Genomic DNA, 132,946 nt, shown 5'->3' on the forward strand with positions numbered 1-132,946 from the left:
AGGGATGCATTGTGTCTCACTCACGTTTCTATTAGTACACACGGATAAATAGCGGATCACAATATCATCAATTTTGGATTGGTGTTTGTAACGTCATGTGAAGAATATGATGGGAAATCGCACGATCTGTGTCGAAAGAATATAATTATATGGATGTTGAGAACAACCTAGAGATCTTTTATGTACCAAAAAAATATGCATGCTATCCATGTTAGTATTTCAAATCAAGGAACAAAAACAAATGAGCAAACTAAGATAGACGACATCAATCACCTCCTGGTAACTCTGAAGGACAACAAATGTTTTGCCTGATCGGAGACCAAATAGAGATCTAATAATTGGACCAGAGAAAAATGCCACTATTTCAAAATCACCATCCAAAAAACTCGGAGCATGCAAACTGCACATACTACATAATTGTATGCATACTCAGCATGAAAGCTCATACATAATGTTCTTGGATCTGGAAAGCCAGCTCCCATGACACAGCCACCCCTGAATGGATGAATCAATAGATAATCAGTAAGTCATAGCAGCTAGGCCCACTCCCAGCCTCTCGAACAGTTAGCTACCATATCAGGTTAAGCCATCTCACCTCTGGGCTCTGTTTTTCAGTATAGTACTGATGCAAAGCTGTTCATGCTTATACTTCACTGATACATCTCCAATGTATCTATAATTTATGAAGTATTCATGCCATGTTTACAATAGTTTTATATGATTTTGGTATGATTTGAATAGAACTAACCCAAACTGACGTTGTTTTCAACAGAACTACCGTGATGTTGCTTTTGTGCAGAAATAAAAGTTCTCGGAATGTGCTGATAATCAACGGATATTTGTTTTGGAAAATATAAAAAATATTGGAACGAAAATCTACCGGAGGGGAGTCCCAATGGCACCACGAGGGTGGAGGGCGCCCCTACCCCCTAGGGCGTGCCCCCTGCCTCGTGGACTCCCCGTGGGCCCCCTTGGCATGAAATCAACGCCAACTCCTCCTATAAATCAAGAAAACCCCAGAACAGAAAAGAGATCGGAAGTTCCGCCGCTGCAAGCCTCTGTAGCCACAAGAAATCAATCTAGGCCCTCTCTGGCACCCTGCCAGAGGGGGCCATCATCACCAGAGGCCATGGCGAAGGATCTAAGAGGGGCCATCATCGCCATGAAGGCCAAGGACCAGAGGGGGAACCTTTCCCCATCCAGGAGGAGACCATGGAGGAGGAAACACAAGGGGGAGAACCTCTCCTCCTCTCTCTCGGTGGCGCTGGAGTGCCATCAGGAGGGGAATCATCGCCGCGGTGATCGTCATCATCAACATCACCATCCTCATCTCTTTTACGGGGTCCACTCTCTCGCACCCCACTGTAATCCCTACTTGAACATGGTGCTTTATGCCACATATTATGATCCTATGATGTGTTGCCATCCTATGACGTTTTGAGTAGATATCCTTGACTTTGGGTTGATTGATGATCTAGATTGGTACGAGTTGTATGTTTTATTGTGTTGTTGTCCTATTGTGCCCTATGTGTCGCGCAAGCATGAGGGATTCCCACTATAGGGTGTTGCAATATGTTCTTGATTCGCTTATAGTGGGTTGCTTGAGTGACAGAAGCATAAACCCAAGTAAGGGAGTTGTTGCGTATGGGATAAAGGGGACTTGATATGTTAATGCTATGGTTGGGTTTTACCTTAATGATCTTTAGTAGTTGCGGATGATTTCTAGAGTTCCAATCATAAGTGCATATGATCCAAGAAGAAAATATATGTTAGCTTATGCATCTCCCTCATATGAAATTGCAATAGTGATTACCAGTCTTGTTAACAATTGCCTAGGACAATTCCGCACACCGGCCCATCATTATTCCACACTCGCTATTTATGATACTTAAGTTATATATTCTAACTCTATGATAACGGCACCTACTTTTATATTTTAGCTCTCTGATATCATGCGAAGTTATCCTCTTCATACCCACAACGTAGTTTTATTTCTTGTTTCTAGTTGGAAGCAAACATTCGGTGTATGTAGAGTCGTGTCAGTGGCAGATAGGACTTGAGAGAGTATTTATCTTGCCTTTATCTTCTTGTGGGTTCGACACTCCATACTTATAACTTCCACCTTCGGGAATTGCTACAATGATTCCCTGCACTTGGGGATTATCTAGCTCTGTTCTGGCGCCGTTGCCGGGGAGCAATAGCGTGGGGTTGATATTTTCATGTATGCTTGTTTGCTTTCTTCACTAAGTAGATTTTCTTTTTCCTTTTTGTTTATATTTAGTTGTGGGTGAAACATGCAATTTTTTTGAAAATACAAAAATATTCACTTCCCCCATATGCCTAAGAAGTTTTTCAATAAGAGAAGTGATTTGAAGGTTATGCATTGGAGAAGCGAGGGTCGACCTTGAACACTTGTGTTCATGTTCATGGTAACAATGTAGAATTTTTCATGGAAGTTTATATGAAGATGATTATCCCCTTGTATATATATCCATTGTATTATAAAAATAATGTGCCAAGCTTTGGTTTTAGGAGATTAGAGTGCTTGTTTACTATGTGCAGTACAAAAACAGAAACTTTGGCTGTAGAGCGTGAATTTACCTTTTTTACTGGAAAGTCAAATTGGTCTGAAACTTTTTGCACATTACTTATGTACAAATTTTTTAATTTTTGATATTTTTTTATAATGTTTGGAGTTACATAAGTATACTAAATTTCCATATTACTACAGACTGTCCTGTTTTTGACACATTCTGTTTTCTATGTGTTGTTCGCTTATTTTAACGAATCTATGGGTAGTATCGGGGGGTATGAACCATGGTTAAGTTGGAATACAATATATATGGTGCTAATATGAAATTGGAATGAGTTTGCAATAGTAGCTAAAGGTAGTGATTTGCTTTATTGTACTAATGGATCCCACAAAGTTTTTGTTAAGTTTTGTGTAGATGAAATGTTCGAAGAAGGAGAAGTTACCGATGTGAGAAGAATAAAGAGAGGCAAGAGTTCAAGATTCAGGATGCCCAAGGCAACCCAAGTAAATATTTCAAGGATACTCAAGCATCTAAGTTTGGGGATGCCCCGGTTGGCATCCCATCTTTCTTCTTTAACAATTATCGGTATACCTCGGTTTTTGTTCACATGATTTGTGTCCTTTGTGTTTTTCTTTTTCTTTAGGAACCATGCTAGTATGAGATAGCCCTTAATTGATTTAGAGAATGATTCATGTACTTCACTTATATCTTTTGTGTATGATCTTATAGAATGCTCTTTGTGCTTCATTTAAATCTTTTGAGTATGGTTTTATAGAATGCTTCGTGTGCTTCACTTATATATTTTGAGCTTGGGTATTGGTTAGTCTATATTAATTGTAGAATGCTCCATGAACTTCACTTTATATCTTCTGGAGTATTAATAATACTATCATCAAAAGTGGGTTTGGAAGAGTGTCAACTTTAGGAATTAGTGATCCCACTATTTTGGAGGGTGTTGAATCTTAGTGCGATATTTATGAAAGTTGATTTGGAGAGGTCTTGACTTTAGTTAGTAATGATTCCACTATTTCGGAAGAGGCTCCAATTGATTATGAGAACAAAGTTGGTACCTATGATTGTTATTGTGATGGCATGGATACTATAAGGGAATATGATAACCATCAAACTTGTCATCCTCTGTCAGGACCCCGACTCGATGTCACATCGATCTAGCCGGTAACACCTCATATCACTTTGCGTCCTCACGCACGGTATCCCCACGGGTGTCGCCTTACCTTTGCCCGGGACCGTTTGCGCATTTTGGCTCACGTATATGATAGTGTCGCTAGCATCCATATGATAAAGAGCCCGGGCTGGCATGACTAGTCGTAAACCCAAAGTGGCACAGACTTACAAGGACAGGCATCCATGACCCAGCTTCGAACGTGTCGGTCATCAGCAAGTGGGTCCGGGCTGTAGCACTGGGCTAGCAGGACTCCGGTAAACCGGGCTGTAGCGGGCTAACAGGACTCCGGTACTCAATGCGTGACATTTCCCCGAAGGGACAGACACAGGAACGAAGAAGGACACATGCCAGCCAGCCTAAGTGTTCCGGAGCAGTAGCAAGCTACCATGGCTCGGGGGAACACTAGGAGACATTTCCCGGTAAGAGAGGCTACTAAAGATAAACAACTAGATGGTCAGATCCCACACATACCAAGCATTTCAATAACATACACACAATATGCTCGATATGTGCAGATACAACATGGCATCACAACATGACTCTACGACTCAAGTATTTTATTCAATAGGCTCCGAGGAGCGAGGCATTACAAACATGGGTCTCATGACCCAACAATCAGAGCATACAAGTCAAAGCACAAGCGGAAGCTATCATGTCTGAGTACAGACATCTATAAATGAAAAAGGCTGAGAAGCCTGACTATCTATCAGATCCTGCCGAGGGCACAAGATCGTAGCTGAGGTATCAAGCTAAACGTCGAAGTCCACGTGGAACTACTAGCGAGACCGAAGTCTCTCTGCAAAAACATAAAATAGGCAAACGTGAGTACAAATGTACCCAGCAAGACTTACATCAGAACTATCTACATATGCATCATTATCAACAAAGGGGATGGTGGGGTTTAACTGCAGCAAGCCAGCTTTGACTCGGTGGCTATCCTGAACTACGACTAAAATAGGCAAACGTGAGTACAAATGTACCCAGCAAGACTTACATCAGAACTATCTACATATGCATCATTATCAACAAAGGGGATGGTGGGGTTTAACTGCAGCAAGCCAGCTTTGACTCGGTGGCTATCCTGAACTATGACTGCAAGTAACTCTTTTGAGGTGGCGCACACGAGTCCACATATTCACCATATCAATACACCACTATGGATCCGCTCCCGTCTCCCTACGAGAACGCCATCCATAGCACTCACGCTTATCTTGCGTATTTTAGAGTATCCACTTTCACTTGTCTATGAACTGATATAAGCAACCCAGAAGTCCTTTACCGCGGACACGGCTATTCGAATAGATGATGTTAACCCTGCAGGGGTGTACTTCTTCACACACGCTCTCACCACTTACCGCCGTTTACACGACATGTACTCGGCAACCTTCAAGCGGAAGCCCAACGTGGGTGTCGGCCACGGCCTACCTAAACACTCAAGTCTCTAGTCCAGGTTTATTGCCTATTCGGGTTCCATCCATGAGGAGATCCGGCCGGAGTTTCGCTCACAGCCCCAAACGATGTGAACAGGGTTCCCGAGACACCAAACGGGCGCCCGGTACACCGTGCCACGTGCCTACCGCATCACAGCCCACCCCTACGGTCAGCGCTGCGCACGACCTCCAGCATACTACAAACACCAGAAACTACTTGCAACTCCTGGACAGAGGACAAGGGTGATCAAGAAGCCGAGAGGGTCCATTGGTTTCGGGCCCAATGCGTGGTAGTAGCTGAATCATGGATCACAAACACAGAACTCAGTTTCTGAGGACGGCTGCAATGAGACAACCCACCATGTACTCCTACATGGCCTCTCACCGCTACCTTTACCAAATCGTGTTCACACACTTAGCTCACACACAGTAGGACATGTTCACACGCCTCTGATTCATCCCCGATGAATCAGACCTGACTCAACTCTAAGCAATAGCAGGCATGACAACAAGCATGAATGAGTAGGCACATCAGGGCTCAAACAACTCCTACTCATGCTAGTGGGTTTCATCTATTTACTGTGGCAATGACAGGTCATGCAAAGGATAAAGGGGTTCAGCTACCGCAGCAAGTAACAAAATGTCGTTGTTGTCCTAATGCAGTAAAAGAGAGCAGGAGCGAGAGAGTGGGATTTTATCAAAATGAACAAGGGGGTTTTGCTTGCCTGGCACTTCTGAAGATAACATTGAGTCTTCATCAGTGTCAACGATCACGTCATCGGTATCGCGTCTATCGAGAGGGGACAATTACCGGCAACACAAAAAGGAACACAATCAATGCAATGCACAATATGATGCATGCTCATGACATGGCAATATGAATGTGTTTTGAGCTAATGCAACTAGCAACAGATTAAATGAAGTTGGTTTGAATACAAGATTCAAATTCAAACTCCATATGTGATTATTCAAATGCCATTTAATTGATTTGTGCTAAACAGCAGCTATAAGTTGTTCTAACATGCATGAAAATGGTACAGATGGATTCCTTGAATTTTTCTGATAATTTTTCATATATAAATTATTTAATTTGGAGTTACAGAATAAAAGTTATGAATTTTTGAAGTTTAAAATATATTCTGGAATTTCCTGATTTAATTTAAATCCAGAAATATATATATTGCGTCAGCATTGAGTAAGCATGACGTCAGCAGTCAACTGCGGCTGGCTGGGGTCAAACCTGACGTGTGGGGTCCACACGTCAGTGACAGGAGGGTTTAACAGGGGTTAGTTTTAATTCTAATTAAGAATTAGTGGCGCTGGGGCCCACTGGTCAGTGTCAGGGGGTTAACTAACAGAGGTTGATTAAGTTAAACTAATCCTAACCCGAATTAGCAGGGATGGGCCCCACTTGTCAGTGAGCCAGGGGAGGTCAAACTGGGCCCACATGGTCAGTAATCAACGGGGTCAAACCCACCGGCGACATAACGCCGGCGAGGCCAGACGCGGTGGTGCGCGTCGGGAACCAACTACAGGGGCTCTTTTGGCACGCAGGGAGCAGCTACGGGGAGAGGGTGGAGTGGCGCATCCAACGGTGGCGGTGGCGGAGGTTGGGGTGGCCGAAGCTGCCGGCGGCGAGCTCTTTTGCGGCTGCCGGAGCTCGGGCAATCTCGGGGTGGCGTTACAGAGCACGGGAGGAGGCGTTGTGGGTGTCTACGGGTTCATGCGATCGTGCTGATGACGATGGTGGGCTCGGGAACGGGCTGCGGTGGCTGTGGCCACGGTCGCGCCATGGCCGGCGGCGAGAAGCTCTCGGCCGTGGTGGGAGATGGGGCTAGGGGGCGAGAACGGAGGGGGCGAGCACAGGAGAAGCAGCGGAGGCTCACAGCGGATCCATTCGAGGCGGGGACGAGGCCGGGGACGGTCCGGAGCCGACGAATCGGGCGACGGCGACCGGCCGTTCCGAGGAGGGGAAAAACGTCGGGGCGGCGCTTCGGGGGCTCCTGGAGGGGCGTGGCTCGGTGAGGTGGGTCGAGTACGGAGTGGCGGAGCTTGTGGGCTAGTCGGGGAAGCGAGGGAGGCCCGGTGGCCATGGTGGCAGTGGACGGCGGCGACGAGCTCCGCTCGGTGGCTGCGTGCAAGAAACAGAGGAGGGGGGAGGAGCGAGGAGGGTGACAGAGAGGGAGCCAGGGGCTGCGTGGCGATGCTAGAAGGGCCGTGGCGTCGCGGTGGAAGCAGGAGGTGGCCGGGGAAGCAGGAGGTGGCCGAGGCAGCGTCGGCGCCCGTCGGCCACGCGCGCTGCCTACTGGCGCGGGGAAGACGACAGGAGGGGACGCCTGGTGGGCTGGGCCGCACCGGTGGGCTGCCAGCACAGGAGCTGGGCCGGTTGGCTGAGAGGTGAGCAGCAGGTAAGTCCAGGTGGGCTCTCTCTCTCTTTTTTTTATATTTCTATTTTCTATTTTTTTTTTAAATTTGTTTTGGCATTGTTTTGAATTTAAACAAATTCAAATAATGCCAAAAACTCCTCTGAATATTTTTATTTGCTAGATGGACTTTTCCAACAGCACATAAAGCATTTCAGAGTTATTTGAAAATATATCCCATATATTATGAATATAATTCCAAATTCAAATACAATAATGAATTAAATTCAGTGCTCAAAATATTCCTCAAAATGTTCATTATTTTTGGTTTGGTGCAAAACCCTTGCCAAAATATAACCAACATTATTTAAGGCCATTTTGGAACATTGAATGCATTTTCCAGGGTTCTTTGCCCCTCTTTGTTTAAGTTTTTGAGGCTTCCAAAATTCCTCAGTTCAAGTTTCAAAAATTTAAACATGATGCAAGCAAGATGCAACACTAGACAGCACCAGAAGCTAGGGATGTGACATCCTCATTTTAATTTTCAATTGGATTATGCCTCACATGATAGTTATGTTGTTGAGTTTGCTCCTAGTATTGCGAATGAGAAGAATTTTGCTTATGTGGAATTTCTATGCTTGTAGATCACGAAAAGAATGCTTTATGTGATGGTTATATTGTTGAACTCATTCATGATGCTATTGAAAATTATTATAAGGGAGGAATATATGCTTGTAGGAGTGGCAATAATATCAAGTTTTCTCTTTATGTGCTTAAAGTTTTGAAGTTATACTTGTTTTGCCTTCCTATGCTAGTTGATCCTTGTTCCTATAAATTGTATGCTCACAAAATTCCTAGGCATATGAAGTGGGTTAGGTTTAAAAGTACTAGTCATATTCTTCATGATGCTCTCTTTATATTTCAATTCTTATCTTTTATGTGAGCATCATTGAAATCATCATGCCTAGCTAAAATGCATTAAACAAAAGCGCTTGTTGGGAGACAACCCAATATTTACCCTTACTGTTTTTGTGTGTTCACTTGATTAAGATACTGTATTAATCATGTTTTATAGCTTTTTTCAATAAAATGCCAAATAAGATCTTTGGGAAGACTTGGGTGAAAGTTAATGTGATCTTGCTCTAAAAACAGAAACTTTGTGCTTAGGAGATTAGCTGTCATTTTTTTTACAGAAGAGTGATTTTGAGTTGATTATTTTTTAAAAAGGTTAATAGACAAATTCCTCATGTCCACCAATTTATTTCATAATTTTTGGAGTAGCATAAGTATGGTTGCTGTTCAGATCATTACAGATTGTTCTGTTTCTGATAGATTCTGTTTTCATTGCATAGTTTGCTTGTTTTCTAGTTTCTATGGCTTATAGTTCTCAATACAAAATTGTAGAAATGATATGGTACAGTAGGCATTGTGTGAGAAAAATTATGAATCTTGTCTTTCACAGTACCAAAGTGAATGGTTTACTCTTTATCATACTAACCCATCTCACGAAGCTCCGTTAAGTTTTGTGTGATTGAAGTTTTCAAGCTTTGAGTGAGATATCGATAAGAGGAGAATAAGGAGTGGAAAGACCCAAAGCTTGGGTAATACCAAGGCACCCCAAGGTAATATTCAAGGAAGACTCGAGAGCCTAAGTTTGGAGATGCCACAGAAGGCATCCCCTCTTTCGTCTTCAAAACTATTGGTATACCTTACTCAGAGCTATATTTTTATTCATCACATGATATGTATTTTGCTTAGAGTGTTTTTTAAATTTTAATTGCTGTTTGGATAAAATCATTGGATCTGAAATCTTGAATGAAAAAGAATCCTCCCATGGCTAGTTAATTATTTGACTACTCAGTGCTCTTCACTTATATCTTTTTGGAGTAGTTGTCATTTACTCACGTGCTTCACGTATATCCTATGGGTAAATGGTTGAATGAATTGAATATCATAAATATGAAATTATATATATGTTTCATATGCTTATAACATGGGGAGTAATGACTTCACACACAATAAGTATAGGTAGTAAAATTATTGAAAGTTAGCAAACACAGAATTGGTCACTTGAACAATTCATGAAAGAATATTGAAGGAAGAGAGATTTCACATATAAATATACTATCTTGGACGTCTTTTGTAATTGTGAGCACTCACTAAAATATGACATGCTAAAAAGTTGATGTTGGACAACGAAGACAACTTAATGGGTTATGTTTTCCTATATCCGAATAGATGTTATATTGTCTTGGATCATCCAACATGTTGAGCTTGCCTTTCCCTCTTATGCTAGCCAAATTATTTGCACCAAGTAGAAATACTACTTGTGCTTACAAACATCCCTTAAACCAGTTTTGCCATGAGATTCCACCATACCTACCTATGGATTGAGTAAGATCCTTCAAGTAAGTTGTCATCAGTGCAAGCAATAAAAATTGCTCTCTAAATATGTATGATCTATTAGTGTGAAGAAAATAAGCTTTATACGAACTTGTGATAGGGAAGAAATAAAAGCAACGGACTGCATAATAAAGGTCTTTATCACAAGCGGTAATATAAAGTGATGTTCTTTTACATTAAGATTTTGTGCATTGCTACGTCCTGAGCTTGCGTTGGTTTTCCTTGAAGAGGAAAGGGTGATGCAGCAATAGTAGCATAAGTATTTCCCTTAGTTTTTGAGAACCAAGGTATCAATCTAGTAGGAGGCTCCTCAACAAGTCCCACGAACCTACACAAACAAACAAAGAACTCGCAACCAACGCAATAAAGGGGTTGTCAATCCCTTCACGGCCACTTGCGAAAGTGAGATCTAATAGAGATAATAAGATAAGATAAATATATTTTTGGTATTTTATAATATAGATGCAGAAAATAAAGATGCAAATAAAAGTAAACTGGAAGCAAATATGATAAGAGATAGACCCGGGGGCCATAGATTTCACTAGTGGCTTCTCTCAAGATAGCATAAGTATTATGGTGGGTGAACAAATTACTGTCAAGCAATTGATAGAAAAGCGAATAATTATAACGTTATCTAGGCATGATCATGTATATAGGCATCACGTCCGCAACAAGTAGACCAACTCCTGCCTGCATCTACTACTATTACTCCACACATCGACCGCTATCCAGCATGCATCTAGAGTATTAAGTTCATAAGAACATAGTAACGCATTAAGCAAGATGACATGATGTAGAGGGATAAACTCAAGCAATATGATATAAACCCCATCTTTTTATCCTCGATGGCAACAATACAATACGTGTGTTGCAACCCTTTCTCTCACTGGGTAAGAACACCGCAAGATTGAACCCAAACCTAAGCACTTCTCCCATGGCAAGAAAGATCAATCTAGTAGGCCAAACCAAATCGATAATTCGAAGAGACTTGCAAAGATAACTCAATCATATAAAAGAATTCAGAGAAGCTTCAATTATTATCCATAGATAAACTTGATCATAAACCCACAATTCATTGGATCTCGACAAACACACCGCAAAAAGAGATTACATCGAATAGATCTCCACAAGAGAGGGGGAGAACATTGTATTGAGATCCAAAAAGAGAAGAAGCCATCTAGCTAATAACTATGGACCCGAAGGTCTGTGGTAAACTACTCACAACTCATCGGAGGGGCTATGTTGTTGATGTAGAAGCCCTCTATGGTGGAATCCCCCTCCGGCAGAACACCGGCGACGGCTCCAAGATGGGATCTCGCGGATACAGAAGGTTACGGTGGCGGAAATATTTGTTTGGTGGCTTCCTGGATGTTTTTGGGGTATGTAGGCTTATATAGGAGGAAGAAGTACGTCGGTGGCCGCCCGAGGGGCCCATGAGACAAGGGGCGTGCCCTATAGGGGGGGCGCCCTACCCTCTCGTGGCCGCCTCGGCTGCTTCTTGACTTGCACTCCAAGTCCTCTGCATCACGTTCGTTCCAAAAATCACGCTCCCAAAGGTTTCATTCCGTTTGGACTCCGTTTGATATTCCTTTTCTTCGAAATACTGAAATAGACAAAAAAACAGCAATGCGGGCTGGGCCTCCGGTTAGTAGGTTAGTCCCAAAAATGATAATAATGTGTAAAATAAAGCCCATAAACATCCCAAACAGGTAATATAATAGCATGGAACAATCAAAAATTATATGTTGGAGACGTATCAAGCATCCCCAAGCTTAATTCATGCTCGTCCTCGAGTAGGTAAATGATAGAAACAGAATTTTTGATGTGGAATGCTACCTAGCATAATTCTCAATATAATTTTCTTTATTGTAGCATGAATGTTCAGATCCAAATGACTCAAGATAAAAGCTTATAAAACATAAAAATTATAATGCTTCAAAGCATACTAACAAATAATCATGTCCTATCAAAATAACATAGCCAAAGAAAGCTTACCCCTACAATATCATATAGTTAGGCCATGCTTCATTTTCATTACACAAAATACTCCCATCATGCACAACCCCGATGACGAGCTGAGCAATTGGTTCATACTTTTTAACCCGCTTCAGCTTTTCAACTCTTACGCAATACATGAGCGCAAGCCATGGACATAGCACTATGGTGGTCTAATATGGTGGTTGTGAGGACAAAAAGTGGGAGAAGATAGTCTCACATCAACTAGGCGTATCAACGGGCTATGGAGATGCCCATCAATAGATATTAATGTTAGTCGGTAGGGATTGCCATGCAGCGGATGCACTAGAGCTATAAGTATATGAAAGCTCAACAAAAGAAACTAAGTGGGTGTGCATCCAACTTGCTTGATCACGAAGACCTAGGGCATTTTGAGGAAGCCCGTCATCGGAATATACAAGCCAAGTTCTATAATGAAAAATTCCCACTAGTATATGAAAGTGACAACATATGAGACTCTCTATCATGAAGATCATGGTGCTATTTTTGAAGCACAAGTGTGGAAAAGAAATAGTAACAATTGTCCCTTCTCTCTTTTTCTCTCATTTTTTTTCTTTTTTTTCTTTCTTTTTTTTCTTTTTTTTATTTTCCATTTTTTTCTTTTTTCTTTGTGGGCTTCTTTGGCCTCTTTTATTTTTATAAAGTCTGAAGTCCCATCCCGACTTGTGGGGGATAGTCTTCATCATCCTTTTCTCACTGGGACAATGCTCTAATAATGAAGATCATCACACATTTATGGATTTACAACTCAAGAATTACAACTCAAATCTAGAACAAAATATGACTCTATATGAATGCCTCCGGCGATGTACCGGGATATGCAATGAATCAAGAGTGACATGTATGAAAATTATGAAGGTGGCCTTGCCACAAATACGATGTCAACTACATGATCATGCAAAGAGCAATATGACAATGATGAAACATGTCATAATAAACGGAACGGTGGAAAGTTGCATGGCAATATATCTCAGAATGGCTATGGAAATGCCATAATAGGTACGTATGGTGGCTGTTTTGAGGAAGGTAAATAATGGGTTTATGCTACTGGCAAAAATTGCATGGTAAAATAGAGGCTAGCTAAGTGGAAGGATGAGTGTGCGTATATCCATGGACTCACATTAGTCATAAAGAACTCATATACTTATTGAAAAAATCTACTCCGCCCTTGAAGCAAAGTACTACAATGCATGCCCCAAGAGGGATAGATTGGTAGGAAAAATCCATCGCTCGTCCCCGACTGCCACTCATAAGGAAGACACTCAAAAGAGCACCTCATGCAACAAATTTGTTACACAACTCTTACCATACGTGCATGCTACGGGACCTGCCAACTTTAACAAAAGTATTTCTCAATTTCATAATTATCCACTAGCATGACCCTAACATTACTACCTTTATATCTCAAAACAATTATCATGCATCAAATTCATACTAGCATCCAATTCATTTTCTATGATAGTTTTTATTATACCCAACTTCGATGCTCATCATTCTAGGACCAAATTCATAACCAAGGCAAATACCATGCTGTTCTAAGAGACTCTCAAAATAATATAAGTGAAGCATGAGAGACTAGCAATTTCTTCAAAATTAATCCACCACCATGCTCTAAAAAAATATAAGTGAAGTACTAGAGCAAAAAACTATCAAGCTCAAAAGATATAAGTGAAACACATAGAGTATTCTAGCAAATTCTAATCAAGTGGGCTTCTCCCAAAAGGTGTGAACAGCAAGGTTGATTGTGGTAAACTAAAAAGCAAAGACTAATATAATACACGACGCTCCAAGAAAAACACATATCATGTGGTGAACAAAAATATAGCTCCAAGTAAAGTTACCAATGAACGAAGATGAAAGAGGGGATGCCTTCCCGGGGCATCCCCAAGCTTAGGCTTTTGTCCATCATTTAATATATTGGGGTGCCTTGGGCATCCCCAAGCTTAGGCTTTTGCCACCCTTTATTCCATGGACCATAAAAGCTTTACCCAAAACTTGAAAACTTCACAACACAACACTCAACAGGAAATCTTATAAGCTCCGTCAGTGAAAGAAAACAAAACCACCACATAAGGTACTGTAATGAACTCATTCTTTATTTATTTTGGTGTTAAACCTACTGTATTCCTAGTTCTCTATGGTTCATACCCTTACATACTAGCCATAGATGCATCAAAATAAGCAAACAACACACGAAAGGCAGAATCTGCCAAAAATAGAACAGTCTGTAGTAATCTGTAACTAACGCAAACTTCTGGAACATTAAAAATCCTACCAAAATAAGAAGTCCTAAAAATTTTGTTTATTGATCAGCATCAAAAAAGAATCAATGCAAAATCTCGTTCCTGTGATTTATTGAATTTTTTCTCGTGAGCACAAAGTTTCTGTTTTTCAGCAGAATCAAATCAACTATCATCATAGGTTATCCTATAGGTTCTACTTGGCACAAACACTAATTAAAGATAAAAACACATCTAAACAGAAAGTAGAAGCAAAATTTATTAAATAACAGCAAGGAAAAATATTGGGTTGTCTCCCAACAAGCGCTTTTCTTTAAAGCCTTTTGGCTAGGCATTGATAATTTTAATGATGCTCACATGAAAGACAAGAATTGAAACGCAAAGAAAGCATCATGAAACATGTGGCAAAACACATCTAAGTCTAACATACTTCCTATGCATAGGCATATTATAAGCAAACAATTTTGCAAGGCAAGCAAAAGCTAGCATATGCAAGGAAGAAGAAAGAGACGATAGCAATCTCAGCATGACGAGAGATGATTTAGTAAGACAAAAATTTCTACAACCATATTTTCCTCTCTCATAATAATTACATGTAGGATCATAGGCAAATTCAACAAAATAGCTATCACATAACATACTCTCAACATGATCCAGATGCATGCAAAGTTGACACTCTTCCAACATAGTGGGATTGACATTAACTAAAGTCATGACCTTTCCGAACCCACTTTTATCAAAAATATCATAAGATTGAACATACTCCAAATATGTGGGATCTAAAGTTGACATTATTCCAAACCCACTTTCAATATTATTGCAAACACTATTATCAATCTCATATTCATCATGGGGCTTAAATAAATTTTCAAGGTTATAAGAAGAATCGCCCCAATAATGATCATTGAAACAAGTAGTAGACATAGCAAAACTAGCATCCCCAAGCTTACACTACTAGGGAAAAGCCTATACACAGAAAGTTACTAGTAGCGAGGGTTAAAAACCCTCGCTACTGCTACTTACCAGTAGCGCAGGTTTTTAAACCTCGCTACTACTAAGTTGATAGCAGTAGCGCGGGTTTTTAACCCTCGCTGCTACTAAGCGGTCTCTACCGTGCCCCCCGGGACATGCCATAGTAGTAGCTCCGGTTTTTAAAACCTCGCTACTACTAAGTTTGATAGCAGTAGCGTTGGTTTTTAGCCCTCGCTACTACTAAGTGGTGCCATAGTAGTAGCGAGGGGGTAAAAAACCGCGCTACTGCTAAAGGTCCCATTTTCAAACTCTACCCCCCCCCCCCTGGATCGCCTTTTCAGTTTATAAAAAATAAAAGAAAATGATGAAAATGTCAAAAAAAAAAGTTTCCCATGTGATATGTGGTCTAGTTGTTGGGAAAATTTGCAAATATGAATTTCGACTTTATTTGCAAAATCTCTCGAGAATTTGTAAAAATGGGCATAACTTTTGCATACTAACTCTGATGAAAAAGTTTTTTATATGAAAAATCATCTACTCGAAAAGTTACATCCAAATTTAATCGGGGGAACCCCGTTAAACATTTTCAAAATCCTCAAAAACCTAACAGAAAAAAAGTTATGGGGCTTTTAAGATCTAGAGTGGAAAAAATCGAAAAAATTTCAAACTGTGTGGTCAAAACAGAATATTAGTGTTACTAAATAATTATTTTAGTTTTTTGAATTTTGGTCAAATCTGGTCAAACTATGGTCAAACTGTGGTCAAACTATGGTCAAACTAATTATTCAAGAAATATTAGTGTTACTAATTTTTTAGAACAATAGTTTCAAACTCAAATAGAGAAATGTGTGACTTCATGCTCAAGCTAAATTCCTGAGGTTAATAGGATTGACATCTTACTATTGTCAGGAAAACAACAAGTGCAGACTTGGAAACGAGGAAGAATAGAACCCGGAAGTTAAGCGTTCTCAGGCTGGAGTAGTGAGAGGATGGGTGATCGTCCGGGAAGTTAAATCATTTGGAATGATGAGGGGTGATTAGAGATTAAATTGAGCAGCGATGAGGGGTGATTAGAGATTTGAGGTTAAAATAATTAAGAAATTTGAAAATTAGGGGGGGAAATCGAAATATTTTTTCGAAAAAATTCAAAAAAAAACAGCACTGGTAGTAGTAGGGCGGGGTTTTACCCACTCTACTACTAAAGGATGTAGTAGTAGCGCGGGTGGCACCCGCGCTACTGCTATACGTTAGCTGTAGCGCCTTATTAGTAGCGTCGGCCCCCGCGCTACTAATAGGCCCAAAACCCGCGCTGCTGCCAGGCTTTTCCCTAGTAGTGTTAGGGTTTTGCATATTAATAGCACAATTGACATCAAGAGAATTTACAGGAAAATCATTGCAATCATGCTTTTTATTCAAGGAGTTATCGTGAATCTCTTCATAAATTTCTTCATCATAATTTTCAGATTCATAAATTTCAAGCAAAGCTTTATAAAGATAATCTAGTGCACAAAACTCACTAGCAATTGGTTCATCATAATTGGATCTCTTAAAAAGATTAGCAAGCGGATGAGGATCCATAGATCTTAGGTTATGTTTAGTAATAAATAAGCATCTATTCCAACCGAACGAGCAAACGAAAGGGCAAGCAAAAGAGAGAAGATATTGGGAAAGAGAGGGAAAATATAACGGCAAAGGTGAAGTGGGGGACAGGAAAACGAGAGGCAAATGGCAAATAATGTAAATTTGTGGGAGATGAGTTTGTGATGGGTACTTGGTATGTCTTGACTTGAGCGAACACCTCCCCGGCAATGGCGCCAGGAATCCTTCTTGCTACGTCCTAAGCTTGCGTTGGTTTTCCTTGAAGAGGAAAGGGTGATGCAACAATAGTAGCGTAAGTATTTCCCTCAGTTTTTGAGAACCAAGGTATCAATCCAGTAGGAGGCTCCTCAACAAGTCCCACGAACCTACACAAACAAACAAAGAACTCGCAACCAACGCATTAAAGGGGTTGTCAATCCCTTCACGGCCACTTGCGAATGTGAGATCTAATAGAGATAATAAGATAAGATAAATATATTTTTGGTATTTTATAATATAGATGCAGAAAATAAAGATGCACATAAAAGTAAATTGGAAGCAAATATGATAAGAGATAGACCCGGGAGCCCATAGGTTTCACTAGTGGCTTCTCTCAAGATAGCATAAGTATTACGGTGGGTGAACAAATTACTGTCGAGCAATTGATAGAAAAGCGAATAATTATAACGTTATCTAGGCATGATCATGTATATAGGCATCACGTCCGCAACAAGTAGACTGACTCCTGCATGCATCTACTACTATTACTCCACACATCGACCGCTATCCAGCATGCATCTAGAGTATTAAGTTCATAAGAACAGAGTAATGCATTAAGCAAGATGACATGATGTAGAGGGATAAACTCAAGCAATATGATATAAACCCCATCTTTTTATCCTCGATGGCAACAATACAATACGTGTCTTGCAACCCTTTCTGTCACTGGGTAAGAACACCGCAAGATTGAACCCAAAGCTAAGAACTTCTCCCATGGCAAGAAAGATCAATCTAGTAGGCCAAACCAAACCGATAATTCGAAGAGACTTGCAAAGATAACAAAATCATATAAAAGAATTCAGAGAAGATTCAATTATTATACATAGATAAACTTGATCATAAACCCACAATTCATCGGATCTCGACAAACACACCGCAAAAAGAGATTACATCGAATAGATCTCCACAAGAGAGGGGGAGAACATTGTATTGAGATCCAAAAAGAGAGAAGAAGCCATCTAGCTAATAACTATGGACCCGAAGGTCTGTGGTAAACTACTCACAATTCATCGGAGGGGCTATGGTGTTGATGTAGAAGCCCTCTATGGTGGAATCCCCCTCCGGCAGAACGCCGGCGACGGCTCCAAGATGGGATCTCGCAGATACAGAAGGTTACGGTGGCGGAAATATTTCTTTTGTGGCTCCCTGGATGTTTTCGGGGTATGTAGGCTTATATAGGAGGAAGAAGTACTTCGGTGGCTACCCGAGGGGCCCACGAGACAGGGGGCGTGCCCTATAGTGGGGGCGCCCTACCCTCTCATGGCCTCCTTGGCTGCTTCTTGACTTGCACTCCAAGTCCTCTGGATCACGTTCATTCCAAAAATCACGCTCCCGAAGGTTTCACTCCGTTTGGACTCCATCTAATATATATACATACGGTCTATTCTGCTAATATTAGCAGAATAACTATTCTACACACCACTTCCGCACTGCATGTTGAACGCAAGTGCACTACATCTTCTTGACGATGAGCACTGCAATATAGACTAGTGAACTTCGCGTCGGAAAAAAATGCACGCAGTGTTTTTCTGGTACTGTTTTCGCTCTAATTTTTTGATTGTTTATCGGAACGAGGCGTATAATATACCGTTGAAAAGCTATAGATTAGACGCAACTTCGACATGTTGAACAGTTTTCGAGATTCCACACGGTTTAAGAGCAGTTTTGAAAATGGTGCGGCCGATGACGAGTGGCAGCGAGCGTTTTTTCGCGTTTTTTCTAAACCACTTGTCGGAATGAAGCAAATGATACGCTGTTGGATAGATATCGTTGAGTTGCACCTTTCTCATATATAAATCTTTATCTAATTCGTTACGGTTTAAGAGCAGTTTAAAATTTACTAAATCGCGGAATTCTGTTTTTCAAGTTTTTTAAAAATTTTGGTACTGTTTTCGTTCCAGTTTTTGAACCGTTTGTTGAAACGAGGCGTGTGACACGTCGTTGGAAAGCTATGAACGAGGCGCAACTTTCATATGTTGCAGTGTTTTTAAGATTCCTTACGGCTTTTAGTTTATTTTGAAAATCGTGCGGCTAACTACGAGAGGCAGCGATCGTTTTTCGCGAAATTTTTACAAACCGCTGCTCGGAATGATTCAAACGATACGCCGTTGGAAAGGTATAGACGAGGCGCAACGTTGTGATGTAGAACACTCTCTCTAGTTCTTTACGGTTTAAGAGCGGTTTTAAATTTACCGAAACGGGGACACTCTGTTTTTCGCGACACCCAAATCGACGTGGGTACTTCATCCGACTGAAAACCGCACTGCATCGAACGAAAAACCGCAGTGCATCATACGGGTAAGAGATCTGCATGGTTTCTTTTATTCAAACATAATTTTTTTAAGGACAAGAAAGTAGAGTGCAGTTCACATCGGGTGTAAATGAACCACAACACTATCAAGAAGTGAACCGCGTTACTTTTTTCCGCTTCCGTAACAATTTTTTTGCACTTACGGGATGAACAACATCATACGGCCGACCGCACTGCTTCAGAATGAAAACCGCACTGCATTGGATGGGCAAGCGAGCTGCATAATTTCTTTTGCCAGACGTTATTTTTCTCATACGAGTTTTTGTTGTCTTTTTTTAACTTTTTTTATGAACAAGAGTGTACCGCAGAGATGGGCAAGTGAACCGCGACATATATCAAAGTGAACCGCATTACCATCTTGTTGTTTCGCTAATTTTTTTGCATTTTCATGTTGGGGGTAAGTGAACAGCATCACTCTTAAAAGGAACCACATCTAAGGACCAAACACACTCAAGCGTTGATATAATACGACTGAATTTTGGGACACACGAAACAAATTGCACTTCACACAGAGGGGTAGTGAGCTGCTACACAAATTGCACACGCCCACGTCTCCTTAGTCTCACAAAGTGCATTAGGAAAAGAACTGAACCTATCGTGGGAATTTCTTTCTCTTTTTTTACAAAGTGTACCACCTAGATGAACTGAACGAACAGGCACAATGATGAAAGGACAAGGCGAGCAAACTATAAAACAACAACAAAAAAGCAATGCGAGAGCTGCACTCAATGTATTTTTTTTGTTCCTCACATTCTGGAGGAAACAAAATAAAATAATAAAATAAATCCCGCAGCGCATCCATGAGATTCTCCCATTTTCACCTAGTAGAAAGAAAACAAAAAGACAACAATGCGAGCGGTCTGCATTCTCCCCTCAAAATAGAACAAAACTTGTAGTGAGCCTCCCGGATGGGAGTAGTGAACTGCAAAGGCAAACTGTTGTTGGTGTGCGGTCGTCTCCACCGAGTCACAAACTGCAATACCGCACTAATGAACCGCATGCCATACCTCGACAAAATTCAATTATGGGCCGACCAAGCGGTTTGGAATGAACTGTAGTAAGTGCTGACAACAATGCAATATCATCAGCTCTCAAAAAAAGAAAATACAATATTATCAAAGAAGAGTGTGCAAGAGAGTGGTTTGGCCACGAACTAGTTGTCCAATGCATTCGCATGCCCAGCCCATGGCTCCACAAGTCCATTTTTTTAGAAACTCCACAAGTCCAAGTGGCTAGCAGCCTGGCAGTGCATGGACGTAACTTCTATATGGGCTTCGGTTCGGCATCTTTGTGAGACTAAGAAAAGTACCAATCGTGTTATCTTCAGTCTAAACTCCCATCCCTTTCTCAGGTGACAACACTACACTGTCCAAAGGAATCCTTGTATTATCACCTCTTGAAGCAAGATGCAATCGGTTCCATTGTTGTCAGTCTAGCTGTAGAGAATATAGGCAACAAAATGATGGACGATGGCGTTAATAGAGTATGCGAGCATCAAAATTGACAAAACTAAAGATGGTAAATTGGGGCAAGGAAATAAATAGGGGAGATGTCCAAGGAGCTGAACGGAGACCAAGCTTTTGTTGTTGCAAATTGCCCGGACATGAGCACCGAGCTGCACCACTTGGATGCAGGCATGACCGTGTAATGCTTGCCCGCACCGCCAAAATCGTGTGCGATGAGATAGTGAACACTCCCATCCCCTTCTCAGGTGAAAACGCTACTCGGTCTGAAGAACTTGCATTATTACCTCTTTCCGGCAACAAGATCCAATCGGTTCCATTATTTCTAGTCTAGCTATAGAAAACATAGGCATAATTTTTTTGGATGATGGCGTTAACATAGTATATTAGCATCAAATCTGACCAAACTGAAGATAGTAATTCAGACAAGGAACAAAACAGGGGAGATGCCCAAGGAGCTTAATTACCGGAGACCAAGCTTTTGATGTCGTCGTTGCCGAATACACTTGATAACTACCGGAGACACAAGCACCGGGTGTGGCCGTGTACTGCGTGCCCGCGCCAAAGCAACCGCATGCAATGAGCTAGCGAGATGCATGTTCAAACCCATCTTTAGAACTTCTTAATCTCCAGATAAGCAAAAGCCATCAATTAGTACTACTTTGTACAGACATATACTAAAAAAGTGTCAATGTCATCAACTAACAGACATATATCTCTTTTTTTCACATCACAAATGCCTAAACCACTTTGTACATAACATTTACTAGTAGCACAACTTTGCACAATTAAATACCCTAATAATTGTTTAACATGGTAGCGATTTTCTTTGCAACTGAAACGAAAACAAAGCTAAACCAAAACTGACCATATTAGTGAATCCTAGTTTGTGCTAATACAAGCAAATGACTGCAAAAGAAAAGGCACTGTGTCCTCGGCCAAGACCACGTCAAAAGACAAACAAAAAAAGGAAATAGTGGACTGCATGCCCTTGCTGCTCCAACCGCTAGTGGATCGCCGGTGAACTTCAAGGCCACACTGATGCATAAATCGTTGCCGCCGAGCAGTAGTGAACGCTGCGGCTGGCTCGCCGTCTGCCTCCTGGTGGCCCTCAACCCTCTCGCCGACTGAACTGCAAGTGGGTGTGCTGCAGAAACGTCTTAGTGTGGTCCTCCTGTTAGGAACCCGGTGAGCAAGTTTGAAAAATGAAATCAAACACCACGCATCACAGTAGCGAACTGCATGACATCGGTACAGAATAAGAGATGGCTGAATCACCAAACTGCGTTAAGGAATACACTGCACTGAATACACCAAAATCGAAAGCAAAAAATGCTACCATTGTTCTAAACTGCAAAGCGCCGCTACTGCTCTTCCATGGGGCATCGGTGCCCCCATTTGACTCCCCTCGCATGCATCCGCGGAATGCGCCGGCAAACTGCACAGCGCCGCCGATGCGTCCCTCGTCGCTGACAAGCTCCCTTTTCTTGCCGTCACGCACTGCACTGCAACACACATGCGCACTGCACGGGAGCTTCGAAAGAGATGCACTGGATGTGCGGGACGAACTTCATGGTTTTCTTTCAGCGCTCTGGGAGGCCGTTGGTGTAGGAACCCCTCGTCGGCGGAGGGATCATAGGTGAGGTGGAGGCCGCTGCGCGATTCGAGGACGAGGATGAGGGGAGCCAAGAAGGGGCCGGTCGGATCCCATGGCCAACACGCTCGAGGAAGAAACCGGCGGCAAGGATGTGGCCAGGACCCCGTCGTTGGGCACGATGTAGGAAGCCTGGGCGACGCGGTGCAGGGATGGAAACAGGGGGCGGAGCGACTGCACTGCAAGAAAGGAACTAGGAAGGAATTCAACAAAGTAGAAAACTCCACGGCTACCTGGTGCTTTGTCAATTCTGCAGCGACGAGGAAGCAGGGTGGAGGAAGGGAGCACCTCGGCTGCGCAGGGGAGGAGGTGTGCCTCGGCTGCAGATGGAAAGCCAGATAGGCAGAGCCCGTCGTTGCTACGGCCGGTCGCCGTCCCCGTGGCAGAAGCGGAGGGGAGGTAGGCCAAGAGAAGTGGTCCGGCGGCGCCGGCTTGATCCAGATGGAGGATGAGCTGCGGATCCAGGGGTGGGGGATGGGTGACACCGGGCAGGGGCGATGCGAGACCAGGCTAAGGGAAAGGTGCGGCCAAGTGCGGCGCCGTCGGGGGAAGAAGCCGAATATGGGTGGGGCGGCGCCGAGGGGGGAAGAAGGTGGATCGGGGGAGGTCGTGGGAACAAGGTGGATTGGGGGAGGGAGGTACAGGCGGGGAAGAAGGTGGATGGGGGGAGGGTGGCGCGGACCGGGGAAGAAGGTGGATCGATGGAGGGCGGCGCTAGTGAGGCAGAAAGGGGATCGGGGGAAGGGGAATCGTGGCAGATGGAGGTGGGGTGCGCCGGAGGAGGAGGAGGCAGGTCGGGGTTGGTGGGAAGAAATCGTGGGGTGCGGGGGCGAGTGGTGGTGTTAGCAGAAAAAGAAATTGATGTGCAGAATAAGGTCTTAAGGGGTGTTATCATAATAGACCCACCCAATATATATATATATACTCCTAGGAGTACTAACCCATTTTCCTATATATATATATATATATATATATATCCAGTTGGATGTAGGTTTTCGTAAATTATTATTGTTGACATTACCCTTGAGGTAAAAGGTTAGGAGGCGAAACTATAAGCCTCTATCTTTTTCTGTGTCCGATTAAAACTTTGAACCCATAAATATCACATAAGTGTTAGCAATTGTGAAAGATAAAATGATAGTTGAGTATGTGGAGTTTGCTGAATTAGAGCTCTTACATAGACCATTCCCGAAAATAAGATGAATTGCATTTGTTTGATGACTAAGAGCATGGTTTGTTAGTTTTCAAGAAAGTTTATGATATATACTTTAACATGTGAATAGCTTGTTACTTGATCATGAGAAGTTTTATGAGTTGAGCTACTGTTATGATATATAATGATGATAGAAAAAGTGATTGAAACTATCATTGATCAAACTTAAGCGCTTGCTAGCATTCACACTTCATAAATTATTTCTTTTACCATTTACCTACTCGAGAACGAGCAGGAATTAAGCTTCGGGATGCTAATACGTCTCCAACGTATCTACAATTTATGAAGTATTCATGCCATGTTTACAATATTTTTATATGATTTTGGTATGATTTGATTAGAACTAACCCGGACTGGCGATGTTTTCAGCAGAACTACAGTGGTGGTGTTTTTCTGCAGAAATAAAAGTTCTCGGAATGCGCTGAAAATCAACGGAGATATTTTTTGGAAAATATATAAAATACTAGAACGAAAATATACCGGAGGGGAGTCCCGAGGGCACCACGAGGGTGGAAGGTGCCCCCTGCCTTGTGGACTCCCCGTGGGCCCCTTAACGTGAAATCAACGCCAACTCCTCCTATAAATCAAGAAAACCCCAGAACAGAAGAGAGATCGGAAGTTTTGCCGCCGCAAGCCTTTGTAGCCATGAGAAATCAATCTAGGCCCTCTCTGGCACCCTGCCGGAGGGGGCCATCATCACCGGAGGCCATGGGGAAGGATCTTGGAGGGGCCATCATCGCCATGAAGGCAAGGACCAGAGAGGGAACCTCTCCCCATCCAGGGGGGAGGCCATGGAGGAGGAAGCACAAGGGGAAGAACCTCTCCTCCTCTCTCTCGGTGGCGCCGGAGTGCCATCGGGAGGGGAATCATTGTCACGGTGATCATATTCATCAACATCACCATCATCATCACCATCCTCATCTATTTTACGCGGTCCACTCTCCCACACCCCGTTGTAATCCCTACTTGAATATGGTGCTTTATGCTACATATTTATGAATCAATGATGTGTTGCCATCCTATGATGTTTTGATTAGATATCCTTTGTCTTTGGGTTGATTGATGTGTTGGGGAACGTCGTATTTCAAAGTTTTCATACAATCACGCAAGAGCTATCTATGTGATGCATAGCAACAAGGGGAGAGTATGTCCACATACCATCATAGACCGAAAGCGGAAGCGTTTAGTAATGCGGTTGATGTAGTCGAACATGTTCGTGATCCAACCGGTCCAAGTACCGAATGTGCGGCACCTCCATGTTCAGCACATGTTCAGCTCGATGACGTCCCTCGTGCTCTTGATCCAGTTGAGGACGAGGGTGAGTTTTGTCAGCAAGACGGCGTAGCAACGGTGATAATGATGGTACCGACGCAGGGCTTCTCCTAAGCACTAAGATGGTATGATCGAGGTGTGTAACTGTGGAGGGGGCACCGCACACGGTTGGGAGAAACTTGTGTGTTCTACGGTGCCCCCTGCCCCCGTATATAAAGGAGGAGGGTGGAGGCTGGCTGGCCCTATGGCGCGCCCCAAGAGGAGGAGTCCTACTAGGACTTCCTAGTCCTAGTAGGATTCCTCTCCAAGGAAGAGAGGGGGAAGGAAGGAGGGGGAGAGGGAGTAGGAAAGGGGGGTGCCGCCCCCATTCCCCTAGTCCAATTCGTACCCAAGGGGGGGCACATGGCCAGCCCTCTTGCGGCCTTCCTCTCTCTCCAGTAAGGCCCATGGTGGCCCATTACTTCCCCCGGGGGGTTCCGGTAACCCCTCCGGCACTCTGTTTTTACCCAAACTTCACCGGAACCTTTTTTATGTCCGAATATAGCCGTCCAATATATCATTCTTTATGTCTCGACCATTTTGGGACTCCTCGTCACGTACATGATCTAATCCGAGACTCCGAACAACCTTCGGTCATCAAAACACATAACTCATAATACATATCGTCATCGAACGTTAAGCGTGCGGACCCTACAGGTTCGAGAACTATGTAAACATGATCGAGACACATCTCCGATCAATAACCAATAGCGGAACCTGGATGCTCATATTGGCTCCCACATATTCTACGAAGATCTTTATCGATCAAAACGCATAACATACGTTGTTCCCTTTGTCATCGGTATGTTACTTGCCGAGATTCGATCGTCGGTATCTTCATACCTAGTTCAATCTCATTACCGACAAGTCTCTTTACTCGTTCCATAATGCTTCATCCTGCAACTAACTCATTAGTCACATTGCTTGCAAGGCTTAGAGTGATGAGCATTACCGAGAGGGCCTAGAGATACCTCTCCGATACACAGAATGGCAAATCCTAATCTCGATCTCTGCCAACTCAACAAACACCTTCGGTGACACCTCTAGAGCATCTTTATAATCACCCATTTTACGTTGTGACGTTTTATAGGACACAAGGTGTTCCTCCGGTATTCGGGAGTTGCATAATCTCATAGTCTGAGGAACATGTATAAGTCATGAAGAAAACAATAGCAATAAACTTCAATGATCATTAAGCTAAGCTAACAGATGGGTCATGTCCATCACATCATTCTCTAATGATGTGATCCTGTTCATAAAATGACAACACATGTCTATGGTTAGGAAACCTAACCATCTTTGGTAACGAGCTAGTTTAGTAGAGGCATACTAGGGGCCATATGTTTTGTCTATGTATTCACACATGTACTAAGTTTCTGGTTAATACAATTCTAGCATGAATAAAAAACATTTATCATTATATAAGAAATATAAATAACAACTTTAGTATTGCCTCTAGGGCATATTTCCTTCAGTCTCCCACTTGCACTAGAGTCAATAATCTAGTTCACATCACCATGTGATTTAACACCAATAGTTCACATCTATATGTGATTAACACCCATAGTTCACATCGCCATGTGACCAACAATCAAAGGGTATACTAGAGTCAATAATGTAGTTCACATCGGTATGTGATTAACACCCAAAGAGTAGTAAGGTGTGATCATGTTTTGCTTGTGAAAGAGGCTTAGTCAACGGGTCTGATACATTCAGAGCCATATGTATTTTGCAAATTTTCTATGTCTACAATGCTCTGCATGGAGCTACTCAAGATAATTACTCCTACTTTTAATATGTGTCCAGATTGAGATTCAGAGTCATCTGGATCAGTGTAAAAGCTTGCATTGATGTAACTCTTTAAGATGAACTCTTTATCACCTCCATAACTGAGAAATATTTTCATAGTCCTCTAAGGATAATTTTGACCGATGTCTAATGATCTACTCCTAGATCACTATTGAACCCCCCTTGCCAAACTCATTGGCAAGGCACACAACAGGTCTGGTACACAGCATGGCATACTTTATAGAACCTATGAGTGAGGCATAGGGAATGACTTTCATTCTCTCTCTATCTTCTGCCGTGGTCGGGCTTTGAGTCTTACTCCATTTTACACCTTGTCATACACGCAAGAACTCCTTCTTTGACTGATCCATTTTGAACTCTTTCAAAATCTTGTCAAGGTATGTACTTATTCAAAAAAATCTTATCAAGCGTCTTGATCTATCTCTATAGATCTTGATGCCCAATATGTAAGCAGCTTTACCGAGGTCTTTCTTTGAAAAACTCCTTTCAAACTCTCCTTTATGCTTTCCAGAAAACTCTACATCATTTCCGATCAACAATATGGCATTCACATATACTTATCAGAAAGGCTATAGTGCTCCCACTCACTTTCTTGTAAATATAGGCTTCTCCAAAAGTCTGTATAAAACCATATGCTTTGATCAATTCATCAAAGCATATATTCCAACTCCGAGATGCTTGCACCAGTCCATAGATGGATCGCTGGAGCTCGCACACTTTGTTAGCACCTTTAGGATTGACAAAACCTTTTGGTTGTATCATATACAACACTTCTTTAATAAATCCATTAAGGAATGCAGTTTTTGACATCCATTTACCAGATTTCATAAAATATGGCAATTGCTAACATGATTCGGACAGACTTAAGCATCGCTACAGTTGAGAAAATCTCATTGTAGTCAACACCTTGAACTTGTCGAAAGACCCTTTTGTGACTAGTCAAGCTTTGTAGATAGTAACACTACTATCTACGTTTGTCTTCCTCTTGAAGATCCATTTATTTTCTATGGCTTGCCGATCATCGGGCAGTCCACCAAAGTCCACACTTTGTACGCATACATGGATCCCATCTCAGATTTCATGGCCTCAAGCCATTTCGCGGAATCTCGGCTCATCATCGCTTCCTCATAATTCATAGGTTCATCATGGTCTAGTAACATGACATCCAGAATAGGATTACCGTACCACTCTGGCGGAGATCGTACTCTGGATGACCTACGAGGTTCGGTGGTAACTCAATCCGAAGTTTCATGATCATCATCATTAGCGTCCTCACTAATTGGTGTAGGTATAATTGGAACTGATTTCTTTGATGAACTACTCTCCAATTCAGTAGAAGCTATAGTTACCTCATCAAGTTCTACTTTCCTCCCACTCACTTCTTTTGAGAGAAACTCCTTCTCTAGAAAGGATCCATTTTTAGCAATGAATATCTTGCTTTTGGATCTGTGATAGAAGGTGTACCCAACAGTTTCCTTTGGGTATTCTGTGAAGATGGACTTCTCTGATTTGGGTTCGAGCTTATCAAGTTGAAGCTTTTTCACATAAGCATCATAGCCCCAAACTTTAAGAAACGACAACTTGGGTTTCTTGCGAAACCATAGTTAATAGGCATCGTCTCAACGGATTTCATTAGTGCCCTATTTAATGTGAATGCAGTTGTCTCTAATGCATAACCCCAAAATGATAGTGGTAAATCGGTTAGAGACATCATAGATTGCTCCATATCCAATAAAGTGTGGTAACGATGTTCGGACACACCATTACGCTGTGGTGTTCTAGGTGGCATGAGCTGTGAAACTATTCCACATTGTTTTAAATGAAGGCCAAACTCGTAACTCAAATATTCTTCTCCATGATCAGATCGTAGAAACTTTATTTTCTTGTTACGATGATTTTCAACTTCACTCTGAAATTCTTTTAACTTTTCAAACGTTTTGGACTTATGTTTCCTTAAGTAGATATACCGATATCTGCTCAAATCATTTGTGAAGTTCAGCAAATAACGATACCCACCACGAGCATCAACACTCATTGGACCGCATACATCGGTATGTATTATTTCCAATAAGTCACTAGCTTGTTCCATTGTTCCGGAGAACGGAGTTTTAGTCATCTTGCCCATAAGGCACGGTTCGCAAGTATCAAATGGTTCATAATCAAGTGATTCCAAAAGCGCATCAGCATGGAGTTTCTTCATGTGTTTTATACCAATATGACCTAAACGGCAGTGCCACAAATAAGTTGCAATATCATTATCAACTTTGCATCTTTTGGCACCAATATTATGAATATGTGTATTACCACGATCGAGATTCAATAAACCATCAACATTGGGTGTATGACCATCGAAGGTTTTATTCATGTAAACATAATAACAATTATTCTCTGTCTTAAATGAATAACCGTATTGCAATAAACATGATCTAATCATATTCATGCTCAACGCAAACACCAAATAACATTTATTTAGGTTCAACACTAATCCCGAAAGTATAGAGAGTGTGTGATGATGATCATATCAATCTTGGAACCACTTCCAAAACACATCGTCACTTCATCCTCAACTAGTCTCTATATATTCTACAACTCCTATTTCGAGTTACTAATCTTAGCAACCAAACAAGTATCAAATACCCAGGGGTTACTACGAGCACTAGTAAGGTACACATCAATAACATATATATCAAATATACCTTTGTTCACTTTGCCATCCTTCTTATCCACCAAATCTTTGGGGTAGCTCCGCTTCGAGTGACCATTTCCTTTGCAGTAGAAGCACTCAGTTTCAGCCTTGGGTCCAGCTTTGGGCTTCTTCCCGGGAGTGACAACTTGCTTGCCATTGTACTTGAAGTTCCCTTTTCTATCCATTTGCCCTTGTCTTGAAACTAGTGGTCTTGTCAATCATCAACGCTTGATGCTCTTTCTTGATTTCTACCTTCGTCGATTTCAGCATCATGAAGAGCTCGGGAATCATTTTCGTCATCCCTTGCATACTATAGTTCATCGCGAAGTTCCAGTAACTTGGTGATGGTGACTAGAGAACTTTGTCAATCACTATCTTATCTAGAATATTAACTCCCACTTGATTCATGCGGTTGTAGTACTCAAGACATTCAGAATACATGCTCACTAGTTGAGATATTCTCCTCCATGTTGTAGGCAAAGTACTTGTCATAGGTCTCATACCTCTCGACTCGGGCATGAGTCTGAAATACTAATTTCAGCTCTTGGAACACCTTATATGTTGTGTGGCGTTCAAAACATTTTTCAAGTCCCGGTTCTAAGCCGTAAAGCATGGCACACCAAACTATCAAGTAGTCATCATACCGAGCTTGCCAGACGTTCATAATGTTTGCATCAGCTCCTGCAATAGGCATGTCACCTAGCGGTGCATCAAGGACATAATAATTCTATGCAGCAATGAGGATAAACCTTAGATCACGGACCTAGTCCGAATCACTGCTACTATCATCTTTCAACTTAGTTTTCTCTAGGAACATATAAAAACATAGGGAAGCTATAATGCGAGCTATTGATCAACAACATAATTTGCAAAATACTATCAGGACTATGCCCATGATAAATTAAAGTTCAATTAATCATATTACTTAAGAACTCCCACTTAGATAGACATCCCTTTAGTCATCTAAATGATCACGTGATCCAAATCAACTAAACCATGTCTGATCATCACATGAGATGGAGTAGTTTTCAATGGTGAACATCTCTATGTTGATCATATCTACTATATGATTCACGCTCAACCTTTCGGTCTCAGTGTTCCGGGGACATATTTGCATATGCTAGGCTCGTCAAGTTTAACAAGAATATTCTGCACATGCAAAACTGGCTTGCACCCATTGTATGTGAACGTAGAGCTTATCACACCCGATCATCATGTGGTGTCTGAGCACGAAGAACTGTCGCAATGGTGCATACTCAGGGACAACACTTATACCTCGAAATTTAGTAAGGGATCATCTTATAATGTTTCCGCCGTACTAAGGAAAATAAGGTGCATAAAGGATAAATATCACATGCAATCAAAATTTGTGACATGATATGGCAATCATCATCTTGTGCTCATGATCTCCATCACGGAAGCATCATGATCTCTATCGTCACCGGCGCGACACCATGATCTCCATCATCTTGATCTCTATCAACATGTCATCACATGATCGTCTCGCCAACTATTGCTTTTGCAACTATTGTTGTCGCATAGAGATAAAGTAAAGCAATTATATGGCGCTTGCATCTTATGCAATAAAGAGACAACCATAAGGCTCATGCCAGTTGCCGATAACTTTAGCAATACATGATCATCTCACACAACAAATTATATCACATCATGTCTTGACCATATCACCTCACAACATGCCCTGCAAAAACAAACTAGATGTCCTCTACTTTGTTGTTGCAAGTTTCACGTGGCTTCTACGGGCTTCTAGCAAGAACCGTTCTTACCTACGCATCAAAACCACAATGATTTTTCGTCAAGTGTGTTGTTTTAACCTTGAACAAGGACCGCCGTAGTCAAACTCGATTCAAATAAAGTTGGAGAAACAGACACCCGCCCGCCACCTATGTGCATAAGAACATCAGTAGAAATAGTATCATGAATGCGGTCATGTAATGTCGGTCCGGGACGCTTCATCCAACAATACCGCCGAATCAAATTAAGACGTTAGTGGTAAGAAGTATATGACTATTATCGCCCACAACTCTTTGGGTTCTACTCATGCATATCACATCTATGCATAGACCTGGCTCGGATGCCACTGTTGGGGAACGTAGTATTTCAAAAAAAATCTATGATCACGCAAGATCTATCTATGTGATGCTTAGCATCAAGAGGGGAAAGTATGTCCACGTACCCTCATAGACCGAAAGCGGAAGCGTTTAGTAATGTGGTTCGTGTAGTCAAGCATCTTCATGATCCAACTGCTCCAAGTACCAAACGTACGGCACCTCCGCATTCAGCACACGTTCAGCTCGTTGATGTCCCTCGTGCTCTTGATCCTGTTGAGGACGAGGATGAGTTCCGTTAGCACGATAGTGTGGCAACAGTGATGATGATGCTACCGACGTAGGGCTTCGCCTAAGAACTACAATGGTAATATTGAGGTGTGTAACTGTGGTGGGGGCGCCCCCTGCCTCCGTATAAAAAGGAGGAGGGGAAGGTTGGCCGGCCATATGGCGCGCCCCAAGAGGAGGAGTCCTACTAGGACTTCCTAGTCCTATTAGGATTCCTCTCCAAGGAAGAGAGGGGGAAAGAAGGAGAGGGAGAGGGAGTAGGAAAGGGTGATGGCTCCCCCCTTCCTCTAGTCCAATTCGGACCCAAGGCGGGGCGGCTAGTGATACATCCATATTGCATCATGCTTCTATATCAATATTTATTGCATTATGGGCTGTTATTACACGTTATGTCACAATACTTATGCCTATTCTCTCTTATGTTACAAGGTTTACATGAACAGGGAGAATGCCGGCAGCTGGAATTCTGGGCTGGAAAAGGAGCAAATATTAGAGACCTATTCTGCACAACTCCAAAAGTCCTGAAACTCCACGGAAGTTATTTTTGGAGTTAATAAAAAATACTGAGCGAAGAAAAATACTAGAGGGGGGCCACCCACCGTCCACGAGGGTGGGGGCGCGCCCTACCCCGTGGGCGCGCCCCCAGCCTCGTGGGCCCCCTAGCAGCCCTCCGATGGCCATCTTCTTCTATATGAAGTCTTTTACCATGGAAAAAATTATAAGCAAGCTTTCGGGACCAGACACCACCGCCACGAGGTGGAACCTTGGCAAAACCAATCTAGGGCTCCGGTGGAGCTGTGCTGCCGGGGAAACATCCCTCTGGAAGGGGGAAATCATCACCATCGGTCCTCTCAGCGGGAGGGGGTTAATCTCCATCAACAACTTCACCAGCACCATCTCCTCTCAAACCCTAGTTCATATCTTGTATCCAATCTTTGTCCCAAAACCTTAGATTGGTACCTGTTGGTTGCTAGTAGTGTTGATTACTCCTTGTAGTTGATGCTAGTTGGTTTATTCGGTGGAAGTTCATATGTGCAGATCCTTAATGAATATTAATACCCCTATGATTATGAACATGAATATGATTTGTGAGTAGTTAATGTTGTTCCTGAGGACATGGGAGAAGTCTTGCTATAGTAGTCATGTGAATTTGGTATTCGTTCGATATTTTGATGAGATGTATGTTGTCTCGCCTCTAGTGGTGTTATGTGAACATCGACTACATGACACTTCACCATTGTTTGGGCCTAGAGGAAGGCATTGGGAAGTAATAAGTAGATGATGGGTTCCTAGAGTGACAGAAGCTTAAACCCTAGTTTATGCGCTGCTTCGTAAGGGGCTGATTTGGATCCATATGTTTCATGTTATGGTTAGGTGTACCTTAATAATTCTTTTGTAGTTGCGGATGCTTGAAATGGGTGTTAATCATAAGTGGGGTGCTTGTCCAAGAAAGGGCAGTACCCAAGCACTGGTCCACCCACATATCAAATTATCAAAGTAACGAACGTGAATCATATGAGTATGATGAAAACTAGCTTGACGATAATTCCCATGTGTCCTTGGGAGCGCTTTTCTCTATATAAGAATTTGTCCAGGCTTGTCCTTTGCTACAAAAAGTATTGGGCCACCTTGCTGCACCTTATTTTCTTTTGTTACTTGTTACCTGTTACGAATTACCTTATCACAAAACTATCTGTTACCGATAATTTCAGTGTTTGCAGAGAATACCTTACTAAAAACCGCTTGTCATTTCCTTCTGCTCCTCATTGGGTTCGACACTCTTACTTATCGAAAGGACTACGATGGATCCCCTACACTTGTGGGTCATCAAGACTCTTTTCTAGCGCCGTTGTCGGTGAGTGAATCGCCTTTGGTAAGTGGAACTTGGTAGGGAAAAAATTATATAGTGTGCTGAAATTTACCGTCACTTATTACTATGGAACATAATCCTTTGGGCCTGTTCGGGGTATCTTCACCCCGACCAGTAGAGCAAAGAGTTGCTCATCAACCTACTGAACCTACTGAAAATGTTTACTTTGAAATTCCTTCGGGTATGATAGAGAAACTGCTAGATAATCCTTTTACAGGAGATGGAACATTGCATCCCGATTTGCACCTAATCTATGTGGATGAAGTTTGTGGATTATTTAAGATTGCATGTATGCCCGAGGATGTTATCAAGAAGAAGGTCTTCCCTTTATCTTTGAAGGGAGAGGTAGTGACATGGTTGAGGCTATGTGATGATATGGGATCATGGAACTACAACCGATTGAAATTGGAATTTCATCAGAAGTTTTATCCTATGTGCCTCCTGACGTGCTTGCTCATTGTTAGCTTCCACATAAGCCGCAACTCGGGGCGAGTCATGGCGGATGTCACTAGGAAGAACCGCCTCTGCTCCATAAACCATGAAGAAAGGGGTATAACCCATAGATTTGTTGGGGGTAGTATTGATGCTCCATAACACTGGTGGTAACTCCTCCACCCAACAACCTGGCGTTCGTTGCAAAGGAACTAAAAGCTGGGATTTGATACCCTTCAAAAATTCCTGATTGGCTCTTTCTGCTTGACCATTGGACTGGGGGTGACCCACTGATGAGACATCAAGCCGGATATTCTCATGTTGACAGAACTCCTCCATGGCCCCCTTGGACAAGTTAGTACCATTATCAGTTATGATGCTATGGGGGAAACCAAAATGAAAAGTCACCATTTTCATTAATTGAACCGCCATCGCCGCGTCACATTTACTGACCGGCTCTGCTTCCACCCACTTTGAGAATTTGTCCACTGCCACCAAAAGGTGAGTCTTTTTATCCTTGGATCTTTTGAAAGGCCCAACCATATCAAGCCCCCACACAGCAAACGACCAAGTAATTGGTATGATCCTCAATTCTTGAGCCGACACATGAGCTCGCCGTGAAATTTTTTGATACCCGTCACATTTACTGACTAGATCTTCTACGTTTGCATGAGTCGTCAGCCAATAAAACTCATGTGGGAAAGCTTTGGCCACAAGGGACTTTGAACCAGCATGATGGCCGCAATCTCCTTCATGAATCTCACGAAAAATCTCTTGGCCTTCTTCAGGAGATACACAATGTTGAAACGCCCCAGTGACACTGCGATGGTGTAACTCGCCGTTGGCAATCGTCATTGACTTAGACCGCCGGGTTATCTGTCTAGCCAAGGTTTCATCCTCAGGCAATTCTCCACGGGTCATGTAAGCCAAGTATGGCACTGTCCAATCTGGGATGACATGAAGAGCCGCCACCAAATGTGCCTCCCGGTTAGGCACAGCCAAGTCTTCCTCTATAGGTAACTTGACAGAAGGATTATGCAAAACATCCAAGAAGGTATTTGGGGGTACCGGTTTACACTGAGATCCAAGTCGGTTTAAAGCATCAGCCGACTCGTTCTTCCTGTGATCTATGTGTTCCACTTGATAACCCTTGAAGTGTCCAGCCACATCATCAACTTCACGGTGATAAGCCGCCATGAGAGGATCTTTGGAATCCCATTTGCCTCAGACCTGTTGAGCTACCAAATATGAGTCGCCAAAGCACCTTACCCGGCTTAAGTTCATCTCTTTAGCCATCCGAAGACCATGGAGAAAGGCCTCATACTCAGCTGCATTATTAGTACAGGGAAACATCAACCTTAGCACATAACAAAATTTGTCACCTCGAGGAGAAGCCAAAACAACTCCAGCCCCTGAGCCTACCAAATGCCTAGATCCATCGAAGTGAATTGTCCAGTATGTGTTATCCGGCTTCTCTTCAGGCGCCTGTAACTCTGTCCAATCGTTGATGAAATCCACCAGTGCTTCAGATTTGATAGCAGTACGAGGCACATATTTCAAACCATGAGGTCCAAGCTCAATGGCCCACTTGGCAACTCATCCTGTAGACTCTCTGTTCTAGATTATATATCCCAAAGGAGCAGAACTGACCACAGTGATGGGATAACCCAGGAAATACTGCTTAAGCTTCCGGCTGGCCATAAACACCCCATAAACAAGCTTCTGCCAATGTGGATACCTCTGTTTGCACTCAATGAGCACCTCACTCATGTAGTAAACCGGATGTTGAACCGGATATTCCTTACCAGACTCTTTGCGTTCCATCACAATGGCTACATTGATAGCACGCGCATTAGCGGCCACATATAGCAGCAGTGGCTCCTTGTCAATAGGAGCAGCAAGAACCGGCGGCTCAGCCAATTGTCTCTTCAAATCCTCAAAGGCAATATTAGCCGCATCACTCCAGAGAAAATCATTTGTCTTCTTCAGCATCTCATACAGCGGTATGGCCTTCTCGCCTAACCTGCTTATGAACCAGCTTAAAGCAGCAATACGACCCGCCAAGTGTTGAACATCATTGATACACTTGGGTTTTGCCAAAGAGGTGATAGCCTTGATCTTCTCCAGGTTAGCCTCAATGCCTCTGTTAGAAACCAGAAATCCCAAGAGCTTACCTGCTAGCACACCAAAGACGCACTTTGACGGGTTAATCATCATGTTGTATACCCGGAGATTATCAAAGGTCTCCTTGAGATCGTCTATCAGTGTTTCCTTCTCTCTGGACTTAACCACAATATCATCCACATAAGTATGCACATTACGGCCAATCTGAGTATGGAGGCAATTCTGCACGCAACGCTGATAAGTCGTCTGGGCACTTTTAAGCCCAAAAGGCATAGAAACATAGCAGAAGGCTCCAAAAGGAGTAATGAACGCCATCTTCTCTTGGTCCTTAACCACCATCTTGATCTGATGATATCCAGAATAAGCATCCAAAACACTCAGACGCTCACATCCTGCTGTAGCGTCAATAATTTGATCAATGCGCGGGAGAGCAAAGGGATCAGCCGGACAAGCCTTGTTTAAGTCCGTGTAATCCACACACATGTGCCAAGTGTCGTTCTTCTTGAGCACCAACACCGGGTTAGCTAGCCACTTCGGATGAAACACCTAAATGATAAACCCGGCCACCAAGAGCCGGGCCACCTCTTCGCCAATGGCCTTGCGTCTCTCTTCGTTAAAACGCCGAAGGAACTGCTTGACCGGCTTAAACTTCGGATCAATGTTGAAAGTGTGCTCAGCGAGTTCTCTCGGTACACCCAGCATGTTAGAAGGTTTCCATGCAAAGATGTCCCAATTCTCACGGATGAACTCGATGAGCGCGCTTTCCTATTTGGGATCCAGATTAGCACTGATGGTGAACTGCTTAGATGAATCGCCAGGAACGAAATCAACCATCTTGGTGTCCTCAGCCGATTTAAACTTCAACTCCGGCTCACGCTCTGTGGTGGGCTTCTTCAAGGATGTCATGTCTGTAGGGTCAACATTGTCTTTATAGTACTTTAACTCTTCCGCAGCACAGATCGACTCAGCATAAGTCGTGTCGCCTTCCAAGCACTCCAGAGCCACCTTTCGACTGCCATGAACCGTAATGGTCCCCTTATGACCCGGCATTTTGAGCTGCAGATAAACATAACACAATCGTGCCATAAACTTGGCGTAAGCCGGTCTCCCAAACAGAGCATGATATGTGCTCCTGATCTTAACTACCTCAAAAGTTAACTTCTCAGATCTGGAATCATACTCATCTCCAAAGGCTACCTCCAGCTCGATCTTGCCTACTGGGTATGCCGTCTTACCAGGAACTACGCCGTGGAAAACAGTATTGGACTGCTTAAGATTTTTATCTGTTAACCCCATACGATGGAAGGTCTCATAATAGAGGATATTGATGTTGCTGCCTCCATCCACGAGCACCTTAGTGAACTTGTACCCCCCAACTTGAGGTGCTACCACCAAAGCCAAGTGACCCAGATTGTCAACCCGGGGCAGGTGATCTTCCCGACTCCACATGATGGCCTACTCAGACCATCGCAAGTAGCGAGGAACTGCCGGCTCAACGGCGTTTACTACCCTCTGATGAAGCTTCTGATCCCGCTTACATAAGCTTGTGGTGAAAGCATGATACTGTCCACTGTTCAATTGCTTTGCATTACTCTGATAACCAGACTGCTGCTGCTGTTGCTGACCTCCCTGGCCAGACTGCTGATTGTAGCTGCCTTGACTGCCCTGATTTAAATTGCCTTGATTGTTCTGGTGGCCCTGAAAGCCGGAACCAGAACCGCCACCTCCATTGTTCGGGTCATGAAAGTCGCCGCCTCCTGAACCGCCGCCCAACCCGTGATTTCCATTGAACATGTTCGAATTTTTTAAGGCACTCATGATAGTGCAATCCTTCCATAGGTGAGTAGCCGGCTTTTCTTCAGTGTCGTGCTTCACGCAAGGTTCATTTAACAAGTACTCAAGGGTAGGACCTGACCCGCCAGACTGAGGAGGTGGCCTCCCCTTATGCCGCTAATTGTTACCCTGCAAATTGGTGTTAGCCATAAACTCTGAGCCACCATCCGCCTTACGTTTATTGTTGACGCCTTGATTCGCCGGGCCAGGCTGAGGACCCTTACCATTGCCACTCTTCTTTCCCTTTCCTGCCTTCTCGTCGTCAGACTCGGGATCCTTGGTACTATCAGAATCAGCATACTTAACGAGAGCCGCCATCAGCTGACCCATGTCAGGACAGTCTCGCTTGAGCCGCCCCAGCTTCATCTTCAAAGGCTCAAAACGACAATTCTTCTCTAACATTAACACTGCAGAGCCGGCATCCATCTTATCAGAGGAATGTATTATTTCCTTGACCCGGTGTACCCAATGGGTCATAGACTCACCCTCCTGTTGCTTGCAACTAGTCAGGTCCACAATCGACATGGGTTGCTTCCATGTATTCTTAAAGTTCTGGATAAACTTCTCCTTTAATTCTGCCCATGAACCAATGGAATTAGGTGGCAACGCCTTCAACCAATTACGGGCCATTCCATCTAACATCATGGTGAAGTACTTGGCCATCGCAGCGTCGCTAACTTCCAGTAACTCCATAGCCATCTCATAACTTTCAATCCACACTCCGGGCTGTACACTACTAGGGAAAACCCTAGTAGTAGCGCAGGTTTTGAGGCTAGCAGCAGCGCGGGTGGCCGCGCTACTAATAAGGCGCTACAGCTAACTTATAGTAGTAGCGCGGTCCCTACCCGCGCTACTACTGTTGACGATATCAGCAGGGCTTTTTATGAACGCGCTACTATTACTTAGCTGTAGCGATTTCGTAGTCCCTCGCTACTGATATATCTTTCATCATTTTCCCGTACCCTTTCCCTTTCAGTTTCCCTTTCAGATACTAGATACTAGGTACTGCTAGTAGATATCAAATTCATAAACCATTACTGGGTTGTACTCCCTTCGTTCCAAATTACTCGTTGTGGCTTTAGTTCAAACCACGACGAGTAATTTGGAACGAAGGGAGTACTAGATAACAATTTCATGCATAGTCAACATGCATCCTCAAGCAGTACAAGGTCATATCAACGGCGATCATCATATGTAGTTCTAGATGATATCGACGACAATCATCATATGTAGTTCTAGATGATATAGCCACACCCACATATGTAGTTCTAGATGATATAGCCACACACACATATGTAGTTCTAGATGATATCGAAGACAATCATCATCCTCAAGCCTGGGCGGTTGGTGTTCCTGATACTAATTAGGATGGCCTATCCAACACGAAGATTCTTGCCATCCAGGAATTTCTTCCACCCAACCGAGTTTAAGTGTGTGCGGCCGTCCGTGTCCACGCGGTAAGTACAGGTTGTGACGGAGCCCCTTGCAGTAAGGCGTAGTCCAGCTGAGCCTTCTTCATCAGGCTCGATACCATAACTCATAGATATGCTCTTTGCCAATTTCTGAATAAGAAAAACATATCAATTAATAAATAGCCTCGCAAATAAGTACATATGGATTATCTACACTATTAATAGTTTCCTTAGATTCTACACTAATAAGCATGTGATCGAACTCTACACTAAAACATATCATCGACTAGATTCCACACAACATACCATATCATTGGACTGTACACTAAGTATTTCATCGGATAATTTGCATTTGCAAGTATAACATATCATATCATGTCGATCAACCATGGTATTTGTCAGGCGGGTCACGAATGGCACCCCGACAAAGTCAGCACGTGGCGGAATTATGTCCCACAGGTTGGACACCTCCTCCTCGCTCAGCCTTGTTCTTTGAGCTACAATGGCTTCATGAAGTGGGTCCTCATCATCTTCATCGAGTGGGTCCTCATTATCTTCATCATCTTCATCATCTTCGTCATCTTCATCATCTTCCACCAGGTTGAGATAAATGACAGCCAGCTTGGGTCTTTCTGCTCTGAAGGAGAAGCTGATCAACTCACCACCAGTAAGACGCATGCCAGCGACGAAATGGGCCCATCCATCTCCTCCATTCTGCGACATATTGCATCCTTTTCGACCTCCCTAGTGTACGGGCCCCCAGGAGCCTCAAATGTCACAGTGTCTCCTGTCAGCTTGTTGAATTTCAACCTCACATTGCATGGGACGATCTGTGTAAAATAAGCAAAATGACACAATGCAGTGCCAACACTAAAAATAAAATAGTTATTATATTTCATCTAATTTCTTACTGCCGCATGATGAAAACTCGGCTGGAAGTAGATGCCGAAAAGCTTGCCAGTTGCAAGGCTGCTGGCGCACCTTGACTTGCACAGTCGACATAGTGGTGGTGGTGGTGGCGCCATTTTTCCTAAAGCAATATGAGCAAAGGATTAACGATCCACTTCATAGGAAAGAAAAACAGTAGCATGTGATATTTTTGGTTCTTCTGCGAGAAGCAATTTGATGACAACGTACCACCTACATTTTGCCAAAAAGTAACTTATTAAAAAACAAAAGCAACTATGTACCTATCCATGTACAGAAAAAATAACAATAAAATGGTGCATACTAAATCAACTAAATGAACTAGCCTACTAAATCAACTAAATCAAAATGTTCTAAATCAACTAAATGAACTAGCCTACTAAATCAACTAAATCATATCAACTAAATCAAAATGTTGCATATGAACTAGCCTACTAAATCAAAATGTAGCAGGCAGGAGGGAGAAGGAGAGGCGACTCGAGGAGGGAGAAGAGAGTAGGACGGAGGAGGGAGGCGGAGCGAGGAGGGGCCGGCCGGCAGCCAGTGGAGGGAGGACGGAGGAGGAAGGCGGAGCGAGGAGGGGCCGGCCAGCGGCGAGTGGAGGGAGGATGGAGGAGGAGGCCGGTACCGAGTCCAGCAAGAAGGAGGAGGTGACGTCGATGCAGAAGGAGGAGGGGTGACGGGAGAGGACCGGCGCGGGGGATTGAGAGGGGATCCAGTGAGTGTGTGACTGTAAGTGGATCGGATAGAGGAGATGGGGGGGTAGGAGATGGAATGGCTTAGCACTAGCGCGCCATAGAGAAAGATGCTACTGCTAAACTACCTAGCAGCAGCGCCTTTCACAAAGAAGCGCTACTGTTATGTGTCAGCATGTAAAAATAGACTTAGTTCAATGTATCAAAAATACATTGATCATCAATGATCTTTTTGTGTACAATCTGATTTGTCAATATGAGTCCTCACCGGTTTAGGAACCAGTGAAGACTCATATTGCAGCCACAAATTCTACACACAGAGTTCAATGAAGACCAAGTGCTTGTCAAAGTTTGAGAAGTAACATATTTAAGGTGTTAGAAACTATCTTCACGGAGCGAGGTGGGACTAAATTTTTGTAGTAAACTTAGCAGTAGCGCTTATTGGCGAAATGCGCTGCTACTATGCTACGTAGCAGTAGCGCTCGTCGTTATAATGCGTTGCTGCTATAACTAGCCTCGCGGAGGCCTCGTGGAAATTATGGCAGCAGCGCGTCCTTGAGCGGGCGCGCTACTACTATATTTATTTCGGCAGTGAGTTATGCTTGAGCTCGCTACTGCTAATTAGCAGCAGCGCCTTATTTTAAAGCGCGCTACTGATAAGATTCTGTGTATAGGATTTTCCCTAGTAGTGGTAAATCAGTCGTGTAATTCGGTACCTTATGAGGCCCCTTAAAATCCTTGGGCAACCGCTCGTTACGCAGAGCCGGCACCAAACAAGGCACACTGCCGGTTTTGGTGACTACTCCTGCCTCAATCAACACTGCTGGATAAACCGGCAGGGGCTGATAAGCCGCTTGCTGAGCCGCTTGCTGAGCCGCCTGCTGAGCTGCTCTTTCCACTGCCTATTGAGCCGCCACTTGTGCTGCCTGCTGAGCCGCCTGCTCAATTTGCTGATGCACTCTGTCTTGATTATGCATGTTATGAGCCCCACCCTAAGTCGGGTCGTACCCGCGCGGCTGATTACGGTGCTGGGTATTACTTGATAGGGCTGGAGAATCCAAGTGCCTGCTATAACTTTTGCTCCGGCTCAGGCATGGGGTAGAATGAATCATGTCTCTACTGTAAGAGTATGCCTCCTTTTGTGCTAAAGCTGCCTGAAGAAGGGCCCTGACCCTCCGTGTTTCAACTGATGCTGGTGAATCGCCATCAGCTGGGAGAGCCGCCAGTCGTGCTGCCGCTGTGATCATGTTTTCCAACGGTTTAGAGTAATGACCCGGTGGTGTCGGCACATAAGGTGGCGAAGCAGTATTCAGACGCGAGGGTCCCATAACCCGTGGTTGAATCGGCGTGTTGCTCTCGGGCGCTGTGACCTGATTTACTCCCAGCGGGTTACTGGGTCCTGCTCCGGGTGTCTGGAAAAGGTTCCTAGGATCATAAACCGGAGGGAGACGAGATTGAGCCTTCTGGTACCTTCTCCTCATAACCTCATTTGATGCGTTTTGCTCCATCGTGAGCTAAAAAGCATGTGACTGAATCTGCTGTGCTCGGACATCCAGAGCCGCCCGCTCAGCAGTCATCCTGACGTCTTCTGCCGCCAAGTTTTATTTAGCTTGTGCTATATCAAGCTTCAACTGTGCCACCTCCGCATCATGTTGAGCCTGATCCGCCGGGTTGACCATGGCGGTTAATAGGGTCATCAACTTATCAGTGAGATCCATCACAACCTGAGCCGGTGAGCGCACAGAGCCTCCTGCCCCAGTTGCTGCTATCCCGGAGGTCATGGCCGCCGCAGTTGATGAAGTTAACGTAGGTTGGGTACCTGCCATGAAGATTCCGACTCTGCTTGGCGGCTCAAAGGGGTCCGAAATACTGCCGCCATCAGAACAGCCCCCAAGCCCGCCATATTGCAGTTGATACAACAAATCCGTCTCACCTATGGATGACTCACCATCAGAGTAGATGGTCGTCTCACCGCTGGAGTCAGACCCTTCAGAAAATTCTCCTCCATGGACGCATCCCACGAAGGCACGCCTCATGGCGGGTTGAGCCCGGGTGGGTCTCACAAGCTGAGCCGTCTCAATGATGTCGGTGCAGATGTCCGGCTCAGGGCCCGGCTCGCCGATTTTGCTGATGAAGACGTGGATTCCGCCGAACGGGACCCAGTATCCGTACTCAATTGAGCCGGTGTCAGGGCCCCAGCCTGCATCGTCGATGTAGAGCTTGTCGCGATGACTCTTGGTCATCTGGCCCACAGTGTATCCCTTGAGCCCTTCAAAGTTGCCCTTCAAGAAGTCAAATCCACCGTCCGCTGGCCCCATGGTGGGCGCCAACTGTCGTGGAATTGTCACGTCAGATGTCCTAGCGTAAGGACTTAGTCATGGAGCCATCGCAACTAGGAAGCTTAAAGGGGTTAAACGGGACAAGGGACACAAGGTTTATACTGGTTCGGCCCCTTGTGGTGAAGGTAAAAGCCTACGATCCAGTTTTGAGTGGGATTGCTTATGAATCGATCAACAGGGAGCAAAATCCGCTTGACCTAGTTCTCGATCTGAGATTACTTGCCTTGAACCGCCGCTGGGTCGTCCCTTTATATACAGAGGTCGACGCCCAGCGGCTCACAGAGTCCCGGCCGGTTCATAAACAGTGGCCGGCTTGGTCTCTCTTTGTTTCTACCTTACAATACAAGTTTACTCATACATGGAGGTTTATCTTTACAGGCCTTAAGTCGCCTCTGGGCATTGGGCCTTCAAGTGAACCGCCATCTTCAAGTGCATTCAACGGGCTTTGTCATAGGTGTGACCCGACCCCTCCTAGGAGGGTCATACCTAATAGTTATATCCCCAACACTATGCATCGTGTTCATCGTGATCATAATTACATATATAAGTTTTGGCCTCGCGAAGGAGAAAGTATCGATCAAGCTTGGGGGAGGCTTAAGTCAATGTTATATTCATGCCCCAATCATGATCTCTCAAGAGAAATGATTATTCAAAAAAATTATGGTTAGCTTTCTCTCAACAATTGCTCCATGCTCAATACTTCTTGTACTGGTTCTTTTATGATGAAGACTATTGAATTCAGATGGGATTTATTGGAAAGAATTAAACGCAACTCTGAAGATTGGGATCTCGACAAAGGTAAGGAGTCAGGTATGACACCTAAGTTTGATTGTGTTAAATATTTTATGGATACCGATGCTTTTCGTGAATTTAGCACTAAATATGGACTTGACTCTGAGATAGTAGCTTCTTTCTGTGAATCATTTGCTACTCATGTTAACCTCCCTAAGGAGAAGTGGTTTAAATATAATCCTCCCATTGAAGTAAAAGTAGTTGCACCTATTAAAGTTGAAGAAAAGACTATCACTTATAATGATCCTATTGTTCCTACTACCTATATTGAGAAACCACCTTTCCCTGTTAGGATAAAGGATCATGCTAAAGCTTCAACTGTGGTTCGTAAGAGTAATACTAGAACACATACACCACCTGAGCAAATTAAAGTTGAACCTAGTATTGCTATGGTTAAAGATCTCTTGGCTGATAATATTGATGGGCATGTTATTTACTTCTGTGATGAAGCTGCTATAATTTCTAGACCCGATACTAAAAATAAACATAGACATGTTGTAGGCATGCCTGGTATTTCTGCTAAAATAGGAGATCATTGTTATCATGGCTTATGTGATATGGGTGCTAGTGATAGTGCAATACCTCATTCCTTATACAAAGAAATTATGCATGATATTGCACCTGCTGAGATAGAAGAAATCAATGTTACAATTAAGCTTGCCAACAGAGATACTATTTCACCAGTTGGGATTGTTAGAGATGTTGAAGTCTTGTGTGGGAAAGTAAAATATCCCGTTGATTTTTCTGTTCTTGGTTCCCCACAAGATAGCTTTTGTCCCATCATATTTGGTAGACCCTTCTTGAATACTGTTAATGCTGGGATAGACTGCGAAAAGGATGTTGTCACTATTGGTCTGGGAGATATGCCTCATGAGTTTAATTTTGCTAAATTTCGTAGACAACCCCATGATAAAGAATTGCCTAGTAAGGATGAAATTATTGGTCTTGCTTCTATTGCCGTGCCTCCTAATGATCCTTTAGAACAATATTTGCTAGACCATGAAAATGATATGTTTATGAATGAAAGAAGGGAGATAGATGAAGTATTCTTTAAACAAGGACCTATTTTGAAACACAACTTGCCTGTTGAAATTCTAGGGGATCCTCCACCACCCAAGGGTGATCCAGTGTTTGAGCTTAAACCACTACCTGATACTCTTAAATATGCTTATCTCGATGAAAAGAAGATACATCCTATTATTATTAGTGCTAACCTTTTAGAGCAGGAAGAGGAGAAATTATTGAAAACTCTGAAGAAGCACCGTGCTGCTATTGGATATACTCTTGATGATCTTAAGGGCATTAGTCCCACTCTATGCCAACACAAAATAAAATTGGAGAAAGACGCAAAACTAGTTGTAGATCACCAACGGCGGTTAAATCCTAAGATGAAAGAAGTGGTAAGAAAAGAAATACTAAAGCTCCTGGAGGCAGGTATAATTTATCCCGTTGCTGATAGTCAGTGGGTAAGTCATGTCCATTGTGTCCCTAAGAAGGGAGATATTATTGTCATTCCTAATGACAAATATGAATTTCTCCTACAAAGAATTGTTACAGGTTATAGGATGGTAATTGATTTTCGCAAATTAAATAAAGCTACTAAAAAAGGTCATTACCCTTTGCCTTTTATTGATCAAATGCTTGAAAGATTATCCAAACATAATCATTTTTGCTTTCTAGATGGTTACTCAAGAAAAGACCACTTTTACTTGCCCTTTCGGTACTTTTGCTTATAGACGTATGCCTTTTGGTTTATGTAATGCACCTGCTACCTTTCAAAGATGCATGATGGCTATATTCTCTGACTTTTATGAAAATATTGTTGAGGTTTTCATGGATGCTTTCTCACTTTATGGATCCTTCTTTGATGATTGCTTGAGCAACCTTGATCGAGTTTTGCAGAGATGTGAAGAAACTAATCTTGTCTTGAATTGGGAAAATGCCACTTTATGGTTAATGAAGGCATTGTCTTGGGGCATAAAATTTTTGAAAGAGGTATTGAAGTTGATAAAGCTAAAGTTGATGCTATTGAAAAGATGTTGTGTCCTAAAGACATTAAAGGTATAAGAAGTTTCCTTGGTCATGCCGGTTTTTATAGGAGGTTTATGAAGGATTTCTCTAATATTTCTAGGCCTCTGACTAATTTCTTACAAAAAGATATTCCTTTTGTCTTCGATGATGATTGTGTAGAAGCATTTGAAATACTTAAGAAAGCTTTGATTTCTGCACCTATTGTTCAGCCACCTGATTGGAATTCACCCTTTGAAATTATGTGTGATGCTAGTGATTACGCCGTAGATGCTGTTCTAGGACAAAGAGTTGATAAGAAACTAAATGTTATTCAATATGCTAGTAAAACTTTAGACAGTGCCCAGAGAAATTATGCTAGTACTGAAAAAGAATTTTTAGCAGTTGTATTTGCTTGTGATAAGTTTAGACCTCATATCGGTGACTCTAAAGTAACTGTTCACACTGATCATGTTGCTATTAAATATCTTATGGAAAAGAAAGATGCTAAACCTAGACTTATTAGATGGGTTCTCCTACTACAAGAATTTGATTTGCATACTATTGATAGAAAGGGAGCTAAGAACCCCATTGCAGACAACTTGTCTAGGTTAGTGAATGTTCTTGATAACCCACTACCTATTGATGATAGCTTTCTTGATGAACAATTACATGTCATAAATGCTTCTTGTACTGCTCCATGGTATGTTGATTATGCTAATTACATTCTTGCCAAATTTATACCACCTAGTTTCACATACCAGCAAAAGAAAAAGGTTTTCTATGATGTAAGACATTATTTCTGGGATGACCCACACCTTTATAAAGGAGTAGACGGTGTTATTAGACATTGTGTACCTGAGCATGGACAGGAACAGATCCTACGCAAGTGTCACTCCGAGGCTTATGGACGACACCACAATGGAGATAGAACTGCGCATAAGGTATTGCAATCCGGTTTTTATTGGCCTATTATCTTCAAGGATGCCCGTAAGTTTGTCTTGTCTTGCGATGAATGTCAAAAAATTGGTAACATTAGTAGACGTCAAGAAATGCCTATGAATTATTCTCTTGTTATTGAACCATTTCATGTTTGGGGCTTTGATTATATGGGACCGTTTCCTTCCTCTAATGGGTATACACATATTTTAGTTGCTGTTGATTACGTCACTAAGTGGGTAGAAGCTATTCCAACTAGTAGTGTTGATCATAACACTTCTATTAAGATGCTTAAAGAAGTTATTTTTCCAAGGTTTGGAGTCCCTAGATACCTAATGACTGATGATGGTTCACATTTTATCCATGGTGCTTTTCGTAAAATGCTTGCTAAGTATGATGTTAATCATAGAATTGCATCTCCATATCACCCACAGTCTAGTGGTCAAGTAGAACTGAGTAACAGAGAGCTTAAATTGATTTTGCAAAAGACTGTCAATAGATCTAGAAAGAATTGGTCCAAGAAACTTGATGATGCATTATGGGCCTATAGAACTGCATATAAAAATCCTATGGGTATGTCTCCATATAAAATGGTTCATGGAAAAGCATGTCACTTACCTCTTGAACTAGAACATAAGGCATATTGGGCCATTAAAGAGCTCAATTATGATTTCAAACTTGCCGGTGAGAAGAGGTTATTTGACATTAGCTCACTTGATGAATGGAGAACTCAAGCCTATGAGAATGCCAAACTGTTTAAATGAAAAGTTAAAAGATGGCATGACAAAAGGATACAAAAATGTGAGTTTAATGTAGGTAATTATGTGTTGCTTTTCAACTCTCATTTAAGGTTTTTTGCAGGAAAACTCCTCTCTAAATGGGAAGGTCCTTACATTATCGAGGAAGTCTATCGTTCCGGTGCCATAAAAATCAACAACTTCGCAGGCACAAGTCCGAAGGTGGTGAACGGCCAAAGAATCAAACATTATATCTTAGGTAATCCAATAAATGTTGAAACTAATGTGATTGAAACCGTAACACCGGAGGAATACATAAGGGACACTTTCCAGAACATTTCATACTCCGAAAAGGAATAGGTATGTGGTACGGTAAGTAAACCGGCTCCAAAACAGTTCTAATGACAATCTCTCTCTGTTTTGGAATATTTAAGAAAATAGGAAAATAAGAAGTAGTACGGGAAGGACACGAGGCATCCACGAGGGTGGAGGGCGCGCCCTCTCCCTCGTGGGCACCTCATGTGCTCTCCAGACTCCGTTTTCTTGCACGATACTTCTTTTGGTCGGTAAAAAATCATTATATAATCTCTCGAAGGTTTTGACCACCGTACCACGACAAAATCCTGTGTTTTTGTTTTGAGCTGTTTCTGTCGCAGATTAGAGCAAGATGTCTTCTCAAGAGACAGTAGGGGAGAGCCGGGTGTCTCATCCGACACTGGGACCAGGAGCAAACAGCGATGCTGAAAACTTTGGGCCATCAACGGTGGAAGAGATGGAGGCCGTTTTGAAAAGGATAGATGCCATGGAGGAGGATCAAGAAGTTACTTCTCGCTTCCGAGCCGGATTCATGATGGGGGAACTACAGAGCTCAGCTATTACAAAGTCGTTCATCCCTTCCAATGTTAGATTTATTTCTTATGAAAATATGAAAAAGAGTGTCACTTGTTCTCCAGCAGCTATGCAACATCCATGGGTGAAAGGAGCTTTAGTCGTCACGTGTAAGCTCCGTAAGGAAATAATGGAACTCAAGCAGCAAGTCAATAAGCTCGAGGACCAGAATCGTATCCTGAGGGGCATCATCGCCAAGAATATCACATCACCACCTCCGAACAAGGAGACATAATCACATGGGTATGGGCACTCCCCTTGGCAACTGCCAAGATTGGGGGAGGTGCCCCGGTATCGTATCACCATCACACTCCTATCTTTACTGTTTTTCTTTGTTTGATCCTTTTGGTAATATCTTGATCTAGTAGAATAAAGTTTTAGAATGATCTAGTTTTGAGTTTTGCTTTATGATTCCTCTATGTAATCAAGTTCGTGAGCTATATATAATAAAGATTAGTCTTGAGTCAAGGGCTTTGCTATATTTCTATGATCTTGAGGGAATAAAAGAAGAAGAAAGAATAAAAGGAAATAAACAGATCATATGGATCTTATGGAGAGTAATGACTTCACATATTAAGAGTATGATGAATAAAAGTTGTTGAGAGTTGGCAAACATAGTTTTGGTCATTGTTGCAATTAATAGGAAGTAATAAAGAAAGAGAGGTTCTCACATATAAATATACTATCTTGGACATCTTTTATGATTGTGAGCACTCATTAAAATATGACATGCTAAAGAGTTGATGTTGGACAAGGAAGACAATGTAATGGGTTATGTTTTCTTATATCTGAAATAAAGTATATTGTCATGGATCATCCAACATATTAAGCTTTCCTTTCTCCCTCATGCTAGCCAAATTCTTTGCACTAAGTAGAGATACTACTTGTGCTTCCAAATATCCTTAAACCCAGTTTTGCCATGAGAATCCACAAAACCTACCTATGGATTAAGTAAGATCCTTCAAGTAACTTGTCATTGTTGTAGGCAATAAAAAATTGATCCCTAAATATGTATGACTTATTAGTGTGGAGAAAATAAGCTTTATACGATCTTGTGATATGGAAGCAATAAAAGCGACGGACTGCATAATAAAGGTCCCTATCACAAGTGGAAATATAAAGTGACGTTCTTTTGCATTAAGATTTCGTGCATCCAACCATAAAAGCACATGACAACCTCTGCTTCCCTCTGCGAAGGGCCTATCTTTTATTCTTGTCTTATACATTATGCAAGAGTCATGGTGATCTTCACCTTTCCTTTTTATATTTTATCCTTTGGCAACCACCTTGTGTTGGAAAGATCTTGATATATATATATATATCCAATTGGATGTAAGTTAGCATGAATTATTATTGTTGACATTACCCTTGAGGTAAAAGGTTGGGAGGCAACACTATAAGCCCCTATCTTTCTCTGTGTCCGATTGAAACTTCATACCCATAAGTATTGCGTGAGTTCTAGCAATTGTGAAAGACTAAATGATAGTTGAGTATGTGGACTTGCAGAAAGCTCTTATATTGACTCTTTCCGATGTTATGATAAATTGCAATTGCTTCAATGACCAAGATTATAGTTTTTTAGTTTTCAATGAAGTTTCTGATTCATACTTGACATTGTGGATAGATTGTTACTTTAGCATAAGAAATCATATGACAAAATATATATGTTGTTGTTATAAGAATGATCATGACACCCTCATGTCCGTATTTTATTTTATCGTCACCGCTATCTCTAAACATGTGGACATATTTTTCAATTTCAGCTTCCGCTTGGACAAGTGAGGTCTAAGCTTGGGGGAGTTGATACGTCCATTCCGCATCATGCTTTTATATCGATATTTATTGCATTATGGCATGTTATTATATGTTATGTCACAATACTTATGCTTATTCTCTCTTATTTTACAAGGTTTAAATGAAGAGGGAGAATGCCGGCAGCTGGAATTCTGGGCTGGAAAAGGAGCAAATATTAGAGACCTATTTGCACAACTCCAAAAGTCCTGAAACTCCACGGAAGTTATTTTTGGAATTAATAAAAAATACTGAGCGAAGAAAATACCAGAGGGGGGCCACCCACCGTCCACGAGGGTGGGGGCGCGCCCTACCCCCCTAGGCGCGCCCCCTGCCTCATGGACCCCCTGGAAGCCCTCCGGTGGCCATCTTCTGCTATATGAAGTCTTTTACCCTAGAAAAAATCATAAGCAAGATTTCGGGACGAACCGCTGCCACAAGGCGGATCCTTGGCGGAACCAATCTAGGGCTCCGACGGAGCTGTTCTGCCGGGGAAACATCCCTCTGGAAGGGGGAAATCATCACCATCGATCCTCTCAGCGGGAGGGGGTCAATCTCCATCAACATCTTCACCAGCACCATCTCCTCTCAAACCCTAGTTCATCTCTTGTATCCAATCTTTGTCCCAAAACCTCAGATTGGTACATGTGGGTTGCTAGTAGTGTTGATTACTCCTTGTAGTTGATGCTAGTTGGTTTATTCGGTGGAAGATCATATGTTAAGATCCTTAATGCATATTAATACCCCTCTGATTATGAACATGAATATGATTTGTGAGTAGTTATGTTTGTTCTTGAGGACATGGGAGAAGTCTTGCTATAAGTAGTCATGTGAATTTGGTATTCGTTCGATATTTTGATGAGATGTATGTTGTCTCTCCTCTAGTGGTGTTATGTGAACGTCGACTACATGACACTTTACCATTGTTTGGGCCTAGAGGAAGGCATTGGGAAGTAATAAGTAGATGATGGGTTGCTAGAGTGACAGAAGCTTAAACCCTAGGTTATGTGTTTCTTCGTAAGGGCGTGATTTGGATCCATATGTTTCATGCTATGGTTAGGTTTACCTTAATACTTCTTTTGTAGTTGTGGATGCTTGCAATAGGGGTTAATCATAAGTGGGATGCTTGTCCAAGAAAGGGTAGTACCCAAGTACCGGTCCACCCACATATCAAATTATCAAAGTAACGAACGCGAACCATATGAGTATGATCAAAACTAGCTTCACGATAATTCCAATGTGTCCTCGGGAGCGCTTTTCTCTATATGAGAATTTGTCCAGGCTTGTCCTTTGGTACAAAAAGGATTGGGCCACCTTGCTGCACCTTATTTACTTTTGTTACTTGTTACCTGTAACGAATTACCTTATCAAAAACTATCTGTTAACGATAATTTCAGTGTTTGCAGATAATACCTTACTGAAAACTGCTTGTCATTTCCTTCTGCTCCTTGTTGGGTTTGACACTCTTACTTATTGAAAGGACTACGATAGATCCCCTACACTTGTGGGTCATCAACCAGCGCTCCTGCGGCCCTCCTCTCTCTCCACTAAGGCCCATGGCGGCCCATTACTTCCCCCGGGGGGTTCCGGTAACCCATTCGGCACTCCGTTTTTACCCGAACTTCACTGGAACCTTTCCGATGTGCGAATATAGCCGTCCAATATATCATTCTTTATGTCTCGACCATTTCGAGACTCGTCGTCACGTCCGTAATCTCATCCAGGACTCCGAACAACCTTCAGTCATCAAAACACATAACTCATAATACATATCATCATCGAGCGTTAAGCGTGCGGACCCTATGGGTTCGAGAACTATGTAGACATGATCGAGACACATCTCCAATCAATAACCAATAGCGGAACCTGGATACTCATATTAGCTCCCACATATTCTATGAAGATCTTTATCGGTCCAACCGCTTAACAACATACGTTGTTCCCTTTGTCATTGGTATGTTACTTGCCCAAGATTCGATCGTCGGTATCTTCATACTTAGTTCAATCTCGTTACCGGCAAGTCTATTTACTCATTCCGTAATGCTTCATCCCGCAACTAACTCATTAGTCACATTGCTTGCAAGGCTTAGAGTGATGAGCATAGAGAGGGCCCAGAGATACCTCTCCGATACACGGAGTGACAAATCCTAATCTCGATGTATGCAAACTCAACAAACACCTTCGGAGACACCCGTAGAGAATCTTTATAATCACCCATTTATGTTGTGACGTTTGATAGCAGACAAGGTGTTCCTCCGGTATTCGGGAGTTGCATAATCTCATAGTCTGAGGAACATGTATAAGTCATGAAGAAATCAATAGCAATAAACTTCAACAATCATTATGCTAAGCTAACGGATGGGTCATCTCTGTCACATCATTCTCTAATGATGTGATCACGTTCATCAAATGACAACACATGCCTATGGTTAGGAAACCTAACCATCTTTGATTAACGAGCTAGTCTAGTAGAGGCATACTAGGGACCATATATTTTGGCTATGTATTCACACATGTACTAAGTTTCCGGTTAATACAATTCTAGCATGAATAATAAACATTTATCATGATATAAGGAAATATAAATAACAACTTTATTATTGCCTCTAGGGCATATTTCCTTCATGATGATCTAGATTGATATGAGTTGTATGTTTTATTTTGGTGTTGTCCTATTGTGCCCTCTGTGTCACGCAAGCGTGAGAGCTTCCCGTTGTAGGGTGTTGCAATACGTTCATGATTCGCTTATAGTGGGTTGCTTGAGTGACAGAAGCATAAACCCGACTAAGGGGGTTGTTGTGTATGGGATAATGGGGAGTTGTCATGTTAATGCTATGGTTGGGTTTTACCTTAATGATCTTTAGTAGTTGTGGATGCTTTCTAGAGTTTCAATCATAAGTGCATATGATCTAAGAAGAGAAAGTATGTTAGCTTATGCTTCTCCCTCATATGAAATTGCAATAGTGATTATCGGTCTTGTTAAAAATTGCCTAGGACAATTCCGCACATCGACCCATCATTATTCCACACTCGCTATTTATAATACTTAAGTAATATATTCTAACTCTATGATACTGGCACCTACTTTTATATTTTAGCTCTCCGATATCATGCAAAGTTATCCTCTTCATACCCACAACGTAATTTTATTTCTCGTTTCTAGTTGGAAGCAAACGTTCGGTGTATGTAGAGTCATATCAGTGGCAGATAGGACTTGAGAGAATATTGATCTTGCCTTTAGCTCCTTGTGGGTTCGACACTCCATACTTATCACTTCCACCTTTGGGAATTGCTATGATGATTCCCTGCACTTGGGGATTATCATTCACATAATAAGAAATGAATCATTCCTACAATGCTCAAACTATAAGAATGTCAAGTAGAAGTCCATGAGTTGCATCAGAATCATTTATAAAATGAAGTCTAGAAATAGCGCCTTTATAAGCAACAGATAATGGATTATTGTCAAAAACATGCACAGAAATTGCTTCTCGGATTTGATGGGTCCACCCAATAAAATAAACTGGGCATGTGAACCCGTCATTGCCCACATCAAGCTGCCTACTCCAGCTAAGCAAGTCAAGGCAACTCTTAAAATCATGTAGCATCCACACCATTTTGAAGTTAGAGAAACAGACCTGAAGTTTCAACATGTTTCATCAACAATCAGAAGAAGAACTGATCTCAATTTTACAATAAAACAATATAGTACAATATTTGAGCTTAAAGTTCAATAGGACAGGTTCCTTTCAAGGCCTCATAATATAAACACAACACCAGACAACCGAGTGTGAGAAGCATTCACTTCCCATCACACGACAATCGCTACAATCTCAATAATTACAACACCCATTCATGTAACTCAAAGATATTTATAGGGGATATAAAAGAAAGGAAATGGAAAGAGAAAGTGTACCTACAAAGCATGCACAAGAGGCCTTCTTGGTCTCTCTGCTTTTGATCATTTTCTTGTGCTCCTCTTATCTCCTCTGCCTTCACACACTCTCTGTGTATATAGACATATCATCCATGCATATGCAGTGTGTGTATTCCTGAGATTTTTGGTTCCCTTTGGCCTCCACAGGGTGGTCCACCACCTCACACCACGTGAAAGAATGCTTGGCAACAGAAAGCATTGGGCAACCTCCATGAAGTGTTCACAGATGTAAGATTAAATCAAAATAGCTTCTGAAAGTATCATACTTAACTAAAAATCAAGAAGAATTTTTGTGTCTCGGCGATAAATAAAGATGCACATGGAAGGGAAATTTTATCCTCAGGGATACAGCCAATGTATTTAACATTATTGACATGCTGATTTGTACCAAGATCAGCCCATGTGCGTGCATGTGCAAAACTTACTGTCGGGCCTGTCCGGACATATTTGGTTGAGGTAGCACGGTCATGCCCTGGCAGTTTTGGAAGTTTCCGGTGGTGTTCATCTTCAATAGCAGCATGCTAAAAAAAGTACGGCTCTATTTCAGTCGGTATTGCATTTGGAATTCTTGCAGGCTTTCTAGTAAACTTGTTCATCACAACCCACTTACTACAAATTTAATGAAAATTAGAATGCATAGATGACAGTGGCATGTTAAAACTGTTATTTTGTGAATTTGTTGGGCAGAAGAAAATCTAATCTACACATCATTACCTAATAAGAGGAGAAGTGATTGATGATATCTTTGGGTGACTAAAATCTGAACCTTGGAGCCTTCAATACAGTATGCCTGGTGTGGGGACATGACATCATTAGGGGAGGGGCATATGAGAATTGAGTATACCTTGGTACACCTCCATGCCTTTCCTTCAACGTGCTGCATTGCGATGTACTTAAATATAGATGAACCAGCATAATTCTCTGCATACATACAAAAATATCTTAGTTATATGCCCCATATTAGTATGCAAAATTATTGTTATAGCAGTCAATCTATACATTGTTCCATTCACATTACCACGATACTCTAGGAATATTAGTATGCAATACTCTAGGAATAAGAAAATTTATGAGCAAGCATCCCACCTATGAATGCATACCCTTTATAGGGCAAAGTAAAATCCATTTGTCTGGTGTAAACATGTAGGTAACATGAAATTCTAGTATCAAAGAAACATGGCATCCTGAATTGGCAAGGGCAAAGGGAGACACATTGATCAATGAAGTTCACATGGCAGATGAATAGGTATATATTATCAAATGATCGTCAGGTTACTCCTAACAAAGCAAGAACTATTTATCCAAATTACATAATCATACCTTTTTCTCTTAGACTGAGCTCCTAATTTGATGCTCGCACAACCACCCTTTATTAAGATTTACATTAAAGAAATGAAAGATGAATCATCAATACAGAAGTTCCTTCACAAAAATATAATCTTCCATGTAACATGCCAACAAATACAAATATCATGTTCAGAAAAAATAAGGCCATCTCGTCGGGAACACAAGGTGATTGTTTATTAATGTGCAATAATCACTATAAGTCTGAGCTTCATTTGTACTCGAGCCCCTAGCTTTGAGATTTGTTCATACTGACAACCTCAGCCCAATTGTCCCCAACCGTTCATGTGCCTCATATGTCCCAATCTCAAAACTAATCTCGCAAGCATCCCATATCTGAAGGCTAAAAGGTGCACACCCACCACCATATTACTACTACACTATGCCCCCAACCCCCTCGCCTTTAGATTGACTCACCAAGAAACCATAAGCTAGCTAGCGGGGTAGACCAGAGCAGTATAATATCACAAAAGGAGGCATGCTCACATTAAAAATAAATGTTTATTATATTTCTCTTTTACGAACAACCAAACATATCAATTCATTGCCAGACATGACCATGGAAGGAGGATCTGAACAAAAAAAGGTTGCCCCCTGTAACATGAACATGAAAAGGGAACAAAAAATCAAGAACCTGGGGATGGAGTCTGTTACTCCGTGGAATATGCGAAAAAACCATGCTGAATTTGTGGTTGATTCATGGCGGTAGGTGACGATGGGGCAGAGCCACCAGATGTACATGTTACCCTTCCACAAAGCAGGATACCACCTGTTGTCTTTCCACCACAATTCTACACCACTGTCGGGGTTGTGCACGGGAAGGAAAACTGTGGGGATCGGGGCAATGGAATTGGTGGCGTATCCCGGTCCGTGGGGGAGGCGTTTGCTTCCAGATCTACATGGGGGTGGTGGCAAGAAGAGACTACATGCAACGTGAAGGCAGGCGGCGGCCGGCGCTGGGCAGAGGGAAGCCGATGGCAAAAACCCAAGGCCCTCCCACGACGGAGCAGCACTAATGTATACGATAGGGCTGAGCCGCTAGACACCTCCCTCCGCCCAAGCTATTCACCTCGAACCGACGAACATACATGTACACAGTCCATTACCATCCGACGCGGTTCATCCCTTGTCAAATGTTGACCCAGACAGCTTTCACACCACTGATTCATCAGCAGCTTCAAAATCATGGGAGCTTAGTAACTTTATTGATGCTACAGTTCACCATAGTGTCTGAACTTATAGAACATACTATGCATATGTTGTTAGAATCACGTTTATCCATCGAATACGAGTAATCATAGAAGCACAAGAAACAACACCTAGATTTATTAACAAGGTTCACCGACATGGCTTATCCCTGGGGCATGATTACAAACGTGTCTCCCCATGCACCAAGGGCGTGTTTGGTTACCGTGCTCTACAGTACCCGCATTGCATACACTTCTCCACCCAACCTAGCTATGCAAATGCAGCCTCAAATGCACCATATGCATGTTGTTTGGTTGCCTGCATGGCCTCTTGCCTGCATGGGCAGAACCACACTGCCTGGTGTTTGGTTGCCTGCATGTTAGTGGACAAACCCAAGGCATGGTGTTTGGTTATATGCAACGCCTGCTGTGTGGTAACCTCTTTGGCTAGCTGGTGAGGTTACCACCACACTTCGGCAACACAGATCATAAGCACAACAGAGTATAAACAGAGCATCAACTAGCATAATTCAGATATAAGCAGTACCATAACAGTTCAACGCATAAACCATAAACATGTTCAAAGCAGACTCGATAATATGCTCGAAAGAGGTGGCCCGGCCCTACTCCTTGGCGGCGAAGGCTTCATCGTGCTTCCCGCACTTGTTGACGACCTCAATGCCATCATTGTCGAAGATGATGACCTTGAGGGTGTCGGGAGTGAGGAGCTTGAACGTCACCATGTAGCCGATCTTGGTCTGATGAACGGCTGCGTAGGTGGCCCAACCCTGATCCAGGGCCACTCTGCCGTTCATCAGCTTGATCGTCACCTTCCAGGAGCAGCGGGTGTTGTTCCTGAGCTTGAACTCCGTCGGCACCGCGACGAAGTGCTTGGTGAAGTCCAGGGCATGGGGATGCACTCAAGCTTCGGTGCAAGGATGACCTTGCAGAAGTGAGTTGGGCCATCCTCCTGATGGTAGTGGCCGTAGTTGCGACGCTTGTTGCTGGGGGGCTCCTCCATGCCCTCGTCGTCGCCACCCTCAGGCGTCTTCGGTTCTTCCTCGGCGGTCGGCGACAGCTCAACCTCGTCGTGCATTGGGTGAAGGGGCTGCTTACCCTTGTTGTCAACGGCCGGGAGAACCTCCATGCCCATCTCATTGCTATCCTCGATCTGCACACAATTCATGGAGTCAGGCACTGCACAGAGTTCATGGCTAATTGAAGAGCTTGTAGTTAAAACGGCGTGACTGTCACTCTTCTCCTCTCCATCCCCCCTATATTTACTCACCCTGCCCACCACTACGTACCCACCCCTCTCTCTTCTCTCACTGTCAACCTTCCTCCTCCCCATTGCCATGAGCTCTAGCTCCAGCTCCAACGCCAACCCCTTCCCTTGGGGTATTGGCTGGAGGGCCTTCTTCCTCGGGTGGTCGGCTCGTGACCGCACCAAGTTCGAGAACACCATGGAGGTGTGCTCGAACTTCGGCTCCATGTAGGACATGCACAACGAATCTAATGGAGTGCTCATGAAGGCCACTAAAGAAGAGTTGAAGACGCTGGTTCCTGACCCAGCGAAGGGCGCGATGGCAGTTGACATCATTCGCTGGGACATGAATCAGGCCGTCTTCGACGACGCTAAACAGAGGAAGAAGTGGTGCAAGTACAAGACCTACTGGGCTCCTAATGACCGTCGTACCGCAGTGTACTAGGAGACGGCTATCGCGCCACCAACGGTCATCGGCGGGGAGCCTACGGAGGAGGAAGAAGAGGCGGTGCACATGCCAGCTAGGGCGCCGGAGCCAGGCCGTCCTACCTGGAAGATCGACCTCGACTCCGCCGAGGATGACGAGGACGACCCGCACGGCGATGAAGAAGAAGATGAAGGCCAGCGGCTCGACCAGTCACTCCGCACGCCGGTGACGGACGCCGTGGTCAGCCGCTGTCCGTTGTGTACCCCCTATCCCCCTATCCCCCTACCCTCTATTCCCCTATCCCCCAATCCCAATCTTGCATGTATGAACTCGTATGAACTGCTAAGAACTAGTATGAATTACCCCTATGCTTATCTACCTCTATTCTCCATTCCCGTCCGTCGTGGATCGAATCTATCGCCGTGGATCGAACCAAGCGTGCATGTCGAAGTGAGAGAAGTGCTTACCGTCATTGATGGAGTCCGATGGTCTTATTCCTCTGCTCCGATCCGCCGCCGCCGGTGATGGAGTCCGGTGGTCTTCTTCCTCTGCTCCGATCCGCCGCCACCGATGAGAGTTGGGAGAGTGGGGAAGAGTGGGGAGAGGGAGCGGTGAGGGGCGGTGAGGCTAATAACTGTCGGTGCTTCGGGAAGCAACGCGGCTTCTTGAGCGTGGCCGCGCGCGCGCAGCCGCGCCCGCCCACCTGCACCGCTCGGGCCTGGCCCTGAAGAAACTACCGATTTGTGGGTTCCCAGTGAGCCAGGCCCAGAGGTGCTTTAAGAAACGTGCGATGCAGGCCCAATAGTGTATGCGGACTACCACACAGACCGAATTCTTCCCGCGCGGGCCTGGTTGGACCTTATGCGGGCAACCAAGCACGCCCTAAAGCAACATAGTATGATCGACTATAAGCCCACTGAGGCCATCAGACGTGTTTTCAACCACCGCGCCATGACCAGTCCGGCCAAGGAGGGGAGCGGGGGGTTCATGATGGTGTCGTTGGCGGTGACGGCGGCGCCGGCCAACTCGAAGAGCAGGTACTGATCTACATCAAGGCTGGTGCGTACATGAAGAACGTGGAGGTGGGGAAGAGCCACAAGAACCTATGTTGATGGGTGACGGCATGGGCAAGACGGTGATCAAGGCCAGCCTCAACGTCGTCGACGGCTCCACACCACCTTCAGCTCCGCCACAGTCGGTAAGTACATTGCACCGAATGCTTGATTACTGCTTGCTAGTAGTACTAGAGTACAGTTCTAGACAAGATTAAATTAAAGCGGGTGGAAGTGTATTGAGCTTTGAGAGTTGCCTTGCTTGTCTAGTCCAAGGTGGCGCATGTGTATCGAAGAGGTAGCCGTAGCTAAATGCTGGGGTGCCGCTGTAGGAATTTACGCACACCAACTGCACCGCGGTCTTTTTCACTCTTCTGACCTTACGAGGAAACTTTAGCATAAAATGAACTCCACACAAAACAATTTCACAATATGACCCTTTTCAGAAACGCCAAAAGCCGTGGCGTTGCTGCACTATATAAAAACGCCGAACTAGCTAGCGTTGCTGGCCTGATCGAGATGCTACGTGACAGGGCTAAAATGCCAAAGTTTGTTGTGTTGTTGGAAACGCCAAGGGGGTGGGCGTTGCTTCCCAAGCATGCAACGTCAAGGATGGTTGACATTTCACCTAGCTTTTCATATTTTTCATTTATTTATGAAGTGAAGCAACCCTAGCTAGTTTAACGTTTCAAAATAAAGAAGAAACGCCACGATTTATGTCGTTATTAAAAGGGTCAGATTGTGAAATAATTTTGTGTGAAGTTTATTTTATACTAAAGTTTTCTAAAAGGGTTAAAATAGTGAAACAAGCCCTGCACCGCACGTGGTCCGGTCCTGTATATATAGTTAGCTGGAAATATAATGGTACAGCGTCGAACGCATACAGTGTTACGTGTGTGTCTATAATGGCGATCCGATCCACCAAATGGGCGCTTTTAACAGTATCTCCAGCCACGCCCCCGACAAGACCTCCCAGGCGATTTTTCGGCCGCCGGCGCTAAAAAATCAGCCCAGTCGCGTTCCGAAGGGCCCAGTTTTTTCCGGCTCAGGTCGAAATTAGCGTCGGTGGACCCAACCCGAACCCGGCGCGCTGGGGGCGCTCGGGGGCGCCGGGCGAATCATTTTTGGCGCGAAAGCGTCGTGGGCTAGCCGCGTCAGCGACTCGACTCTCTTCTCGCCGCTTCGTCGTCCTCATCGCCTCGTTTCCCGCGGCGAATCAGTGAGAAAGCTGCGCGCGCTGCCGCGTCGGTCAGCCTCCATTGATGCCTCACGGGCGGCGCAGTGAAGGCCGGGCGACGCGCGCCCCTCGCCCGCCACGCCTCCCGCCACGCGTAACGCGCCGGCCAAGCCTACCATGCGGTGCCTCCGCCTATATAAGCCGACAACCAGCGCGCCGGAGGCACGCACAGATACTCCACCGCCGACACACCCATTTCTCCCCCTCCTCCTCTTGCCGTCTCCAGTTCAGAAGAATGGCCGAGCGCTTCCCAAGCGACAGCGCAGCGGCGAATGGCTTCGGGCGCCGCCATCTTCACGAGGACGAGGCTCGCCTCCTTTTCGAGGTTGAGTACCCGGCCCCGCCGGACATGCGGGTGCCCGGGTCGTGGAGGATCTCCGCCGGCGGCGTGCCGGTGCCACCACCATCCACCGGGGCGGCGCGGCGTGCGGAGATCGCACGTATCCGCGCGTCCCTGCCGCGGGCGGCGAGGGAAGGCCCGCGGTACACCCCCGACAGCCCGCTCTGGGTGCCCTACTTCCGCCGCCGCCACGCCGAGCAGCTTGAGGCGACGAACGGCGTCGTGCCCTCCGGCAGGCTCAACTCCGAGGGCCGGCGCGGTGGTGGGGCGTGCCCGGCCACACGTTGGAGGCCGTCCTCGAGTACATCGAGGGCAGCAACACGCCGCGCCTCGAGTACCCCGCTCCCCCGTCCTTCTGACGCCACCGTGGGAGCTCCTGGACGCCGAGGTGCATGGAGCGGCCCGGGGCGTCCTCCTCCTTGTCCGGCCGCTCATCGGGCTCTCCTTTCCTCCTCCCCGTCAAGCCGGAGCCCCAGGACACGCCCTGTCACCGCGCGCACCCGCAGCTCCGGCGTCCGCATCGGCAACTCCACCCCCCTCCGGTCGTTTCGTCCTCGTCGAGCCCAAATTGGAGCCCGGCCTCCCCGCGGAGTACGAGGAGATAGCCCGGCGCGGCTTCTCCGACGAGGACGCCATGCAGTGGGCGCGGGACGACTACCTCCGTGACGAGATGGTCCGGCAGCGCCGGGCCCTGGAGGAGCTAGAAGCCCGCAAGCGTGGGCGCTAGGACGAGCACGGCGTCGTGATCCTCAACAGCGACGACGACGAGGACGCCCCCGGACCGTCCAACCCGCCGCGCCAACCGGGGAAGGGATGCAGCAGGGACGGCGGCGGCGGAGGCGGCGACGACAACGACGACGACGGCGGCGGCGGCGGCGGCGGCGACTACACGCGGTTCTACAGCCTTCTCGGCATGTAGAATTGCAAGGGCGGGCGGCGGGCGGCGAGGAGCGGCGATGGAGACGGCGAGGGGCAGCCCCTAGTAGTTTTTTCTTTTTTTTTCTAAAATATGTTTAAATTTGAACAAACTCGCCGATGTTTGCGTTAAATTTGAGCCGTGTTTGCGCCGTATTCAACTTTTTCAAAAAAAAAATAGACACCTCGACCGGTGGGAATCACGCCCCAGCGCGACGGTTAGCGCCGGCGCGTCCAAGGGTGCGATTTTTAGCCCTCTTAGGGGGCCAACGGCTGAAGATGGTCTAAGCTGAGATCCGGTGGGAGAGATGCCTTCACCGTTTGCAGCGCAGGTCGAAAGAGGGACTCTCTTGTGCATGCATGCATGCCATGCTTCCTATAGCTAGTGGCCATGTATGCTCACCTGTGCACACGCGGCCGGCAATGACTGCTGGGTCGGTAGATAAGATGAAAGCTAGCTGCGCCTGCACCGTCGTCCCACTCCCACCCCCACCTCCACCTCTAGCTAAGCTAGTTCCAAGTGGAGTACTACTGTAGTAGGAGTGGCATTGATGTGCATACAGCGCGTCCGTGACCTATTGCCGGTGGAACCTTAACTTGCCTACTTGTATGCGTCGCGTCGGTGCATGCAGTCAGTGCAGGGCACACTACGACCACGACCACGACCACAATTACGCCACAGACAGGCCCACCCAGACGCGCGCGGTGCCAAGACCACCACTACACTCTACACGAGTAGAGTTACCTGCTGGTACTGCCAAGTACAAATGGAGCATGCACGATGCTTGCTTTCGTTTTGGTAGTACAGGCTGTACATAGGCGGTCAAGGCGTCTAGCCAAACTCACATCACAAATGTTGGCAAGACGCCTTGAACATCACAAATGTTCACACTCACACGTCCGGTCGTCTAAAACTTTTCCCTTCCTCCCGAGCCGCTCGCGCGGGCGGCTCCGGAGGCGCTAACCCTAGCCCCGCGAGCGCCCCCCTCCTCGAGCTCCCCTGGCCGTCGCCGCCGCCGTCAGCGGCGGCGGTGGCGGCGCCCGGCCGTCAAAGGCGGCGGGCGAAGTCTGGCGCGCCTCGACGGGCCTCCCACGCGCGGGGGAGTGGCGTCAAGCGGGCGGCGCGGTGGTCGCTCCGGCGATGAGGTGGGTGGCGTGGCAGGCGGCGAGGTGCGCATGGGGAGGCGGAGCACGGCCGCGGGCTTGTGGAGGAGGTGTTGGTGCGCGGCGGCCCTCCTGGTCATGGAGGCGGCGGATCTCGGAGGCGGCGGCGCGCCCGGTCATGGAGGCACCAAATCTCGGCCAGGTGGGCTGCGCCAGCGGCGGTCGGGAGCTGCTGCGGTGGACAGGGTGCATTGTGCCTCCTGGTGAAGCCGGTGTGGGGGCTGCTGCTGGCGAGTGGAAGGAGGAGGAGATGGAGCAGTGCTGGATCTGAGATTGAGCTCGGAACAGCGGCTCTCGGCAGGGAGCTCCATCCTCTGTTCTTGGGTTCCAGGTGTCTAGGTTGCTCTCTGTGCGTGGCTGTCTGGCAGGAGTGGCGCGTTCAACCATTGCTTGAGGCGCCGGCGGCCCCTGGCCGTGTTGGTTTTGGGTCGGGAAGGTGGTCTGGAGTTGCTTTCCCCGGCCGTGCGGGAGGTGGATGATGGCCTGAGTGCCCTCGGCCGTGCTGGGCGTCGGTGTTCTGCGATGTTACATCCATGATGGCGAGGTGCTGCGGCGGCGGCGGTGTGCACCTTTTACAGATGAGTGGCCCAATTCGTTGCGAGGGATGGGAGGTGGGCGACATTACGAATGAAAATCCTGCCCGTCTTTAGTCGGTGCTGGCGACGATGACGCCTGTGGGTATCGTTCACCTCCTTGGAGGCGTTGCTACGGTGTGTCGCCATCTTCCCCCTCTTGTTCGGATTGTCGTCTCCGGGCGAAAGCCTAGGTCTTGGACCGGCGATGGCGGCGTTGTTCCGTCGTTTCTCTGTTGGGAGCATCGGTTGTGGAGACATGGCTTGGTGATTCTGTAATGCGGTCCTCCGGTGCTTGTCGTTGGTCCGACTGGAGGTTCTGGGCGCAATGTACGCCATTGTCGGTGAGCTCAAGACGGTGGCTTTCTTGGGACCAGCCGAGTCCCGCCAACTACTCGTCATCTCCTCTTCGGCATTCAAGGGTGGTTGGTGCGTCGACTAGGGTAGTCCAATTGGAGTTGTTGCTCTTCGAGATGATCGGTGTGGGTCGCGACGCGGCCATATTGCTTTGGTTAGGGCAGGCGCCTTTGCGTTGTGTATGTAATGTGTGCGGAGGCTTTTCTTCGGATTAGCTTGAATGTGGTGTTTGACTACACTTGTTGTTCGCAGCGAGTTGTAGCTTCTTGTCATTGTCTTCTGCCTTCTATAAAAATATGGTACGCCTTTGGCGTACTCTTAAAAAAAACACATCCGATCGTGAGGCTATCCAACATTATCCTTAAATATTAGACTGTGATCTATGACTGACAGTGGGCCAAGGAAAGACGTGGTCTAACTGACAGTGGACCGGCGACTTCCCTCTACGTACCTCGCTCAGATTTGACTCCGGACTAGGAGATTTGAGGTGTCCGCCCGTGTCCACGGACAATTGAGGTACCACCTTTGAATGCCAAAACGAAATGATATGGTTTCGTTCCACTGGTGGTAGAGGATTAGCAGGTGAGACCCATCCTAATGAATGACACGTGACATTCATAAATCACAAAGCATTTAATCTCTCTCCCCTTTATCTCACCCTCACCAGAAATCAAGGGAGAGAGATTAAATGATTTGTGATTTGTGAATGCCACGTGTCATCCATCAAAACGTGTCTCACCTGTTTTATATGAGATCTGGTCTTATATAATTTTTTTCCGTGGTAGAGGCTGTATATCGGCGGTAATTAAGGCGGTAGCGACAGGCGGTAGGGGACCCGGAATTAAAACGTGTTCCGTCTATACAGAGTGACCATAGAGGCACGAGTCGTGCAAACCCACATTCCACGCCCATGGACCCGGGCGAGACGAGTGCACACCGCCACAAATTCACAAATCAATCATGCATGACGGAAATCCATCCATCCATCACATCTATCCATCCATCGGTACTATCTCACTAGCTGTCTGCCCCGTACGTACGTATTATTGTAGCACATGGCTGCTGCCTGCTTGTACAAATGGACTGCAATGCTGTAACTACCTCCAACTAATCAACTATGCATGCCCGCAAAGAAAAAAAATCAACTATGCACAATGGAGTATTATACTACCATATAAACCGGTCCTGTATACGTGTCCCTAGCTATTTTCTTTTTTAGTCATATGCCCCCTTAGGCCTCGTTTGGTAGAGGAGTATTTGAGAAATTTTGGGAGGAGGGGATTTGGGAGGATTTGGTGAATCCCTCACTCACACCCAATCCCCTTAATTCCCCAATCCCCTCCGGTCAAAATCCCCTTTGTATAAAAAAAATCATTTGATTGGCAGGGTTTGCCATATAGAGATGACATAGTACAAAATAGTTAAGAATCCAATCTCTACCGAACATGAGTTACAACCAGCAAGAGAAAGGGAGAAGGAGGACCCAGACTACAATGAAATGATGAGTACATGCATGTATTGATGAGTTAGCTACATCCTTTGCACACCCAGACTACATTCTGTTCAATCAAAACATGCACACGCATCAGGCAGATAAATAGAACTCTAACTACCCATGGATCAAGAACTCAACCATACACGGATCTACACCATCCATGGATCAAGAACTTTTTTTCGAACCGGGCTTTTCCCCTTTTCATTACTTTCATAACGGAAATACAATGTCTCAGGAACTGAAATTAGCAAGGCTAGGGAAAGAAGAAAGGCGAGTTCGGGGCAATAATAGGAAACCCACCATCTGCGCCTGTCATCAGGAACGACAGATCATGGGGCGAAAACCTGTTATCACCCAAAGCCGCCTACAGGAACTAGAGCAGTATCACACATATTACAGATGCACATCACCAGGCCCAAGCCAAAGTATCATCAGATACCAAAAGAAACTAAACATCCCCCACATGCAAAATCCCAGCAGTACACCATAGCAGACGGTGTCGAGCACAAGCTGTCATCCATCTTCAGCTTCAGTCTCGCTCGTCCATGTTCGGAGCCGGAGGTCCACATAGCAACATCATCTGAGTTGTATTCTCTTTCAGCATCTCCGCGCCCTTCTTCACCATCTCTTCCATCTCAGGTTTCTGGAGGCCTGCCCAATATATTAGAAAAGCACAAGCTGTGAACACGATCTCAAAAGGAGAGTTAATCCATTTGCATTCGAAAGTAGCCCTGTTCCGGGCTAGCCATATGGCCCAACATATAGCTGCTAAGCCAACAGTATAAATTTTTTCAAAGCCAGGTAAGAAACTATACATCCAAGTATAGTACTGCCAGATGGGATTAGGACAACAATCAGTCCCAAGGAGAGCTCCTACAGTTCTCCAAATCACTCTAGATATAGGACATAAGAAAAGCAAGTGAGAGGTTGTTTCCAATTGATTACAGAAGGAGCAACAGGGGTTTCCAGGCCAAAATCTTTTTTTTCATATTATCTCTAGTCAAGATGGCATTTTGCCCCACCTGCCATAAGAAGATTTGAATTTTTAAGGGGAGCTTAGACTCCCAAATCCACTTGAAGCTCGACCCAGCAATATCATTTTCCAACCATCTATACATCGATCTGATTGTATATTTTCCCGAGTTATCAAGTTTCCAATAAATCTCATCAGGTAAATCATTTTGTTTAACAGATAATACCTCCTTTTTCATTTCATCCCATTGTTTCATCATTTCAGGGGACATCCTCCTCCTAAAGGAGGTAATATGATTCAACAAGTCGATTCTATCAAAAGTACAGTTTTGCTCTACACAGATTTCAAACAATAATGGAAACTTTTCTCTAAATGGGATCCTTCCTTCCAATTCATCGAACCATAGTTTGGCCACATCTCCTTTATTCAGTTTGACCCTCCTGCCATTCATATATAAGTTTTCCACTTTCAAGAGGGATTTCCAGCATGGTGAATCATTGTTTTTTTCCTTTACCATGGCCATTGAGGTTTTCTTCAAGTATTTAGCTTTAACTATGTCCTGCCAGAGGGACGCGGCTAATCTGCACCCGAGCTCATATGCTCCCGCATGAACAGTAAAATCGAAAAGAAATCAAAAAAAAATTCAAAAAAATTCCAATTTTTTGAGTGAAACATTGACAAAAGTTCTAAGTGCCTGCAAAAATTCGTCATGAAATCACATTCCTAGAAGGCGTGGCAAAAAAAAAGTACTCTGAAAAAGCTACTTTCAAACGCATTTTGAAGCACTGAATTTGTTTTTTTGCCACGCCTTCTAGGAATGTGATTTCATGACGAATTTTTGCACGCACTTAGAACTTTTGTCAATGTTTGTCTCAAAAAAAAATTTGGAATTTTTTGAATTTTTTTTTTCAATTTTACTGTTCATGCGGGAGCATATGAGCTCGGGTGCAGAATGGACTTTTCGCTGCCAGAGGCGTTTATTCTTATCTAGTTTCCACCACCATTTCACCAGCAAGCTGATATTTTGTTTTCTCGGGTCCTTGACCCCGAGGCCCCCTTTCTTTTTAGATCGACAAACGTGGTCCCACTTGACCATATGGTATCCTTTTTTCTTTCCTTTCCTATGCCAAAAAACTTCCTTCTCGGCTTGTCCCACCTCTCTAAAGTGGTCTTGTTCAGTAAAAACATGGACATGTAAAAGGTTGGTATATGTGACAGTACCGCATTCACTTTAATGAGTCTCCCTCCCATAGACAACACCTCACTAATCCAATTTTCACCATGATCGATGAATTTGTCATCCCCAAAGCTCCAGTCTCTACATTTCAGCCCAGCATAGCTGACAGGCATGCCTAGGTATTTTATAGGGAAATCATCTATTTGGTAGTTGAACATCTCAACATATTTATGCATAGTCTCATCGTCCGCACGGACAGAGAAGATCTCGCTCTTCAAGAAATTGATTTTCAATCCTGACATGACCTAAAAAAGATATGGTAGCAACTTAATATTCAGAGCATTTCTAAGATCATCCTCGAAACACAAAATTGTGTCATCCGCGTACTGAAGAATAACTACTCCATTTGGTATTAGGTCAGAGGCCAGACCATTGAATAAACCATTTTGCTGAGCTTTAAGAAACATTTTTGTTAAACAATCAACAGCTAAATTGAAGAGAAAGGGCGAGAAAGGATCCCCTTGGTGCACCCCCTTCGAACTTTGAAAGTAGGGGCCCACCTCACCATTCAGCTTCACACTAACTGTACCCCCCACTAGGATTTTCCTGACCCACTCAATCCATTGCGGATGAAACTCTATCATTCTGTGGCAATCTAACAGGAAGTCCCAATTGACTTTGTCATATGCCTTTTCGAAATCAAGTTTCAACACAATCCCAGTTTTCTTCCTATTGTAAGTGTGATGCAGGATTTCATGTAGAGACATGATCCCATCCTTGATGTCATGCTTTTTAATAAAGGCATTCTGATGTCTACTGAAAAGGGTATCAAAAAAATGTTCCAGCCTAATTGTCGGCACTTTGGTGATCAGTTTATAGATGCATCGAAGCAAGCATATTGGCCTGAATTGTTGAATTTTGTTTGCCCCCACAACCTTAGGTAGCAGAGTTATAATCCCATAATTCAAACGCTGCACATCAAGTTTGTTATCATGAAACAAATCAAATAACAACATCACTTCACTTTTAACTACCCCCCAACAATGTTGGAAAAACTTAATAGGAATATTATCTGGACCTGGAGCTTTATTTGGTTTCATAGAGAATAAAGCATTCTTAATTTCTATTTCAGAGAAGGGTCTAGTAAGGATAAAGTTGTCAGTGTCTGACATTTCTCATGTGATTCCCACATATTCTCCCTCATCTTACATAAGTTTCCAGCTGCCGACCCAAAAAGGTCTTTATAAAAGTTTGTGGCATGTTTCAATAGGTTATTGTCCCCTTCAATTATCTCGTCCCCACAACTAAGTGAAAATATAGTGTTTCTTCGCCTTCTCCCATTCACAATTCTGTGAAAATAGTCAGTGTTTCTGTCCCCTTTCAATAGCCAGTTTTCATGGGATTTTTGCATCCAAGCCACCTCCTCTTCCACTAACAAATTGTACAATTCTGCCAATATGCCAACCTTCTTCTCATATAATTCAGGGGATAGCACATCCGTTTCTTCCATTTTTTCTAGGTGCTCTAAATCCTCTCTTAGTTCACTTCTCCTCTTTCTTGATTTACCGAAAAGATTTGCACCCCATCCTTTAAAGAACTTTTTGAATCTCTTCAATTTAATGTTCAATATAGAAATGAGGTTTTTAGAATTGACAGGTTTCATCCACACCTTAGCAACTAAGGTTATAAACTCCGGGTTTTTAAGCCAGTTAAGATCGAATCTAAAGTCTATCTTATGGACTGAATCAGGAATAAAGTCTTCAGTATTTAGGACCAAAGGGCTGTGATCTGAAATCTCTTTGACTAACTTTCTGACAAAGGTTAAAGGAAACTGCCTCTCCCAAGAACTGGATCAAGAACTCAACCACCAGGATTCAATAAACAGCAAAAACACTAGCAACTAAAAGGAGATGGATCGATCTAGTATAGGGCTCGTCGTGGATCGAATCAAAACGAAGACAGAAGATGGAACAAGCTAGGTCTAGCTTTGGTGTCGTACGGACAGCAAGAAGGCATGGGTTCACCGGCGGCATCTAGCTTCTCCGGACCAGGCACACCGCCTCCGGACGCCGTCTTGAGGAACGAGATGTGAACAAACCGGGGGGAGGGGGGCGACGTGGATGGGTATAGCGGGGAAAAGGGGACGGTAGGGGGCGGTGTGGTAGGGGACGGTGAATTCTTTGGTCGGCGTGGAGGAGCGACGGCGGGAGGGGCGCTGTCTTCCTTTGTGCATGTGGTGCGCGGTCTCGCTTTGTGCCTGTGCCTGTGCTTCCACGAGGTAGGAGGCGAGGCTTCTGAATTGCATGGAAATGAGGGGATCAGAGGGGTGGGGGGAGCTATTCTCCCATGCATGGGAGGTCCGTTGCATGCATGCGTCGTTGGTTCTGCTGGAGATCCATGCATGCAAGTTAGCCTTCCTCGTATGGAAACGAGGGGATCGGAGGGGGGGGGGGCTATTCTCCCATGCACGGGAGGTCCGTTGCATGCATGCGTCATTGGTTCTGCTGGGGATCCGTGCATGCAAGCTAGCCTTCCTCGTATACGCATGGTATCTACCATTCGCTTTTACCACGTCAGTTATCAATCCACTTTAGGGTCCTTCCACTACTAGAGAAAACCTTACTAGTGGCGCTGGTTTTTTACATACCAGTAGCGCGGGCACGCGCTACTGCTAGGGCGCTACACCTATTAATTAATAGTAGCGCGCTTCTAAACCAGCGCTGCAGCTAAGATACTTAGTAGTAGCGTCTGTTTGTCTACCAACGCTACTACTATCATCACGTAGTAGTGCGCCCTATTTTCTCCCCATGCTACAACTAGGCAAATAGAAATAATAATAAAAAGTGTCAGATGCAATATTCATGGAAATCAAGACAAGTCCAGTGCAAATAAACTAAGTTCATAGAACCATCTCACAAACATTAACGGTTAAGTTCACAGAACCATCTCACAAACATTAATGACAATACCACATTTAATATAACCACACAATCTCACAAACCCATATATAGTAGTCAACAATGCATGGATAAATCATAGTTGATAAGTCTACTAGGAAGTCATACTAGCATATATATGGTTCAGCAGCCACACGCAAGCATATGTAGTTCTAGATTATATCGATGACGACCATCATCCTCAAGCCTGGACGGTGGGTGTTCCTGATAGTAATTAGGATTGCCTGTCCAACATGAAGATTCTTGCTGACAAGGAAGCTCTTCCACCCAACCGAGTTGAAGTGTGTGCGACCGTCCGTATCCACGCTATACGCACAAGTGGTGACGGAGCCCCTCACGGTAAGGCGTATTCTAGCAGAGCCTTCTTCATCAGGCTTGATACCACAACTCTCAGATAGGCTCTTTGGCAATCTCTGAATAAGAAAAACATATCAATTAATAACTAACCTCACACATTCTTCACTATCAAAAGTCAGTACTACATTTTTGCTAAGCATGAATTCTACTAATAAGTATATATGGATTCTACACTGTTAACAGTTCTTTGGATTCTACATGAAGCATATATATCATCGGATTCACTAAGCATATAGATCATCGGATTTACTAAGCATATAAGATTCACTAAGCATATATATCATCGAACTCTACACTAAGTATAACAATAAAGCATATATATCATCGGATTCACTAAGCATATAGATCATCGGATTCACTAAGCATATAAGATTCACTAAGCATATAAGATTCACTAAGCATATATATCATCGGACTCTACACTAAGTATAACAATAAAACATATCATCAAATTACTCTAAAAACAAAATATATCATCGGATTCACTAAGCATATAAGATTCACTAAGCATATATATCATCAGAATCTACACTAAGTATAACAATAAAGCATATCATCAAATTACTCTAAAAGCTACAGTAAATCACTAGTAGAAAAAGGACCTAATATGAGACATATTAGTGCCGGTTTGATTTTGAGCAGGCACTAATGTGTCCAATAGTGCCGGTTCCAATGGCTAGCCGGCCGTTCTCATTAGTACCGGTTCGTGGCGAACCTATAGTACCGGTTCGTGCCACGAACCGGTACTAAAGAGGGTGGTGGCAGGGTGTTGTCAGTCTGGGGCCCGTCCAGCACCTTTAGTACCGGTTCGTGGCACGAACCGGTACTAAAGGTCGACGTACATAAACCCTTCGTCCCCCCCGAGCCACTCTGTTCTTCCCCTTTCCCCTCACTTCCTCTGTTCTTCCCCCTCTCCCCTCGAGCTCCTCACAAATTTTGCCCAAAATTTGTCAAGATTTGAAGGCCCCCATCCATTCAAATGATCACAAAGGTTAGCAACTTTGTCCTTTCAACTCTCATTGCTAGATTAGCTCTTGCAATGCTTTGTATAGAGATTAATTTGGGAGGAATAATTATATTTGCTAGTATTTGATTTATATGCAATTTGAGCACAAAAATAACACTTAGTTTGCATATGTAGGTGTGGTTTACTTAGTGCCTTCTAAATCTCCGTCGTAACCACCGTCGATCGCCCACACCGTCACGTCGCTGGCACCACCTTCTGGTGAGGCTCTTGTTCATGAATGTTTTACATTACCAAATTGATGTTTATGTGATTTGGATATATAGTTACTCGTATAATTATCTTACCCGTACATTGTTTGTTATACATAGTGCCATGGTTTTGATATCTGTCCCCGTCGGCCCTCGTCCTTGTTATGATTCGGATGTGGTACATTCTCTTTTAAAACTAGTTGTTGCATTTCGTGTTTATGACAAATTATGCCCATCAAGTTGACATAGATATTTTTATCTAGGAGGTATGTGAACCGGAAATTCCAACCGACCCTATTGTCGAGAGGTTAAATTTAGTTGAAAGAGAAAACGCGTATTTGAAAGAAAAATTAAAAAGAATTGAGGGGGAGAAGATGGAATTGGAGTTGCATGTTGCCGATGTCGTCGATGATCACAAGATCAAGATGGAGAAAATGAGGTTGAAGATTAGAAAGATTAGAAAATATGCCATTGATAGTGTGGCTTGGTATCATTATGTTGTTGGATCAATTGTTACCTTAATTGCGATCTTTATCGCATTTGTTGTTGAATTTAAATTCTTTAGCTAGAGAGCTATTTGTATGTTGCATTTAATTAAGTGTTGTATATGAACTTTATGTATGAACTTTATGTATGAACTTGTATTAATTTGGTCTATTCGGTGTTGTGTAATGAAGATGAGCCGACAATGGATGTATGATGACAGATGCTCTCCCTAGTTCACTAATGGCGTGCATACTTTTCTGCTTGCCGCTGAGGCAAACAAGCGGGCGGATGGTTTTATGCCTTGTCCATGTGCTGGCTGTAAGAATGGTCACAGTTACTCTACGTCAAGAACCATTCACGTCCACCTATTTGAGTCTGGTTTCATGCCCCACTATAATGTTTGGACCAAGCACGGAGAAATAGGGGTTATGATGGAAGACAATGAAGAAGAAGAGGACGACGATGGCTATCCTGGCCATGGGTTCCCTGAATACGATGATACAACAATGGGGGAAGAAGCTGAGCTGGCAATGCAGAAAGAAGCTGAAGAAGATGCATTAGATGAGCCCGCTGATGATCTAGGTCAGGCCATTGCCGATGCAAAGAGAAACTGCGCAAGTGATCTGGAGAGGACGAAGTTGCAGCGCATGTTAGAGGATCACAAGAAATTGTTGTACCCGAATTGCGAAGCTGACAAAAAAAGTTGGGCACCACACTTGAATTGCTGCAATGGAAGGCAGAGAATGGTGTATCTGACAAGGGATTTGGAAAGTTGCTGGTAATGATAAAGAATATGCTTCCAAAGGACAATGAATTGCCCGAGAGTACGTATGAAGCAAAGAAGGCTGTCTGCCCTTTAGGGTTAGAGGTGCAAAAGATACATGCATGCCCTAATGACTGCATCCTCTACCGCAGTGAGTACGAGGATTTGAATGCTTGCCTGGTATGCGGTGCATTGCGTTATAAGATCAGTCGCGATGACCCTGGTGATGTCGAGGGTGAGCGCCCCAGGAAGAAGATTCCTGCCAAGGTGATGTGGTATGCTCCTATAATACCACGGTTGAAACGTTTGTTCCAAAACAAAGAGCATGCGAAGGCGATGCGGTGGCACGCAGAAGACCATAAGAAAGACGGAAAGTTGAGAGTACCCGCTGACGGTTCGCAGTGGAGAAAAATCGAGAGAAAGTACTGGGAGGAGTTTGCAGGTGACCCAAGGAACGTATGGTTTGGTCTTAGCGCAGATGGCATTAATCCTTTTGGGGAGCAGAGCAGCAACCATAGCACGTGGCCCGTGACTCTATGTTTGTATAACCTTCCTCCTTGGTTGTGCATGAAGCGGAAGTTCATTATGATGCCAGTGCTCATCCAAGGCCCTAAGCAACCCGACAACGACATTGATGTGTACCTAAGGCCATTAGTTGAAGAACTCTTACAACTGTGGAATGGAACAGGTGTATGTGCGTGGGATGAGCACATGGGGGAAGAATTTGACCTAAAGGCATTGCTGTTCGTGACCATCAATGATTGGCCTGCTCCCAGTAACCTTTCAGGACAGACAAACAAGGGATACCGCGGATGCACGCACTGTTTGGATGATACCGACAGTATATATTTGAATAGTTGTAAGAAGAATGTGTACCTAGGACATCATCGATTTCTTCCGAGCAGGCATCCCATAAGAAAGAAAGGCAAGCATTTCAAAGGTGAGGCGGATCACCGGACGAAGCCTCGCCACCGTACTGGTGCTGATGTACATGATATGGTCAAGGATTTGAAGGTAATCTTTGGAAAGGGTCCTGGCGGACAACCTGTTCCGAAGGACGCTGATGGACGCGCACCCATGTGGAAGAAGAAATATATATTTCGGGACCTGCCATATTGGAAAGACCTAGAGGTCCGCTCCGCAATCGACGTGATGCACATGACGAAGAATCTTTGCGTGACCCTGCTTGGCTTTTTGGGCGTGTATGGGAAGACAAAAGATACACCAGAGGCACGGGAGGACCAGCAACGTATGCACAGAAAAGACGACATACATCAGGGTCAGGCCAGCTACGCTCTTACCAAAGAAGAGAAGGAAATCTTCTTTGAATGCCTGCTCAGCATGAAGGTACCATCTGGCTTCTCGTCGAATATAAAGGGAATAATAAATATGGCAGAGAAAAAGTTCCAGAACCTAAAGTCTCATGACTGCCACGTGATTATGACGCAACTCCTTCCGGTTGCATTGAGGGGGCTTCTACCGGAAAACGTTCGATTGGCCATTGTGAAGCTATGTGCATTCCTCAATGCAATCTCTCAGAAGGTAATCGATCCAGAAATCATACCAAGGTTACAGAATGATTTGGTGCAATGTCTTGTCAGTTTCGAGTTGGTGTTCCCACCATCCTTCTTCAACATCATGATGCACGTCCTAGTTCACCTTTGCGAAGAGATTAACGTTTTGGGTCCTGTATTTCTACACAATATGTTCCCCTTTGAAAGGTTCATGGGAGTCTTGAAGAAATATGTTCATAACCGTGCTAGGCCAGAAGGAAGCATCTCGAAGGGCCATGAAAATGAGGAGGTCATTGAGTTTTGTATTGACTTTATTCCTGACCTTAAGCCGATTGGTGTTCCTGAATCGCGGCATAAGGGCAGACTGGAAGGAAAAGGCACGCTACAAGGGCATCAAATAATATGTATGGACGGACATTCTCTCACTGAAGCACACTACACAGTTCTACAGAATTCCGCCTTGGTGGCTCCGTATATGGAGGAACACAAGAATTTTCTACAGTCCAAACACCCGGAGAAGTCTGACGACTGGATTACACGCAAACAAACGAGGACTTTCGCCGGTTGGTTGCAGAAACGTGCCCTAAATGATGGCAATATTCAAAATGACATGTACTCGCTGTCCCAGTTACCATCTTCGAATATAATGACTTTCAAAGGGTACCAGATAAATGGGAATACATTTTACACGATCGCCCAAGACAAGAAGAGCACCAACCAAAACAGTGATGTCCGCTTTGATGCAACAACCAACACGGGAAAGGAAACATATTATGGTTACATAGAGGACATATGGGAACTTAACTATGGATCAGGTGATTTGAAGGTCCCTTTGTTTCGGTACAAATGGGTCAATATGACACGAGGCGGGGTAACGGAAGACCCGCAGTATGGAATGACAACAGTGGATCTCAACAATCTTGCGTATGCAGACGAACCATTCGTCCTAGCCAATGATGTGGCGCAGGTTTTTTATGTGAAAGACATGTCTACCAGGCCGAGAAAAAGAAAAGATAAGGAAGCGAATGGATCATACGACGAGCCAAAGCGCCACATAGTTATTTCAGGAAAAAGAAACATCGTGGGAGTGGATGACAAGACAGACATGTCAGAAGATTATGAAAAGTTTGATGAAATTGCTCCATTCACAGTGAATATTGACCCAAGCATCCAGTTAAATGATGAACATTTTCCCTGGCTACGGCGCAAAGGGACACAGGAGAAGAAAAAGTTTCACACCCAAAGATCTGGGATGTGATCGGCTTCACTATCATCACTTTCTTTTGTGTTTCACACCCAGGAGGGAATGCCTGTAATAGTTAGGGTAGTTAATTATGTGTTTTGGCATTTGAAACGCGAAGAAATTTTATGTGCAAACAAATTCTTTTTCATGCATTTACTGATATTTTTTCCAGCTAAATGACCATGAAATTGAAAAGCATTTGAAATGAACTCAGAAAAGGTTGAAAGTTGGCATGGTATCATAATTTCATACAAATAGCATGTGCAAAAAAGTAGAGAGGGTTACGACAAAAACTGGATACACTTCGTGTACAAAATGGACAATCTTTTTCGAAGTATAAGGGTTTCCGACGAAAACTGAAATGTTACAAAGGCATTTCATTTTTTAAATAACCTAAGCATTACCAAATTGAATACAATGATAAAACACACTAATATTAAACATAAGAAAAAAGAATCACTGAAAAATCTTTTTTCAAAGTTAAGTTATTCACAAACTAGTGATTCACACAAATTTCAAATAATTCAAAATTTAAACTATTCAAAGTTTGTAAATTTTTGTACCTAAAGTAAAAATATTCACAAAGAAACTCTAAATACAGCAAAAAACAACTCAAAAATAAAGAAAACAAATAAAAAAGTAAAAAAAAATAAGAAAATAAAAAAAGCCCGCCTACTGGGCCAAAGCGGCCTGCATACGACTAGAAACTCAACCTTTTGTTGGGCCAGGATGCAGGTCCGCAAAGGCCCAGTAGGCCCACATGGCAGTAATGAATTGGTAGGCTCAGTAGGCCTGCTTAGGAGAGGAGCTCGAGAGTGCTACCGCACTGGGGCTTATAAACCAGCGCGGTAGCCCTTCGACTAGCGAGGTGGGACTAAACTTGTGCACCGCCTTGAGCCAGCGCACACCTTTAGTACCGGGTCGTGGCTCCAACCGGTACTAAAGACCCCCCCCCCTTTAGTACCGGTTGGAGCCACCACCCGGTACTAAAGGGGGTGCGCTTCCCGCCGCTTGGCCTGGCCAAAACAGACCTTTACTACCGGTTGGTGGCTCCAACCGGTACTAAAGGTCCATCCTATATATACAACACTTGAAAAAAATTCAGTTTCCCTCTGTTCTTCCCTCTGTTTCCTCCCTCTGTCGCGCCGCCCTGCCCCGATCGTCGCCGCCCCCGCCCCTCGTCGCCGACCCCGGCCGTCCCCGCCCCTCGTCGCCGCCCCGGCCGTCCCCGTCCCCGTCGTCCCCGTCGCTACGCCCCGCCCCGCCCCGTCGTCGCCACCCCATCCCGTCGTTCCAGCCGCCCCGCCCCATCGTCGCCGCCCCGTCCCGTCGCCCCGTCTCGTCGCCCCGTCGTCGCCGCCCCGTCGTCGCCTCGCCGGTGAGCTCGCCCCGGCCGCCAATGTCGACACACACACACAGTACTACACACACACACGCGCGCACTACACACACACACTACACACATTAGTTTGTTTGTTATAAATTTTTCTGTTTTTTAGTTATAGAAATGTTAGAAATTATTCTGTTTTTTAGTTATAGAAATGTTAGAAATTATTCTGTTTTTTAGTTATATAAATATTAGAAATGTTAGTTTTATAGAAATGTTATAAATGTTTTCTGTTTTTTAGTTATAGAAATATTTATAGAAATGTTAGCAATTTTTCTGTTTTTTAGTTATATAAATATTAGAATTGTTATGGAAATGTTAGTTATATAATCAGGAAATTTTAGAATTAGTTTTAGTTAGATGAATTAGATTAAAGTCAAATTGTTAGAATTTGCATATATATATAGAATTTTAGTTATCCACAATCCAATCATTTAAAAAATGTTACTTTTTGCGGGCATATAGTATTTGTTCTCGATGATATGCCCGGCCCGCATCCTCGCCGTCGACCCGTTCGCGACGACGTCATGCTTCAGGGGACCCATGTCCGGGACTGGGCTCCGCCGGGCTGGCACTGGGAGGTGCTACCTGGAGGGGCGCGCCGCTTGGTGAGGAACCCGGCCTCGGGTCCCGTCGTCGACCCTGATCTTCTTTGGTGGCGTTCGCGTGGGCCACATTCGGTGCAGAGGCAGCCGGCCCCGCCGGAGGTGGTGCGTCGCCGTGTCAGGGAGGAAGATGAGCACGTCCATCGCTACATGGCTGCTATGGACGACGTCAGGTTCTCCACTACTTGGCGGGTTCTTTGGGCAGATGACCAGAGATATGATCCTGTGATGGTTCCTTCTCTTTGGGTGTGCACCGCCCGCGCACCAGGAACCGCGAGTGGCGCCCTAGATTCTTCTGTAGTACTCGATCTTTATTAGGTACCTAGCCAGTGATGTATTTGATATATAGTATTCGAGACGATGTATTCGAGATTATATATATTAAGACGATGATGTATTCGAGATTATATATTCGAGAGGATGTATTCGAGATTCAGATTTTCCTTATTGATTAATTGCATCCATGAATTGTAATTTGAATACTAAATTGTTTTATATTTCTTCTGTATTATTAGTAAAGTAAAAGCTATGGCGGACAATACCGGCAGAGAGAGAGAAGAGGAATTGTTCGACATCATATGCAGCCCTCACAGGCTAGATGATCTGAATGAAGCAGATGACGACTCCCAATATCTTAACAATACCGGAGAGGGTGATGAAAAGATATTCGATCTCGACGACCGGGTTGATGAAGTCATGAACTATGATTATGATTATGATTATGACACAGACAATGTTTGTGATGACACAGACAATGCTGATCTTCAAATAACAAACACTACCGGCGAGGTATATTTATATAAGCATGCATCATGGTGATCATCACATGTTTTTATTGAAGATATATTAACGAATCGATCTTTCTTCTTTCAGCCCTCCGGATCGAGCAAATCTGCTTCTACAGACAGCAAGACAAAGCGAGGCCCGGGCAGATTGTTGAAGGATGGTGTAAAGTACCACATCGAATCCATCAAACCTAGTGGCGAACCCCTCACGCCTAAGAAATGCGAACAAGTGGACTCATCAGTGCGGAGTTCTTGTGAAGGACAAACTCCCGATCTCCATTCAAGAATGGAAAGAGCCAAAGACTAAACGTCCAGGTGTTACTTGGGTCGATGGCAGAGCCAAAGAAGACCTGGTGAAATCTCTGATGGAACATTTCACCCTACCAGATCATTTCACTAAAGCAGATGTGGACAAAGTCAAGGCCGCTGCTCTTAAGAAGATGGCAATTGCATTCAACACCCACAAGAAAACTGTATGGGCCAACTACCTCCCTAATGAAAGGAAGACTCCAGATTTCAAGGGAACACTGGAGAAGCAAAGAGAACATTGGGACGATTTCGTGACCTTCAAGGATTCAGAATTATCTAAGGAACGGTCGATGAAAAACAAGGCAAATGCCGCAAGAAAGATGCAGTTCCATAGGCTGGGTCCAGGTGGCTACGCGGTGGCATTGCCTAAGTGGGATAAGTCTGAGCAAGAGATGGAGGATGCAGGGGTCACTCCAGTTACCCGGCACTAGCCCCCCAGGTGCAGAACTTGGTTCTATGCGCATGGGGGAGCGTTGGACCCGAAGACAGGCGGAGTTTCGCGGAAGGCAAGTCTAAAAGGAGCCGAACAAAAGATAATTGACGCAATAGATGAAGCTCGAAGGGGGGTGTTCACGCCCAACAGAGAGAACGACGAGCTGACGCGCGCCCTGGGAAATCCTGAACACTCGGGAAGAACATGAGGCATGGGCGTTATTCCCTAGTATGAGGGCTTTTCAGAATGGAACGAGGACTACAGGAGCCGTGCAAGAAGGAAGATGGAGGAGGAGAAGAAAAGGAAGCTGAAGGAGGAGCAGAGGAAGCAGGACGTAGAACGCCTTCAAGGCCTAGAAGCAAGGCACGCGGACCTGGCACTCAAATTCCAGCAGCAGCAACAGCAGATCGACTCACTTAGCCAGGAAAGGGGGTCTCAGCAGCGGCAGCAGCAAGCGGATGATCGTCCAGCTTTGGATAGCACCGTCCCATCCATGCCGAGAAGCAGCGTTGGTTCTGCCCCGGGCGACACACTGCTGGATAAATACCCCGTGGATGACATCATAGAGAACACTAATTGCGAGCTACACTCCAAAATGAAGAACATATCCATGAAGGTGGCGGACGGCGTTGCTTTTCCAGTTACCCCCGAAGCAACCTACCATTGCATCCTGATTCCAGAGGGCTATGCTCGTGTCATGGTTGATGAAGTGGTGGACCCATATTCGGGGCTAACGCTTGACATTCCTGGAGGTGAAGACGAGCGCACACTCGGAGAGGCCATACATCGTATCATCCTATGGAGAAAGGATTGCATAATCTTTCAAACTCCACCGACACCGCGTCGTCTGCCGACTCCTCGAAGTCTGCCACCGAGTCAGCAGACTCCCGCTCCTCCAAGTCTACGAACGCGTGAGACGACTCCTCCTTAAAGTCCGCCACCTCCTCCAAGTCCCCGAACGCGTGAGCTGAATCCTCCGGTTTCAAGCCCGGCACAGCGTCATGCCACTTCTCCGGTTGCAAGTCCGGCACCGTGTCAGGCCACACCTCCTGCTTCAAGTCCGGCACATCGTCAGGCCACTTCTCCTGGTCCAACTCCACGTCAGCCGTCTCCGCCGTCTCAGCAATCGCAGAAGAGACATCCTGCAGCTTTGGTGCGTAGCGATACGAGTCGAGGTAGTTCAGGAAGTACAGGCGAAGGCAAGCGATATAAATATGGTCCAAGCCTCACTCCTCTTCCTCAGAGGCCTTACGACATGAGTAAGGAGCAAAACACAACCATAGTGCAAGCCCAAGTGGATGCCCATTTTGGACCGAAACCGGCACCACCGCCAAAGGAGAAAGTGCCTGAGAAAGTAATTGACCACTTCATTCGTATGGCTAGAGAACCAGCTCCCAAGCCTGTTGACTCGGACTATGAGCGCCAAATCAGGAAGGCACATCGAGCACGACTACAGAAGGAAGCGAGCTCAAGCTCGAGCCAACAAGCAGCTGGCAAAAAATGCGGGAAAATCGTTCCCTAGTTGGGAGAACAGGCGACGCAAGCGATCCCCCCGCTTGTTGTGCCAACAACACATGAGAGGAGTAGTACGCACGCCAAATATTATTGTGGGCAAACCGTTAGCGTTCCCCAGCATGGCGATGTGGTAATAACAGAGGATCATATAATGCAGGCTCAAATGCTCAATATCTCTGTTGGACAACTCCTCGAAATCGAGCCCATGCCTACGCTTAAAGAATCGGAAATAGCATGGCAATATGTCCGGGGCAAACCTTTGGTCCATCCAGACAAGGTCAAGGACCTCCCAACGAGAATGTATCAATTGCATCAATGGTACATGAATATTACCAAGATTTCCAATCGAGAGTCCCTCATGGTGAATGTCAAGCATGAGCATTATTACCATAAGAAAGCTCTGGCCATTGAGTATCCAGAACTATTTCAGTTATTTAATCAAGATGCACTCGACAAGTCTATCGTCAGTTGCTATTGGCTGTAAGTGATTTCTTTCTGTAATTTAAGTCTCAAGCTAGTTATGTAGTGATAATTTTGATCAATCATTACATGTAATTATCCTCACTATATTCTTTTTTTGTGGTATTATATGCAGGATGAAGATGTATGAAATAAAAAAAGCTGGACGCTATGGCGTTGGGTTCATTGACCCAAATACCATTAATCAGGACATATGGGAGATTGAACATTGTAAAGCTGCTGTAGAGGAAAGCATGCTAGAGTTCTTGAAGCGCCTCAATACCTTTGAAGATATACTACTTCCTTACAACTTCCCGTGAGTCACACTGTCTTGTACTACAAATTCTGTTTTTGCTTACTAGCTAGCTAGATGTTAATAATTAAGTGTATACGGTTTACGGTAGTTGATTAATTTTATGCACATGCCCGCTTAATTAAGACATGCAAACGTGTGCGTATGCAGTTGGCACTGGGTCTTGATAGACATTAAAGTTGAGGAAGGAAAAGTTGAATTACTGGACTCACTAACTAAAGAAGATAAAGACTACACCATCGTGAAGGGGATAGTCAACAGGTAATTTCAATCATTATTAACTATTAGTTCCTGATATGAACTATTTAATAACCCCTTTATTAATTTTCTTTGCCGGCGGGCAGGCCATGGGCAAAGTTCATCGCGGTGACTCCAGGAGAATGGAAAAAAAATGTTTTGGCATCGACCAAGGTAAGTAATTAAGTAGTACTAGCTAGCTACCATCTCTTTAATTCTTGTTTCAATATCATTAATTAATTATTATGCTTGATTAATCATTATCTGATTCAATTCCATTCTCGTAAAGGCCCTGAGGCAGGCGAAAGGGAATAATCTGTGTGCATACTACGTTTGCGAGAACGTTCGCATGATGACGTGCGAAAGGAGCAGATCTGATAGACAGGACTGGGTACGTTTTTGTCAGAACACTATTCACACCATTATCGATATCTAGTTACACAACTAAGGGCATCTCCAACCGTTTGCCCCCCAGGAGGCATTTTTTTCGCCTCCTGGGGGGCTGCCGGCGAGAATTTTGGCTTGGGGGTGAAAAGATCTCCAGCCGTTTCCACCCCCAAGCGAGGCCGTCGAACCCGTCGCCTTCCAGTAGCTCGCGCCCGCGCCTGGCCGTGGCCGCCCTCCGCTGCTCCGCCCGCACGTGCACGCACGCACCGGCTCCCCCCTGCTCGCTCGCGGCCACGGGGACGGCCACTGCAAGGACGAAGAAGACGGAGGCCCTTCCCGCCCCGGCCATGCGCGCGCGATCCCCTCCCCAGCTACGCGTGCTCCGATCCGGCCACGCGAGCCCCCCGCCACGGCCGCGCAAGCGCGAGGCCCCGCCCCGGCCATGCGTCATGGAGTGCACGGGCGGGGGCACCGACGCGCACGTCGACGCGGTGAGGATCCTGGCCACCATGGCGCCGGAGATGGTGCCCTACCTGACCCGGGACGACACGGAGAAGCGTGGACGGGTCAAGATGGCCGTGGAGGCCATGGCTGCCGTCTTGTCTGCGGGCGGAGTCAGTGAAGATGCCAAGAAACCGATCTGGTGAGGATCCTTAAGGAGGCTGCATCACCGGCAACCATCCTGTGCATGGCCGCGGAGGCGCTGCTGTGGTTGTCCTGCTGCGCGGGAGGCGGGGAGCGGAAGATGAGGGAGGCGCTGGCAGCCACGCCGGAAGCGGTGGGGAAGCTGCTGGTGATGATGCAAGGGGACTGCTCGCCGCAACGTCGAAGATGGCCGGCAAGCGCGAGCCCCGCCCCGGCCATGCGCTGTCCGCTCCACGCCGGGCACGAGCCCCTCTGCGGCCATGCGTGCTCCGCTCCGGCTGTGTGTGCGGTAGGTGGCGGATGGAAAAGAAGAGGAGAGAGGAGAAAGAAAAAAGAGAAAGGAGAGGAGAGAGGAGAGAGAGGGAAGAAAGAGGGGCTGGCAAGTGGGCATGTGCATGCAAAAAAGACATGCCGGCGTCCCCAGCTGCCCCCCTGGGGGCTGGGTTTGGGGTGGGTGTGCCGGCGCTAACTTTCGTCAAATCCGGGTGAAAAACTGCTTCCTGGGGGCCTGAGTGGGGCGTTTTTTGCCCGCCGGTGTCTAAAAAGTGGCTTGGGAGGGCGTCTTGGGGGGCCGGCTGGAGATGCCCTAACACACATGCATATTGATCTCCTTCTTAACAGTTCAGATCGGTAGGGGATAAGCCCCTATCATCGGATCGCATACAAGCACTTCAAGAGGAAATAGCCGGATTTTTGCTCGACCAGGTCATAGATCCGAAAGGAGAATACTATTATCCGCTACCGCCCCCATGAACCACTTGTCATCGTGCTCCGAAGGCACCAAGGCAACATGTAGTAGAAATTATATATGTATATACATGTGTATATGTGTGAATAGTTAATGGTGTTGGCTGTGAGACATTCGATGATATATATTATATATATATATATATGCGGTTCTACGTACGAGAAAATCTATTTAATATATATGCATAACGTGTACAATTTGTAGTATCGTGAAATACCAGCAAACAAAAAAGAATTAAATGGGAAATAAAGCCAAATTGAAAACACAAAATTAAAGTAAAAATTAAAAAAAACACAAACATTTAGTACCGGTTGGTGTTACCAACCGGTACTAATGTCCTACACGCACACGGGCCTGGCTCGTGCCACGTATTTGCACTTTAGCGCCGGTTCGTGACGAACCGGTACTAAAGGGGGGGGGGCTTTAGTCCCCACTCTTTAGTGCTGGTTCGCCAACCGGCACTAAAGGCTGTCACGAACCGGAACTAAAGCCCGGTTCTGCACTAGTGAATGCAACATACCATGATATGCCGATCTGAAGGAAATATGCCCTAGAGGCAATAATAAAGTTATTATTTATTTCCTTATTTCATGATAAATGTTTATTATTCATGCTAGAATTGTATTAACCGGAAACATAATATATGTGTGAATACATAGACAAACATAGTGTCACTAGTATGCCTCTACTTGACTAGCTCGTTTATCAAAGATGGTTATGTTTCCTAGCCATGGACAAAAGAGTTGTCATTTGATTAATGGGATCACATCATTAGGAGAATGATGTGATTGACATGACCCATTCCGTTAGCCTAGCACTTGATCGTTTAGTATGTTGCTATTGCTTTCTTCATGACTTATACATGTTCCTGTAACTATGAGAATTATGCAACTCCCGTTTACCGGAGGAACACTTTGGGTACTACCAAACGTCACAACGTAACTGGGTGATTATAAAGGAGTACTACAGGTGTCTCCGAAGGTACATGTTGAGTTGGCATATTTCGAGATTAGGTTTTGTCACTCCGATTGTTGGAGAGGTATCTCTGGGCCCTCTTGGTAATGCACATCTTTATAAGCCTTGCAAGCAATGTGACCAAATGAGTTGGTTACGGAATGATGCATTACGGAACGAGTAAAGAGACTTGCCGGTAACAAGATTGAACTAGGTATTGGATACCGACGATCAAATCTCGGGCAAGTAACATACCGATGACAAAGGGAACAACGTATGTTGTTATGCGGTTTGACCGATAAAGATCTTCGTAGAATATGTAGGAACCAATATGGGCATCCAGGTTCCGCTATTGGTTATTGACCGAGAATAGTTCTAGGTCATGTCTACATAGTTCTCGAACCTGTAGGGTCCGCACGCTTAACGTTACGATGACAGTTATATTATGAGTTTATGAGTTTTGATGTACCGAAGGAGTTCGGAGTCCCGGATGATCGAGACGTAAAGATCGATATATTGGACGACTATATTCGGAGTTCGGAAAGGTTCCGAGTGATTCGGGTATTTTTCGGAGTACCGGAGAGTTACGGGAATTCGCCAGGAGAAGTATTGGGCCTTATTGGGCCATACGGGAAAGAGAGAGGGGCTGCCTAGGGCAGGCCGCGCGCCCCCCCAAGGCCTAGTCCGAATTGGACTGGGGGGAGGGGCCGCACCCCCTCCTTCCTTCCCTTTTCTCGTCCCTTTCCTTCTCTCCTACTCCTACTACATGGAAGGTCTCCTAGTTGGACTAGGAAAGGAGGGAGTCCTACTCCCGGTGGGAGTAGGACTCCTCCCTGGCGCGCCCTCCCTTGGCCGGCCGCCCCCTCCCCCTTGCTCCTTTATATACGGGGGCAGGGGGGCACCCCATGACACACAAGTTGATCTACGGATCGTTCCTTAGCCGTGTGCGGTGCCCCCCTCCACCATATTCCACCTCGGTCATATCGTCGCGGAGTTTAGGGGAAGCCCTGCGCCGGTAGAACATCATCATCGTCACCACGCCGTCGTGCTGACAGAACTCATCCCCGAAGCTTTACTGGATCGGAGCCCGGGAATCGTCATCGAGCTGAACGTGTGCTGAACTCGGAGGTGCCGTACGTTCGGTGCTTGGATCGGTCGGATCGTGAAGATGTACGACTACATCAACCGCGTTGTCATAACGCTTCCGCTTACGGTCTACGAGGGTACGTGGACAACACTCTCCCCTCTCGTTGCTATGTAATCACCATGATCTTGCGTGTGCGTAGGAAATTTTTTGAAATTACTACGTTCCCCAACAGTGGCATCCGAGCCTAGGTTTTATGCGTTGATGTTATATGCACGAGTAGAACACAAGTGAGTTGTGGGCGATACAAGTCATACTGCTTACCAGCATGTCATACTTTGGTTCGGCGGTATTGTGAGATGAAGCGGCCCGGACCGACATTATGCGTACGCTTACGAGAGACTGGTTTCACCGTTACGAGCACTCGTGCTTAAAGGTGGCTGGCGGGTGTCTGTCTCTCTCACTTTAGCTGAATCGAGTGTGGCTACGCCCGGTCCTTGCGAAGGTTAAAACAGCACCAACTTGACAAACTATCGTTGTGGTTTTTATGCGTAGGTAAGAACGGTTCTTGCTAAAGCCCGTAGCAGCCACGTAAAATTTGCAACAACAAAGTAGAGGACGTCTAATTTGTTTTTGCAGGGCATGTTGTGATGTGATATGGTCAAGACGTGATGCTATATTTTATTGTATGAGATGATCATGTTTTGTAACCAAAGTTATCGGCAACTGGCAGGAGCCATATGGTTGTCGCTTTATTGTATGAAATGCAAACGCCCTGTAATTGCTTTACTTTATCACTAAGCGGTAGCGATAGTCGTAGAAACAATAGATGGCGTAACGACAACGATGCTACGATGGAGATCAAGGTGTCGCACCGGTGACGATGGTGATCACGGCGGTGCTTCGGAGATGGAGATCACAAGCACAAGATGATGATGGCCATATCATATCACTTATATTGATTGCATGTGATGTTTATCCTTTATGCATCTTATCTTGCTTTGATTGACGGTAGCATTTTAAGATGATCTCTCACTAAAATTATCAAGAAGTGTTCTCCCTGAGTATGCACCGTTGCCAAAGTTCGTCGTGCCCAGACACCACATGATGATCGGGTGTGATAAGCTCTACGTCCATCTACAACGGGTGCAAGACAGTTTTGCACACGCGGAATACTCAGGTTAAACTTGACGAGCCTAGCATATGCAGATATGGCCTTGGAACACGGAGACCGAAAGGTCGAGCGTGAATCATATAGTAGATATGATCAACATAGTGATGTTCACCATTGAAAACTACTCCATCTCACGTGATGATCGGTTATGGTTTAGTTGATTTGGATCACGTGATCACTTAGATGACTAGAGAGATGTCTGTCTAAGTGGGAGTTCTTAAGTAATATGATTAATTGAACTTTAATTTATCATGAACTTAGTCCTGGTAGTATTTTGCAAATTATGTTGTAGATCAATAGCTCGCGTTATTGCTTTCATATGTTTATTTTTATATGTGTTCCTAGAGAAAACTATGTTGAAAAATGTTAGTAGCAATGATGCGGATTGGATCTGTGATATGAGGTTTATCCTCATTGCTGCACAGAAGAATTATGTCCTTAATGCACCGCTAGGTGACAGACCTATTGCAGGAGCAGATGCAGACATTATGAACGTTTGGCTAGCTCAATATGATGACTACTTGATAGTTTAGTGCACCATACTTAACGGCTTAGAATCGGGACTTGAAAGACGTTTTGAACGTCATGGACCATATGAGATGTTCCAGGAATTGAAGTTAATATTTCAAGCAAATACCCGAGTTGAGAGATATGAAGTCTCCAACAAGTTCTTTAGCTAAAGGATGGAGGAGAATCGCTCAACTAGTGAGCAAGTGCTCAGATTGTCTGGGTACTACAATCGCTTGAATCAAGTGGGAGTTAATCTTCCAGATAAGATAGTGATTGATAGAATTCTCTAGTCACCATCACCAAGTTAGTAGAACTTCATGATGAACTATAGTATGCAAAGGATGACGAAAACAATTCCCGAGCTCTTCGTGATGTTGAAATCGACGAAGGTAGAAATCAAGAAAGAGCATCAAGTGTTGATGATTAACAAGACCACTAGTTTCAAGAGAATGGCAAAGGGAAAGAAAGGGAACTTCAAGTAGAATGACAAGCAAGTTGTCACTCCCGCGAAGAAGCCCAAAGCTGAACCTAAAGCCTGAAACTGAGTGCTTCTACTGCAAAGGAAATGGTCATTGGAAGTGGAACTACTCCAAATATTTGGTGGATAAGAAGGATGGCAAAGTGAACAAGGGTATATTTGATATACATGTTATTGATGTGTACCTTACTAGTGTTTATAGTAACCCCTGAGTATTTGATACTTGTTCGGTTGCTAAGATTAATAACTCGAAACAGGAGTTACAGAATAAACAGAAACTAGTTGAGGGTGATGTGACGATGTGTGTTGGAAGTGGTTCCAAGATTGATATGATCATCATCGCACACTCCCTATACTTTCGGGATTAGTGTTGAACCTAAATAAATGTTATTTGGTGTTTGCGTTGAGCATGAATATGATTAGATCATGTTTATTGCAATATGGTTATTCATTTAAAGTCAGAGAATAATTGTTGTTCTGTTTACATGAATAAGACCTTCGATGGTCATACACCCAATGAACATAGTTTGTTGGATCTCGATCGTAGTGATACACATATTCATAATATTGATGCCAAAAGATGAAAAGTTAATAATGATAGTGCAACTTATTTGTGGCACTGTCGTTTGGGTCATATCGGTGTAAAGCGCATGAAGAAACTCCATAAAGATGGATTTTCGGAATCACTTGGTTATGAATCATTTGATGCTTACGAACCGTGCCTTTTGGGCAAGATGACTAAAAACTCCGTTCTCCGGAACAATGGAACAAGCTACTGACTTATTGGAAATAATACATACCGATGTATGCAATCCAATGAGTGTTGATGCTCGTGGCAAGTATCGTTATTTTCTGACCTTCACAAAATGATTTGAGCAGATATGGGTATATCTACTTGATGAAACATAAGTCTGAAATAATTGAAAGGTTCAAAGAATTTCAGAGTGAAGTGGACAAATCATCGTAACAAGAAAATAAAGTTTCTACGATCTGATCACGGAGACGAATATTTGAGTTACGAGTTTGGTCTTCAGTTAAAACAATGTGGAATAGTTTCACAGCTCACGCCACCTGGAACACCACAACGTTATGGTGTGTCCGAACGTCGTAACCGCACTTTATTGGATATGGTGCGATCTATGATGTCTCTTATCGGTTTTACCACTATCATTTTGGGGTTGTGCATTAGAGACAGCTGCATTCACGTTTAAAAGGGCACCATCTAAATCCGTTGAGACGACACCGTATGAACTATGGTTTAGCAGTAAACCTAAGCTGTCATTTCTTAAAGTTTGGAGTTGCGATGCTTATATGAAAAAAGTTTCAACCTGATAAGCTCAAACCCAAATCGGAGAAGTGCGTCTTCATAGAATACCCAAAGTTAACTATTGGGTACACCTTCTATCACAGATCGGAAGGCAAGTTATTCATTGCTAAGAATGGATCCTTTCTAGAGAAGGAGTTTCTCTCGAAAGAAGTGAGTGGGAGGAAAGTAGAACTTGATGAGGTAACTGTACCTGCTCCCTTATTGGAAAGTAGTTCATCACAGAAATCTGTTCCTGTGACTACTACACCAATTAGTGAGGAAGTTAATGATGATGATCATGAAACTTCAAATTAAGTTACTATAGAACCTTGTAGGTCTTCCACAGTAAGATCCGCACCAGAGTGGTACGGTAATCCTGTTCTGGAAGTCATGTTACTAGACCATGATGAACCTACGAACTATGAGGAAGCGATGATGAGCCCAGATTCCACGAAATGGCTTGAGGCCATAAAATCTGAGATATGATCCATGTATGAGAAAAAAGTATGGACTTTGATTGACTTGCTCGATGATCAGCAAGCCATGTTAAATAAATAGATCTTCAAGAGGAAGACGGACATTGATAGTAGTGTTACTATCTACTAAGCTCGACTTGTTGCGAAATGTTTTCAACAAGTTCAAGGTGTTGAATACGATGAGATTTTCTCACTCGTATCGAAGCTTAAGTCTGTCTGAATCATGTTAGCAATTGCCACATTTTATGAAATCTGGCAAATGGATGTCAAAACTGCATTTCTTAATGGATTTATTAAAGAAGAGTTGTATATGATGCAACCAGAAAGTTTACGTCAATCCTAAAGATGCTAGCAAAGTGTGCAAGCTCCAGCAATCCATCAATGGACTGGTGCAAGCATCTCGGAGTTGGAATATACGCTTTGATGAGTTGATCAAAGCATATGGTTTTATACAGACTTTTGAAGAAGCCTGTATTTACAAGAAAGTGAGTGGGAGCTCTGTAGCATTTCTAATATTATATGTGGATGACATATTGTTAATTGGAAATGATATGGAAATTCTGGATAGCATGAAAGGATACTTGAATAAGAATTTTTCAAAGCAAGACCTCGGTGAAGCTGTTTACACATTGAGCATCAAGATCTATATAGATAGATCAAGACGCTTGATAAGATTTTTCAATGAGTACATACCTTGATAAAATTTTGAAATAGTTCAAAATGGAACAGTCAAAGAAGGAGTTCTTGCCTGTTTTACAAGGTGTGAAGTTGAGTAAGACTCAAGACCCGACCATTGCAGAAAATAGAAAGAGAATGAAAAGTCATTCCCTATGCCTCAGTCATAGGTTCTATAAAGTATGCTATGCTGTGAACCAGACCTATTGTATACCTTGCTCTGTGTTTGGCAAAGGAATACAATTTTGATCTAATAAGTAGATCACTGGACATGGGTCAAGAATATCCTTAGTGAGGACTAAGGAGACGTTTCTCGATTATGGAGGTGATAAAAGAGCCCGTCGTAAAAATTACAACGATGCAAGCTTTTACACCAATCCAGATGACTCTAAGTCTCAATCTGGATACATATTGAAAGTGGGAGCAATTAGCTAGAGTAGCTCCGTGCAGAGCATTGTGGACATAGAATATTTGCGAAATACATACGGCTCTGAATATGACAGACCCGTTGACTAAGATTCTCTCATGAGCAAAACATGATCATACCTTAGTACTCTTTTTGGTGTTAATCACATAGCGATGTGAACTAGATTATTGACTCTAGTAAACCTTTTGGGTGTTGATCACATGATGATGTGAACTATGGGTATTAATCACATGCAGATGTGAATATTGGTGTTAAATCACATAGCGATGTGAACTAGATTATTGACTCCAGTGCAAGTGGGAGACTGAAGGAAATATGCCCTAGAGGCAATAATAAAGTTATTATTTATTTCCTTATTTCATGATAAATGTTTATTATTCATGCTAGAATTGTATTAACCGGAAACATAATACATGTGTGAATACATAGACAAACATAGTGTCACTAGTATGCCTCTACTTGACTAGCTCGTTTATCAAAGATGGTTATGTTTCCTAGCCATGGACAAAAGAGTTGTCATTTGATTAATGGGATCACATCATTAGGAGAATGATGTGATTGACATGACCCATTCCGTTAGCCTAGCACTTGATCATTTAGTATGTTGCTATTGCGTTCTTCATGACTTATACATGTTCCTGTAACTATGAGAATTATGCAACTCCCGTTTACAGGAGGAACACTTTGGGTACTACCAAACGTCACAACGTAACTGGGTGATTATAAAGGAGTATTACAGGTGTCTCCGAAGGTACATGTTGAGTTGGCGTATTTCGAGATTAGGTTTTGTCACTCCGATTGTCGGAGAGGTATCTCTGGGCCCTCTCGGTAATGCACATCTTTATAAGCCTTGCAAGCAATGTGACCAAATGAGTTGGTTACGGAATGATGCATTACGGAACGAGTAAAGAGACTTGCCGGTAACAAGATTGAACTAGGTATTGGATACCGACGATCAAATCTCGGGCAAGTAACATACCGATGACAAAGGGAACAACGTATGTTGTTATGCGGTTTGACCGATAAAGATCTTCGTAGAATATGTAGGAACCAATATGGGCATCCAGGTTCCGCTATTGGTTATTGACCGAGAATATTCTAGGTCATGTCTACATAGTTCTCGAACCCGTAGGGTCCGCACGCTTAACGTTACGATGACAGTTATATTATGAGTTTATGAGTTTTGATGTACCGAAGGAGTTCGGAGTCTCGAATGAGATCGGGGACATGACGAGGAGTCTCGAAATGGTTGAGACATAAAGATAGATATATTGGACGACTATATTCGGAGTTCGGATAGGTTCCAAGTGATTCGGGTATTTTTCGGAGTACCGGAGAGTTACGGGAATTTGCCAGGAGAAGTATTGAGCCTTATTGGGCCATACGGGAAAGAGAGAGGGGCTGCCTAGGGCAGGCCGCCCCCCCCCAAGGCCTAGTCCGAATTGGACTAGGGGGAGGGGCCGCACCCCCTCCTTCCGTCCCTTCTCTCTTCCCTTTCCTTCTCTCCTACTCCTACTACATGGAAGGTCTCCTAGTTGGACTAGGAAAGGAGGGAGTCCTACTCCCGGTGGGAGTAGGACTCCTCCCTGGCACGCCCTCCCTTGGCCGGCCGCCCCCTCCCCCTTGCTCCTTTATATACGGGGGCAGGGGGCACCCCATGACACACAAGTTGATCTACGGATCGTTCCTTAGCCGTGTGTGGTGCCCCCCTCCACCATATTCCATCTCGGTCATATCGTCGTGGAGTTTAGGCGAAGCCCTGCGCCGGTAGAACATCATCATCGTCACCACGCCGTCGTGCTGACAGAACTCATCCCCGAAGCTTTGCTGGATCGGAGCCCGGGGATCATCATCAAGCTGAACGTGTGCTGAACTCAGAGGTGTCGTACGTTCGGTGCTTGGATCGATCGGATCGTGAAGACGTACGACTACATCAACCGCGTTGTCATAACGCTTCCGCTTACGGTCTACGAGGGTACATGGACAACACTCTCCCCTCTCGTTGCTATGTCATCACCATGATCTTGCGTGTGCGTAGAATTTTTTTTGAAATTACTACGTTCCCCAACACGATCAACCATGGTACTTGTCAAGCGGGTCACGAGTGGCATCCTGACGAAGTCGGCATGTGGCGGAATGATGTCCCATAGGTTGCACACCTCCTCCTCACTCAACTTCATTCTTTCAGCTACGATGGCTTCACCAAGTGGGTCATCATCATCCTCATCATCCTCATAATCTTCTTCTTTGTTGACATAAATCACGGCCAGCTTGGGTCTTTCTGCTCTGAAGGAGAAGCCAACTCACCACCGGTGATACGCATGTGGGCGATGAAACGGACCCATCCATATCCTCCCACTGCGTCATATTTCGTCCTTTCTCGACCTCCATAGTGTAGGGGCCCCCAGGAGCCTCAAAGGTCACAGAGTCTCCGGTCAGCTTGTTGAATTCTAACCTCACATTGCATGGGATGATCTGTGTACAAAAGGCAAAATGATATATACATAATGCATTAATGCCAATAACACTAAAAACAAAATAGTAGTTACTAGTTTCATATAGTTTATTTCCGCCGCATGAAGAAAACTAGACTCGAAGTAGATGCCGAACAACGTGCCAGTTGCAAGGCTGCTGGCGCACCTTGACTTGCACCGTCGACATGGTGGTGGTGGTGGTGGTGCCATTTCCCTAAAGCAATATGATTAAAGGATTAACGATCCAAAAAGTAAACATAAAGTTTTCAATACACATCAGGTTTTGAATAATATACACATCAGGTTCACATCATAGAGAATACACATGAGGTTCACATGGCAAGCAAAATAACAACTAAATTGTAGTTCAGTTCAGACAATAACCTAATAGAGATCATGTAACCCAAACAGATCCTAATAATAAGATAAATGGCATATTGCCATTATTGCGCAAGCAGACAAGCAAAAGTAGTTCAATCCAGGGGAACACTTTATCTATTCCCACATCCAAAAGTTGAACCAGCTTAGAATCTTCCAAAACAGCACGGCACAAGATTCACAAAACACAATAAGTAAACATCCATTCCACCTTTGGCATCAGATGCACAATAATTAAAACTATAAAAGGAAGACACCCCCCCTTCGATCAGATACAACTCTTTGTCATCTGTGTTTTCTTTTTCTGAAATTTACCAAAAATGGGCTCACTAACAGCATCAGATGGATAGCGATTTGGGTCCATAGGGGGCTTTGACAATTTACACCTTGCTCCTTTGCCCAAAGAGGCATTGCAAAATTGACAAAGCCCCCTATGGAGAACAAGGAAGCAAAGTTTATGTACAAAGATTTAGTTGCAGAAACAGAATTCACAAGTGGCTGACAATGTAGCCAACATTTTCTACTACAAAATATAAGCACCAGACTAAGAGGTAATACAAGGGAAGAACAATCGCACACACAGACAAAATGTAAGCATTTTTTTCAAAACGGGTGTTAGCATATATTGAAATGCGCACCATAACAACTTGGCAATTTGAGCATCACCACATACAGATACTCTCTTCAACCTGAAAGAGTATCGAATCAAGCATTGCTTTTTCCATGAAACCACATAACAGTGAGGGCTTCTTGGTCATATATTTATATGCATCAACAAAAAAGCTAGTGGATCAAACTCACACATAGGGTAGCTCAAGAGGATACAGACATTTAGACCTTTAAGAAGAACTAGCACAATCAACATCATTCAGATGAAAGGAGGAGCATTCATGACATAACCCTAGTGTCAGGAAAGAACCCCTCTCTAAACCCTAGAACACTAGGCACCGCCGCCACCACCACTGCTCCAGGGGCAGCAGCCAAGAATTGAAACCCAAGTTTCAATTATATGTGCTATAAGCCTCTACTTCTCTAGCTACTTCTCTCTACTCTCTCCTAAGTTTCGGTGAGCAACAAAAAGCCTCTACTTCTCTCACCTAACCCCTCTCTCTACTCTCTCCCCAATCACACGAGGAAACAAGCCTGGAACACGTCGCATCGAAGCGTGGAGCCACCGTGCAATCCCTAAATCCCAAAACATGGCGAGCCACCGCAGCAAATTGATTGGAGCCTAGCTAGTGTGGCGCACGCGAGAAGGAGGAGATCGAGGGGGACTTACGGGGCTGGAGCGTCGGAGGAGGCGAGAGGCGACCGCGCGTGGTGGCGGCGCACGGCATCGTCGACGGGGGTGAGGCGGCCGGGGACGAACCCTAACCGCGGTGGCGTCGTCGGGCGGAGGGGATCGATTGTGAGAGTGAGGGGGTGCGGGGGCGCTCGGTCCGGTTTTCTTTTCCTCTAGTAGTACCGCTGGTTAGAGGTCGGCGCTACTATTAAGCCCACCAGCTGTAGCGCCCGTTCAAAACAAACGCTACAGGTAAGTGGGCTACTGATTTTGCCCTACGGCCCATGTAACAGTAGCGCGGCCCAAGCAAACAAATGTTGTTGTTATTTATTAGTAGTAGCGTGTTTTCTACCAAGCGCTACTGGTAAATACTAGTAGCGTGGGGTCATAAACAGGCGCTACTGGTAAACTTCTATCTATAAGAATTTTCCTAGTAGTGTTTGTTCTCTATTCCTGTTCACAACAGGTTACACACACATGCATGTCTGACAATATCTCTCCCCTCTTCATCTCAAAATCCATCACTTTTACTTCCCTTATCACAGTTTAGATGGTTCATATCTTTAAAACCAAAACCCATTTTTTTTGAAATTTGTATATATTTGAACTCCTCACATCAAGACCTTTAGAATAAGATCAATCTTGGATACATTCCGAACACCTTAAAATTCTAATGTTTTGATACATTTTTCACTAGATATATGGCTGAAATGATTTCTTAATGTGTGTAATACAAAAAAGTGAGTCAAATTATTTTCTTGAAATTAGTCAAATTATTATTCTAAATTAAGTGAAATTATTTTTTCTTTTTGAATTAGTAAAAGCAGTGTTTGTACTGAGTAAACTCAGCATTTTGAAATGAGTGAAATATGTTCATGAAATTTAAACTCTCTTAAAAGATATTCAAGATTGGTCTTGTTTTAAAGGCCACGTTGTCAAGAATTCAAATATATAAGAAGATTTTAAAATGAGATTTTTATTCAAAAGATTTTCAACGAAAGAATATCTCACAAGAAAATAAAATGCTGACTTTTGTATGGATAGTTGATTATGCACGGAGGATGACTTTTGCATTATAGGGCCCATGTATCACTATTCCATTATTAATGCTCTAGGACAATTCTTAGGTCTATCTGACAGAGTATATGTGGTATTGTACATAGGACCATGCACGGGACCTCCCGTGCATGGGAGAAAATTCAGTCTCGATCAGAGGGGATCGAAGCAGATGGGCCGAGGAAACCTCGAGTACTAAATAGGGCCTTGAGGTTTTGCGGGTTTTCTGGGCCACGCGAGGAAAATACCCTCAAAACCCCTCCAAACCTCTTGTACCAAACGAAGTGATCATACAAGATAGGGGGGTGGCTCCTATACAGCGCTGCAGGCGCGCGTTAACGATCTGGCGCCTGCGGTGCTGCTAGAACGGGCCGGCCCATTAGCGTGCTGCACTAAGTTTTTTTCTAGTTTTTTTTACAAAAATAAAAATATGAAATGAAGAAAAGGTTTACAGATTTAAAGAAAAAAGTTCATCCATTTGAAAAAATATGTTCATATCTTAAAAAAAGGTTCATAAATTTTGAAAAAGTTCATGAATTTGAAAAAAAGTTCATTCAAATTGAAAAAAAGTTCATCCAATTTAGAAAAAGTTCATTATATTTGAAAAATGTTCATAAAAATTGAAAAAAAGTTCATGTATTTCTAGAAAAAGTTCATGGAACTGAAAAAAAAGTTCATAAACCAAAAAAAGTTCATCCATTTTTAAGACAAAATTTTCATTAAATTTCAATAAAGTTCATCAATAATAAAAAAAGTTCATCAATCTCAAAAAAGTTCACAGATTTTTCAAAAAACAAATCGTCAACTGGCGCCTAGATGGGCAGGCCCATTTATGGACGCGACAGGCGCCAGTTAACAAAATGCACGTTAACTGGCGCCTGTGGCGCCAAATAGGAAATGCCCAAGATAGGGCACCCGGCTAATCATGCATCATCACTTCTTCCTAAGCAAGAGACTCCACCTTCTTTCTACACGACACCCCAGAACGAACAACGCGCAAAAACCATGCCAAGAAACCAAGCATCCTGTTAACTGCACGCAGCGCGCCCCGTGATTACCACTGCTTGTTGGCACTTAGCAGCATACAGCAAAGACAACAAGGCCAAGATCACAAGAGCATGTCATGTGTTGGATCGAATCCAACTACAGCGGCAGGCGGCAAACGCACGCCCCTGCGACTGTTCCAAACGTACCCCGCCAAGCCAAGGATATATTAATCATACGTACGTACGTATCCGATCAGTCTGCTTGCGCCAAGAATTCAAGCTGCTGCTGTTCCCTTGTTCCGATCTACACCGCACACTGCACAGTACAGGGAGGAGAGGGGGCGCGCACGGAAGTCGGTGTCAATTTGTCCCTGTCGTCGTCGGTGGAACAACAGGGTAGGACGAACGCGGCGGTGACCACACGGGCGGGACGGGGCGGGCCTCGTCGTGATTGTTGCGTTGCGCGTGGCCGGTCACAGGCTCCTGCATGCGCATGTGAGGCGACGCTCTCCATGCAGCTTAGCGTCCGTTCATCCATCCTATTCGCCCGTTCTGGCAGGACGTGGACGTGGAATTGGATGGCCCAAAACCCAATTAAGCTGAGGAAAGAGACGGTCTATTCATTCGTTGTGGTTTTTGCACCTAGTGGAAACTTTCAATCATGTAATGGCGTAACCGTTCAATCATGTACTCCCTCTATAACAGTTGATAATATAGTCGTATCTTAAACTGATGATGTGAATAGGAGCAGACAGTAAAAAATAAGTTACAATGGGAAGCCTAAATATGTGGCAAGACAGAGGTAGCATTTCTTATGATTTTCCTCTGCTTCACCTCATAATTTATCATACGTCAGCGGCGGAACTACAGCAAGGCCGAGTAGGCCGTGGCCTATCCAACCCATGACTTTTCTTTTTCTATTGTATACCTACTTTTGGGCTATGAAAACAAGCCTAGTATTTATTCCTTCCAGTCGGCCTGTTCAACTGTTTGGGCTAAACTCCGGTTCTATCCTACATGACACTCATAAGATAGCATTATATAATATTTAATTCAAAAGGTTCTCAAATGAGTTCTCAAGGATTAGAATTCATAAGATTTTTTCACATATTTATTTCTTTATTTATCCATAGGACTGAATTCTATAGAAAATTTTCCTCAAGATTCCTTTGCGGTACATTTCACAGAAAATTCATGTTGTGCTTTGTAATGATGCAGCTGTGGTGGGCAACAACTTCCTAGCCCACAACCTGACCATCGAGAACGCGGCCGGCCCGTCCAAGCACCAGGCGGTGGCGCTCCACGTTGGCGCCGACCTCTCGGCCTTTTACCCGTGCAGCTTCATGGGCTACTAGGACACCCTCTACGTGCACTCGCTCCGGCAGTTCTTCCGCGAGTGCGACATCTACGGCACCATCGACTTCGTCTTCGGCAATTCCACCGCCATGCTCCAGAGTTGCAACCTCTACGCCCCCCCTCCCCAACCAGAGCAACACCTACACGACACAGGGCCGGACCGATCCCAAACAGAACACTGGCATCTTCGTCCAGAAGTGCAAGGTGGACGCCGCCTCTGACCTCGCCGCAGTGCAGTCCAGCTTCAGGACCTACCTCGGCCGGCCGTGGAAGCAGTACCGACGCACCGTGTTCATGCAGTCTGAGCTCGACATCGTCGTCGGCCCCGCCGGCTGGCTCGCGTGGGACGGCACATTCACGCTCGACACGCTCTACTACGCCGAGTACCAGAACACAGGGCCCGGCGCCAGCACGTCCGGTCGGGTTGCGTGGAAGGGGTGCCACGGCATCATTAGCGCGTCTGAGGCCAGCACCTTCACGGTGGGGTCCTTCATCGACGGCGACGTCTGGCTCGCCGGCACATCCATCCCGTTCTCCGGCGGGTTGTGAGTTGTGACCGACCAATTCTATCACAAAGCACCCAGTCTTAAATTTAAATACATCGGATACCGTGGAGAGACACTTGCCTGATTCTTCTATTAGTTTTGTGGCATTTTTGTCACAACAATAATTTTTGTGGCTTATGTGTTGGACACCGCTAACGCCCACACGTGTGGTGGGAGTCAAACCCGTCCACACGCCTTATAGCACACAGACTACGTCATGTCACCGCATGCATGCACGTTGAAATATTTTTGGATTTTCTATTTTTAAAATGTGTGAAGAGATGATGTCATCTCAGCCACACGTGTGGGCGTTAGTTTTTCCGTATGTGTTTGGTTATTGTTTATGTGGTTTGGTTAACTAGCCAGGTGCCTCGGCAATTGTGCGGTAAATGTCACCATTCTGTTTATTTTAGTTTTGACACGTATAAATGTATACTATTGTGCTCTCTAAGAAATAATATATTAACGGAAATGTTAACGTCCACACTGTGGGCGTTAGGCATCTCAGCCACACGCCTCCATCGCCGTCCAGCAGTCTCTGCATGAATCTTGGCAAGTTTTGGCTGATTTTGTTTGCCACGTAGGACAAGGCGCGTGTGTGGTGTGTGACATAGTTTGCCCACACGCCGGTTGCCTCCCCGTGGTCAGAGGTTGCCACTCGGGGCGTGTGGTGGAACTGCTATGCGCCCGCACGCGACGCTCGTTCATTGTTGCCGTCAAACACGTCGCACACTTCGCCCCCCCCCTCCCCTCACGGTTCCATTTACTCCTCCCCTCACTTACCCGCACAACCCACCCCGCAGTTCAGTCGATTGGAGGAGAAGGCGAGAGGAGAAGGCGACGGCAGAGGCGGAAGAGTCGACGGCATTCGCGGCCGTCGGTGGGGCTCGCCGGACCGGAGCGTCTTCACTGGAGCGCTTGCAGGTTGAAGGTAATGCTCCCTCCCTCGATCAAAATCCTGCCAGCATTTCTCCCCTCCCCTCCGTGGTCAAAGCTTCGCTCGAGATTCATCGAGATTCAGGCGGGCTCGCCATGCGCCGGCGTTCCCACCGACGGCGGAGACTTGCGCTTGCGGTTTTCGGTGGCATTGAGCAGTTTCGTCGCCGCCGCGGGGGCGGTCACGCCGGTGTGGTTCGGCCTGTCCGGAGCCAAATGCTGGTTGTGCCTTGGAATTAGCTCGTCGTTTTTCTGTCCGATAGTTGCTCGTCGCCTCGGAATGCTATTTTGCGATCAGTGTAGTGAGAATTTTGTTCATGAATTTCAAGTTATGATAGTTGCCATCGAACCCTAGATCTAGGTAGTTATTTTCAAAGCGCAGTATGAATGCGAACGTGGTAGTTTCAGTAACTAGCTGCACCATATGGCAAATAATTTCCTGATCGAGTGTGATAGTTGCCACAAATATGTTTTCCATGTGGCAACTAACTTCGTGCTCATGCTATGGTTGTTGCCACGCTGCAGGCATGGTAAAGTGTAGTAAATATGTAGTCATGGCAGTTTCAACAACTGTGTGCACTGGATGGCAACTAACTCCCACATCAGATGTGGCAGTTGCCACATATATGCTTTTTCATGTGGCAAGTATTTTTTGTGAACACAGTATGGCTGTTGCCATGTTGTAGGCAGGATAATGTGGCAAATTAACTGCACTACAGACCCAAATTATGTGTGTTTGCCACGCTGACTTGTGGAAACTGACAAAATAATATGGCATGGTAAAGTGTAGTAAATATGTACTCATGGCAGTTTCAGCAACTGTGTGCACTGGATGGCAACTAACTTCCACATCAGCTGTGGCAGTTGCCACATATATGCTTTTTCATGTGGCAAGTATTTTCTGTGAACACAGTATGGCTGTTGCCATGTTGTAGGCAGGATAATGTGGAAAATTAACTGTACTACAGACCCAAGTTGTGTGTGTTTTGCCACGCTGACTTGTGGCAACTAACAAAATAATATGGCATGGTAAAGTGTAGTAAATAGGTAGTCATGGCAGTTTCACCAACTATGTGCACTGGTTGGCAACTAACTTCCACATCAACTGTGTCAGTTGCCACATATATATTTTCCATGTGTCAAGTATTTTCTGTGAACACAGTATGGCTGGTGCCATGTTGTAGGCAGGATATTTTGTGACAAATTAACTGTACCACAGACTCAAATTTGTGTTTTTCCACGCTGACTTGTGATATCTGAACATATTTGGTTGTACTAAATGGTAACCCATTTTTTAGTATGAGGTCAGTGCGTGCATTGCAATTACAGGTTGTTCAGCAGATGTTTTCAATGCTTTTTTTGAATTTGTGTTGCATTTTTAACATGTCAATTTCAATCTAGCATATTTTGCCTTTCAACACATGGCAACTTGTTTTTTTATAAGGACAGGGTGTGAGTTGCCACATTTTATGTTTGTGCAGTGGAAGAGTTGTGCCTTTCTTTTGTAATATCTTGTGCTAACATGGCAACTTCAACATTTTGTTTAAAGTGCAGTACGATCTGTACATTTTTCAAATGAAGCCAATGTGTTTAATTGTCATATTTATGTCTTCGACAATCATAAGGGTGCATGTGTGTTCATATGATATTTGCCTTCACTATTTGCCATTTCAATTGAGCCCATGTGGCAAGCACATTTTTGTTATGTGGCAATTGCTTACTTCATACATTTCATTCCCACCCTGACAATTTGGTTTGTTCTTACCTCAGCAGAATGGCTCGCGGCGATCATCAAAGCGACAATGATGATTTCATGGATGTACCTCGGCAGAATCGGGCAACTGGACATCGAAAAGACGGCGATGAGGTAACTGTCCACCCCCTCCCCCCCACCCCTCCATATGTTTTTGGATACCACATCGAGCTTGCAATCGTATGTTAGAAACTAAATTTTTCATGAGAGTGAAAACATGGCAACAAATGATCATTTGTCTGTTTTTGTAGAAGAAGAAACATACTCGCAATAGGGCTTCGCAGGAACGCCTGACTTCATTGACCGACGAATTTACCGACGATCAGAAGGGAGCTGCTGTTGAGATGGGTATGCAGGTTCTGATGGATGTTCGGTGCAAGAATCTTGTGAACCCTGTATGCGATTGGCTTGGTGAGATTTACGACCCCGCCTCGAGAGAATTTGTGATTCCGGGATGTGGAAGACTACCGTTGGATGAGGAATTCGTGTTCTGCACTTTGGGTGTGCCCCATGGAGAAATCAAAGTCTCGTATGAGGTCAATAATAAGATCGAGGGAATGTTGTTTCCCCGTTTGTTTCCTGGGTTGGAATCCGTGCCGAACCCGACTTTCCTGGCAGATTCGTTGCAGGCCATGACAACCCATGGCGAGGTTTTTAAGATGAAGCTACTCATGTACCTCATCTCAGTTGTTTTTGCGCCGACCACTTCTCTTTGCCCAAGCAGCAAATGCTTCCCCATCCTGGTGAATGATCTATCTCTTCTCCTTCATTTTCTTCCAATCTTTTTGGCTCCGATGTCATGTGTAAGCTAGTCACTGCCAGTTTTTTTGATGTTTTTTCATTTGATTTTCTGATGCGGCAACTTCTTGTCCTGAAATTTGTGCTGTGCAGGAAAAACTAAAAGATGTGAAGAAGATGAATTGGTGTAAGTTTATTGCGGACTTCCTGCATGATGCATTCTCGAACAAGATGTACCAGAAGGGTTGTCGACTACATTTAATGGTATTTTTTTACCAGTCCTTTTTGTGAACACTCTTTAACATCATTATATATTCATGGCAACCATGATGGTGACATTGTGGCAACTAACATCATAACAAGATGGCAACTGCCATCATACCATGATGGCAACTAACATAGACAGATGGCAACTTCTTCTTTTCTTTTTCATGCCATTCAACTTTATGATTGAAGGAACATACATTAGCTTGTTTTTCCAACATACCATGACGGCAACTGATATTTTTTCCTATTTAAATTGTTGTACATCAGCTTATGTACGTCGACTGTCTTAATCTGTCCACCGTGGACTTCACTGGGATAGGAGGCCCGCCGCCTGCACATAAGTTTGTTGTTTCTGCATGGACTTACGATGTTGTCAAGGCAGTGCTTGCTGTAGACAGGGTAACTGATATGAAATATGGGAAACTGCAGGTTAGTTCTGGTTTCTTTCTTTTCACGACATTCTTTCAATTTTATTGCTGCACAACATATGAAAAAAATGCTCATATGGCAAGTGTCTGTGGCTAACAAGAGATGACTACCCTGTTAGCCATGGCTATCTGCGCAGCCATGGCCAAGCATGAACTGTTAGTTTGTGTTCATTATTCTCTCCCTCACATCCTAGCTGTTTTTTTTGGTTATTTCCAGCTAATGGCCAAGCATGCTATAGACTACAGCGTGTTTGGTGGGCCTCAAAACTTTGGAAAGTGGATGGACGTGCACTCAGCTCCGTCTTGTCCTACTGAGGTAATCAATGATATATATCTATGGTTTACTTTGGGTTTATTTTGATCTTGTGCGCGCGACTCTAATATGGTTGCTTACTGCTGCTTCTTGTTTTGTGCACAGGCGAGGGCACCTGTCGAGCATCTAATTGGGCAGTTTGCATCCGGAATGACCGACTTGCTCGGGAAGTTGGTTGAAGGTTGGACGTCCCTCAATGGCTCTGACAAAGACGCGGTCGCGAGGCAGTTCACAACATTTGTTGCAGAACGGACACATCGGCCAACTGGTTGTCGTGGTCGGTGTGACTACAACAGTTCCCAGGAGCTTCCTGACACACAAGATGAACTAGATGGAGATGCTGCTCTCAACAAGGATGATGATGATGACATGTAGAACGTGCAGTGCGACACTGACGATGATGAACATGTTGAAATTCGTGAAGGCGGTAAGAAGGGCAAGGCTGCAACAGATGTCCCCTCACCGGAGAAAGTCAAAGAACATACAGCTGCGAGAGGAAAGGGGGTGTCGCCATCAAAGAGGAGGAGGGATCCAGAGGATGTTGGGCAGGGCTCTCCTGGCAAGAGGTCTAGGACCGATCCTGTAGCTGCTAGGAGGAGGTTCGACTTATATTTTTCAGTATTTTGTTTTGCCTGTCTTGTTGAACAGACTGACCCTTTTTTGAATTTGCTTTGGTAAGCATGGAAATGATTTTCGTGTCTGACACTTGGCATCTTTTTTTGCCACTTTTCTTATATGTGCAGTGAGGCGTCAGATGGTGGACGAGCAGTTATGAAGAAACAAGCACCAACGCCAACCCGTGCTTCTGCTCGATTGAAAAAGGGTGCCCCCATTGCTGGTGACACCCATTCCACCAGGTCATCTCCTCGTACGATGACGTCCAACACTGGGGATCCTATCGTGTTGCTAGACTTGAGGAAGCCAGTCAAGAAGTAGGTTATCCATGTTCTTTTTCATTGCCACAGTTCTATGTTTTTGCTTTTCAATGCAGCTGTTCAGCTTGCCACATGGGTTAATGCCATCAGTCCCACATGGCAACTGCTGTTTTTTCCAATCATCTCTCTCTTTTCAACTGCATGGCAACTCCTGCTTGTTTTTGCATGGCAACTGCTATCTAGGCCAAATGGCAACTCTTAATGCACCTACATGGCAACTACCATGTTTCCATTGGCTTGTGTGATCATCAATATCTAGTTTTGAAACTACAGCCCTGGCACATCAAACATTTTTTTTCTTTTTTTCGAGATGGCTGCCATGGCAACCCCTACTTGTTCTGCATGGCAACTGCTACCTATGTAGTATGGCAACTCTTATTCCACCTACATAGCAACTACCCAGCTTTTCATTGGCTTGTGTGCTCACCCATAACTAGCTTTTAAATGACAACCCTGGCACTTCACACATTTCATTCATTTTTTTAAAGATGGTTACAATTACAAATTTTTTTGTTCATTTTCTTAATACTTTCCATGTGCTTTTTCTTCGCAGGGTGAAGTAGACTACTACATGCGCGACCACTCATATCATCAGGGACCCACTCGAACACCTTCATTCAAAGCCGTCAACAAGTGGCAACTCAGATGTTCATGACACGCCAGTCGACAAAATTGCTGCTGCACCGTCAACTGTTCCCACTAGCTCTGACGCAAGCGGACGACCATCTCCGCCGGTTGCAGATGTGCAGGCTACAACAACAGGCATCCGTACATCTGGGAGTGACGAGTCGGTATCAGCGAGGACTGTTGAAATATTGCCCACCCCGTTGGCAATGAAAGATGCCGCTGTGAGCCATGCCACCCGATCAGCAAGTGTTGAAGTGGACTCCCCCGAGACCAACCTAAGCAAGGAAGGTTCCCGCTCATCTGACACGGATTCCAAGCGCGTGGGCGGTGGCACTCCTGTGTCCACGGCAGAAGTTGCTGAGGCAACAGTTCACAATGATATGCCATCCATAGGTGAGAGTCTTGGCACAACAGCTCCAGTTCCTGGTGGTGCAGAGGTTGCTAAGGCGATGAAAAGGGTCGATAAGAGGTGTCTAGAGGGGGGTGATTATACACTATGTACCAAAAGTTGCAGTTTTTAATTTCTTTAAGTTTGAGTAGAGTTTAGGCACAAGTTTAACAATCACAATACATTTCAAGCAAGCATGCAAAGAGTATATGAGCAGCGGAATGTAAAGCATGCAACTTGCAAGAATGTAAAGGGAAGGGATTGGAGTGTGCAAACGCAATTTGGAGACACGGAGATTTTTGAGCTGTGGTTCCGATAGGTGGTGCTATCGTACATCCACGTTGATGGAAACTTCAACCCACGAAGGGTAACGGTTGCGCGAGTCCACGGAGGGCTCCACCCACGAAGGGTCCACGAAGAAGCAACCTTGTCTATCCCACCATGGTCGTCGCCCACGAAGGACTTGCCTCACTAGGGGTATATCTTCACGAAGTAGGCGATCTCCTTGCCCGTACAAACTCCTTGGTTCAACTCCACAATCTTGTCGGAGGCTCCCAAGTGACACCTAGCCAACCTAGGAGACACCACTCTCCAAGAAGTAACAAATGGTGTGTTGATGATGAACTACTTGCTCTTGTGCTTCAAATGATAGTCTCCCCAACACTCAACTCTCTCTCACAGGATATGGATTTGGTGGAAAGAAGATTTGAGTGGAAAGCAACTTGGGGAAGGCTAGAGATCAAGATTCATATGGTAGGATTGGAATATCTTGACCTCAACACAAGTGTAGGTGGTTCTCTCTCAGAAAATGTAAGTTGGAAGTGTAGGCATGTTCTGATGGCTCTATCTACGAATGAAGAGGGGGTGGAGGCGTATATATAGCCTCCACACAAAATCTAACCATTACACACAACTTACCAATCTCGGTGGGACAAAATTGAGAAATTCGGTCAGACCGATTTAGTAAATCTAGTGACCGTTAGGATTTTCGATGGGACCGACATGCAACTCGGTAGGACCGATATGGTTAGGGTTAGGGCATAACATAATCTCGGTGAGACCGACTACACAAACTCGGTGAGACCGATTTGGTAATAAGCTAACCAGAGAGTTGGTCAGGTAAACTCGGTGGGACCGATTCGCTCATCTCGGTTGGACCGAAACGTTACGAAAGGGAAACATAGAGTTTACATTGCAATCGGTGGGACCGATTACTCAAACTCGGTGGGACCGATTTTGGTAATAAGCTAACCAGAGAGATTACAATCCCATCTCGGTGAGACCGAGATCCCTATCAGTGAGACCTATTTGCCTAGGGTTTGTGGCAGTGGCTATGACATCTGAACTCAGTGGCGCCGGATAGAAAGAATCGATGGGGCCGAGTTTGACTTTTGGTTTAGGTCATAGGTGGATGTGAGAAAGTAGTTGAGGGCTTTGGAGCATATCACTAAGCATTTAGAGCAAGAACCTCATTAAGCAACACCTCATCCCTCCTTGATAGTATTGGCTTTTCCTATAGACTTAATGCGATCTTGGATCACTAAAATAGAAAATGTAGAGTCTTGAGCTTTGAGCTTGATCCAATCCTTTTGTCCTTAGTTCTTTGAGGGATCCACTTCCTCTAGTCCATGCCACTCCATTGTTGAACTTATCTGAAATATACTAGGTAAAGGTATTAGTCCAACAAGAGATATGTTAACATAAATTACCAAAATCACCCAGGGAGCACTTGTGCTTTCAATCTCCCCCTTTTTGGTAATTGATGACAACATACATCAAAGCTTTAGATAAAGATATAGAGAATAACAAGTAAAGCTTTGGAAAGACATGCAACAAGCATAGGCTCCCCTACATGTATGCAATCATGTAAATATGGAATATAGGAGCATGTGAATGCATAAGCATGACAGATAAGGCAATGTGTTACAGGTATCTTGGCTATATGCATCAGAGCAAGAGATGTAAATATGGGAAAAGTACCTTCATGCTCATGAGGTCCTCTTGCAAACAGCATGTACATCAGCAAGAGATCCTCATACTCATGATTGTGATGCATATACTTACCTTGTGGTCTTAAGTTGGCTTAGGATGGAATGTACCTGCGTAAACAAGGTTAGATAACATAGATACACCTACTGCCCAGAGCAAAGAAAACAACCCACAAGAGTACCAAGATTGGGATGACATGTAGAAAGTAGGTACTGAGTACTCCATTGATATAGACATGTCCCCAAAGGTAAAGATGTGCAATGAATTCAAGGATTTCCTTCCCTTAGATGTCTTGCTCCCCCTGAATCTAACATGGGATACTGGGAGAAGATAGGGAACAGAAAATCAGAGCTAAGGAACACAAGGCATAGCTAATGCAATCAAACAAATATGAACATGTATTTTCCCCTCTTAAAGACATGTGACTTCTCTCCTCTTGAACACCAAGCATCTGGGATCCTTGAAGATTACTCTCTCTTCTTGAGTATTCTCTCCCCCTAGAGATATGATAAAGTTTTGATGTGATCTCTCTCTATCGATATGATAAAGTTTTGATGTGATCTCTCTCTCCCCCTTTGACATCAATTTCCAAGGAGGATCTTCTGGATTTGTTGTCACAAACGGGTTTGATCCTTGAGCCACAGATCAAAGCAACAAGTAAAATGTGATGCTGGTAGAGGACAAGATTAATTGAGTGGAGCTGGATCAAAAGAACACAGGAACAAGTGGCAAGCTATTTTTCTTGTTATGAAATCGGTGGCACCGAGTTGTATGCTTCGGTAGCACCGAAGGGTTTCGGTGGGACCAAAAATAACATGCCGGTGTGACCGAGTTCATCACAGAGAGAACACTTGTCACCTCATCTCACTAGACAGGTAAGATTTCACAAAGATTTGCAAGGAATTTGATGCAAGGAAATGCAGAACAAAGAAATAAAGAAAGAAAGCTAGATGAAGTTTTTTTTGAAAGAGGGAACAAATATGCATGAGAAAAATGCAAGAGCACCGAAAAGAACACGAGAGAACTTCATCTAGAAATGGTCGGCGATAAAGTCACCTATGTTAGAGCATATTGACTTAAGAGTCAAGTGAGATCACTTGATCATAGGTCATACTCATTGTTTAAGCTCAAAATGGGGTTACCATTTTTCGTTTAAGCATTTTGATGTATTCACATCTTGTTGAGTTGCTTTGACTCATGACTTGGAGTAAAGCTTCTCTAAGATGGAATAACATACCTTGGGGAGTGGTGTTGATCGTGATCATGTAGTTGAACTTGTGTGGATTGCTTGAGGTTGATGTAGCTCATCAAGAGTTGGGAGCACCACTTTGGAATTTGAGTTCATCTACCTACATGGGTTAGTTTTGCAAGGAAGAGCACTTGTGCATCCAAAATGACAGTCATAAAGTTTAAAATAGAATTTGTCGAAGGATATGTTGAAGGGTTCCGTGCTTCCTTGTCTTTAACCACCGTTGTGTAGAGACTTGGTGATGTAGAGATTGCTCAAGAATTGAGTGGTTTGCAATCTCATAGATTTCTATTCATCCAAGCACCTACAAGGATTAGATGACATGCAAGGTGCAAATATATCCAAGACATATGATTATCATCATAAGAGAAATATCAAAAATTAGTTATAGGCTCAAGCCTTGCATGTATCCGAATGGAGTTCCTACTCCAAGTTTGAAGCATCAATGATGTTCAATTCACCTCTCAACCTGCAAAACACTTTCTCATCAAGTGGTTTAGTGAATATATCCACTAATTGTTTATCAGTGAGAACATGCTTAAGGTTAATGTTCCCTTTGGCAACATGATCTCGAATGAAATGATGTCGAACTTCAATATGCTTAGTTCGAGAATGTTGCACAGGATTGTGAGCAATCTTGATAGCACTTTCATTGTCACATAGTAATGGAACATGTTTCACATAAACCCTATAATCCTTAAGAGTTTGGGTCATCCAAAGTAATTGGGCACAACATGAACCAGCGACAATGTATTCTGCTTCGACGGTGGATAAGGATACCGAGTTTTGTTTCTTGGAAGACCAAGACATAAGTGATCTACCAAGAAATTGACACGTACCCGAAGTAGACTTTCTATCAACCTTGTCTCCAGCATAGTTCGAGTCGGAGTAGCCAACAAGGTCAAAAGAGGCCCTCTTTGGATACCAAATGCCAAAATTTGGTGTATGAATTAAGTATCTCACTATCCTTTTCACAGCCTTAAGATGACATTCCTTAGGAGCAGCTTGATATCGTGGACACATGCACACACTTAGCATAATATCGGGGCGTTAAGCACATAGGTATAACAATGAACCAATCATGGAGCGATAAACCTTTTGATCAACCGGTTCACCATGTTTGGTCAAATCAAGATGTCCACTAGTAGGCATGGGCGTAGACATACCTTTGCATTCTTGCATATTGAACTTCTTGAATAAGTCCTTGGTGTACTTCGTTTGAGAGACAAAGGTACCTTCCTTAGTTTGCTTGATTTGCAAACCAAGAAAGAATTTGAGTTCACTCATCATAGACATCTCAAACTTCTCCGACATTAGCTTTCCAAACTTTTCACTAAAATGAGGGTTAGTTGATCCAAATATAATATCATCGACGTAAATTTGGCATACAAATAATTCTCCATTAACCCTTTTAGTAAAAAGAGTAGAATCAATCTTTCTAATCTCAAAGCCTTTTTCAATAAGGAACTTGGTTAAGCATTTATACCAAGCTCTAGGAGCTTGTTTAAGACCATAAAGAGCTTTGCGAAGTTTGTAAACATGATTAGGTTTCTTAGGATTGATAAAGCCGGGAGGTTGCTGATACGTCTCCAACGTATCTATAATTTATGAAGCATTCATGCTATTTTATTATCTGTTTTAAATGATTATGGGCCTTATTATACACTTTTATATTACTTTTGAGACTAACCTATTAACCGGAGGCCCAGTCCATATTGCTGTTTTATTGCCTGTTTCAGTATTTAGAAGAAAAGGAATATCAAACGGAGTCCAAACGGAATGAAACCTTCGACAACGTGATTTTTTGGAAGATTATCATCCTGGAGACTTGGAATTCACGTCAGAAGATACTCGAGGAGCCCAGGAGATAGGGGGGCACGCCCCCCCCCCCCTATTGGGCATGCCCCCCTGTCTCGTGGGCCCCTCGAGCACCTCCCGACCGACTTCTTTCGCCTATATAAGCATACATACCCTAAAAACGTCAAATATCAAGATAGATCGGGAGTTCCGCCGCCGCAAGCCTCTGTAGCCACCAAAAACCTCTCGGGAGCCCTTCCCGGCACCCTGTCGGAGGGGGGATCCTTCACCGGTGGCCATCTTCATCATCCCGGTGCTATCCATGATGAGGAGGGAGTAGTTCACCCTCGGGGATGAGGGTATGTACCAGTAGCTATGTGTTTGATCTCTCTCTCTCTCTCGTGTTCTCTCTCGTGTTCCCTCTATGGCACGATCTTGATGTATCCAGAGCTTTGCTATTATAGTTGGATCTTATGATGTTTCTCCCCCTCTACTCTCTTATGATGAATTGAGTTTTCCCTTTGAAGTTATCTTATCGGATTGAGTCTTTTATGAGAACACTTGATGTACGTCTTGCCGTGCTTATCTGTGGTGACAATGGGATATCATGTGCCACTTGATGTATGTTTTGGTGACCAACTTGCGGGTTCCGCCCATGAACCTATGCATAGGGGTTGGCACACGTTCTTGACTCTCCGGTAGAAACTTTGGGGCACTCTTTGAAGTATTTTGTGTTGGTTGAATAGATGAATCTGAGATTGTGTGATACATATCGTATAATCATGCCCGCGGATACTTGAGGTGACAATGGAGTATCTATGTGACATTAGGGTTTTGGTTGATTTGTGTCTTAAGGTGTTATTCTAGTACGAACTCTTGAATAGATTGATCCGAAAGAATAACTTTGAGGTGGTTTCATACCCTACCATAATCTCTTTGTTTGTTCTTCGCTATTAGTGGCTTTGGAGTGACTCTTTGTTGCATTTTGAGGGATTCTTATATGATCTATCTATGTTATTATTGTTGAGAGAACTTGCACTAGTGAAAGTATGAGCCCTAGGCCTTGTTTCCTATCATTGCAATACCGTCTACGCTCATTTTTATCATTACTTACCTTGCTGTTTTTATAATTTCAGATTAAAAATACCTTTATCTACCATCCATATTGCACTTGTATCACCATCTCTTCACCGAACTAGTGCACCTATACAATTTACCATTGTATTGGGTGTGTTGGGGACACAAGAGACTCTTTGTTATTTGGTTGCAGGGTTGTTTGAGAGAGACCATCTTCATCCTACGCCTCCTACGGATTGATAAACCTTAGGTCATCCACTTGAGGGAAATTTGCTACTGTCCTACAAACCTGTGCACTTGCAGGGCCAACAACGTCTACAAGAAGAAGGTTGTGTAGTAGACATCAAGCTCTTTTCTGGCGCCGTTGCCGGGGAGGCTAGGTAAACGGTACTCACACCCCGTCAACTAAGCTCTTTTCTGGCGCCGTTGCCGGGGAGGTGAGTGCTTGAAGGTATATCTTTAGATCTTGCAATCAAAATCTTTTTGTTTCTTGTTTTATCACTAGTTTAGTTTATAAAGGAAAACTACAAAAAAATGGAGTTGAGTTTGTCTCATACGCTTCGTCTCTTTAATATCTTTCGTGAGTTTGATGGAAAGGAAAATTGTGCTCAAGTGCTAGAAGAAGAATGCATTAGAATGTTTGGTACTATATCTTTGAATGATGAGCATCATTGCAATGTTGTTAGTATAAACTCCTTGAATATCCATAGTACTAATAATGATTGCACTAGTTATGATGAAAATGTCTCCTATAAGCATGTTGATTTGTGTGGAGTAGATTGGACTTGCATGGACACACCAAATAGAGAAAATAGATATTGCAAGAGGCATAAGCATTTAAAAACTAAAGGTTTGCCAGAAAGTCTTGATGAGTGTGCTAGAAGATTCAATATTTTTCGCGCTCCTTGTGAACTTTGCAATGAACGTGGTCATTTAAATCTCCAATGCAAATTGTTTCATGATCGAATCATGTCCAAAAATTGTGATAACTTGATTACCCTTGGGCATCATAAAGAGCTTAGTCTTCTTTTGGGGTATGAAGAAATGAAACGTATAACTGAGGGTATTCCAAAATTTAGTCTTGATAGATTTCTTGATTTTGATCTAGAAGATATTTATATGTTTTCTGCGGTGAATTGCATTTAAAATCCTTATGTTGCCAATTACCTAAAGAAAAGGAAGCAAATAGAAGATGAAGAGAATACTAATGAAAGGGAAGAGACTTCCCAATCTCCTCCTATTATTTCTTATGATGATTCTGGTAATGAGGAGGAGCTTTCTATTCAACCAATCCCATCAATAAAGAAGGTTGAACCCACACATAATGTGAAGAAGAAAAGGAAGAGAAGGGGCAGCAAAGGTAAAAAAGTATCCCTCCCAAATGATGTTGCTCGTACTACTCATTGTGATGATGATAATTGCTATACTATTGGTGCTATCCATACTATTGATGATGATTACGCTTATGATATGAAAAGGCCCAAGCTTGGGGACGCTATGTTTGATGAGTATGAAATATTTGAGAATATATTTGCTGAAATTAATGATTGTCCCAAGCTTGGGGATGCTATGTTTAATGAAGATGATATTTCTAGCATCCCAAGTTTTGATACGCAAAGTTGTTATGATGATAGCATGCCTCCTACTTATGATGATTATATTGATGAAAGTGGGTTTGTAAGAGTGTAAACTTTAGGTAGTATTGATCCCACTATTTTGGAGGATGTTGAATTTTATTGTGATGAATATGAAAGTGGATTTGGAAGAGTGTCAACTTTATTTAGTGATTCCACTATCTTGGGAGAGGTTTCAATCGATTATGATGAGAACGAAGTTGCTACTTATGATGACTATTGTGATGAAGCTTATGCTGTAAAAAGTAGTGATTATTATATTTATAAAACTTGTCATGATTACCCTTTTTCTTAACATTACTCTTTTAATGTGGAAACAATTTTTAGTGTTCAAGTCTCTTATGATACTCCCACCATTCCGAATGAGAAGAATTTTGCTTCTGTGGAGAGTAATAAATTTCTATGCTTGTAGATCATGAAAAGAATGCTTTAGGTGCTGGTTATATTGTTGAATTCATTCATGATGCTACTGAAAATTATTATGAGAGAGGAACATATGCTTGTAGGAATTGCAATAATATCAAGTTTCCTCTCTATGTGTTGAAATTCTTGAAGCTATGCTTGTTTTATCTTCCTATGCTAGTTGATTATTGTTCCCATAAGTTGTTTGATCACAAAATACCTATGCATAGGAAGTGGGTTAGACTTAAATGTGCTAGTCATATGCTTCATGATGCTCCCGTTATGTTTCAATTCTTATCTTTTATGTGAGCATCATTGCCATCATCATGCCTAGCTAAAATGGCATTAAAGAAAAGAGCTTGTTGGGAGACAACCCAATATGTATCCTTACTGTTTTTGTGTGTTCACATGGTTATTCTACTGTAGTAATCATGTTTTATAGCTTTTGTTTCAATAAAGTGCCAAGTAGAGCATTTGGGAAGACTTGGGTGAAGTCTTTATGACCTGGTTGTAAAAAACAGAAACTTTTGCGCTCACGAGAATAGCTGCCATTTTTTACTGGAGAGTTATTTTAGGTTGATTATTTTTTAGATGATTAATAGACAAATTCCTCAGGTCCAGCAATTTATTTAAGAATTTTTTGAGTTCCAGAAGTATACGTTTGATACAGATTACTACAGACTGTTCTGATTTTGACAGATTCTGTTTTCATTGTGTTGTTTGCTTTTTTTGATGCATCTATGTCTAGTATTAAGTGGTATGAACCATAGAGAAGTTGGAATAAAGTAGGTTTAACACAAGTATAAATAAAGAATGAGTTCATTACAGTACCTTAAAGTGGTGATTTATTTTCTTATACTAACGCAGCTTACGAGTTTTGTTTTGAGTTTTGTGTGGTTGAAGTTTTCAAGTTTTGGGTAAAAGATTCGATGGACTATGGAATAAGGAGTGGAAAGAGCCTAAATTGGGGATGCCCAAGGCACCCCAGGGTAATATTCAAGGACAACCAAGCAACTAAGCTTGGGGATGCCCCGGAAGGCATCCCCTCTTTCGTCTTCGTTCATCGGTAACTTTACTTGGAGCTATATTTTTATTCGCCACATGATATGTGTTTTGCTTGGAGCGTCATTTTATTTTGTTTGTATTTTCTTGCTGTTATTTAGATTAATGTTTTGCATCTTTAGTTTCAATAAAAAGTCAAGGATAGCCTTTGCCATGCTTATTTTGCTAGTATACATGTTGCTGTTTGAAAATAGAAAGTTTACCGCTGTTGAAAAAATTCCCTAGAAAAGTCATACAATGGTATAATGTTGAATATTTTTGAATATTGGGCTCTGATAAATTTATTACAGTGTGAATTTTCTCTCATAATTTTTGGAGTTAGGTAAGTATGACGAATCTTACATTCTTTACAGACTGTACTGTTTTGGCAGATTGCTATTATGTTTGCATTGTTTGCATATTTAATGATTCTATTTGAGGATAGGAGTATTAAATATGCAGAGACATTTAATATTCAATGTTGAATAATAATTTAAGTGATTTGTTACAGTAGAAAATGATAAGTTTTTGCATTGGTTTATACTAACCTATCTCACGAGTTCTTGTTGAGTTTGGTGTGGATGAAGCTTTTGATAAAAAGAGAGACTGTGACATGAAAGGAATTAAGGAGACACAAAATCTCAAGCTTGGGGATGCCCAAGGCACCCCAAGATAATATTTCAAGAATTCTCAAGCATCTAAGCTTGGGGATGCCCCGGTAGGCATCCCACCTTTCTTCTTCAACAACTATCGGTTAGTATCGGTTGAGCCTAAGTTTTTGCTTCTTCACATGAGTTGTGCATCCTTGCAATGTCATTTTATTTTGTTTTGTTTGCTGCTTGAATACAATACCTAAATCTGAAATTCTTAATTGATAGAGAGTCTTCACATAGCTACATAATTATTTAGCTACTCATTGATCTTCACATATATCTTTTTGGAGTAGTTTGTCATTTACTCTTGTGCTTCACTTATATCCTATGAGTAAATGGTTGAATGAGTTGAATGTCATAAATCTGAAATTATATATGTTTCATTTGCTTATCCCATGGGGAGTAATGACTTCACATCTAAGAAGTAGAAATAGTAAGTTTATTGAAGGTTAGCAAGCATTGTATTGGTCATTTGAACAATTCATGAAAGAATATTGAAGGAAGAGAGATTTCACATATAAATATATTATCATAGGCATATTTTATAATTATGAGCACTCATTAAATATGACATGCTAAAGAGTTGATGTTGGACAAGGAAGACAACGTAATGGGTTATGTTTTCTCACATCTGAGTTAAAGTATATGTCATGGATCATTTAAACATGTTGAGCTTGCCTTTCTACCCTTGCTAGCCAAAATTCCTAGCACCAAGTATAGATACTACTTGTGCTTCCAAATATCCTTAAACCCAGTCTTGCCATGAGAGTCCACCATATCTACCTATGGATTGAGTAAGATCCTTCAAGTAAGTTGTCATCGGTGCAAGCAATAAAAATTGCTCTTTAAATATGCATGACTTATTAGTGTGGAGAAAATAAGCTTTGTACGAACTTGTTATGGAAGCAATAAAAGCGACGGACTGCATAATAAAGGTCCATATACAAGGGGCAATATAAAGTGACGTTCTTTCGCATTAAGATTTTGTGTATACAACCCTAAAAGCGCATGACAACCTCTGCTTCCCTCTGCGAAGGGCCTATATTTCACTTTATGTCTTTTACTTTATGCAAGAGTCAAGGTGATCTTCACTTTTCCTTTTTTCATTTTATCCTTTGGCAAGCACTTCGTGGTGGGGTGATCCTGATATATATATATATATATATCCAACTAGATGTATGTTAGCATGAACTATTATTGTTTACATCACCCAAAGGTGAACACGTTTGGAGGCAACATTATAAGCCCCAATCTTTCTCTGTGTCTGATTAAAACTTCATAACCACAAGTATTGCGTGAGTGTTAGCAATTGTAGAAGGCTATATGATAGTTGAGTATGTGAAGTTTGCTAAATCAAAGATCCAACATAGACTCTTCCTGAAAGTAAGATGAATTGCAATTGTTTGATGACTAAGAATGAAGTTTGCTAGTTTTCAAGAAAGTTTATGGTCTATGCTTTAACATGTGAATTGCTTGTTACTAGTTCGTGAAAAGTTTTATGAGATAAACTACTATTATGACATATTATCATGCTGGAAAAGGTGATTGAAATTATCTTTGATCAAACTTGTGCACCTTCTAGCATTCACACTTCATAAATTCTTTCTTTATCATTTACCTACTCGAGGACGAGTAGGAATTAAGCTTGGGGATGCTTGATACGTCTCCAACGTATCTATAATTTATGAAGCATTCATGGTATTTTATTATTTGTTTTAAATGATTATGGGCCTTATTATACACTTCTATATTACTTTTGGGACTAACCTATTAACCAGAGGCCCAGCCCATATTGCTGTTTTATTGCCTGTTTCAGTATTTAGAAGAAAAGGAATATCAAGCGGAGTCCAAACGGAATGAAACCTTCGACAACGTGACTTTTTGGAAGATTATCATCCTGGAGACTTGGAGTTCACGTCAGAAGATACTCGAGGAGCCCAGGAGATAGGGGGCACGCCCCCCCCCCTATTGGGCGCACCCCCTGTCTCGTGGGCCCCTCGAGCACCTCCCGACCGACTTATTTCGCCTATATAAGCCTATGTACCCTAAAAACATCGAATATCAAGATAGAACGGGAGTTCTGCCACCGCAAGCCTCTGTAGCCACCAAAAACCTCTCAGGAGCACTTCCCGGCACCCTGCCGGAGGGGGGATCCTTCACCGGTGGCTATCTTCATCATCCCGACGCTATCCATGATGAGGAGGGAGTAGTTCACCCTCGGGGCTGAGGGTATGTACCAGTAGCTATGTGTTTGATCTCTCTCTCTCGTGTTCTCTCTCGTGTTCCCTCTATGGCACGATCTTGATGTATCCCGAGCTTTGCTATTATAGTTGGATCTTATGATGTTTGTCCCCCTCTACTCTCTCGCGATGAATTGAGTTTTCCCTTTGAAGTTATCTTATCGGATTGAGTATTTTATGAGAACACTTGATGTATGTCTTGCCGTGCTTATCTGTGGTGACAATGGGATATCATGTGCCACTTGATGTATGCTTTGGTGACCAACTTGCGGGTTCCGCCCATGAACCTATGCATAGGGGTTGGCACACGTTCTTGACTCTCCGGTAGAAACTTTGGGGCACTCTTTGAAGTACTTTGTGTTGGTTGAATAGATGAATCTGAGATTGTGTGATGCATAACGTATAATCATGCCCATGGATACTTGAGGTGACAATGGAGTATCTAGGTGACATTAGGATTTTGGTTGATTTGTGTCTTAAGGTGTTATTCTAGTACGAACTCTTGAATAGATTGATCCGAAAGAATAACTTTGAGGTGGTTTCATACCCTACCATAATCTCTTCGTTTGTTCTCCTCTATTAGTGGCTTTGGAGTGACTCTTTGTTGCATGTTGAGGGATTGTTATATGATCTATCTATGTTATTATTGTTGAGAGAACTTGCACTAGCGAAAGTATGAACCCTAGGCCTTGTTTCCTATAATTGCAATACCGTTTACACTCATTTTTATCATTAGTTACCTGGCTGTTTTTATAATTTCAGATTACAAATACCTTTATCTACCATCCATATTGCACTTGTATCACCATCTCTTTGCCGAACTAGTGCACCTATACAATTTACCATTGTATTGGGTGTGTTGGGGACACAAGAGACTCTTTGTTATTTGGTTGCAGGGTTGTTTGAGAGAGACCATCTTCATACTACGCCTCCTATGGATTGATAAACCTTAGGTCATCCACTTGAGGGAAATTTGCTACTGTCCTACAAACCTGTGCACTTGCAGGCCCAACAACGTCTACAAGAAGAAGGTTGTGTAGTAGACATCAGTTGCTTAACATAAACTTCCTCCTCTATTTCACCATTTATAAAAGCACTTTTGATGCATTTGGTACAAGGTGATATCATGGTGATTAGCATAGGCAAGTAAGATGCGAATGGACTCAAGTCTAGCAGCGGGGGCATATGTCTCACCATAGTCCATACCTTCGACTTGAGTGTAGCCTTGAGTGTAGCTCTTCATGCATGGCGTTTATCCAATCCAGATCTTTCAATGCTTCTTCAACCTTCATAGGTTCAATGCTAGAGATGAATGAATAATGTTCACAAAAGTTAGCTAAACGAGTTTTAGAGCGAGTGTCGATATCATTGTAGATTTGCTCGACGGGATGGTCTCTGGCGACTCTTGCTCGAACTCATGAAAGCCTTTGCTTGGATCTTGGCGGAACATCTTCTTCATCTTGTTCTTCTTCTTGTCCTTCTTCATTGTTGTTGACATTGTCGTTCTCTTATCGTGGTGGAGAAGGAGGTTGTTGATGTTCATCTTGGTGTACTTCCTCGTTTTCTTCGTCTTGGTGTGTCCCACTTGTGGATGCTTCTGTATCAACTCTTGGTTCACCTTGTCATGAGGTAGAAGCTTCCACTTGGACGGATGAGGTACTCTCCTTCACCTCCATTGGATGAACCTTACCAATAGAGAAGTCTTGGATTGCTTCCGAAGGATCTTTATCTCCTGCATCAATTGGCAATTGCTCTACTTGCGAGCCGTTAGATTCATGAAACTTCACATCTACCGTCTCTTCAACCTTTCGGGTGAAATTATTATAGACACGGTAAGTGTGAGAGTTTGAGCCATAACCAAGTAGGAATCCTTCATGAGACTTAGGAGCAAATTTAGAGCGACGATGCTTATCAAGAATGTAGCATTTTGAGCCGAATACTTGAAAGTATCCAACTTGGGGTTTGTTACCGGTGAGGAGCTCATATGCCGTCTTGCCAAGTAGCTTGTGAAGATACAAGCGATTCGTTGCATGACAAGCTGTCTCAACCGCTTCTGCCCAAAAGTGCTTCGGTGTCTTGTACTCATCAAGCATCGTTCACGTCATTTCGATGAGCGTCCGGTTCTTCATCTCAACAACTCCATTTTGTTGAGGTGTGTACGTAGCCGAGAACTCATGTGAAATCCCTTCTTCGTCAAGAAAGGTGTCCACATTTGCATTCTTGAACTCCGTTCCGTTGTCGCTCCGAACCTTCTTGATCTTCAGTTCAAACTGGTTTTGGGCTTTCCTCACAAAGTTTTTGAAGATCTTTTGGACCTGCGATTTATCATTGAGAAAGAACACCCACGTAAATCTTGAAAAATCATCAACTATAACTAGACCAAAAGAATTTCCACCGAGACTCTTGTAAGCGTTGGGACCAAAAAGATCCATATGAAGTAGCTCGAGTGGCCTCTTTGTGGTCATGATGTTCTTCACGGGATGCCTTCCTCCAACCTGTTTACCTGCTTGACAAGTGCTGCATAGTCTATCCTTATCAAATATGACATCGTTAATGCCAAGGATATGATTACCTTTAATAAGCTTGTCAAGGTTTCACATGCCCACATGACCTAATCGTCTATGCCATAACCAACCTTTGGAAGATTTAGCAATGAAGCAAGTTCTAGGTTGAGCCTTTTTAGTGAAATCAACAATGTATAGATCACCTCGACGAATGTTGGTAAAGACCATTTATGATTATCTCTATGAAACACTTGGCAATCTATTTCAGTAAATAGGACATTGAAACCAAAATCAGCAAGTCTAGATACTGAAAGTAAGTTGTATCCAAGAGATTCAACGAGCATAACATTTTTTATGGAGATATCATGTGATATGGCCACCTTACCGAGACCAACCACCTTACCCTTTGAGTTGTCACCGAAAGTGACAAACTTTCGAGGACCGTCGTTTTCATCAAGCTCATGAAACATGTCTTCATCTCCTGTCATGTGATCGGTACATCCACTATTAAGAACCCATTCCTTTCCACCTGCCATATATCCCCGAAGATTTGCCATAAGACCAAAGTGTCTCATTGCATCATCAAGGTCAAAGTCATCAACATCATCATCCTCGTCATAGTATCCATGTTCAACATCGTCATGTGGTGGATCAATTCCTAGAGAGGGTGATTCGTTAGAATGAGTTTGACAATGATTTCCTTTATGAATTCTAGTAGCTTCAAAGATAATATCGCTAATGATTCCAACATCTCCTTTGGCACGCATAAGGTTTGTAAGTTCAAATAGACAATTACCAAACATAGGATCATTGGAATTCATCTTACTCAAGGTAATAGACTTATGAAGAATTTTATCTAGATTTTTCAAGGAGTAATTCAGAAATCATTCCTCAAGAAATTTCCATATAGTGTAGGCACACTCAAGAGTAGGCAAATTTCCAATTAAGTTTCTAGGCAAGCCTCTAGTGATAAGATTAATAGTTCTAAGATTTCTAACCATGTCAATTGATTCATCAGGGGTAGGATGCATAGGATCGGCATGAGGTGCACAAGGACTAGCAATGTACTTGTTCAAATGTTATCGATTGAAGATCACAAGCATCTCATTTTTCCACTCATGAAAGTATTCTCCGTCAAGTATAGGCACCCTATGTCTAAAACTCCGCAAAGTAGACTCATCCATCTTCCTCCAATGGTGATTAAACCAAAGCAATGGAGACCAAAGATCTGATACCAATTGAAAGGGATCGAGAGGAGGTGTCTAGAGGGGGGTGATAATACACTATGTACCAAAAGTTGCAGTTTTTAATTTCTTTAAGTTCGAGTAGAGTTTAGGCACAAGTTTAACAGTCATAATACATTTCAAGCAAGCATGCAAAGATTATATGAGTAGCGGAATGTAAAGCGTGCAACTTGCAAGAATGTAAAGGGAAGGGATTGGAGTGTGCAAACGCAATTTGGAGACACGGAGATTTTTGAGCTGTGGTTCCGATAGGTGGTGCTATCGTACATCTACGTTGATGAAGACTTCAACCCATGAAGGGTAACAGTTGCGCGAGTCCATGGAGGGCTCCACCCACAAAGGGTCCACAAAGAAGCAACCTTGTCTATCCCACCATGGCTGTCGCCCACGAAGGACTTGCCTCACTAGGGGTAGATCTTCACGAAGTAGGCGATCTCCTTGCCCGTACAAACTCCTTGGTTCAACTCCACAATCTTGTCGGAGGCTCCCAAGTGACACCTAGCCAACCTAGGAGACACCACTCTCCAAGAAGTAACAAATGGTGTGTTGATGATGAACTACTTGCTCTTGTGCTTCAAATGATAGTCTCCCCAACACTCAACTCTCTCTCACAGGATATGGATTTGGTGGAAAGAAGATTTGAGTGGAAAGCAACTTGGGGAAGGCTAGAGATCAAGATTCATATGGTAGGATTGGAATATCTTGACCTCAACACAAGTGTAGGTGGTTCTCTCTCAGAAAATGTAAGTTGGAAGTGTAGGCATGTTCTGATGGCTCTATCTACGAATGAAGAGGGGGTGGAGGCGTATATATAGCCTCCACACAAAATCTAACCATTACACACAACTTACCAATCTCGGTGGGACAAAATTGAGAAATTCGGTCAGACCGATTTAGTAAATCTAGTGACCGTTAGGATTTTCGATGCGACCGACATGCAACTCGGTAGGACCGATATGGTTAGGGTTAGGGCATAACATAATCTCGGTGAGACCGACTACACAAACTCGGTGAGACCGATTTGGTAATAAGCTAACCAGAGAGTTGGTCAGGTAAACTCGGTGGGACCGATTCGCTCATCTCGGTTGGACCGAAACGTTACGAAAGGGAAACATAGAGTTTACATTGCAATCGGTGGGACCGATTACTCAAACTTAGTGGGACCGATTTTGGTAATAAGCTAACTAGAGAGATTACAATCCCATCTCGGTGAGACCGAGATCCCTATCGGTGAGACCGATTTGCCTAGGGTTTGTGGCAGTGGCTATGACATCTGAACTCGGTGGCGCTGGATAGAAAGAATCGGTGGGTCCGAGTTTGACTTTTGGTTTAGGTCATAGGTGGATGTGAGAAAGTAGTTGAGGGCTTTGGAGCATATCACTAAGCATTTAGAGCAAGAACCTCATTAAGAAAAACCTCATCCCTCCTTGATAGTATTGGATTTTACTATAGACTCAATGTGATCTTGGATCACTAAAATAGAAAATATAGAGTCTTGAGCTTTGAGCTTGAGCCAATCCTTTTGTCCTTAGTTCTTTGAGGAATCCACTTCCTCTAGTCCATGCCACTCCATTGTTGAACTTATCTGAAACATACTAGGTAAAGGTATTAGTCCAACAAGAGATATGTTGACATAAATTACCAAAATCACCCAGGGAGCACTTGTGCTTTCAGGCGACCGTTTCGTGAGCTGGTATTTCGCCTAGGCGTCGTAGCCCCCGCAAGCAATCAACATACATACCCAACGCACCGGCTGTATCTAGGAGCAGCGTAGATGACTCAGGTTATGTTCCTATGTCGACATTGTTCCCACCACCTGCCACAAGCAATGTTACGGAGAAACCGAAAGACCGAAGTACAACTGAGCCAGGTGTCAAGTCGGGCACGACTGATGGAGGTGAACGTCCGGAGCAGTCTGTGTCTTTACCCACCGTGGAGAACCCCAGCTTAAATCTGCGCACTTCTACGCTCCCAGTCAACATTGGTGTCCCCTACAGCCCCAACAAGAAGATTGTCAAGAAATCTACGACCGTCACCGCTGACAGCACGCCCCGCCCTACGAATAAGCCCGATGATTCTGCAACGGGTGATTTAGAAATGTTTGTCGATCTTTCACCCTTGGATTCTGCCCCAGAAATTGTTCATGGTGCGGCCAGTAGGCAGGAGAGGCACCCAATGGCCTTCACCCCACTGAGCTTTAGCCTTGGCATCAGCCCAAATCAACCAGTGGTGCAAGATCCTATGTCGGTTGCTTTTGCTTTCCCGGCAGGCATGATCGCAATGATGGCGCAGCCAATGGTCGAGGGCAGGAAGGCTGTCAAGTTCGCAGAGCCGATCGTCCAAGGTACATTTCTTTTGCGCTTACCATTTTCTTGTATACATCTGTGTAGTCTTACTTTTGTCCGAGGCAATTTTTTTGGGGTTCTCACTTGTGATGGCAATTGTTATGTGATGCCATGGCAACTGGATTTTGCTGCACCATGACACCTACATTTTTTGTTGCCATGCTGTATTTTTCCATTCGGCAACCACATGGCAACTGAAGTTGATACAACATGGTAACTGCACTTGTTTCCACATGGCAACTGCACTTGTTTCCACATGGCAACTACAGTGCACTACACATGGCAACTGGATTTACTGCAGCATGTGACCTGCAAATTTTGTTTTCCATGCTGAATTTTTCATTCGGCAACCACACAGCAACTGGAGTTGACATAACATGGCAACTGCACTTGCTTTCACATGGCAACTACAGTGCAATACACATGGCAACTGGATTTGCCTACACATGGCAACTCCCTACTTTTTGTACATATCATGCCCCTTTTCTTTTTCACACTACATTTGTTTTGTTTTCCAGGCATCCTAACCCACTTTTTGATCCTTGCAGGCACCCCTGAGGAGATTTCACCGTCACTTGATGAAGCTTACCGCATGATTGAGGAGGCAGCATTGCAGAGGAGGTCCTCACGAGGTCAGGGGCAATCAAGTTCCAACGCGACTGCTGAGACGGTATCTGAGGATACCATTAGAAGTGCCACCCCTGGTTCTGTGAGGCAGCAGAGGGTAGTTCACTCACCTCCCACGGATGACTACGAGCCCGAAGTCAAGGCCACAAAGGAGCAGAACCAGATGTGCGATATTGTAAAGCGATTTGGAAATGCGAGGTCCAACAACAAGCACATGAAGGAGCTGAAAGCGTAATGACCACACCACATAACCTCTCATTTTGCTTTGCTCTTTTTACCATTCATCCTTTTTCTACTTTATAGATGGACGATGATCTGTTTATGTTTTATTTCTTTTTTTACTTAGTAGATATGATTCTTTCATGTTATATCATTTTCATACAGCTCATGTTTGGACAGAACCAAGGTCATACAATGTGAAGCAACGTACGTCGACCTGGGTGATCTTGCTGAGTCCGTGAGGCCACTCGGTAAAATGTTGATGAATGTAGTTTCATGTGGGATTGACTTCATCAACAGGCATACGAATATTTCTCCCGACAAAACAATCATGCATTACAGCGTGACCTGCAAAATATGGGATGGTGACTTCCACCACAAAATCCTGAGGAAGCATTTTGCTGTGCATGGTGAATTCAAGCTCACAATGAAGAAATGTGTGAGTACTCCTTCCTTTTTTGCACATTTTTCCTCCCATGGTATGTTTTTTGCCAGTGGCTACACCTTGTTTATGTGACAGTTGTTTCATGTGGCAACAACTGCCATGCATAAACTGACTTTTTGATTTGCATCCACGTACAAACTATGTGGCAACTTCAAAGTAAAATACATGGCAACTCTATTCATACATGGAGAGCAACTTCTTTTAACTACCCACTATAACTAAACATTCTATGTGATTCTACTTTTTTGTCCACTCACTACTTTATGTCACTCATGTCCCTCTTACTGGAACCAGTGATATCCTTACACGTCATTTTCCTAATCACACCATTTTCTGTTTCTTCATGTGGACTCTGCTTCTTATTTCCTTCATTTTACTTGCAGGTCTTGTTCCCCATGTTCCAGGAGCTTGCACTACATGACCCACACGACAAGTGTGGTCACCATTACGCGATCTGCCTTGACCTGAAGAACCAACGTTTTGAGGTGCTTGATTCAATGCGTTCGGCAGATGATGCAGACCTTACTACGCATGCTGAATACTTCATCAACAAGCTCAAAGAGACATGGAACCGTCACTAAGAACACTCAAAGGTCCAGATCAGACATTTTCCAATTGAGTACGTGGCGACTACGAAGCAAGGGAACAAGTAATTTCCATCTCCTTTTTCATGTGCCCTCTACACCAATGCTAACCCTCTTTATTACATCTAAATTGAAGTTTATCATCGTTATCTCTATCATTTTGTGAGTTCACCTGATTCTTTTTCTTGTACAGGACGGACTGTGGCTTTCACATGTTGGAATACCTTGCAAAGTGGGAAGGTATACTGGTTCCTGTTGTCACAGCTGCAATGGTCTTGAGCTCCGGAAAATTTACACATGGAACTGGTTGACGAATGAAGATTTCAACACGCGGTCCGGAGCACGTGAGTTCGTAGAGGAAGCTTTCAAGAAAGTCGCCAAGAAGTACAAGTGATCACGTGGTGCTCCATACCGAACGCCTACCTTACATTCTGTTGCCGAGGAATGTAAGGTATTACCTTTGTTCTTTTCAAAACTACGTCCGTGTGCTATGTTATGACTGCAACCCCCCGTGTAGCCTAGTATATAGTGGTGGTGTGTGAGTGACATTTGAATATTTTCTATAATATATGTGTGGATGTGAACCTATTTTAGGCGTGACAACAGATACATTTATGTTTATCATTATTATTATGCTTTCATCATTGGTAGCACCTATTTGGTGTTTCGAATGCGTCTATGATGGTTTTAAAACATGGAAAATGTAGTTCATCAGACATGGTTAGTGAAAGTTATCATTGTTTTTCATTTGTCTATTTTGCTTCTTCTTTTTATCGCTAACTATACCATCTAGCATGGTAGTTTGATCATGTAGCCGTAACCTGTTTTGCGGTTGCTGCATGTGACCCTTTTCAACTTGTTTCCCATAGTTTTGCACTCAATACACTATGTGTGACTAAAATGCGTTGAATAAACACGGAAATCTACGCGATGGAGAGTCATTACAAATAACATGGCATATTTCAGTAGAACTAACATGGCAGATTCAGTATAAACGACACGGCAGATTCGGTATAATTAACATGGCAGATCCAGTATACATAACATGGCAGATCTAGTACACACAACATGGCAGATTCAGTATAAAATATCATGGCAGATTTAGTATAAACTAGCATGGCAGATTCAGTGTACATGACATGGCAGATTCAATATACATAACATGGCAGTATACCTAACATGGCAACTGCAGTTATCCATTCATGGCATTTTCCTTCAAATTCTGATGCCCCTCAAGAGTCATTCTCCCATTTTTAAAACATTTAGAACATCTAGATTACAACAAAAAAAGTCACCAAGGACCACGTCACAATGTTCCAATGTTGCTTACGGATTGCCCAGCCCTTTCTTTGTTTTCTTGTGTTCTGCTTGAATCTCCAATCCTGATTTGTATCTTATCTCTTTTGGGCGCCCCTTTGTGATGGAACGGGGCGGGTTCCTGACCTGGGTTTGTGTGCTTGCTGTTCCAGATCCTACCTCCGAGTTTTCATATGATAGCCCCGTGGACGAAGGCACACTTGATGTGCGGGGGAACCTGTGTAAGGCTTCCTCAGCTTTCCTCTTCTTGATCTCATCAAGCTCTCTTTTCAGAGCCTTTCTATGTTTTTCTGCGACCCTCGCAGTCTCATCACTCTTGCATGCTTCATCAATTAGTTCAGCATAGTTCTTTGTCAACATAACGTGCCGCACGGCTTCCATGGTTGACTTCGGTCTCTCGTCATGCACAGGCAAAACTGTGTTTGATGTCTGCGGTGCCAATGCATCGTTTGTGTCCCAAGTCCATCGCCGCCTTATGAAATGGCGGGGCATCCATGTCACAGTGTTCATGTCCATTACTTTTAGTATGTGACAGCACACAATGCCGTCCCGTTCGAATTTGCAGCATTGGCAGTAGTATTCGCCTTGGCTTATCGAGGCTTTCACGAAGTAGTTCCTTCCTTTGTCCGGGTCTTCAGGTTCTGAATCCGACATGCCCAAAATAGAACACACCTTGAACGTATGTTCGTCCACCTGGAAAGCTGTGAACATGCTGGCACACTTTATTTCTTCCTGAAATCTGCAAGTTTTGTGTGTTTTTGTTAAACTCCTGTGTGATGTTTTTTGTAGCACCTTTTGTTGTCGTGGCCAATAGAAGTACATTTCGTTTGATCATGGCACAGTACAGTACATTAAACATGGCAACTGCAGTTCATTAAACATGGCAACTACATTTCATTAAACATGGCAACTGCATTTCATTAAACGTTGGCAACTGCATAACATCTTTAATTGGCATTGGCATTTCCATACCAACATGCCCAATGGTAGTACAGTGAATTAAACATGGTAACTGCATTTCATTAAACATGGCAACTACAGTTGAGTAAACATGGCAACTGTAGTTGAGTAAACATGGCAACTGCATTTCAGTAAACATGGCAACTGCAGTTGAGTAAACATGGCAACTGCATATCATGGTTACTCTGTACCAAATGACTACTTTTCAAGAAATCATCATTTTCAAATAAGCTATTAAACTGCATTGCATTCTAGATGGCACCTACTACCTTCATGATTGTGCAAATAAGATTGTAACACAACTGACTTACTTGTTAAAGATCTTGTTGGTGTATATCTTGCTCATCTGCCTCTCCATCGGTAAATACGTTAGCAATTTTGGCTGCTTTAGCGCGGTGTTCGCTTCTTGCTGTAGCTTAGATCCCAGTATTTTTTGTTGCAAGGTTGTGTATTACTTGGCAAAAACTGTGGCAATGAGTTGCCAGGGCTCACGTACCGCTTCAAAACAGCGTTGAACCCCTCGCTGCGCTGTGTAGTCTGTAGAAACGGGAAGAAGCACTGCATGAAGTAGGTCATCACCCAGTACATTCGCTTCTCCCACAGGTTAGCAAGCGTCTCGTTGTCTTGGACTTGATATGTTTCAATCATGGCCATCCAGCTCCTTTCAAACTCCTCCACCGTCAAGCTGTGGTCCACGCACAGCTCGAATGCCTTGTGCAGCTCTGGACGGTCTACAAAGAACGGTCCTAGCATTTCCTCAGCCTTCTTTATAATTTGCCACCTGTAGTGCCTATGCACTGCCAATAGAAAGACCTCATCTATGCCTACACGCATGCTAAAATCCTGGTCTGTTATTATGTTCATCGGAGCAAGTCCATCCATGCACTCCAAGAAGGTCTTGAACATCCAAGTGTACCCATTAGTGTCTTTGTTCCGAACGAGCCCGCATCCAAACTGCAGTGACTAATTGTGGTTATTTATTCCTATGAATGGAGCGCATGGCATCTTGTACATATTAGTGAGATACGTCGTGTCAAATGAAATTCAATCTCGGAAATGTTTGTAGGCTCTTCTTGCAGCACCATCCACCCAATACATGTTCCTGACACGATCCTCATTGTCCAATCTTATCCTGTAGAAGAAATCTGGATCTTCCTTTGCTTTCTCATCGAAGTAGGCCATTGTGGCTTCTATGTCAGCCAACTTGCTCTCTCTATGGTATTTTGCCTTTAGGTTTGTGACGTCAGCTGGTATGTAGGGCATGCTACTCAGAGTCTCATTTTTGCTATGGATGAGGGATAGTATCTGTACCATTCTTGATGGACCGACGTTGCAATCATGTAGCAGCTTTATGAATTTCTTCTCGAGGGGGGCGAATCCTCTGTGGGCGGTCAGAAATTTCACCAGGTCGAACTTCATTATGAGTTCGTGGTTGTGCTCATCAAAATATTCCGTGACCACCCACCGTGCTCCATCTACGTTCAGCTTACACCGGACAGGGCATTCCGTCTTGAGAATGATACCTCTCTTCATTCCGGAACGACAGATGCAACACCTTTACCCTTCTTATCCTTTCGTGCCTTGTAGCACCTCATCTCACCTCTGCTGTACTCGTTCGTTTTTTTAATTTTCCTCTGGTATTCCGTGTTGACCGCAAAACCATGGAACTTTGCATATGTCTGGTAGAATTCCTTTGCTTCTACGAACGAATCAAATCTCTGCCCAACGTACGGTGGCTGAGGTACCATGATTTCTGATTGCCCACCATCTTCATCCCCTTGTGCTTCGTCATCAGTTTCATCATTCATTTCAGTATCGGCGACAGTTTCATCTACTTGAGTGTTGACAGTGCTTGCGTTCAAAGGTGTGCTTGTCGGCATTGCTGGAATCATTGCCATTTCCGACACTGACTCGGCATTCTTTGTGGCATGATTGGTGTCTGGCTGGTGGAACGCGTCTTCCGTGCGCTCAGAGCTCCCGACAGTAGATGTCCCCGCGCTGCTATTGATTGTAGTTGAAGGCCCTGTAATAAAAAAGTAGGTACGAGCGTAAGATTTTGCTTGAATTACATGTTTATCGTAAGGGAGTACATCAACTACATGTGATTTGGCATGACATCATTCACACAGCAAACCATGAGTCTGCACGTGGATATGCATGGTAGATGTAGTTCTGCAGTCATGGCAGCTACAGTCCAACAAACATGGCAACTACTGTTGCCAATGCATGGCAACCGGCTTCTTTAAGTACCAAATCTTGGATTCTAAATCCATGGCAGCTGCAGTCCTACATACATGGCAATTACTGCTGCCAATACATGGCAACCAGTATATTCTAGCATCAAAACTTTGCATTCTAGGCTTGAGCTCACTAGCCAAATACGATCAATCATTAGTGTTGCACACACTCTCTTATCAACTGGCACATCTCGAAGACAATACAAGACTCATTGCACACGACGACTTGTTAGCGTTTTCTGTTTGTTTTGTCCACCACCACCGTCACAAATCTTCTTTTCCTCAACTGCAAATTTTCTTACCTTGCTGTGCCGCATGTGCCCATCTTGTGTGGTCTGTCATTCCAATTTGATGTGATCTATCTGAAGTAGCGTTGTCCCGCAACTGCGAAGCTTGCCATGAGACGTTTGCCGATGTAGTCCCAGCGTAACAACCTGTAATCATGGTAGTAGTTGGTCACTGCATGGCAAATGTAGTTTCTTCAACATGGCATATGTAGTTGACCAACCATGCCACACAGATTTGTTCACACTTGCCATCCACGGGTGTTTATACATTTCAATCACATTTGATCATGGATGGCAACCGTAGTTGTCCATGGATGGCAACCGCAGTTGTACATGGATGGCAACGGCAGTTGTATATACATGGCAACCGTAGTTGTCCAGGGATGGCAACTGCAGTTGTCTAGGGATGGCAACTGCAGTTGCCATCTATGTTCCTTCTGTTATTTCACCATCCACAACTTCACTTTTTATGGACTCACCTGCGTATGACGTCGATGGCAGGTACATGGTTGCCGCCTGATGCCATGTGCTGCATGAATGTCCTACATTTTTGCCGATATAACTCGTGAGTCTTTTTGTCATCCTTTACAAGTTTAATTTTCATGTCCACTACCAGTATGTTTCTTTTTCGTATGCATTACCTTGATTTGCCACGTTAGCTAGTTGAAGTTGGTTGCCCGTACATTTGTCAGTGTTAGCGCCCTGTGACTGATCTTGCCATGGTGGCCCCCTAAATGTGTTTTGGTCGTAAGAACCTGCGAAAAAATGAGATTGTAGGACATAAGTAGAATGCCATTTTCATTGTCGCGAACATGACAAAATGTTCTTTTCTTGTTATCATGGTTCATACCAATGCCTGCGTACTGCTCTAGTAGTGGCAGCAATGGCCCCGTAGAAATGAGTTGACTGTACTCTGCTGCATCCCAAGGGGCCGTTTCTGGCCTTTGAGAAACCCAAGAATCAGTGTCATCTTTGTGATTCATTCTTTTTCGCGTTTTGTTTCTACCGATGTGTTCTCAATCACTTCATGAACAAGAACGCATCAACAATCCACAAAAAATTCATTTTCTGTTGTTTGCATGTAGAAGATAACAAGGCAATCTTATCACATTTTCCTGCGTAGGCAACCAACACATCATGGAAAATAGGACATGCACATCCATTCTCTTTTTTGAAATCTGGGTGCCAACTATCATTTCGAATCAATGGCAACAACTACTTCAACAGGATGGCAAGCAACAGGGTAACATGGTGGCAGCTAGCGGCAACGATAGGCGGCAACTGATGTTAGACACAAGTGGCAACTATTTTTTCCTACCCTCCTTATGCCAAATTTCTCTTTTTCTCTCCCTTTTTAGGGATTCCTATGCATCCTTAATTACCAACTACTTGCACCAAACGAATCGAGAGCCTAAGTTTAACTCTAGCGTACTACATGGAAGATCTGGTGTTTGCTGCCTGGCAAACACGAACACACACAAAAAACGTGTAGTGTTTTTGCCCCGATAGATCTGGTGTATACTGTTCGAGGAGATCCAGTCGCCATCCTCATTGGTAGATTTGCAATTGGACTTCTAAATTCTGGCAGAAGAAGGATGAGAAACCGTGGTAGATCGGAGACCCACCTGCTTTTTAGTTGGTCGTCTCTGGAAGGCTGGGTTGAAGTGGGGGAGGGAGGGCGTGGTTAGCGGTGGGAAGACCCTACGGATCTGCTCTGGTTGCCATGGCAACCAGAGAAGGACGGCGATGGAGGTACGGGATCGAGAGGTGGGAGACGATGGCGGCAGTTTGGACTGGGGATCGAAAGGAGGCCGGGACGGCTGGGTCGTGCGGGCAGCGCGGGCGTCTGGCCCGGACGTGTGGGCTGTTTTGCCACATACCGGACGTGCGAGCTGTGGCTGCGCGCGCCCGGACGCGGTCGTGCAGGCGGGTTCTTCTCCAGGCCGCACGAGGCGTGCGGCATAACCCCCCGATACACCACACGTGTGGCCGTTATCGGCGTCCTATATTAAAATGTATATTGTTGGGGCTTCACAATATTTTTTTGGCGGATTGGGGCTCTGCTTATGCAAATTTGTTTTCTTAACACAGCTTAAGCAGATTTGTTGGCACAACTCTTCCAATATCAATTTTTTTGTTGGAGAAAGGGCATGTGTTGGAGA

The 132,946-nt window shown here is 43.9% G+C and overlaps 1 long non-coding RNA gene and 1 pseudogene across 2 annotated transcripts; one reads left to right on the forward strand and one right to left on the reverse strand.

Annotated features, from left to right (window-relative positions):
- Nucleotides 1-21,628: 21,628 nt before the first annotated feature.
- On the reverse strand, nucleotides 21,629-23,257 carry LOC123110362 (uncharacterized). 2 transcript variants are annotated; one of them, XR_006453331.1, is made up of 2 exons: nucleotides 22,115-23,257; nucleotides 21,629-21,949 (listed from the first exon to the last, which is right to left on the reverse strand). It is a non-coding gene; the product is annotated as an uncharacterized lncRNA (long non-coding RNA). The 2 variants fall into 2 exon arrangements; XR_006453330.1 differs by having other exon boundaries at nucleotides 21,629-22,013.
- A 36,595-nt stretch (nucleotides 23,258-59,852) lies between these two features.
- On the forward strand, nucleotides 59,853-99,552 carry LOC123115650 (pectinesterase 2-like; annotated as a pseudogene).
- Nucleotides 99,553-132,946: the final 33,394 nt, after the last annotated feature.

Source organism: Triticum aestivum, chromosome 5B (assembly GCF_018294505.1).
Source record: "Triticum aestivum cultivar Chinese Spring chromosome 5B, IWGSC CS RefSeq v2.1, whole genome shotgun sequence".
NCBI lineage: Eukaryota > Viridiplantae > Streptophyta > Magnoliopsida > Poales > Poaceae > Triticum > Triticum aestivum.